Below are 141,540 nucleotides of genomic sequence, written 5' to 3'. Positions count from 1 at the left end.
CTCTGAACAGCCTGTAACATTGTTACATTAAAAAAGATGACAGATGATTCCATATAAATGATAACATTCTGTTAATTCCCACAAACAAAAGTTCTTAATGAAACATACAAAAATAAGTCACTGCACTACAAAATAATCTACACATTACAAAATAATATACATATATACACCAATTATTGACAGTTTTGATGATCAGTGGCCCTGAGTTCCAACCTCAATTTTTAAAGGCAGAGTGCACGATGTTTGAAAGCCAATGTTGACATTTGAAATCACCTAAAGAAACACGCCCCTACCCCAATAGAATCTGGACCTTCTTTTGATAGACCCGCCCCACACATACGCAACACCTGCAAGGATGTCGATTAGTACAGTGGTTCCCAAACTTTTTCGGCGTGCGGCCCCCCTTGAGTAAAGTGCATTTTTTTGCGGCCCCCCGAAAGAAAATTTATGACAAAAACAGTTTTAAAATGTAATATTTTAATTAAACAAAACATATAAAATTATACCTAGTAGTGCTGTTGGTTAGTTGGCTTATTATTTTTTAGGTTTAATTACACAGAACTCATGATAAAAGAATGTATTTTATAAAATGTCATAAAACTGGGGCCCCCCTGGCACAATCTTGCGGCCCCCCTGGGGGCCCCGGCCCCCAGTTTGAAAACCACTGGATTAGTAGACACGCCTCTTTCTGCTGATTGGCTACAAGTGTGTTTTGGTAGACGACACCCTTATCCAAAACGTTTTTCAAACATTGTGCACCGGCCTTTAAACTTGGGTTAAAATATGGATGGAGATTCTCATTGAAAGATTGAGAAAGACTCATCTAACTTTGTCCTTTTATAGCCAAGTTGCCAAGTCCAATCCCCTATGACATCACAGTCTTGGGAATGCCCTTCATACAGTACAATCCTTCTGATTTCCTTTTTTCTCTTTGTGTTCTCTGTGCTGCTGCTCTTCATGATCCTCTTTTAGCCTGTAATACATCATGCCTATCTGACGGTAATTTATTCTTTGCTCTTATCTTTTACATATCAAAATACATTATTCTTTCTAATACATATTTCTTCCTTTCTACTCTACTTTAATAAACTATTGTGTGTCCTTCCTAAACAATGGATATGTTGTCATGCATTTTGGTGTTAATAGCATAATAAAAGTTTCTGGTGTTCTAAGGGTTACATCGTAAATTACATAAATTTCTTGAGGAAGGACACAAATGGATTTTCTTGTATAACACAATAACACAAACACACAGAGAAACACACAAACACACACACACAACCTCAGAATTTATTCAAATAGTGTGCAATAATTTAAAATAATTTATAAATATAATTATAAGATTGAATTGCTTTTAACTCTTTAGTGTATGTGAATTTCACCTACCAGCTTCGCTTTGTTTCTTAGCGATGTGAGCCTGAAGATAACAACAAAACAAAACAAAAAGGACAGCTACACCAACAACAATCCACAATGAAGAATCCTCAAACAACTCAGATGGAGACCTCTGCTGACATCTATATCCTTTCAGATGTGTCACCTGAGACAAAGACAGAAATGTAATTATAGACTGTGCTGAGTGTACAGTAAGAGCCATATATGGTGTTATTCTTATTTTGTACACTAGGTGGAGTATTGAGATTAGGAAATGTATAAAATAGGTACAGTAAAGAGGAAATGCTGCACAGGTGCAGGTAATGAGCATACAGTTCTTGTAGTTAATTTGATGTCCAATTCTGGTTTTAGCTGTTTAAGTTGGCGAAGCCTGCTGTATTTGCAGAATATATACACCTTAAATACCCCGTTTCTGCATAATTTATGAGTTTAATGTAGGCTACTTCAATAGTAGGCTACATTTATGAGTTTAATGTACTTCAATAGTATACGCATACTCTGTTGTAGGATGTTCTTATGTAAATGAAATGTGTATTTGACTTAATGTGGTACCATGCAGGCTGATTTCTGCCTGACAAATGCATTTTATTCTGGTTAGAAACTTTCCAACTTTAGTGCCACTGTTATCTCACGATCACATGTGCCATTGCAGTACAAAGAGATCAAGACGAAACCAGCCACCTACACTGTAAAAAGTGATTTGTTGTTTCAACGACCATGACGTTTTATGATGAAGTTTTACTGTACTTAAAAATATAAGCACAATTATCTGAAAAAGCATGAATGAAACTCCACCTCACTGCTGCGAAATCAGATTGTACTTACATGTAAATATGCAAATGAGATCATAAAAATTCATACAAACTATCCACCTTGTAAAGAAGTATTGTTATGAGATTGTGTTGCTATCGTGATTCATTAGCACGGAACATAGCAACTGATAAAAAGTCACTTTAAAAAAAAAAAAAGTGCCAAAAATGTAAATATGTTTTTTGCATTGTGTTATTGATGAGAGATGAGATTCACTGACCCGTATGAGACCAAGAGGATCTTTAGTGTTTATGATGTTCTCCAGCTCAGTGTATCTTCTCTTTAGGACAATGATCTTCTGCTCCAGATCTTTAATGAGATCTTCATCCTGTTTCTTTGCTGATTTCTGCTTCAGCAACCCGAACCGACATGATTACAAATCAAATTAAAACATAAAATATTAAACAATTAACTTCAAGTTTTTAAACTCACTCCTCTGAGCTCTACTGAATGTTTGATATCTTGAATCTTCTTGGTTTTGTTTCTGATATTCTGCTGCACGTCCGTCTGTGTCTTCAACAGCTCAATCTATAGAAAGAACAACACAGATCATAGCATTGATTGTGTATGTTCTGAGATGTTTTCAAAACAGTTTAGGACCAGTTCACCCAAAAACAATTTCAATGAATTCATGAATGAATTCATTTCTCACTCAGACTATATGTTTACACGGGGGTGGCTATTTTCATAAACGAACATTTCAACCTCTCCAGTTTCAAAAATAACTTTGTTGACATGCAACCGTTTATATATTGTACAACCAGAAGCTCAAGCCCACGTAAGCCAATCAGAATCCCGAAAACAGCAACAAATCACTTCCTGTTCCTCTTTTGAACAAGGTCGCATTTTTGATGAAGGTGCGAGTTCTGGCACACACGCATTACGTTGGCTGCCTAAACACCCGTTTGTCTCAGTTTACATGCAACAGTGCAACCAAAGATTTTCAAAATCTCCACTCTGGCCAGAGTTTTAAGAATCGGATTCAGGGGCGAGTTCTCCGTTTGCGTGTAAACGAAGGGCACAAACGAAGGGAAATGTCTCAGGTTTTCAAAATAACGAGTAAAGATCAAACAAGCATCAAAATCACATCCATCTGATATTCAATAAGTCATTAATTACTAATAATGTTTCCCTCCACAGTGTTTATCAAATCTCATTCATGCATCTACATATTCATACTTGGTACAAGAACATTTGTTAAATTATGGATAGAAAATTGGTCCTGAGTATTTAATTACTATGTCACATCAAATTTAAATAGATTTATATGAGTGAATGAGATTGGAAAGCTGTAAGGGAAATCATGGCTGCGTCCAAAAACTTATGAGGCTCATGAGGCAATGACTTCAAAGGCATGAAGACAACTCTGGGAAACGCATTCAGACAGACTTTATATGCAGTGTAATGAAATTCTGTTTCAAAATATAAACAGAGAGTGCCTGTGTGATAACAACTCCCATATTTGAAAACATCAATACTGATTTTTCGCTAGAAATGCAATCAAAATGTGTAAATATAAAAAGTGAAAATATAACTTTATTTACAATAAATTTGTGCTCCAGTCTCTGTCTTGGCCACCATTTTAGGCTCGACCAATCACATTCCTCACGCATACCCATGCATAGAATTGTGGGACAAGACAATGAAGGTATTTCAGGAGACAGAAAGTAAACCTAATACTAGATTGGGAAGTGTCTTGATGCCTTCATGCCTTTAGAGCTTTTGGACGCAGCATAAGTCTTTCTTTAAAGCTTTAGTAACTTCTACCTTCCTCTCTTCAATCTCCTCCTCTAAAGTCACAGTGTCATGATTCTTGTGATCTCCATCAGTACACGACAGACACACAGGTGTCTGATCATCTCTACAGAAGAGCTCCAGAGGTCTCTCATGTTTCTGACATATATAATCCAGCAGATTATTCACAGGATCAATCAGTTTGTGTTTCTTTAAACCTGTGACTGTCAAATGACGGCCCAGATGAGTTTCACAGTAAGAGCTCTGACACACCACACAGGACTTCACAGCCTTCAGTTTTACTTCCTCACAGATGTCACAGAGGACTTCAGGTTGTTTCTCTTCAGTTTTCTTCTTATGTTCATCCACAAGATTTCTGAGTGTTGTATTAATCTTGAGTTCAGGTCTCTTCTCGAATGTTTCTTTACAGTTTGGATACATGCAGTCTTCACTGTTGTCCCAATATGTATTCAAGCAGATCTTGCAGAAGTTGTGTCCACATGGAGTGCTGACTGGATCATTAAACACATCCAGGCAGATTATACACTGAAGCTCTTGATTATTGGAGGATGACATTACTGAAAAAATAAATGATTAAAATATTTCACACACATTTCTGATTTACCAAAAATTTACCATGCACTCTTAAAAATTAAGGGTCCAAGTCTTTGTCAAACTGTTCTGGAAGAACCTTTTAAGAACTTGAATTTTTTAAGATTGTGTGAATGAAGTCATTTATGCACACAGGAAAATCCCCAGTGTTAAATTAACTCTACCAGTGTTAAATCAACACTATTTGGTGTTTATATAATCCACACCAAGATCGGTGTTAAAAAAGACTGGTGTTAAAAATATAACTCTGAATCAGTGCTAAAGTTAATGAGATAATGATGTGATGATTAAGACATTAATGGTGAACACCTGCTGGTCATTCAAATCAATTACATTTTGGACATTTTCCTGTCTCTAAATTTTTATTTTGATGATTTGTTTTCTGGAGAAAATACTAAAATAATAAAGAAAGACAAATTATTAAATACAATAGATGAATACTGTTGGGTGTATGCCTCCAAAAGCTGCAATCTTTTACGTTTGCCTCTCTATCAGCATCTCTGTTTGAAAAATAAAATGATAACTTGCAGAGTTATTTTCTAAATGGATAAGTTTAACTTCTAAACAGCTGTCAGAACAAAATACAAGTGCTCAACTATTCCAGCATCCACACGCGTGATTTAGTAGACAAATCTTCTTTCTGACGTGATGTCTCACAAGTCAAATAGACATTTATCACAAAATGTATCAAATTAAATCTTACGTTTGTGTTTGTTATGAGTTCATTTGAAGTCACCATTATTGTGATTAGTGTTTCCTTTAGTTAGGCATTTGTCCCTTGACCTTCACTGATCTAACTCTCCTCTTTTAGCAATAGCAACAATGTTTTAGTAAGACCACTTGTTCATTGCTTCATGTAGAGGGAAGCCCTTCCAGACCTTCTCAGACTGTTTATTTTTATTATATTCTACTCTACAAATCATTGAAACATTTGATCACAAATTAATTATGAAGAAACAGGCATATAAAAAAACTCTATGCACATGTCATTGTATTGAATGAGACTGCCACCATGCTTCAGTGGTTTTTTTTTTTGCTTAAGAGAGACTTCATGATTTCTGATACAAATCTCAACGATGGTGACAGTTAATGGTAAGAAAGTTGCAAAAATTTTTGTCATGTTGTAATGCATGATGGGATTTATGAATGAGTATTCTACAATCCTGGTACCCAGCATGCATTGCGGCATGACATTTTGTTGTTGATTGTCACCATGATTGTGTTTTATAGGCTGATTGTTGATGTCTCAGTGTGTCTGACTGAAACCACAGATTAGATTTGGGTAAACAATATTTAACTCTTCAGGGTATGTGGTCTTTTACAGCACTGTTGGATTTCATGGGAACTTCACAGGGTTGGCAGAACATAAATTAAACACTTATATTCAGTGATTATTTTTTTATGATATCATTGAATCCCCAGACTAGAGTTGTGACGTTCGCGAACGAACCGATTCTTTTGAACGGCTCATTAACATGAACGATGGGAGCCGAGTCGCGGCTGGAGGGGAGCCGTTCTTTCTGTCGTTCTTTTTTCCTATGCGTGTTTCACACAGATTCACACAAATTAGCTCCTCCGCGAGACAGAACAGTTATAGGGGGAGGGGTGCACATGATGATAGTTGTGCACGCATCGTTCACGTGAGAACTCCAGTGGAAAAAAACGGTGTGCCCCAGATGTCCTATTTGCAAAGTTTACCGTAATAATAGTATTAATAGTGGACTGTATGTAGACATTTATTTCCATTTTATTTATTCTAATTTGTGGAAGAGTTTGTAGTAAAAGCTGTTTTGCACAGAAATTCATTGCAGCCGGATTTTTTTTTATGTTTATTTGTGAGTAGGTATTGTATGAATAACATAAGTCAAAGTAGCTTTACACATACACACATTTTGTACTAAAGGTAAATCCAAAATAGTGATGTCACTGTCTAAGCAGAGGGCTTTTGTGCAACCCTATGGAATATAGTCCACACATGACAAATGAGGTTAAAATCAATATTTCAGAATAATTTAAACTCAGATATTGGTGTGTGATATCTGAACTTAATTATTAGACTACAAATCTCACCTCATCATTCCTCCTAGTGATTATTTCCAGGATAAACTGAGATGCCCCTAAGCTGGCTTCCTAAAACTGACTAAATATTTTAAAGAGCCAAAAGAGCCGTTCTTTTGAACGGCTCTTTGAAAGGAACGGATCGCCAAGATCCGGATCCCCTCAAAGAGCCATAAATCCCATCACTACCCAAGACTTATACTTTTATACTAATTAACATAGTGAAAGTTATAGACTTCATTTCTCTCATCTTCCTCTGCTTTAACAGATGTGTTTTATAAACACACTACCACAATGAGCAGAAGAAAACTAACACTAAACTTCCAGACCCAAGTACCCAACTAAAGGAAACACTAATCGGCACAATGGTGACTTACTTTATTAACGAGATTTACAGCAGTTCTTTAGAAGTTAAACCTATCATCCATGTAACTCTGCAAGCAAGTTGTAATTTTAGTTTTCAAACAGAGATGATGATAGTGTTCATTAAACTCTAGGCATTTTATATTTTGCATTTAATATTTTGGCTTTCTTCCTCATTTTAGTATTACTTTCTCCAGAAAAAGTGTCAACAAAATAAAACTTTTAAGACAGGAACAATTCCAAAATTTTGTTGATTTGACACGGAATGACCAGCAGGTGTTCACTATTACTGACTCAATCACTTCATTATCTTATTAACTTTAACACTGATTTAGTGTTTTTTTAACACCAATCTTGGTGTGGATTATATAAACACCGAGCAGTGTTAATTTAACACTGGGGATTTTGCTGTGCACTATATAATTCATTATTATTATTTTCAAATAATTCAAAGGACCGGAGTCAATTATTACGCTTATACCACGGTTACCACAGACAGTGGTTATTTTAAGACATTTGACAGGTCAGGTGTGTGCGTTTAAAAACATAAAAATAATGAACACCCATGAAACATTTCTCAACCAATCAGAATAAAGCACTCAACAGGCCCTTGGTATAATCTGAGTTACTGAATTACATGGAGGTTCAATAATACTCAGTCTCCTGGCTCTTCTTCTTCTTCTTGGTGATGTTGATGAAGATTCTGTCATTGATCTTCATCAGTTTAGGTCTTTAATAAAACAAAAAACACAATATATATAAAATGTTTGCATTATGTTTACAAGCATTCTTTTAAAAGTCACTGAAACAATCTGAACTTTAAACTGGTGTTTATATAAAACTAAAAGATTATTCTGTTTATTTATTATTTCAACAGATGAACAGAAAACTTTATGTAGTCTAGTAAATTAATCTTGTTTTCTGGCATATCTTTATTCAATCTGTCATGTAACTTTACTTCCTGAATCTTAAGTCTTTAAGTCTTGTGTAAAAAAAGAAACAGAACTTTACTTTTCAAACAAAAAGGGACAAAGCTAGGGCTGGTCAATAGCCTACAGCTAAAATGTGTCACGGTACAAATGGAAAATGTTTGTGATGACGAGTATCTTCAGTATAGAAAAAATCCAAATGTGCAGGTCCAACGCTCGCGACTAGCTTTATTCAGGAACTGCACATGAGGGTTGTTCATGCAAACAAACTTCATGTTTATTTTAATGCACTTAAGTAAAAATCAATCAATAAATACTGATATGTCTGCGTTTTTTCCCCAGCCCAAAGGATGCAGACAACTTTTAATAGTAATCTGATACTGTTAGCAAACAACCAAACGTAGAAATGCTGAAACCTGCTTAGTCCAGTTTACGTGACACATAACATACTTAACCAGATCACTAACATTATAATCTTTCACTTACCTGTGAGTGAATATCAGCTGTGATGACTTCACTCTCACAATGACTGAAGAAATATCCAGTTTATAAATTAAGAAAGACAGTTTAGATAAGAGGTAAGACCTCTGTCGCTTTAGTTTTACTTTCTCTAACAGTGACGTCAGAACCCCACCCATGTACACCTGGTTGTGAACCAGATCAGATCTGTTATTATAATCACTCTATTGGATGTGTACATGTGTCTACAGTATCTGTACTAGTTTTTTTTATCAAAAGACACATCATTTACTGTACAGCAGATTGTTAGCTGTTAAGTGTACAGTCCTCACTTCTGTATGTGAGTTTAAATAAGGAGTCATTGTTAATGTGTGACACGTAAACGCATACAGGAAACAACTGTAAACTTGTCGCTTGTTTGTTTTGTTTTTTATTTTCCCTCCTCAGGACTGGGAAAAGCCAATTCAAAGAACATTGCTCTATAAACCAAAAACTGCTAAATTTGTAAAAAATTAATAACGAAAACAGCCATTGTTAACTTAGTTCATCAGAGGAGATTTACTCAGAATGATTCTTCAAACTATAATAATAACAATAGTCATTATTATTCATATTTACTCACATGAAGTATGTGTAAAAGTGTCCTATTCTGTTTGGTATTAATTGCACATTTTACCCAAATTAAGATTTTTATATTTTAACTATTTATATGGATGACTATGACTCTAAACAATATACAGTAAACTTTTTTACATTTAAAAATCTGCAATTACAATGACATCAACTGACATAAAAAATGGTTTTCTCTGAAAAACAGGATGTACATATTTTTGATTTTATATTTATAATTACCAGAAGTACTGTATTATTTTGTACTATTTCATATATGGCTGGTAAATCCAGTAATTGTTTTTGACAGGTGTGATAATCAGTGGCTCTGCGTTCCAACCCCAATTATTTGATCCTGGGTTAAAATATGGATAGAGTTTTTCATTGAAAGATTGACCAGTGAAAGAGTAGATATGAGATCTGGACTCCACATCATAAAAGGAGACCAAACCCTCCTCATAATCCACAAACACACCCACCTTCTGTGGACTCACACACAGACACAGAGAGACATCAGGATCAGCACAAGCTTTATATTCATTTACATTCCTCAACGTGACAGTCCAAAATCCATTTACTGGTGTCAGTCTGGTCATTTCTTTTCTGTTAACAGATTCTCTGGCCACACCTAAAGTCCATGCAGTATTTTCCTTCACCTGAACCTCATAATAAAATCTACCTGATGAGAATCCCTGCTTTCCTATGACATTTACACTGTAATCAAATCTCTTTGAGTTGTCTGGGGGATAAGGCCTCCATAAACTAAAGCCTCCATATGTCACTTGTTTGTTATCATCAGACAGGATGAGATATGAATTTGCTGTATCAGGATCCAGAGTCACATCCACTGAGAGAGATCAGAAAATATGAATCACAACTTCACAATAGAAACACTTTGTGATGATGATGATGTTTGTGATATTTAATACAGTGTTTAATTAAACTTTAACACATCAATAATCTGTCAGTATATAAATCTAAAATATTTTAGTGAACAGATCAGATGTCACACTGTACCTGCATACTGCTGGATGCTCTTCAACACTGTACAGACAAATCATAAAACATAACAATATATGAATTTAAATATGCAATTTTAAAAAAGCTGTAAGCTTATATAAAAAAAAAACTTAAATCATGTTTCTCTCTGATAAATATGTGCATGTTAATATTTAAAGAATCACATACTATTTAGACAAATTGGGACACCTGACCATTACACCAACAGGGACTTTAATGAGATTGCATTTAAGAACATTAGACTTATATACATTAGACATAGTATGTCTCCTCTTTGCAGCTAATGCAGCTTACACTCTTCTTTTAAGGCTTTTCACAAGATTTTGAAACATTTTTGCTTTTTGTGCTGCTGGCTAAAATTATTAATTGATTTGCTAATCTGATTTGTCCATGGATGACAATTCTACACATAAATAATATTTATTATGTACACTTGTCATGCTTATTGTGAGCATGTGGCTTCTAACGCACATATATAAAATCATATTATTGATATACTGTATTTGATAGTTACCTACCAGTTTCACTGAGTTTCTCAATATTGAGAGTCTGAACATCGGTGAAAGAAATAAACAGAATGATTCCCACAGACATGATAATCACAATCAGCAAGATCTAATAGAGAGGAAATTGAGACTTTTGTTGATGTTTCCCCTGAGAAAAAGATTTGCCCAGATCGAGTCTACAATCAAAAAATTTGATTTCTCAACATTGTCTAACACACTTCTTAATTATCTGAGCTGTGCAATCTATACATTAACTTGTGAAAATGTCTGAGACCAAGATGATACAGTGGTTAAATGAACAGTGAAAGTGATGTGATTGTCAAGAGCAGTTAGTTGGATTTGTAGTAGATATGAGCAACACCAAAATCATGTGCTTAAGAGTAATATTGGATGAAAGCATCTATAAAAAATGTAAATCCGTGAGTAGTGTAACTAAGAACTCAATGAAGTTATTAAAGAGTTGCATGACTGATAAGAGAGAGATTCAGTGACCTGTATGAGGTGTAGATGCTTTTCTTCAGTGTTTGTGATCTTCTCCAGCTCAGTGTTTCTTTTCTTCAGCTCAGTGTTTCTTCTCTTCAGCTCAGTGATCTTCTGCTTCAAATCTTTAATGAGATCTTCATACTTTTTCTCTGCTGCTTTCTGCTTCTCCCCCATCTCCGCCAGCAGCTTAGAGCGACATCAATACAAAACAAATATTGATTATTTTTACATAATATATTAACAATAGTTTTTAAACTCAAAGCGTTTGACAGTAAGAGCTCTGACACACCAGACAGGACTTCAAAGCCTTCCTCTTTACTTCCTCACAGATGTCACAGAGGACTTCAGGTTTCTCTGCAGTTTTCTTATGCTGATGCACAACTTCTCTAAGTGTTGTATTAATCTTGAGATCAGGTCTTTGGTTAAATGTTTCTTTACAGTTTGGACAGCTGGAGTTCTCACTGTTGTCCCAGTATGTATTCAAGCAGATCTTGCAGAAGTTGTGTCCACATGAAGTGCTGACTGGATCATTGAACACATCCAGACAGATTGAACACTGAAGCTCTTCAGTCATTGGATCACTGGAGGATGACATCACTGCAATAAAAAATATGGAAAATATCAAATTTTCTTATAGTTATACACTTGGGATGAGTTTGTACACAAAATTTTGCCAAATAATTTATTTTGACAAATTCAGAATTGTAATTCAGAAGATTCACAGCATACGGTACAAGGAAGGCAGCCAATACATGTCTAGTATACATACAGTAACATTTTAACTACTGTTTAAAATTATCCCATGCACCATATGAAGTTGACTCAAGTAAAAAATGTGTTTTCTGGGTTATTGACTTACATTGAGATTCATTTAAACTCTTGTTTCTTCTTCTCTTTGCTCGTGAAGATTTTGCCATTGATTTTGCCCTCTTTAAGCACTTTCAAGAAAGAAATCACAACATATTTTATTTCACAGTTGAAATGATTACCAATATGCATGAAAAAGACATCAAACATCTATCAATTTGCTCCTTGTAATAATAATTGATCTTTAAAATTTCACTATTTTAAAAACATAATCGAAAGTTATTTTAAAAGGCTAAAGCTAGTATTTTACGTTTCACATCAGTTAATTACAAGAGCGCATGATCTGTTCAAAGTTCCGATCTTTGCTGTTCATAATTTTATAACAGACGTCAAGTGCTTTGAGTTTTGCAGAAAAGCGCTACATATAACAAATTATTATTATTATTATTAAGTTAAATCAATATTATTACATATGATCACTGTTAAATAAATGAAAGACAAAAGATTAATCTTGCAAATCCGTGTCATTTAATAAACTTCCTGTTTCATTGTTCATCATATCTATAAAGTCAAGTGTTATATTTTTATCACTTACCTGTGAATGAATATCATCTGTGTTCACTACACTCTTACAATGACTGAAGAAATATTCTGTTGTGAGATTAAAGCCAGATAGGTTAGATAGTTAACGTCTCTGTACCATTGTTCAACTTGGTTTCACTTTCTTAAACATAATAACATTATACGTCATAACCCCACCTATGTTTACACCTGGATGTGAAACGGATTAAGAGTGGATTGTATTTGCATCTCCAGGGCAAAAGCTGCACAGATTACAAATGTTTTATTAAAACAAACAGAATTGTTAGAGACAAATTAACTATTGAGAGAAATAGTTTGACAAAGTATAAGTTTAGGTTTACCTCATATTAGACTTTTTCACATTTTATGCACAAATAATGATTAATAAAGGAAATATATTTAGACCACTTTACTTAATGATTGCTTTCAGGTTGTTTCCATTACAGATCTGCATAAAACTTGTGCCATATTTTCTACATGTAAATAAAAAACTGTATGTGCTATGATATGCAAATATAATGAAATGGTAATCATACTTTGGAATAGCTATGCAGTATATTATTGTACCAATACATTACTCTCTGATTACATTATTGTACAGCCACATTACTTTTCATGAAGGGCATGATTGAGGTGATTGAGTCATAAATTAAGTAACATTAAGGAAACTGGAAACAATAAGCACAGTGTTGAACTTGAATATTTTAGTATTACAAAATGAATGACAACAATCCTGTCATAGAAATGAATATATAAGTCTTTATTCAGTGTTTTTTTAGCAAACCTTGTGCAATTTTATTTTGACAGGTATATAAAAAAGAGCGAATACTTCTGAATCAGACAGAATAACTATTTAAAGGACATTTACAAACTTTCAGTAAACCCAGTCTGGGATGTGCTCAGTGGCGGCGTTTCACGAAAACCTAGGGTATGGCAAAAAATCTTCGTACAAGAAGGCCATTCTCAAATAACGAATCTATGAAACCACATAATATGTGTACTATACTCCACCAACCTGTACAAAATCATACTACGATTGCTCTAATGTAACTTTACACTTACTGAAAACAATACGGAAGCAATACAAATGAAAAACAAAAATAGAAATCATGGTTGTTTAAAATGCTTTTCAAATGTTGTAATTCTTAACTAAGTGCAACTCAGCAACAGATACACTAAAACAAGATAATATCAAAACATACTGTAACAACATCCCTTCACAAATCTTGTCATGACAACCACCAATAAACACTTAATAAACACACAATAAAGACTTTTAAATGATGTGATAGAGCACACGTAGTTAACCGACTAAAACACTAAATAAAACTCTCAGTAAAACAGGGCTAAATGTAAAAACAAGTCTTACCTTTGTCGTCGTGAAGTTTTTATTCCACAAGTGACCATATTCAAAAATGCGCGCAAATAATTAATACAATTCACTTCGACTGCGCTACACTTTCCCAGTGGAACAGAACATGTTTATTTATTCATAGAGAACAATGTGCTCTGTTTTAAACAATATTTTTGTTTATGTATTTGTAATGTGTGCAGGAACTAAAGAACAAACTAGTACTTTACAAAGAAATTTAACACATATACCTGTACATGATTACATTTTTAAGCATCTTTAATAATATTAAATGAAAAGAGACAATCTCAGTCAGTTTGCCAAAGTTGGACATGATTGTGCTTCTCTGATTACAAAAAAGGTTGTTGGGATCCAAAAGCTGCCTATAATGTTGTTAACGTTAATTTAAAAAATAAAAATGAGAAAAAATGACCAATCACTGGAAAAAATGAGTGCAGAGTTGCCTGCTTGGAATATTGCAACACAGCACACAGTATGTGGGTTAAAATGACAAAAAGGTTGAAATTGAAATATTTAATTTGTAATGAAAATTATAATAATATCCAGATATTAATGTTGAAAAAATGTCATGTCAACTACAGATTTTAAAAACTGAATTATAGCTGTAGATAGAAGAAAAAATGGACATTAGTAAACTAACATGAACAAACAATAAATAACATAGTTTTCATCATGTATTACTTCTTGTTAATGTCAGTTTTTCATGTTAATTCATGGTGCGTTAATTAATGTTAACAGTTACAACACTTAATTTGATAAATGTATTAGTAAATGGTGAAATTAAAGATTAATAAATACTGTAGAAGTATTGTTCATTCTTAGTTCATGTTAGCTAATGCATTATAGATACATTACAGAACTGTTTACAAATACAACCTTATGTTAAAGTGTAACCAAAAATATATATATTATTGTCATCTGTTTAAAAAATCGATAAAATGTTAGTCTGAGTATGAGATCTGTAGTATTTTACACTTAATATATATGTACATTTATTTATTGTTATTGACAGGTGTGATGATTAATGGGGAGGAGTTTATATCTTTATCAGCAGTACATGGGTTAAAATATGGATAGAGTTTCTCATTGAAAGATTGATCAGTGAAAGAGTAGATATGAGATCTGGACTCCACATCATAAAAGGAGACCAAACCCTCCTCATAATCCACAAACACACCCACCTTATGTGGACTAACTTTCAGACACAGAAAAATATCAGGACCAGTATTAGCTTTATATTCATTCTCAGTCCACAGAGTTACAGTCCAGAATCCATCCGCTGGTGTCACTTGGGTCACTCCTTTTATGTTAACAGATTCTCTGGCCACACCTAAAATCCAGTTGGTCTTTCCCTTCACCTGAACCTCATAATAAAATCTGCCTGATGAGAATCCCTGCTTTCCCAGGACAGATAAATAATAATCAAATCTATTTGGGTTGTCTGGGAGTTTGAGCTTGATGTCTCCATATCTCACTTGTTTGTTATCATCAGACAGGGTGAGATATGGATTTGCTGTATCAGGATCCAGAGTCACATCCACTGAGAGAGATCAGAGAATAAAAAACACAACTTCACAATACAAACACTTTGTGATGATGATGATGTTTGTGATATTTAATACAGTGTTTTTTAATCAAACTAACATTTGATAATCTGTCAGTATATAAATGTAAGCTATTGTAGTATATGAGTGAACAGATGAGAGATGTCACACTGTACCTGCATACTTCTGCATTCTCTTTAACTCTGTACAGACAAATGACAACAAAACATCACATCTTTCACATATATTTATATATGTCTGACTGTATGTGTACCAAGTTTGTACTTTTGGTCATGTAGCTTCTACAACTTAAAATGTTTGTACTTCTTGTTTGTGCTAAATTATATATATATATAACGTCTCATTATTAAATGCTGGAAAATGAGTCGGCCAGGCCCGGATTAACACAGTGAAGTGCCCCAGGGTGACCAAATTCCAAGTGCCCCCCCTCCCAAAAAAATTATACATTATATATATATATATAATATTGAACTCTAGTCATTCAGGGCTCCATGCAGGCTAACTTTTTTTATTAGGAGCACTGTAGCCCCTGACAGAAAAGTTTAGGAGTGCAAGCTGAAAATTTAGGGCACACCTTAAATAAGCCTGCAATGCAATTATTCACATTTTTCCAAAATAACTACATTACTGAAAATACTAAATAGACTTAACTTTATGCAGTTGCTGCACATGTCATTATGCACAATTGATTAAACTTTTAGAATAGGAAGTTATGAACCTGTAGGACAGGTGGACAAGTTTTGTTTTTGGAGCTGGACCATAAAACAATTAAACCACATTCTGTGTCTACTTTTGAGAGACCTGTTGTCTCTCTCCACAGGGGTCACGGATACCCAGGAAGGAACTGATCTGTATTTCACCCCCTTTCTCTTCTCCCTTAAGGTTTTGGTTACTGGAAATATACTAAACACATGTAACATTGGGTATATCATATGTTGTGATGCTACAAAGGTTTATCTTCATGTTTGGTTTCGTTTAAAAGGTGATGGTGCGATGGTTAAAAAGTTCTAATTTCTATAATGCTAAGAGAAAGTATTTTAAAGTTTAAAACTTAAGACATAATCTGTACTCCTGTGATGGGTGTCACATCATGAGGAGATCTCGATTACAGATGGTTAACAGTCCCATTTGGTGCTCCTTTAGGTCACGAGAACCGACCAACCAAATCCTGATTTGAGATCTTATTATTCTTTGTCTCATTCTGTGTATATAAGGTGGCTTGGCAAGAGACTCGGGGAAGTATTCTTTAGCAAGAAACTTCCCCACACTTTGTGTGTGTGTATTCAAACATCATGGAAGAAATCTTTAACAAGAAACTTCCTACACCATTTTGGGTATATTCATGAGGGAAGTACTCTGTAGCCAGAGTCTCTATTGCCAGGTATGACTTTGTAACTTTTGCAACTGTTGATCATTTTAATTAATTGGAATTGAATCATATTCTGTATGATATTATTTAATTTATGTTTGAAGCTGGAACCTGCCTGGTATAATAAATTGTTACATTTGTTTCATCTGAATTCTTCAGAAATGTTATTGATTTATTTTAATTCTTTCAGAAATTATTATTTCCAGTAGATTAGAAGGAGTCTGGTATTACCGCAAAATAAGTATGTCAGGATATGATCACACTGGTTTTTTGATGTTGAATGGAGCATGGGGCACATTCATCAGGACTCTCAGATTTATGTCTATCACCTGACTTAGCAAGTTGCATGATCGTGACTAAAGTAACTATTTTTATGATCGGAGCAAGCATGGGGCGGCCAGACGTAAAAATATTAGTTTACCCGGCAACCTCTGACTAGATCAGACTGGCAATTTTGTGTCTGTGAGATGTACGCAACGGCCGACGTATATCCTGTGCGATATCGGAACCCTAATGAACGAAAAACTAAGATTATGGGAATTTATAAATAATCAAACATCTAAATTATGATCAACAGGTAATTGGAATAATGCACAAAATTTGTAATATATTAAATTGGAGTCAGATAATAATTTAAACACAGAGATCAAAGAAATTAATTTAATCCTGATATGGAATTATTCTTCTAGAAGCGCTGAGAAAGGAACGAACACGAGAACCCTTCACCAACTCCACTTGTATCCGTCGTTGGGCTGGTGGGTGGACCCTTACAAACCAAAGAATCATACAACCCCCTTCACTAATTCAAGGCATAAGATACATACATATACAATAAGTTATAATCAGATAGCATACTGTAATGAGATGAGTGGCAAGGCAATCTACATACTTGTATCCTTTTATACGTTTCTCATCTTTTATCCAGTTTTCCTTAACTGGGCACTGATGTCTGAAACTTTTATTCTGATCTATAATGTTGTTGGTGTTAATGTAGGTTAAAAGTTCTCCCGCTCTCTTTGTCTCTCATCTCTGCAATTTTTAATTTTAAATCCGCGCCAGCGCGTCTCCTCGCGGTTCTTTTACTGAGATGTGTTGACTTTACCTGGGCTGCCGTAGAGCCATCGGTACAATCAACTAAGCGCATGGTAACATTAAACGATATACGCCTCATGCAAATGAGCGTTTAAAACGCGATCGCGCATTCCGTGGTTTTGGTTACTTGTAAAAAAAACATTTTAGGGTGCCCCCCATTGCCTGGTGCCCCAGGGCACTCGCCCAATCCAGTCTATGGATAATCAGGCCCTGGAGTCGGCTACAAAAATAAGAAAAAGTGTATTTGATCTTCACCTACCAGCTTCACTAAGTTTTCCAACACTGAGAATCTCACATTCAGTAGAAGAAGAAAAGTAGAAGAACATCAGCAGGGAGATGCCCACAGGAACAACAAGAAACCACATACGAGATTTGACTTTCTCAACCAGCAGTGGCATTAAATGGAAATCAAATGGAGACTTTTGCTGATGTTTCCAGCTTTTTAGATGTTTCTCCTGATTTATCTCCTAAGCAAAACAACATCAGTTATCAGATATTCGATATATTCAACCTGAATGTTTGTCTTTAACATTCTTGATTCAGTGATCAAATGCTTTATTAAAGTGTTTTAAATTAAACGTTTCCCCCCACATGCAGTATCTCTCAGACATCCTTCATACTATGAGAGAGATCTCATTTTCTATACACACCTCTTCTAAAGTCACAGTGTTGTGATTCTTGTGGTCTGTGACAGTACAGATGAGACACACGTGTGCACGATCATCTCTACAGAAGAGCTCCAGAGGTCTCTCATGTTTCTGACATATATAATCCTGCAGATTATTCACAGGATTAATTAGTTTGTGTTTCTGTAAACCTGTCACTGTCAAATGACGGCCCAGATGAGTTTCACAGTAAGAGCTCTGACACACCAGACAGGACTTCACAGCCTTCAGCTTTACTTCATCACAGATGTCACAGAGGACTTCAGGTTTCTCAGCAGTTTTCTCCATAAAATGAACTACAACTTCTCTGAGTGCTGTATTAATATTAAGATCAGGTCTCTGCGTGAATGTTTTATTACAGTATGGACATCTGCAGTATGGATTGTTCTCCCAGTATGTATTCAGGCAGATCCTGCAAAAGTTGTGTCCACATGAAGTGCTGACTGGATCATTCAACACATCCATGCAGATACAACACAGAAGCTTTTCTATCATTGAATCACTGGCAGATGACATCTCTGCAAAGAAACATGATGAAAATATCACTTGCACTTGACAAAGTTTCTCATGATTTCAAACACCATTTGTAGGAGCCATGTTAATTGTATGTTATGTGACTGTGAGAATGGGATCATCATTAATTATGCAACATTAAAACACCTGTGACACTTGTTTAAATCACATAGGATGATTTATGTGTCACAAATGTATTGGCTTTCCACTCAGCTCCTAGCGGCCCTGCAGGTTATTGTGCCACTACACCATTTAAAGGCATATGCTCTAACAGACCCGGCGCCAGACACAAATTCACGGACGGGCATTTCATTTTTCAGGGGGGGCACAAATGAGAGAAACCTCACTGCAATGCATAATATCATTAATTATGAATTAAATGGACAAAAAAGCGAGGAAGAACTAACATACCTCTCCATTAACCCAATATAACGGAGAAGTCGTAAAGATTGGACCTATCTTACTGAAGCAATCTAAACGCAAATAAAACACTTCGCAGAGGTCAACATCAACGCTTGTCCGCTTAATATAAGAGACAAGTGGATTTTTTAAAAGGCCAAGTGAAAGAGAATTTTACTTGCTCGACCGAACAAGTTGCCTAGTCTGATTAAAAATGCCAATAACAATCAACAAAACAGGATAATGATTCTGCATCCTTTAATCAATGGCGACCGAAAGTGCATAATGTAATAGCGCAAAGTTAAACAAATAAGCACAGCAAACACAAAGTGTGTTAACAAAGTGGGTTAAATATACTGCGGTAAAAATGTGGATTTTTTTAATAACATGATACAGTTAAGCAGCATCACATCACGGTTGAAAATGTGAAAGATTTAATGACAGTTCACTAAACAAGTAATTAATATTAAGCCACTTACATTTTAGACGCAATGTTGACTGTTTTTGTTGTTTCAGCAGCGAAAATAGTGAAAGATAACAGCAGAACCATAACGTCTCACTGTAGGCAGCACTCAATCGTGTCTTAACGTTAAGCGGTGGCGCCAAACACATTTTATTTTTATTCAGGAGTTATATATGTACAAAACAACAGGGCCGTGCAGAGACCATTGGAGGGGCAGGTGCTCAAAGAATAAAAAGGGCACTTTGCTCACTGACACGCAAGCACACAACTGAAACAAATAATAAAGTAATACAGAATAGAAAGATGATTTTAAGTCTAATGTTTTTCTTTGTTTTCCTTGCAAATAGAGTGAGACAGAAAAATCTATATATACAGAGTTTTATATCTACAAAGTGGCAATTTTACCATGTTATAATAAATTTGCTGTGGGGGGGGCATTAAGGACTTATTTTACATCTTTAAAAAATCTCATAATATGACCCCTTTAAATCTCAAAATGTAAGATGTTTTATAAGTTAATTTAATTGTTTTTAATGTGACACGCATTGTGTAGTCAGAAATGTCTATTTAAATTGTTTAGTTCACAAACAAATAGTTAAATGAGAAATTCATATAATGAAGATTAATGGCTTACTTCAACAATATGTCATGAAACACAAATAAGTATGTGATAATATTAGCTAACATTATTACTTCCTCCATAATACACTCATTGTAAAATTACTAATGTTAACAGCTCTATAAAGACGTTCTGAGCAGGGCCGTGCAGAGACAATTGGAGAGGCAGGTGCTCAAAAAATAAAAAGGGCACTTTGCTCACTGACACGCAAGCACACAACTGAAACAAATAATAAAGTAATACAGAATAGAAAGACGATTTTAAGTCTAATGTTTTTCTTTGTTTTCCTTGCAAATAGAGTGAGACAGAAAAATCTATATATACAGAGTTTTATATCTACAAAGTGGCAATTTTACCATGTTATAATAAATTAGCTGTGGGGGGGGGGGGCATTAAGGACTTATTTTACATCTTTAAAAAATCTCATAATATGACCCCTTTAAATCTCAAAATGTAAGATGTTTTATAAGTTAATTTAATTGTTTTTAATGTGACACGCATTGTGTAGTCAGAAATGTCTATTTAAATTGTTTAGTTCACAAACAAATAGTTAAATGAGAAATTCATATAATGAAGATTAATGGCTTACTTCAACAATATGTCATGAAACACAAATAAGTATGTGATAATATTAGCTAACATATTACTTCCTCCATAATACACTCATTGTAAAATTACTAATGTTAACAGCTCTATAAAGACGTTCTGAGCAGGGCCGTGCAGAGACAATTGGAGAGGCAGGTGCTCAAAAAATAAAAAGGGCACTTTGCTCGCTGACACGCAAGCACACAACTGAAACAAATAATAAAGTAATACAGAATAGAAAGATGATTTTAAGTCTAACGTTTTCCTTTATTTTCCTTGCAAATAGAGTGAGAGAGAAAATCTATATAGACTGAGTTTTATATCTATATATTTATGCATTTGGCAGCAGCTTTTATCCAAAACGACTTACAGTGCATTTCATTTTGTGTTTGTGTGTGTCAACAGTATATGCAGTTTTGAAATTATATGATATTATTGCATTGTGACATTAAGATATTATTACGTTTACAGTCTTGTGTTTTTGTTGTCATATTTAAAATATAATTCTATTCTAGTCCTGTTCGAAATTTGTATACAAAGAGAGTAGCCTACATATTTTAGCTTTTGAATCGTGTTTGTGTTGTGTTTTTGCACACTTTGATGCCTTGATGACAAGGAAATAAAATAATGACATTCATCTTTCCTTTCGTTCATTTCATGAAGCCTCTAGTACTTTCTTTATTTTCAGGTAAACTAACTGGTTGCAAAGCTGGAGAGGTTTGAATGAGTTAATAATTTAGCACAAGTATGGCTATATTACCCAACATCAGCTCACATAGTCTATTATCAAAGGCGAGTCCAGGAATCGTAAATTCAATATGATACAAAAATTAAGTGTTTTTTACCGTATTTATCGGATCTTGCTCTTCCAACAAACTCCGCGTGACAGGTGGATGACATTAGAACAGCGCGAGAGCGTTTTGAAATCAAACTCCTCCGTATGATTTCCCGAATATTTCTCGCGGTACTTTGATGTCATGTGCGTTTCGGTTCTTGCATTGCTGCGTGAAGTTGAGAGAACGTCCCTGCCTTTGCCTCATTCATTGTTTTTATATGGGAAGAATGTTTTATTTTCAGCGTGAGAACTGGCTGAAATGCGTGTGTCTCACGCCGAATGCATGAGACCTGAGAGCCCTGTTTGCATCTAACGTTCTAGAGATGTTAATACACATAGATAGCAATAAACAAAAGCTGTGCATGCTCTCCTCACGTCGTTCTTGTAAAATAATAATAATAAGTAAGGTTAACATTAAGCATACCGCTTAGGTTCAATGCCGGCTGGAGGGGGATCCTCCCTGTTCTGCGCACCGTGTCGTGCATGTGTGGGCGCGCCGCTAGCGCTGTGAACTAGTGATCGTCCCTAAAGAGATTGTCCAATGAAAGGTCAATACGTCATCATGTGACATCATGTGACAGACCTTGATAGTCTGCCTGAACTGTCTAGTTATGAGGCTCATGAGCAAAGAAAAGTTGATTGGGCAAGGCTCTCACAATTTGATATCTGGAAGTATAGCTCCCTGACTGATCGAAGTTTTAGTGAGATTGATATACCACTTGATGCTGTCTTGCGTAACAACATTAACTGTAAAAATAATCAGCATTATTCTGGTATACTTAGGTTGTTTTCACATATGTTGGTGCGCACCGTGGTGCGGCCTCGGAGCGCACCAAAATACATTGTATCATTTTTCAGTTAGTGCGGTCCGTGTTCACATATATATATTTTTTACTTTACTCGAAATGCCGCACCGTACACCATGTGACAACGGTCAGCGCTGTCATTGGTCTCTGACAGCTCTTACCGTCTCATGACCACCCCCACGTTTCCACGACAACCAGCTTGACAGGGAGAGCGCAGCTATCAAGATGTGGAGATAAATGATGCATGTCTTTGCGAAGTTTCTTTGCTTTAACGCGAAATTGCGTAGCTGTTCTATTAAAGCCTTGAGCTTCATTCAGAAGCTAAAGAAGCCCTGTACAATTGGGTAGTAGCTGGACAATTGAGGCATGGCCCAGAGTTTGAACATAAGAAAAAAGCAAATGCCAAGTTTAAATATGCAGTACGTTTTATTAAAAGAAATGAGGAAAAGATGAGGGCAAACTCTATGGCTAAAAAATTGCAGCAGAGTGATGGGTATGAGTTTTGGAAAGAAGTTAAAACTGCTAAGAACAGTAAGGCGTCTTTGCCAGCAAGTATTGATGGGATCTCTGGAGATAAAAATATTGCTGAATTGTGGGGCACCCATTTTAGGGGAATTTTTAATTGTGTTGTGAGTATTGATTTTAAGGTTGGTGATGTGGTTAATAATGATGGTGTGGTTATTAGGCCTAATGAAGTGTTTGGTGCAATTGGGAAATTGGCTGCAAACAAAGCATGTGGTCCTGATAATATAACAGCTGAGCACCTGAAATATGCAAGCCAAAGACTGTCAGTGTTACTTGCCATGTGTTTAACTGGATTGTTGTCTCATGGGATACTACCGGACTCAATGCTATCTGTACTGCTAACACCAGTCATTAAAGATAAAACCTGTAAAGCATCAAGTACACAAAATTATAGACCAATTGCTTTGGCTAGTGTACTATCGAAAGTGTTAGAACGAATATTGCTTGATAGGCTACAGGAATATATTGGAACAACTGACAACCAATTTGGATTTAAAAACAAATATGGCACTGATTTGTGTGTTTATGCTTTAAAAGAACTTGTCTCCAAGTATAAGGGGCACAATACAACAATGTTTATGTGTTTCTTGGATGCGTCCAAAGCCTTTGACCGTATTAATCATGGTAAACTGTTTACTAAATTGCAAGAGCGAGGGGTGCCTCCATATTTAATAAGAATTTTGCACCATTGGTATTCAAATCAAACCATGCAGGTTAGATGGGGGAAAGCAACATCAACCCCGTTCCCTGTATCTAATGGGGTCAGGCAAGGTGGAATATTGTCACCTATTCTTTTTAACTTGTATATTGATGACCTATCCAGAGAGTTGGAGGAGTGTAAGACTGGATGTATGGTGGGGAATCAGCTCATTAATCACCTAATGTATGCAGATGACCTAATTGTTATGTCACCTTATAGTGCTGGGTTGCAACAATTGCTTAGAGTGTGTGAAAAATATGGTATGCAATATGACATCACATTTAATTCTAAAAAGAGTGTCATCATGATAGTACGAACTAAGGAGGATCAGCAGCTAAAGTTTCCCTCCTTTTATTTGTCTGAGAAAGAACTGGATACTGTTGCTAAAGTAAAATACTTGGGTCACATTATTAGGGAAGACCTAAGTGACGATGATGATATTCAGCGCCAGTGCTATAAATTATATGCTCAGGCAAATAGGTTGGCACGAAAATTTCATATGTGCACTGATGACGTTAAAATAGCTCTTTTTAGAGCTTACTGTACTCCACTTTACACAGCACATCTATGGTGTCGCCATAGTAAAGGAAAGATGAATAAAATAAACGTGGCATATAATGATGCTCTTAGAATTTTGTTGAAGTACCCAAGGTGGGAAAGTGCAAGCAAGATGTTTGTGAATTGTAATGTTTCCACTTTCGGAGCTTTGCTTAGGAAACTAATGTTTAAATTTATGTGCAGGCTTACGGAGTCTAGGAATGTCATTATTAGGTCTTTGGTGGACCCTAACATGAGTGTAACAAGATACTCCTCGAGTCTCTGGAAATATTGGAATCAACATTTGTATGTTTTTTAAATATTGGACACACATTTGTGCTATGTGCTATTTATGGTATGTTTGTTGTGGTTGTTTGTGGATGTTTGTATACTGTGTGTTTCTTTTATATATTATGGATGTTATATTGTGTATGCTTTTTTATATATTATGGACGCTTGTATGTTGGTATGTGTTTTTATATTTGGACTTCGAGTCTGTTAATAAAGAATAATAATAATAATAATTTTATTTACGGCTAAAATATTTGTATTAATTTTACTAATAGTTAGATTGGGCAGGCCTTCACAAAAGTGCATTTAATTTAAAAAAAATGCCTTGACAAAAAGGGCACTTTGGTCATTCAGGGGTAAAGGGGCAGGTGCTTGGGCACCCGCCGCCCCCCCCCCCTCTGCACGTGCCTGCAAAACAATAACTTTTAATTAATAACAGTGGCCTTTTGATAAAAACATGGAGCTGGTGAACAGGTGAAGGGAGACCACAGGTTCGTCCAGGGCGGGCACTGGTGACTCACAGGGCGGGCCCGGCCCCCTAAAGCCCGCCCATGGCGCCGGGACTGTGCTCTAATGTTACAAATATTTTGTATTCTCAAAAAAATCTTCTAAAGAAAGTTCTTATTTTTTCCTTAAGGATGTTTTTAAGAAAAAAACTTAAGAAGAATTCAAATTCTTAAAAGGGAAAATGTCTTAAACAACATATTTAGTTATGATAACCTCGCAGTCTAAAAATCTGATTTTTCCTTATTTAAATGCTATAATTGGATCCCTAGTCAAATGACTTACTGTCATTTACATAGAGAAAGAAATAAAACACTTGACAGCACAATTGAGTTTTAATTAAAAAAAAATGGCTTCCTTGCAACCAGTGTTTGCATTTCATCATTTGCATTTTAAAGGACACACCTAAAACGGCAAATTTTTGCTTGCACCTACAAAGTGGCAATTTTACCATGTTATAATAAATTAGCTGTGGGGGGGGGCATTAAGGCTTTATTTAACATCTTTAAAAAAATCTCATAATATGACCCCTTTAAATCTCAAAATGTAAGATGTTTTATAAGTTAATTTAATTGTTTTAAATGTGACATGCATTGTGTAGTCAGAAATGTCTATTTAAATTGTTTAGTTCACAAAAAAATAGTTAAATGAGAAATTCATATAATGAAGATTAATAGTTTACTTCAGAAATATGTCATGAAACACAAATAAGTATGTGATAATATTAGCTAACATATGACTTCCTCCATAATACACTCATTGTAAAATTACTAATGTTAACAGCTCTATAAAGACGTTCAGGGGTGCGTTTCCCGAACAACTCGCTGCTGAACCAAAATAGTATGATGCATGGAGAAACTAACTACCTTGTCACGACTGTTTCCCGAAAGCATGGTAACTTGGTCACACATTCATCGTTTGAACCGTGTTGGTTCAACAACATAGTTGATGATGTCACGTGGGAGGTGAAGTACTTATTAATCTGCGCAAATCGGAAGAATTTTGTTACCGTGATTTAGTTATCTGTTGTTTATTTTCAAGATATTTGATTCATGTCCAAGTTCCCTCTTATGTCACTCCTACCAGGGATTCCCCAGGGTCTTAAAGCTCGTATGACTGTGCACATGCGCAGTTTTCAAAAGCAGCGCTTTCATTCTGTTTACAAACTTAAAGACATAAAATAAAATTGTAATATATTTAGAATGATGGATATAGAATGTACTACATGTTTTGCTTATTTTAATCAAAAGCATGATCAACGTAAGTCTACACATTATAATAACAAGGAACGATGCTTCTAATGACAGGTGGAGAGTTGTCGTTCAAACCACACAAGTTTGGGATGCGAATGTTCGTTTGAACTATGGTTTCGGGAAACACCAAATCCTTGAACTTTGTCAGTAACAATGAAACTTACGACAGTAGTTGGCTAACGATGCTTTCGGGAAAATCACCCAGCGGGAGTCGGACCGGCAATCGGACCGATTGAGAGATTAATGATATTTAGCACTCACCGCATCGCCTTTAGACTAGCTATCCTCTATAACAGAGAATACTCTTCTACAGTATAGTCTTAACACATCTATTGTTTGTAGAATAATTATGTATTGCAAGTTGGTAAAAAGATTAATGGACGGATAAGTGTATTGTTACCTCATGAGCAGGGTAGAATAATTAATTTCAAAGCTTGTCATTTTATTCTTAAGACAAAAAATTAAGATATTCCTAAGTACTTATTTGAGGACTTCCTAAGAAATGTTTGAGGAATGCACTTTGGAACCTTCTTACGAACTTCTAGAATTTATCTTAAGGAAGTTTTATATTTTATTACAGGGCGCTCTAAAATGCTTGATTCTGATTGGCCAGCCACAATATTCCAAGGTTCATTCTTTTCAAATAACTACTGCTCAAAACTAATAACACACGACTGCAAATAATTTTGACAGGTACAGTTTAATATTACACAAAAAATATATAAATATGTAATTTAATTCTTTGCTGCCTTAATTTTTTTTGTGTAATCAACTTACTATTATTTATTTTGACAAGAGATGAGTTGCTACAACTTTTAAAAAGAAGTTGACCTATTTCAACTATATTTCATAAGTTATCACAATTTATCTCTAGTCAAGATATATAGAAGTTGAAATCACTTGTAAATCTCAGTAAATCTCTTAAGACAGCAAAGAATTTTGACAGTGCGTCTTGTCTTATCTTAAAATAAAAAATAAACGGGTTTTCCTCACACAAGGTCTACATTTGTTAAAAATTTAGCAAATACAATATTTCAAATAATGCTCCTTACCTTACTTAAGAGGTAAATAGTCATGTAATAAGCAGTATAGTGTACAGTCAGCAGCGTGTCTGTTCCTGATCACACTGTCGGAGCTTAGTTCTGCGTTAACAAAATTAAAACAGTCTTAAGAATGTTTTTTGTGAATCCAGCCTCAAATAACTAACATTATAAATATGTTCAGATCACTGTTATATTTCTATCACTTACATGTGTTCAGTATCAGCTGTGTAGCCTGTGTTCACTACAAACTTGAATTAGTTTCATTTTCTCTTAATGTACCGGTATTTCCCAAATGCACACAAACTTTCCACAAACAAACGTCAGTTTAGCTTCAGTTTCAGTTTAGACAATTATGTTTGAAGTGCAATTTTTTTTCATTTAAGACAGCCTATAAGATTAAAAAAATATATAAGAACCTAACCATGAAATCAAAGGACTGTCATAAGTTGAACGAAAAACAACAACAAGACCCTATAACCTAGTCCTGACATTAAAGGAACATTATACAAGAAATGTATATCAATTAATCATAAAATGTCCCTGATATGTCACTAGACATTAAGAAATCATTTTCATTTCAAATACTTCTATCACTCACAACAGCGGTCTGGCCAGGATATTGTCATTTAAAGTGGAGTTGCAGCCCCCAACTGATGTTTATGTTGTCATGTTGTGTATTGGCCACCAGTTGTGTGATTGGAGTACCAGTTTTAGCCACAAGTTTTGTGATTGCATTACCAGTTTTGGTCACAATCCTACATACTGTTCCTTTAACCTTACACTGATCTAAAGGTATTCCTAGGTTGGTATGAAGAAACAATGAAACTTGTTTAATTACTTGATGAAATCAGAATCACAATTGCTGCTAACAAACACACAATAACTTAGGAGTGTATAGCCTAGCTTTCATGCAACAATGCTTAATGAAGCATCAAGTTTCACAACATTTCTTAACCTGCAAGCAGATTCATTATTGCTAACTGAATACATTAAAAAAATCTTTAAGTATCTGTAATAAATTAAGCACACATTATACAACTGCAGATTATGTTAAGACCTCTATATGGGTTTACATAAACAGTAATTGTCAATCTTGTCCATCCGAAGAGATTTTACTCAGAATGGTTAGTAAGGCAAAGCAATTTTATTTCTAAAGCACATTTAAAACAGCTTCTGCTGACCAAAGTGCTGTACAATCTAACATAAAAAATACAAATACAATAAAATACATACAATAACAAGAAAACACAATGAATCCCACCATTACATCATTCAAAACCCAGAGAAAAAATATGTCTTCGGTGATGATTTAAAACCTTCAACGTTGAGATAATCTAATGTAAGCCGGTAAATCATTCCACAAATGTGGGGCGGCACCCAAAAGGCACAATCAATGTTTTGAGTTAGCTGATTAGAGTGTGGCATCAGGTGTCTTCAATATTGAACCTTTTCACAATATTCTAATTTTCCGAGATACTGAATTTGGGATTTTCTGATTTAGACTACATTCACATGGGAAGCTATTTTCATAAACGGACTCCGGGATCAAAAATTACTTTGTGCACATATGTCAGTTTTCAGAAATGTGTTCATTGACACGTACCCGTGTATATATGGTGCAACGAGAAGCTCAACCCCACGTAATCCAATCAGAATCCCGAAAACAGCAACGAATCACTTGCTGTTCCTCTTTTGAACAAGGGCGCACACTGTGATGTTGGCTGCCTGAACATCCGTTTGTCTCAATTTACATGCAACTGAGCAAACAAAGATTTTTAAAATCTCCACTCTGGCCAGAGTTTTTAGAAAGAATTTGTTTCAGAGGCGAGTTCTCCGTTTGCGTGTAAACTAAGGGCGCAAACAAAGGGAAATGTCTCAGTTTTTCAAAATAATGTAAACAGGGCCTTAGTTGTCAGTTATAATCATCAAAATTAAAAGAAATGAATGAACATAATATAAGAAGTTTCATTTTTTGAAGGCAATTAGTGAAATAAATCAATGATTCTAATATGAACAGCACCTGTATAAAAACTTCAAAAAGTCATCAGAGATTGTTGGTGAAGAATCAGGGAATGAAAGCACAGCAGCATTCAATACATTGTGTATTGAACAACGTCTTTGGACTATGCGCATGCTTTGTTATCAAGTTGGAAAAAATATTTATTCCTAGCAGGCTTCACTGAGTGCTGGTAACTCAAATTTCTTATGATTTCATAGGAAATTTAGAGCTTATATTTTTTTCCACTTTCTTTCACCTCTCCTCCATCCTTGTCAGGAGGCACGAGTATCTTTATTAAGACAAGGCTGGATCTGTAATTTGGGTTTCTTCATTTTAAATGGAGCAACATAGTCCAAACAGACACACTGTTAACGATTTCCCTGTATTTTTACAGTACGGTACTGGCAGCACGGTTGCCAGTAAGTTACTGTATTTTGGTTCTACAGTACTGTACTGTAATCCAGTTTTACAGTACACAAACTAGTACCGTATAGTTACAAAGCAGTACTGTACTGTAATTTTACAATAATAGCCTATTTTTACAGTAATTTACTGTAATGTCTATATTGACCCATAAATACTATTTATTACTTATTACAGTTAATACAATAATGTATTATAGCTAGATATTTAGGTTTAAATCTATAGTTATTAATATAGTAAAAAAAATGCTATCCTTGACATGACATTATGAATTAAAAGGCAATCCAAGCAATGTTTATATCAAACATTTTATTAAAAAAACATTTAATTGAAACAATCATTTAAAACAAGATTATTAATATTAAACAAGTAAAATAAAATAAAATATTATAAAGTATAAACAAGTTTGGAGGCCCCTGCTGTAACATATTTAACTCTGGCAAATAGAACACTGGTCCATAGTTTGAAGTTTTCAGTTTAAAGTCCATCATCGACTAAAAGGTAACATTTAACTGTGGTAAAAAGAACACTGGCTCATAGTTTTAAATATTCTATTTGAATTTTATTGAACACTAAAAATAAATGCATTAAACTGTGGCAGACAGACACTGGCCTTTAGTTTGAAGTCGCCCATTCAAACTCTATCAGGGACTGCATGAAGCTGTTCACATGGGGGTTAATGGCCACAGCTTTTCTCTGCACCAAGTTCCTTGTCTTTTTGCTTGCTCCTTGTCTGGATGTGCACTTTTTCCCATCTTTGGGATTAATTCTGTCAAGAAACCTGTTAGAAATATCACAAACTTTAAGTCAACAAATATAAGATAGAAAAAGATTCTTAAAAAAACTAAACTCAGCCCTGAATTTACCCCTATTCTGAAACCTTTTGCTTTTATTCTAATGTTCCACACCTAATTACATAAAAATACAGAAGATTCCCTTACCTCGGAACAAACTCTTTCCTCAATGGACAGCATCCACATGGATCATGTCATGATTGAATGTCCTGAACAGAAAGTACAATTGTTACTGATTTGGATACAATATTTTATTCTGTGTGGGTGTGTGTGGTCGCGTGACAGTGTTGCGTGTGGGAATTGTGTATGAGTGTATACATGGGTATTTAAAGAAACTGTAGTGGTAAAGTGTAAACTTACCGAACAATGTGCTTGGTGTGTGTCTGGTGTCACCCGTGTGCCTCCACATCTGCCTTAACTCCTGAAAAGTGCAAGGACACTCATGTAAACTACAAATAAAAAGTGATCAGCCACATTCCTGTGTACTTTTACATGTGACGTAAAAGCATTTAATATTGCAGTCGAAAAAATACATGACTAGTAACGTGTAACTGTACATCCTGTACTTGCCTGGTTCCTTTAAAGATGATCCATCTTACTCAATCCAGCTTACAAGCAATGGTAAGACTGTAAAAAAACAAATGTTACAAAATCTGTTAGCCATAGAAATAAGTAGACTTTTTTACAGTCTATGGTTATATATAAATGTGGTCAATACTTACAGAAAACATATAAACCACAGAGCAAAGTGGAGCAAACTGTAACGTTAGAGCTGTAAAAAAAAGATATGATGTGTTACTGGCTGACATTGAAAGCATTCTGTTTAATATGATGCATACCAGTGGAATAAGATTTTCAGAAAAGTAACTAAATAAGTCAAATGTAACTTTTGTCAGAATTGGGTTTTTATTAAATTATTATTATAACATCTTGTCTACAGAAAATCTCTGAAAATATATTTAGTGAGGAAATAGCGATTTATAGTGACAAGGTAACAAGCCTGCCTCTTTAATGTTTCACCCGGACAGGCGGCGGTGTAACACACTATTTCACGCAAAGTTTTTTTTTTACAAAGTTGCTCACTTTAAGGATTAACATGATCGCCGCAATTTGAGCAATCCTGTTGATGCCAGTGTCCTACACGATGTTATAATGGACTATTTTACATCCAGAGATGAAGAATCAGATGACAGACGAGAAGAAGGTACCTGTCATGCTATTACGTAAATGCGGAGCCCATTCTCCTTTTGTGCATTGATTTGAGGTGTTTTGGAAACTTATATTGCATGTAATACATCTGAAGTGGTGTAAATAATATGCCATACAAAATGTATCGGACAACTTATTGGGCGTGTAAAACGCTTTAAAGAAAATATGCTTTGGTTTTGCTAATATACCGTAATGATAACAATAAGCGCGCAGCAATCATCTGATAATAAGATGAGCCCAGGTCTGAACGATATTTGGCCGCAGTTACAACTGCAATGCATATATCCAGTTAAATATGAGGTTTCTTGGTTTCACTTCTGTTGAGGAGTTGATTACTACGGTCTGTGTTGAATATTAAGTTTACGGCGTGTCGAGTCCTGTCTGTTTATGTTGATATTCTTATATTCAGCTTTTCATATTTGAAAAAGACGCAAATACAGATTAATGTGAATATGAATATGAAACTGTGCTTTTTCACGTGCACAGCTAACGTTAATCTACGAGTCAGCCTTGCCAAACAGTCGAACTTAATACTTCTCTCTACCGCTAACTGAACAGATAAAACACCGAGATAAACGACCATATGCTGGGACCGCAAGACCGCGCTGGCGGGTGGTCTTTGTCCATTTTGTTAAAAATAGTTTCATTGTTACCACACTTTCAACAAATATAAACTCACCAAAACCGTCATAATTTAGTTAAAACAACACTATATTCATTAATAAAGGTGTAAAGCGAGTTAAAGCAGCGGTAGGCATCTGTGTAATGTATGCTTACTTTCTGAGGGAGATTAAAACTTTGTTGGCGACCATTTTCTCTCTCATTGCACGTTTAAAACAATATGACAAACTATTGACAAAATTCTTCTACTAAAAATTTAGTTTTCATGAAACAGAAAATATACCAAACTCACCGAACTGCCAGAAATCAATCGTCCTCCTTCTTCAGCTGCAGCCAGGAGTTGTGCTCTGTCTGTGTGATTTGACTCTGGCGCACTTTCTCTGATTATTGCAAGTACACCTGGCACATTACAGCAATGGCTACAGCAAGGTTACATCAAGACCAAAATATACTGTAAAATTTTCCCGCTCAAACAAATTTACCCAGAATGCACTATGAACTGCAGTACTTTACTGTAATGTACACATACAGTATAGTACTGTGGATTTTTACAGTACAGTGCTGCTAAATCTACAGCGACATCTAACAGTGCAGCTCTGAGAAAAAAAGACCCAATGGTGCAAACACCCATGGCAAAAGCATCTTCAAAAAGTTAAGATATAGCAGGGTTTACAGACCGGATATGATGATTGCATGTAAGACTTGACATGCAGAATTAAAGTATTAAGAATAGTGTTAAACAATACTGGCTTATGATAGACATACATCATCAATCTGAATATTACTTACAGAGAGACCTAATGAAATAACCAAATCAAGAGTGTGACCATGTGTATACTCTGTGACAGACAATGTAAGATTAAAAGAGTCAATAATTTACAGGAACTCATTAGCCAGGAGAGGGATAGCACACATGCATATTAAATCTTAATTCTTCAGCATCCCAGGCCATTTTGTACAACACTATGCATTTGGGGAAGGACCTTTTCTATTTTAGCATGACTGTGCCCCAATGCATAAAGCAAGGTCCATAAAGACATGATTGATTAGGTTCTGTGTAGAAGAACTTGACTCGCCCACACAGAGCCCTATAACCTCAACCCCCATTGCACACCTTTGGGATAAACTGTAATGGAGATTGTGAACAATTCATTATTATTGTCAATTATTTCCCCTGATATTGTTATCATATTTATTATTTGAAATGTACGTGTTTTAATTTCATTTTAATGTACTTGAGTTTAGTTGTAACAGTGTGTTAAAACAACCCCCCCCCCATCCACTCAAGACTGTATGCTTCTCCATGACCATCTCACCTGGCCTTGCCCTGATTATTTCAATATTAAGTGTGCATAAGAAATTATGGCATGATTATACAAAGCTATCATTGGAGAAATCGGTCAGTTTATTCTTGTGATGACCTCTGGTTAAAAATAATTATTGCGAAAAATAAGTGTAACCTCTAAGGGGACTAAATAAAGTATGTTTAAAAATAAGCAAGCATGGAGCGGCCATCTAATCATATAGTCCAACCTCTGGCAGCGACCAAGTCGGTTCGGCTTCCTTTACAGAAACAAAGTTTTCATTCTTGTGGTCTGTGACAGTAAAGATGAGACACACACATGTCTGATCATCTCTACAGAAGAGCTCCAGAGGTCTCTCATGTTTCTGACATATATTATCTTGTTTTTTAGTCCTTAAAATAAGTTACTTGGAAACAAAAGAAAGCCTGCTGTCTATAACGTGTCAGCGGGAACAAACGTGCACATGGAGAACTATGATCTTTCAGGCTTTGACGGTCACATACGCTCATAATTAAGTCAAAATGTCCATTGGCGTATATAAATGTGTATAAAAAGGTTATGTGTAAAGTGCAAAGTTTAGGGAAAAAGTGGTTTAGGACGTATGAATCCATTACTGTCAGCTTTTAAAATGACAGCTGTAGATGTTAATCAAAAAACAATCTGCTACTTAATGTTATATTTAACAATAATAAAATAATAAAATGAAATGAATAGAATAAAATAAAATGAAATCAAACATGATGCTCTTGATGCTCTTACAGTACTTGAAATCTCTGTTAAATGTTTTGTCTGTTTATAACAGAAAAAGAAAATGCAGAATAAAAACAGGGAGTGGTCCTGCATCTTCACATGATGTCTTGTCAGGAGAGATGGTTTAGGAGTAAAGTCACTAAAGAGTGTGATATGGTGGGTGATAGTACACAGAATGATTATAAAAGGTTAATAATGTAAGTTTTGCATATTTTTGACCCAGAGAGATTTTAAACCACTGGTTTATTGTCAATGTTAAGTTGATGGAGTTTCATTAATGATTTCAGGGTGAGGATCAGTTGAAGAGAGGTCTGATGGAAAAGCACATTATAAGCCCGACGCACTACATGTGTGCTGAGGTGTTGATAGTGTGTATTTTTTATATATATTAAATGAAATGGCAGCACTATAACAGCAAATAACAAAGGATTTATTGATGCAAAAAGAACATTTTATATGCTGAGGAAAATAATTTGATATTTTATTCGTTTAGCTGTGTATGACCTCACATTAGACTTTTTATTGGTTTTTTTTGGTGCTGTTCATATTTATCCCACATGACCAAATAACTAAAATAAACATCAGGCAGTGAAAAACACGAGAAAGAAAAACAGAAATGCATGTAATGTGAACAAAGTCCTGATTTATACAACAACTCTCAAATCTTTTTACTGTACCGACATGTAAACACATATACATAAACATGTCACTTTATTGGATTGTTATTTTTTCTCTTAAGGATTGGGCCAATACACAGAACATACAATACTGCTGAATACACCAATAACCACTAAAATAACCTGTATAAAAATAAATAAAGAAAAGGGCCATTGTCATTTGAGCCCATACAGAATAATTTGTTTCTTAAAACACAACAAATATATTATTAATATTTTCTCAAGCCCACATTGAACCATTGGATGGTACAATCTGTAACATTGTTACTTTAAAGCAGATGACAGAGGATTCCCAAAATGCAGTGATAACATTCTGTTATTTCCCACAAACAAAAGTTCTTAATGACACATACAAAAATAAGTCACTACACTACAGAATAAACTACAAATTACAAAATAAAACACATAAATATACCAAATATTGACAGGTGTGATGATCAGTGGCTCTGAGTTCCAACCCAAAATATCTGTACCCATGGGCTAAAATATGGATATAGTTTCTCATTGAAAGATTGACCAGTGAAAGAGAAGATATGAGATCTGGACTCCACATCATAAAAGGAGACCAAACCCTCCTCATAATCCACAAACACACCCACCTTCTGTGGATTCACTTTCAGAGACAGAGAGACAGAGGGATCAGCATTAGCTTTATATTCATTTTCACTCCTCATCCACACAGACCAGAATCCATTCACTGGTGTCCTCGTGATCAATCCCTTCCTGTTAACAGATTCTCTGGCCACACCTAAAATCCAGGCAGTCTTTCCCTTTACCTGAACCTCATAATAAAATCTTCCTGATAAGAATCCCTGCTTGCCCAGAATATCTACACTATAATCAAATCTCTTGGGATTGTCTGGGGGATAAGGCCTCCATAAACTAAAACCACCATATCTCACTTGTTTGTTATCATCAGATAGGATGAGATATGTATTTGCTGTATCAGGATCCAGAGTCACATCCACTGAAAGAGATCAGAGAATATAAATCACAACTTCACAATACAAACACTTTGTGATGATGATGATGTTTGTGATATTTAATAGTGTTTAATCAAAGTGTAAAACATGAATAATCTGTCAGTATATAAATGTAAACTATTGTAGTGTATGAGTGAGTGAACAGATCAGATGTCACACTACCTGCATACTGCTGCATCCACTTCTTTTCTGTTCAGAAAAATTACAATAAAACATATCTTTCACATGTATTTATTTAGGCAATCATAAACAAACTGTAACCTAATATAAAAATGATTCACATGTTTCTTCTCTGATCAATGTATGTGTGCATGCTGATATTTTTAGAGGATCAAGCAGCAAAACTAAAGGAACTTGAGGGTGACCAAGAATGCATTGAAATAATATGTTACATTGTTCTTTGATATATAAATATGGTATGTGGCTTTTTTAAGTGAAAAAAATTATCCAGAGACGGTATAACATGTCCTATTACAACCATAGGATTTGCCCTTAAAATGAAATAGTCTGTTATTACCTTATTTGAAAGGGTCATGAATAATAATAATAATAATAATAATAATAATAATAATAATGAGCTGCGCTCTGATTGGCTGTTTCCCAACGAGGGTCACATCACCAGCTCTCATAGTACACTGTCAGAAATAAAGGTACAAAACTGTACCTTTTCTGTCACTGGGGCTTTACCCTTTCAAAAAGTACAGCTCCAATAATCAGAGTAAGGACTTATTCCAAGATGTTTACATGACCGGAGCTACAGTAACTTCTTCATTCCTGTTTACAATCAGTTTTTATTTTCTTGTTATTCACACATAGCCCAATACAGAGCACAAAGATGACCTCACATATACTGTCCACTGTTTTCATTTACTTACGTTATGACAAACACGTTCGTATGGATGTATTTCTTTATTCTGTGCTGTAATGAAGACAGAAATATTGTGACGTTGCAACAAGTTTGCGCAGGTTTGATGTTGAGTTTTTTAAGATGCAAAGTGTCTGCATCAGCTGGCGGCTGTCTCGTTCGCATCCATGGATTGTGAGTTTAGCACGTTCCCCGCCCATCAATCAATCAATAGGCTATAGACCCTTTTACTGTTTGTACACAATGATGATGTGGCAACATATGCGCTAGCAGTTTGGCAACGGAAGTATGGCAAGAATAAGCAGTGAAGCAACACAAACAGAAAAAGATACTTTTTCAACACAGCTACAGACCCGTGTACGAGTGGATAGAAAACGTTAGCAGATGGCCAAAAATAAAGTGGCCAGATACATATATACGTATATTATTATATTATATTATATTATTATTACTGTGTCATAATATACATATAATTACTATTATAACTATGTCAGGTATACAATTTTGAGATACAGTTTTGTCAGTGGGCCTTCATTAAAAAACATCTATTATGATGAGCCTTGTGTTCTACAAAGGTGGAATGGTTTAATAGTGTTAGGCAAGACAAACATATATGTCAGGAAAAGCAATGTCTAGCCATATGCCAATGTCCACAGACTACTGGTTGTTTGGCAAGTTGTTAGGGTCACTGTTAAGGCAAACTAAATTTAATTAAAGCTGATATCAGTCAGGCATTTTTGCAGCAGCCGCTATGAAAATGAGCCATTTTGTTAAATGTTTAGTCACGCAACAGGGCGAGCTCTGGTGTGGTCATGTGGAAAAAAGTGACATTGTTGCATACCCTCTATACCTGCAAAACTTCCAGTGATTCTACTGTGCACGTCTGGCTGGCCTAGAACATGGGCGGGTAAAAATAGAAATGTTGGGAGCGTACATATTGACTGTTACGTCACAGTCAATGTTATGTTGAGATTGGCCAGTTTTTCTGTAGACTTTTGCATGAGATTTACATAAGAATGAGGAAACTATTGTTTGAGGCTCACAATATGTCATTACCATATACAGAGCTGTAATAATTCAGCTATGACGAGCTAAATACAATTTTACATTCTTGGTCACCTTTTAAATTTTTTTTGTGGTCACACATGTCGAGAGGAGAGACAGGAGTTATAAATATACCACAGCAAGACCTGAAGGGCTATTGCACAATATGTTGGCCACCTGTACAGTATGTATAAAATAAGTACTAAATTAATTTGTGTACACACGCACACACCACAAATAGTGTGGAATAATTTAAAATAAATTTGTAAATAAATGTATGGTTTTAATTGCCTTTAAACTCTGTACAGTGTCTTCACCTACCAGCTTCACTGATTTTCTTAGTGTTGTGAGCCCCAAGATACCAACCAAACAAAATCAAGAGGACAGCTCCCACACCAATCCAGTACAAAGAATAGTCCTTAAACAACTCAGATGGAGACGTCTGCTTACATCTAAATCCTTTCAGATGTGTCACCTAAGACAAAGACATTATTGATTTAGGTACATTTTGTAGAGATTCTGTAGAAATTTCAGTAACCTCTGATTTCAGACAGCTGGTCTTTTATTTTGTTTTTTTGCTGGTTAAGGTGGTGAAGCCTGCTGGTTTAGAAGTGTTTTTTCCAATTTTTTTAAATATTCAAGATGGCATTAGCTGGTCAGGCTCAAAGAAACTATCTTGGCCTTGGCCTAGGTTAATCCAGCTAAAACCAGCTGTTTAATTTATCAGGCATCAAACCTGATTTCACCGGAAAACATTTATTTTATGTTATAATTTGTATGATGGGAATCATACAGAACCCCTAATGGGACCTTTGCAAAATGTAAAAAGCCAAAGCCTCTCCCATACGCACACATTACTGTGACATCAATTGACTGTGTCTGTTATTCACGAAGAAGTTTTCAAATGCATTATGTTAATTCATTTGTTATAGATACACAATAGATATAGAATTGCAAGTAAAAGGCACAATATGTAAGATTGTTTAATTAAAACTATTAGCACAGTGTTATATATTTTGTTTACTTGTGTACTATGGTACTATTATCAGTACTGGAAATGGCAGAAATTCACTAGGGGGACACTAGTTTGGAGGGGGGGGATGATATGACTTTGATATTAACTGCTTTATAATAACATAATAACATGGTTAAAATAAGATAACATTACATTTTTTATGTTTCACAAAGTCACACAAACTTTTAACAATTTAACAATAAATTTGTCCTCAGGTTAAAGAAAAATTAAAAATAAGCTTGATGATGCATTATTAAAGAGTTGCAATAAAAAAACTCATAATGGGAAGTCATTTTTAAACGCCCTTTTAGTTTAAAAAATAATTCCTTTTCAATTCCACTTTTTTTTTAGAAATCCTATCCAGCTTGAGATGGAGCTCTCTTACTCCTCAAAATTTGCTCCCCAGACCCTGTCCAACGTTCCGTCATTTCTAGCCCTGACAAATATCCTAAATGTTTTCAACAACGGTTTAATCCAGGGAAAATTGCAATTTTAATCGTTTTATACGTAGCAGCATATAAGTGATCGTATTAGTGCCCCTGCTGTTGGCTGTTCATAGAGTCGAAGTACTCCCAAAAGTGCTATTACGCCATAAAATATAGTTACTCTTTTAAATCCGCTTAGAAAAGCGCTATGTTTTATTTTGTACCACCAAACTTGCTCGTATAACTACTCGTCTTAAATAGGAAAAACGTTGATGTGTTTGGTCACTTCTAACTTTATCTCTAAATGGTACCATTGAATGAATGGGGCTAAGCTAAATGCTATCGTAGCATCGCAGCGTGCTCCAGCGCTTACGTGAACACACACAGATGATAGAGGGATGATTCAACAGTTCTTAGTTAAGGTAATAACATATTTTAATATTGAAAATGAGTAGACTATTCCTTTAATAATGGCATTGACTGGGCATCAATGTTTTGAAGTTCCAAAAGTGCATCCATCCATCATTAAAGTGATCCATATATAACCCAGTGGGTCTTCTGATGCAAAATGATAGGCTTGTGAGAAAAACTTTATATTTTAAGCTTTAAGTGAGTTACGATGTATATGTAATGTAAACAGACTACAACAACTCAATCGCATTGTTTCTCATGTGTCTCTACTGTGTTTCATCACAATTCATTTTACGACTATGAGATGCATAACATCCAATGCGATAACACGTGCCGCCATATTTAAATTGTCTTTTTAACTTTGTAAATGTCTTGTCTCTATCATAAAAAGCTATAAATATGAATAGTTTTTCTCACAAACGTATTGTTTCGCTTCGGAAGACATTTATTAATCCACTGGGTTACATATGGATTACTTTAATGATGGATGGATATACTTTTGAGCTTTGAAAAACATTGATCCCAGTCAATGACATTATAAAGCAAAAATATAAATACAATATATAAATGTAAAGAACCAGGAAATGATTTAATATAACTCTGATTGTGTTCTGTTAAAAAAGTAATAATCAGTCAATTTTCATTTTGGTGGGAGGAGTAATCCTTTAACTCATTTGAGTCATCAGACAGTCATCTTGTTGCTTTGACTGAATTCATTTACAGATCAAAATCCCTGGTGGTAAATCAACACTGCTCAGTCTTATCTATTTAGGTACACTGACGATCCTGAAGGTGTGTTAACAGTAATAAAATAATAAAGTAATGCATAAAGTGATAATTGAACATTACTGATGATGTGTGCTGTTAACAAGCAGAAGGGTAAAGATAAACTAAAACAAAGACGTCAAAGCAACAAGATGACTTGGTTCAGACAAGTCAACCCTTTTAAAATGTCTTTTATTTAACAGTGCATTTTATCCTTTATCTTAGAAAAAAGCAGACCATGTTATTTTCATTTAATACATTCTGAAACAAATCTGGGTCCACTTATCATTTCTACTTACAAATGAACATTTCTGTTCTGCTCCGTTTACAGTGTTTGGGTGAGATCTAGACCGAGGACTAAGGCGTATACTAGGACAGAACTAAGTGTTGTGGCCCACAGGTGAGACAAACTTTGCTACTTGGTATCTGTTAGACACGATACATTGAAGAAGGGCCCATTCATATTATACTTAAACTTGGTCCAGGACCATTTGATTTTTGGTTCATTCACACTGCCAATGATTTTTCGGAATCTGTGTTTATGCCGTAAAGACACATGATGTGTTTAAAGTCCTGCACTTGATAGGTTTTATCCACAGTGTCTGAAGGTTTGTTATTATTGGTTATTTCTCTCTGCAGAAGACTGCATTTTTGTTTATGATAAGACTATAATGGAGTGCGTGATGCGCTGTTCTAGTATGCACATGAATTAACCCAATTTCAAAGTGGATTTTTGAAACTCCCTGAACTCTGTTCTAGTCCAGTTTGCAGACATTTCTCATTGTGAATGTAAACGTTCATTTAAACCCCCGTTTTAAAGAGCTGAATGGTATATCTTGTTGCTATGACGCACATGTATTTTGTTTAATATAAGCTCATGTGAGCACCTGATGCGCTAGAACTGTTGTGCTGCTAAATGATCTCTGCTTCAGCGTGGATAGTGACAAGCTCCCTGATCTCTGCTTCAGTCCAGTTTGCCGACCTTTGTAAAACCCTTGTTTTAAAGAGCTGAACCATAACTTCAAAACTACGCCATTGTTTTTGCGTCTCATTCACAAAGAGGGCTTTCCAGGTATCTTATGGTAATGTTACTAGGTCCTCTTTCCTGGAACAATCCCAGAACATCTTTGCGTTCACACAAATGCCTGTCTGCCAATTTTACGGATATTTTCTGGGACCAAAGTGCTGTGTGAATAAGGTTATACTTTACTCGATTACATGAACACTGATGCAAGCACTTGTTCAACACAGTTTGGTGGTAAGCAAGTGGGTGACTGTTATCTTTAGATATCTCTAACAATAAAATGTATAATTTTCAAGACATTTGCATTAATTCCTCCTATAGCACTCATTTTAAGTATAGCTGAGGATGCAAAGAAGAATAAACACTGTTAATAATGCACAGCCAGACACTCAGGAATGCAACAACACAGTAGACCAGATGTTTTATATGCTTACATAAAGTACTGTATGCTTTGTGGGTCCACTTTTTGATTATCTATCCAATATACACGATTGTTCATGTTTGCCATAGGCACCTAAATTTAAATATAAAAATGTGATCGTATGATTAATAATTTTTTGTTGGATGTTTCCATTTAGGTGATCCTAAAGCAACAAAGAGGAACCATGGAGAGGAAGAAGTGGTGTCCAGATGTTTAAAAGGCGGTGTTCGGGACAGGAAACGAAGGCAACAAAGAGGAACCTCTAAGGTTTAAAGGCACTGCTTGCAGAGACGAGTGCAGAAAACAAGACAGAAGACCTGTCGAGAATGTTTTATGATTAAATGTTTTTGTTATGTACATGCACATTATTATTTACAATATATTTCTAAGATACATAAATATGTGACCTTGTATATGAAATCCAGGCTACTGTCTTAAAATCTAATGACATCTAAAGTTTGAATTTACTGATTTAACATTGAGTTCAGTCTTTGGCATGACCTTACTCAGTCAGTATTGAATATGTCAAGATTATATTTTCAGATAATGTTTTCTGAATTGTGTAGGATGATTTTATGTAGAAAACAGTAAGTCACAAAGAAATACTTTGCTGGGTTTTCACAGGCCGTGTCCCATTTGTACAACATATGTGAATTATCTTGAGACTAAAACTTCTGAAATCCAAACTGTTATATTTTAGCATTTCAAATGCAGCCACCCTTTGCCTAGAATTTGAAATATATACCCTTGGGTTTTTTCAGTAATTTTTTGACATCTCACCCTGAGATATTTTTAAAGAAATTTCTATGTATTATGGGCTTGAATTACTTGTTTATTTTATCATTTTGTCCAAGTAATTTGAAAAAAGTTTTAAATTAAATTTTAGTTCTCAATTGAAATAAATGTATATGTTGAGACTATATTTTTGTCCACAAACGTAATTGAATCATATACTTTAAGAGTATATTATTTTGAAAGGTATAAGAAATATTTTAGTTAAGTGTAAGTAAAACGTTTACACAGTAGTATAGCAGTGTATAATAGTTACAGAATATGTAATTTATGTGTGACACATGTAAATATTCTGTTACTGATTTATCCAAGTTGTTTATGTGTTATATTTGTCAAATGAATAAATTTGCAACGGTTATTGACAGTGGTGTACTTGTTTTTAGTTATTATTGCAAAGAAGCACATTATTCTGCATAAGTGTGAATGAATAAAGGTTTAATTTAATAAATAAATGCACGGTAAAGCCCGTGCAGAGCGGCTGTAATTGCATCGTTTAAACATCGGCCCGAGGGCATTTGCGACGAGATGCCGACATCTAGACGACATCTTCCCAATGAGCAAACGCTCCCTGAGCGACATCTTGCCAATGGAACTTTGAAAGTCGGCACAACGTCGGCCAGATGTATGTGTGCTGTCTGGGTAGTAATACAAAGAAATATGAGTTATGGTTATAAGTCATTTTACACATCCACATTTCCGATCCCAGTATTTGCAGAAAATATACACTTTAAATACACCATTTCTGCATAATTTATGTGCGTAGGCCTACTTTAATAATAAACCGTGTATAATGTGCTTATGTACCTGAAATGTGAATAAAGTGAATTAAAAAATCTGATTGTGTCAGGATCCTGCCAGATCCTTGTTTGTATTTAGATCCAGTCAGCATGGCAGGGTTCTGACAGTACATATGTTCTATGTGGGAGATGCGTGGTTTTAGTACTGGTTTATTCTGACCACGCATTTCCCGGGTCTCGTCACTTTTTCCCAGATCCCTTACTTGTGATTATGTTCAGGTGTATGTAATTATTTTCTCCCTATTTAAGAGTCATTGTGTTTGTTGCCCATTACGGGTTCTTCTGTGTAACTGTCTCAGTAAGTCTCACCAGTTTGTAGTTGCCTTGTTTAGCTTGTGTTCTTGTTAATGTTTAGTTTAATTGTGAAGTAGAGTCCAGTGTTTATTATTGGTATCCTGTTTGTTTGCCCCCTCGTGGGTTTTGTTTTTCTGTTTTTGATTTAATAAAAAAAATGTGTACCTCCTTATCCGCATCTGGGTTCTCTCTGTCCCAATCCCTGACAAGTTGTTTCAACTACAACTAAAATTAAGCAAATGTAACATTAATTGAATTATACCTGAAACCGGCAGAACTCGCCAAGTGATAGAAAAATAGTATATAGTTCAGCTCAAACACACCTAGGGCCCTATCTTTCACCCAGCGCAATTGACTTTGTCAGTGACGCATGTATCATTCGTATTTTGCACCGGCGCACAGCGGGTTTTATCCCTCCACAGACGCACGTCGGCAAACTAGGGAATGAACTTGCGCTCCCTGGGCGGTTCAGCGCAAAAAAAGAGGCGTGTTCCGGCGCAAACCATCCCTGATGCTATTTTGCAGTTTCAAAAAACAATTGCGCCACTGACCAGAAAAAAAAGTTAAAAAGTCAGTGGCGCGTTGCGCGTTGCGCGTTGTTCATTATGCTATTTTAAGGGTGCATGCTTGACCATAATGTATAGCGTGCACAACGCGCATACACTTTGCATCTAATCTACACAGACGCAACAGTTATTTTTGCAAATCATAAATTGTTACACTTAAAAATATTAATACACGAGATAAGGGAAATCATTGTGGTGAGCATTGTGGTGATAGTTTTTATTTATTGTGTGGCTGCGTTAAAAAATTCTCATGCAAATAACGATTAAAATATTTTCATACGTTTGTTGTGTGGCTGTATTACGTTTATTTTATGTAAATAATAATTAAAATGTTTTCATAAAGAAACCTTAATGTATATGAACTTGATTTGTAAGAGTACTTTGGGGTTGGACCTTGCTTGCGTTTCTTGGGTCCGATTTCAAAGCCCCCAAACCCTTTCAGCGGTGAGGGTAGACGCAGCGATGTCCTCTGCTGGCGTCAGGTCATGTGTAGGCAGATCCACCTCCCGTTACACGGCGTGCCCAATTTATGCTGGCAAGCTTGGGATTCCCCCATACAAGAACGTGGGTCTCCTCGGCTGTGAACCGCTCCTGGCGTGCGCCTGGTAAATCCGTCATAATAATAGCAACCCGCCATGGAACTTGCGCCCTTGCGTTTAAAGGGAATGTTGGATGACGTTCTGATTGGTTTATTTGACTTACGCCCAAACCACACCTATGAATAATGAACCTACTTCAGACCAACCCCTTATTGATTTGCGCCCGGCGCAAGAGTTATTTCTCACGCCGGGAAAATAGCAACAGCGCCCAAGATCCGCCCACAAACTCACTTGCGCGTTGTGCTTCGCACTTGCGTTTCTGATTGTTAAAATATGGCCCCTAAAGTTTCTTGTACACATGCAAAATTATTTGAATTTTCAATGTTTGCAAAGGTCCCTTTAGGGGTTCAGCAGAGCTGCACAGAAAAGCAGAATTATCTGAAAATAGCATGAATGAAACCCCACCTCGCTGCTGCAAGATTGTACTAAAATATGCACATTAGATCATAAAAATACAAAATATGCCATTTGTAAAAATGTTATGTATTGTTATGAGATTGTGTTGCTTAAGTCCAGTTTGATTGGGATGGAACACAGCCACTGATAAAAAAATCACTTTGTATAAAACATGTAAATATGTGAACATTCATATAAGAACACCATAAAGTTTCCTAAGTTATAAATGAGATAATTAGATACATTTAGATTTTTTTGTATTGTGTGATTGATGATAAATAAGATTCAGTGACCTGTATGAGGTGTAGATGATCTTCAGTGTTTGTGGTCTTCTCCAGTTCAGTGTTCTCCTGAATGTTTGATATCTTGAATCTTCTTGATTCTGTCTTGGATCTTCTGCTGCACGTCTGTCTGTGTCTTCAACAGCTCAATCTATAGAAAGAACAACACAGATACATTTGATCATAACATTAAGTGTATATGTTCTGAGAACTCTTGTATTTTCACACAAAATTAAATTTCTTTCATGTCATTTCAAACCTGAATGAATTCATTTCACACTCTGTGCTGAGTAAAGATTAAACAAACATCATAATCTCATCCATCTGATATTCAATAAATCAATATTCACTAATAATGTTTCCCTACACAGTGCTTATCAAGTCTCCTTCATGAATCTACATATTCAAATTTGGCACAAGAACATTTGTTAAAACATGAATAGTAATTGTTTTTTTTTTTAGTATTTCATTACAATGTCACATCAAATTTGAATAAATTTATATGAGTGAATGAGATTGGAATGTTGTGAGGCAAATTATGACTTCCTTTAAAGTTTTAGTAATTTCTACCTTTATTGTTTTAATCTCCTCCTTTAAAGTCACAGTGTTGTGATTCTTGTGGTCTCCATCAGTACAGGACAGACATACAGGTGTCTGATCGTCTCTACAGAAGAGCTCCAGAGGTCTCCCATGTTTCTGACATATATAATCCTGCAGATTATTCACAGGATCAACCAGTTTGTGTTTCTGTAAACCTGTCACTCTCATATGAGACTCCAGATGAATTTTACAGTAAGAGCTCTGACACACCACACAGGACTTCACAGCCTTCAGCTTTACTTCCTCACAGATGTCACAGAGGACTTCAGGTTGTTTCTCTGCAGTTTTCTTTTTATGTTCATCCACAAGATTTCTGAGTGTTGTATTAATATTGAGTTCAGGTCTTTGCTTGAATGTTTCTTTACAGTTTGGACAGCTGATGTCTTGACTGTTGTCCCAGTATGTATCCAAGCAGATCTCGCAGAAGTTGTGTCCACATGGAGTGGTGACTGGATCATTGAACACATCCAGACAGATTGAACACTGAAGCTCCTCGGTCACTGGATCACTGGATGACATTGCTGAAAAATAAATTATGAAACAATTTCACCTCTATTCAAAAACTTAGCAAGTAGCTTTTAAAAATAAAGGTTCCATAAGGGTCTTTGTTGGGCTGTATCGTTTCATCAAGAACATCCACAGAATATTTCTGTTGCACAAATGAGTCATGGAGAAGGGTTCAACATGGAAAAGATATCAAAAGATATGAATAATTTCTGAATGAACCTTTAAAGAATTATTTATTTTTAAGATTGTGTGAATTAAGTCATTCATGCACTAGAATTCATTATTATGCAGAGTTATTTAATTACATGGAGGTTCATTTATACTCAATCTCCTGGCTCTTCTTCTTCTTGGTGATGTTAATGAAGATTCCGTCATTGATCTTTACCTGTTTAGGTCTTTAATAAAACAAAAACACAACAGATGTTTGCATTACAAGCATTTTTTTTTAAAGTCACTGAAACAATCTGAACTTTAAACTGGTGATTATATAAAAGTAAATGATTGTTCTGTTTATTTATTATTTCAACCAATGAAAGGAAAACTTTAAGCAGTAATTTAATCTTGTTTTCTGCCATGTCCCATCACGTCTTTATTCAATCTGGTATATACTTCCTGAATCTTAAATCTGAACTTTGCTTTACAACCAATAAAAGGATAAACTAGGGCTGGGCAATACAGCTAAAAATGTGTCACTGTGCAATGTTTCATATCATTTGGTATGGGTAATTATTGATCAGTTTTAAAAACCTTTTAAAAATCAACCATTACAAATATTTTGAATTTCGCCACTGTATTATTCACATTTTCCTCATTCTGTTCCGCAACTGTATTACTGTATGATACTTATAATTATAAGACTTATCATAATCCCACAATTATGAATGTATGTAATTACTGTATGAATTAAACATTACTCTTATTAAAGATAGAGTTTTTAGCCTAGGGTTTTTTTCAACTTCAACTTTTTTTCAACTTTTTCAATTTTCAATTAACACAGACAGAAGATATTTACTTTCACTTTAAGACAATGAAAATGCACGGTTTATCTTCACTTAAGACATAACTGACTGTGTTTATGTCCTTGTGTGTTTTTCACATAGCACTTGTGTTTATTTGTCAGTTTATGCACTTTGTCCTCAGTATCACTGAGTATGCATTAAATTGATTGAAAGTTTATCAAGGAAAAACTTTACATAAAGATGAAAACATGTTATTGATGAAGAATGTTGTATAGAGAAAATCCAAATGTTCAGGTCGCACATGGGACTGCGCACGCTTGAGGGTTATTTATGCAACCAAACTTCATGTTTATTTTAATGCACTTAAATGAAAATGTTGAGCGCTATATATTTATAATTTTTCTACCGTTGAATGTATCATCGATAAATACTGATACCATTTCATTGCCCAGCCCCAAAAATGGACAACTATTAATAATAATCTGATACCAGAATAGCAAACAACCAAAGTAGAAATGCTGAAACATGCTTAACCCAGTTTACACCTGTACTCTGTAAAAAGTGAAAAGTTGATTCAACTTAAAAAGTTACTTCAATTGGTAATTTAAAATGTTCACCTAAAGGGAAGCTACATAAACTTACATTTTTTACATGTTATCATTGAAGTATCCAACTTTTCACTTTATACAATATATGATACTTTACCAGATCACTAAGATTATAAACATGTTCAGGTCAATCTGTGTTATATTTCTATAACTTACCTGTAAGTGAATATCAGCTGTGTTCTCTCACAAAACTGAAGAAATATTATGTTGTTAGATTAAAGACAGATAGTTTAGGTAAAACCTCTATCACTGTTAACCAGTTTTACTTTCTCTAATAGTGACTTCATAACCCCACCCATATACACCTGGATGTGAACCAGATCAGATCTATAAACTGTTATTACTGTATAGTCTCTCTATTCGATGTGTACGTGTGTTTATCTGTACTCTGTGTTTTATCAGAAGACACATCATTTACTGTACTGTTAGTACAATTTGTTAAGCTTCTACAGTCCACACCACTATAAGTGAGTTTAGATAAAGAGTCATTTTTAATGTGTGTAAATCAGAGATTTACTCAAAATGTTTTTTTTTTAACATCAACATTTAATAGATTTAATCCAGATATCTTGCCCTTCTGCCTGTTTTAATCCACTATACAAAATTATTGCTGGACAATTTTTCTATTATTTTGTATAAATGCTTTCCAACGAGTTTGTGTTAATAACAGAAGTAATCTAATATTTTTACGCATGCTTTTAATAGTATATTAATGTAAATAGTGTTTTTTATTTTGCTTTATTGAATAAACAGTCTTACATCCTCTTTCTGTGGTTTCACGATGGGAAAAATAAGACAATTGCTACTACTGTTTCATTGTGACTTTAAGTTAAGCCCACATGAAGTACTTTGTATTACTGTGTCCTATTCTATAAGTTATTGACAAATACATCACTACTCCCTCAGAAAACACAGAAAAATGTGCACATTTATTTGAAGGATTATTGCTTTATTAACATTATTGTTTATATAAGTTACACAATAGCATATACATATACATGACACAAGTGAGAAACAAATAGCTTTTTATTTAATAATCACAGTTTAGCTTACTGACTTTGACCCAAATTATACATTTATAGTTTTACATTAATAGTTTACCAGCTTTTATACATTAATATATTGTGTGAGAAATACCCTTTTTATGTTTTGTTCTTAATCTTAGGTCCTAATTTTGATTAAAGCATTCTTATCCCAAGCTCAGAGAAGAGTTCAAAAGTGCTTAAATAAAATAAAGTTATACCAGATGATACTAGCTATTATAATTCAAATGTTATGACTAAATCCATTTTACACTATGTAAAATAAAAGTGCTTCATGATGCCTTTTCTGTCTAAATTGTTCTTTAAAGCACCTTTAACATCTAAAGAACCTTTCTGTTTCACAAAATATTCTTTAAGGTTCTTCAGATAATAAAAATGTATAAACTAATTGGTTCTTAAAGAACCTTTGACCAAATTCTTTGAGAAACTAAAATTTTTTTCTCTATGGCATCGCTGGGAAGAACCTTTTAAGCCCCTTTATTTTTAAGAGTGTATCATGAATAACAATGCTGAATATAGCAACATCACAATTGAGCACAAACATTTCCAGACCTCTCCCAAAATGTACCCTTTGAAATCTGAGTAGAACGAAAGCTTGGTATCATAGCTTATGTTTGCATTAGCGTTCATGTGCTTACTAACTGCTGTGGGTTCACCAAGCATTTTAAAACAGCTGAAAACGCCACCTGGCTGAGGGCACTTGAGAGTAGACATGGGCCGGTTACCGGTTTCAAGGTATATCGAGGTTTTAAAGAGTCATGGTTTCAAATTTTCTGTGACACCATTTCAAGGTACTGTATGAGCTGTGTTTACACAAAATGAATTAAATCATTAAATCATGTAATTAATGTGATGTTTACATTTAATATAATATTTTTTTTAAAATATTATAATTTAAAGGCTTTATTTTTACCTAGCATACACGTTTTACGTTGCTTCAAAATTTAACGTATTGTGTCCAGTTGAAAAGTTGTTGTTTGTTAACGCAGACATAAAAAAATATTTTAGTGTTGCAATGGCAATACCGCAACACAGTTAAACCGTAGTGTTTTTGCATAAGGTTATCATACTGCCAAAATCTCATGCCGGCCCATGCCTACTTGAGAGCGCTTTTGAAGGCATAGTGTTTTCAGATGATTTATAGTTGCTATACACTGGCCTCTTTTGATTATCAAAATATAATATGGTCCAGCGGGCTGTTTTAAAGATATTGCTGTGCCACATCCAGACTACGGGCTGCCAGTAGCTCATCACTGCCCAGGAGTGGACTATAGGGTCGGCAAATGACCCGTATTATCAAGTCCCTTATTTTGAGCCCAATTGATTCCAATTGGAATCCAATCACAAACCCCCTCAAGCACAATCAGTATACATTTAAGAGGGTCATATAATATGATTTTAAGTTTTCTTTTTTTATGTATGGATAAGGTCTGCATAGTTAGAAAGCTCAGTCTCAATTCTGAAGAGATGGCCGATCTAGGCCTGCCTGAAATGCCTCGATCTGTAAATGCGTTTTAATTATTTGTTAAAGTATTTGATGTTGACTCTGCAAAACCACAACTTACAGAACTATGTTAGTTTGTCACCTGTACTGTATGATTAACATGAAGGGGTTAACTTTTTTTACCCTTAGTGCGGGAGTCACAGGTGTTTTGATTTAGATATTAAAGATAACCGTTCAATTAAAGGACAGTGTTAAAAGCATTTTATCACTGAATAAATTAACAAACTATTAAATTAATAAACTATTAATAAACCGTATGTTGCCATGCCATAAGAGTTATGAATTCATATTTAATTAGTCGATTAGATATCGTTTTGACAAATGGCTTAAAACAATACACTGTATAAACAAAACCATACCCGCACTGCTGCGGCAGGCCACCTTTTGTCGCATATTTCAGAGTGACAAGGTTGGCAATCCTACCTAGACTGTAAGAAACATTTATAGTTTTACAAATTCAAAACACAAAAAAGTAAAACATCTCCCTTAAATCTTTGTTTGACCACCTTCAATTTAACAGTGTACCCTAAAATCATCTGTTCATGGGCATCAAGGTCTTACCTTTACCTCTGAATATCTTTAACCTTCATTTTTAGTCTATAATTACAGCAATGGCATCAAAATAACAAACGATTGTCATCAGGAAGCAACATGTACATATTTACCTAATATCTTATTTTTTATCAGTAAATTTACTGATTTTTATTGACAGGTGTAATAATCAATGGTGATGTGTTTTTACCTTTATCATTGTAACATGGGCTAAAAAATGGATAAAGTTTCCCAGTGAAAGATTGATCAGTGAAAGAGTAGATATGGGATCTAGACTTAACTTCATAAAATGAGACCAAACCCTCCTCATAATCCACAAACACACCCACCTTCTGTGGTTTCACCTTCAGAGACAGAGAGACAGAGAAATGTTCAAAAGCTGCATATTCATTTTCATTCCACATCCACACAGTCCAGAATCCATTCATTGGTGTCAGTGTGATCTCTCCCTTCCTGTAAACAGATTCTCTGGCCACACCTAAAATCCAGTCAGTCTTTCCCTTCACCTGAACCTCATAATAAAATCTCCCTGATGAGAATCCCTGCTTTCCCAGGACATGTACAGATGTATCAAACCTTTTTGGGATATCTGGGCTAGACGTCCATAAAGCCCAAACTTTATGCCAAATGTCTCCATATCTCACTTGTTTCTTATCATCAGACAGGATGAGATATGTATTTGCTGTATCAGGATCCAGAGTCACATCCACTGAGAGAGATCAGAAAATATGAATCACAACTTTACAATACAAACACTTTATGATGATGATAATGATTGTGATATTTAATAGTTTTTAATCAAACTGTTACACATGAATAATATGTCAGTATATAATGTAAACTATTGTAGTATATGAGTAAACTATGGAAACCGAGAGAAGACATGCACTATTATCATTTTTGCTTGCTTGTTTTTTTGTGATCAAGACTTAATTTCTCATGATCTCGAGATAACAAAAGTTGTTTTCTCGATTATCACGACTTCATTTCTCGGTATCTCGGGATAACAAAATTTCTCGTTATCCTGACATGATAATCCAAATGTCATAATCTAATTTCCTGTCCATAATATTTAGTGTATTTTGAAGTGGACTGCTAATGCATATGAGTTGGGGTCGCCGTTACCACACACGTAGCTAGCCGATAGACTTAATAAATAAATAAAGTTGGACGCTTCATGTTCCTGAATTTAGGGAACATCTCTAAAGTAATACTGTACACATTTCTATCTTCAATAATATTTAACAGTTTATTTAAATAAATTTCAAAAATCTAAAAAGTGTGAATTATAGCATTGTTGACTTTAAGTCATTCCATTTAAATGCTGTTTAAATTAGAAACGTGCATTATTGAGTAACTTAAAGGGACAGTTCACCTCAAAAATGAAAATTCTGTCATAATTTTCTCACTTTCATGTTGTTACAAACCTGTATACATTTCTTTGTTCTGATGAACACAAAGGAAGATATTTCAAGAAATGTTTGTAACCAAAGCATTTGTGGACCCCATTCACTTCCATAGTATTATTTTTTCCTACTTTGGAAGTGAATGGGGTCCACGAACGGTTTGATTACAAACATTTTTTTAATATCTTCCTTCGTGTTCATTAGAACATAGAAATGTATGCGAGTTTGTAACAACATGAGAGTGAGAAAATTATGACAGAATTTTCATTTTTGGGTGAACTATCCCTTTAAAGACGGTCCCTAAATTCACCACTGTAAAATTGTAAATATTGACAAATCTATTTCAGCTTGAGCGAATCTCTGATCCAAGTAAAATCTAATTTGTTCATCCATGCTAATTTAGCAAATTATGCTTTTGCTGTTTAGAAACAAAACAGATGTTACACTGTACCTGCATACTGCTGCATCCTCTTCAACACTGTACAAACAAATGACAATAAAACATCACGTTTCTGACATGTGTTGGTAATATTTTTGTTTCATGCAAATGCTGTTTTCTTAAAGCTGGATTTTAATTGTTTACATGGTTTTTATATAATTAACGGTTGATTTAGTAATTCTTACAACAGCATTTTTTAATATGACATTGTGTGTTGTTGTTGTTTCATTGGTTTTGGGTTTGGGGCCCCCACAATACAAGTCCACTTAGGGCACCCATTTGGCAGGCAGTGGCACTGTTCACTCCTACCAGTTCCCTCAAAGCCTCTAGAAAGTTTACTTATAACTCACAGAACAACCTTCAAAACAGCAGACAATCTGTTTTCGAAAAACCCTACTGTCTGTTGTTGACAACCCACATCAGAAAGAGCCAACCCCATGTCATCTGTCCTTATCTTCCTCAAAATTCTTGCTGCTGCCTCTCACACAGTGAACCACAGTGATCATCTCAGAGGCTGTTACACGTCGGATTAAGATGCATTTTGGTTGGTCAGATCACAGGTGGATGACGCTAAATACAGGTAACGGGGTATGAAACGTTTTGAGCTTGTCCACTTTCAACCACATTCAGAGGTAGATGAAAACACATTCAAACACATTGTGGTGTAGACACGCATGTGGTTGAATGTGTTTGAGCAGCCATAAAATACCAGCCACTCTTTAACTTCTAACATAAACCCACAGTGTTCAGCACGGTGTTTAGGTTTTTGTTAATACAACTGAGGCGATTGAACTCTGCCTCTTTCATTATTGTTTAATTTTGTGAGCGTGTGAAAGTTGCAAGTGCTTATTTGATCAATTGCTCTAAAATATATATATAAAAAAAACATGTACAGTACATGTACAAAACATTGTGCAGCATGTTTACTAACAACACAAGCAGTGGACTCAAACATGATATTAGTGCAAATCAATTCAAACCCATAATTTCTCCCCTTAAGAGAGCCCCTTCCATGATGCAAATTTCCGCGTAATGTCTCTAATGACTAGAATTTCACATGCAAATGAAGCGAGTGAACGCAAATGTTTAAGTGTCCAACTACGTGCGAATAGTGCGTTTTTGGCGCCTCTACCGCAGCTGGAGGGAATGCACCAACAAGACATACATAGATTAGTTCTCTTCAAAATAATCTCTGTACAGTCTATTTTATCTTCACATACCAGCTTGACTGAGTTTCTCATGTAGAGTCTCCTGCAGTTCAGTCAGAGATCTCCTTATCTTCTCCACACTCAGATGACTCTTCATACTGATCTCAGGCCAGTTCTTGTAGATTAACGGCCTGCACAAGGATGAGTAAATCTACAGCAAGAGAGAAAATAACATCAGCATGGAGAAAATCACAGAAGAGATAAACTTCATGAGAGATTCAGTGACCTGTAGAAGATGTAAATGATCTTCAGTGTTTGTGATCTTCTCCAGCTCAGTGTTTCTTCTCTTCAGCTCAGTGATCTCCTGCTTCAGATCTTTAATGAGATCTTCATCCTGTTTCTCTGCTGCTTTCTGCTTCTCCTCCATCATCTTCATCAGTTCAGACTGACTTCTCTCAATGGATTGGATGAGATCAGTGAAGATCTTCACACTGGCTGCTTTATCCTTCTCTGTGTTTCTCTGATCAATCATGCCAGTAAACAATTTATAATTTAATGTTAAATTCAACCACTTTATTTACAAATCAAATAAAACATGATACACCAAACATTAAACTTTTTTAGTAGTTTTTAAACTCACTCTTCTGAGTTCTGCTGAATGTTTGATATCTTGAATCTTCTCGATTCTTTCTTGAATCTTCTGCTGCACATCTGTCTGTGTCTTCAACAGCTCAATCTATAGAAAAAACAACACAGATACATTTGATCATAACACTGATTCCAACCGATCCATCCAACCCATATGATTGTTTAGGTCATTTGTCTATCCCCCCAAATATGGCACAAAGATCTGTTTACTTAATTAGTGTCTCTACCGGCAGCAAGTGAAACTTAATAGGGTATTACATTATTTGGGTATCATTTTGCAATGAGGACATATACTGGTCATGAATTACAGAAACTGAACCAAGATGCAAATAGAAGGTGAAACAAGACTTATTGAACAAAACAAGGGAAATTAAAACCCACAACCCTGCTGAAAAATCCAGCATTAAACCAGCATGGACCAGCATGGAAATTATGCTGGTTTAGCTGGTGGTCACCAGCATACCAGCACCAAAACACAACATATGCTGGTATGACCAGCATGGGATGCTGGTGCTAATGCTGGTTTAGCTGTTGCTAATGCTGGTTTGATGCTGGTTTAGCTGGTGCTAATGCTGGTGGTGATGCTGGTTTGATGCTGGTTTAGCTGGTGTTCATTAGCAAACCAGCACCAAAACACAACATATGCTGGTCTTGCTGGTATGCTGTTTTTTTTTCAGCAGGGAAGGGGGTAAAACTACACACCAAAGCAACTTGACAATGAACTTGACTAATACTTCACTACAGCTGCAAGACTTTACACCTTACACATGAACTTTACCAAACGAACCAATACAGGACAGCAAACACAATGGTATTAAATAAGGGAACAAATCAAGAGGGGAACAGGTGACATGAATCAAACAATAGTGGGATGATTATGAGGAAACGAGGGGACGGGGTCAGGAGACGAGACAGAAAGCACATGGCTAGAATAAACAAAGCCAGTGCTTTCACACAAAACATGCTTGTCATGATCCTGCCTCAAGACTAATAATAAAACAAGGACAAGAGGGCAGAATCATGACATACTGGGATATGATTTTTAATTTAGACTTTCAGGACTAATTGTATTTATAATACACATTACACTATTCAGGCATTTTGAGCATATAACACCCATTCATTTATTATATACAGTAATATGACACTGTGTACAAAACTGAATATTACAAGTCTACCGAGGTCAACAATCAGTTTATACAAGGAAAAGATGCAAAAGCGATCACTATCTGCTGTAAATCTCAGATCTGGTGCACGTTCAAGCTCAAACCGGTGTGCAACATTTTGCTACGGTTTCCGGGTTGAACTATATGTTTCATGGAAACTGATGGAAACTGTGTGCAACAGGTTTATTCTGATGTTCTGCATCTCTTAAAGAATATATTTGGCAGTAGACCTTGTTCTGTAAATACCAATGTAACAGATTAAGCCATACGAAAATTAACCATTTTTTGTGGTAAAACTGTAGTAACCTTTTTTTGTGTATTGATTACTATTAGCAAAACTAATGGTTTTACTACAGTAATAGTTTAACTACGGTTTTTGAAAACCATTGTTTAACCATGTTTTTTTGTAAAACCATGGATATTTTTTGTAAGGGAAGGGCTTTTCAGAAAACACTTGTCGATGTTATAATCAGGAAGTATTTTGATGAGTGTCACAGTAATGTTTATCTGGCATATATGTACAGATAATACAATGTGTTTTTAGTTAACATTTTTTTTTATATGTACATTTAAGCAGAGGCAGTGAATGGGTTTAAAGGTGCTGACAAGGCCCCCTCACAAAGTTGCTTAGGGCCCCCAGAAGCCTACAGTAGGATCGGCTCTGGGGTTAGATGATCAAACATATCTTTTTAACCATAAATGGTTATGAACCCATTTCTAATTAAATGAATGCAAAAAATTATTGTTTTCAAAAATATTAACTTCAGAAGACCTGAATTTTTACTGAGCTGGAAAATACCAACATTTTGCTTTTTTGATCCACAGAGGAAATACATTATTGAGCAGTGCTTTAAGTGGCCCAAAAGAGGTGCCGGTACTCTATTTTTTATATTTTTTATTTTTTGCTGACTCGACTCCTTTTTTGAAGGGGTTTTATATTCAGCAGTCAACAGACGACCTTGTAAAAAATAATAAATCCTTTTATAAGTTTGTGGATTTGCTTGAGCTAGAAATAGTTACTGAACATAAATAAAATGTGCAAAAGGATTTTGAAAAAATACCATTAGAAAGGAAAGAGCTACTGTAGAGCTTTTGAACATAAATAAAATGTGCAAAAGGTAGATATGTGAGTAAAATGTGGCATTGTTAAATGCTAAAACTAGTTGTTCAGATAGAAAGAGCTTGAAAAAAAAAACTTTAAAATGACACCAAGACCAACTCTAAAGTCATTTATTTTGTCCCATTGTTTTCCATTTTGCGGGTGGTAAAACTACTGTGCACGTCGTTCAAATTCATTGAAATTTCGTTCACTTGTAGTTTAGCAATTAAACGAAATGTATATTACAATTTCAAGAATGTTTTCTGCACATCGCCTGAGGAAATCCGAAGTTGCGTCGAGGGGAACCAAACTGACAGCCGCGACAGCGGAGATTATCACGTACCTACAAAAGGGTATTGGAGAAAGCTTTGCGTCTGACCTGCAGCTATCATTCTGGCTTGGTGGGATGTCAGTCAGCGAGTCCTCTGATTCTGACCTTGTTCTTTTACTACTCAGAGTCTAAAACCAGGAGGGCATAGGATATTAAGTGTTCATTGTATTTTCATTTTAACCGAGCAGATATGGTTGCGCGTTTCAAACACAAACACACACCTCTCCAGTCCAGAGCACGTTGACGCTAACTGACCGACGCATGCGCTTTTAACTTGAAAACGCAAGGGTGTATGGGTAATGTAGTCTCAGTCTCTGCTCTCGGTGTGACGAATTAGGAAGCGTACATTAAGGGCGCTCTGAAAAGCCGCAGCGCAGCCAAAGGATTAAATTAAACCTCTGTTTTTAAACAGATGTGCAAATGAGCGTTCCGGTACGCTAAAAGCACGTTCTGGGCGCACGGAGAGGTGGTGGTATGCTCAAGAGCTATTTTTGGAAGTGGCGGTACTGAGTACCGGGGCGTTCCGGCCCACTTAAAGCACTGTTTCTGAGTGAACAATTTCTTTAATGTCGTTTAATGTAATGTTTACCTTTTTCTCGTTACTCTCCTCTTCTAAAGTCACAGTGTTGTGATTCTTGTGATCTCCATCAGTACAGGACAGACATACATATGTCCGATCCTCTCTACAGAAGAGCTCCAGAGGTCTCTCATGTTTCAGACATATATAATCCTGCAGATTATTCACGGGATTAATTCGTTTGTGTTTCTTTAAACCTGTCACTCTCCTATGAGGCTCCAGATGAATTTCACAGTAAGAGCTCTGACACATCAGACAGGACTTCACAGCCTTCAGTTTTACTTTCTCACAGATTTCACAGAGGACTTCAGGTTGTTTCTCTCCAGTTTTCTTTTTATGTTCATCCACAAGATTTCTGAGTGTTGTATTAATCTTGAGTTTAGGTCTCTGCTTGAATGTTTCTTTACAGTTTGGACACCTGCAGTAATGACTGTTTTTGTCCCAGTGTGTATTCAAGCAGATCTTGCAGAAGTTGTGTCCACATGGAGTGCTGACTGGATCACTGAACAAATCCAGACAGATCGAACATTTAAGCTCCTCAGTCATTGGATCACTGGTGTATGGCATCACTGCAATACAACATAATGAAATTATGTGTCTTATTCTTATAGACTTATAGTTTATTGATTGGGCTGAGTTTGTAAACAAAATATAAAAAATGGGTCAAATAAATTTTTTCAAATTCAGAATTTTACTTCAGATGATGAAAGAAAAGCAGCCAATTAATGTCCAGAATACATAAGAACATCTTTAAGTGATAATTCACCCAAATTTTTTTTTTTATGTTCATCAGCTTACTTCAGGCTTGTTTTTCAAGTTTTTTTTTTTTCAGTAGAACACAAATATAAGGTAACGCTTTAGATTACAGCCCGGAAAGTAATGAGTAAGTACAGGGAATTTACAGCGTATGTTTCTGTAATTACAGTTTACTTATGAAGTACGTACGTGTAATTATAAGGGAACAATTTATAATATTTGGGGAATAAAAGGGTAACAACCAGGAAAAATACAAATAATATATGCAGTAAAGTACTGCGTAAGTACAGCGAATTTACAGCATACATTTCTGTAATTATAGTGTACTTATAAAGTACATACGTGTATTTTTAAGGGAACAATTTATAATATTTTCGGAACAAAGGGGTAACAAGCAGAGGTGGAAAGAGTACTGAAAATTTGTACTCAAGTACAAGTACAAGTAGTTGCTAAAATAATACTCAATTACAAGTAAAAGTACTGGTGTTAAAAATGTACTTAAGTAAAAGTACAAAGTACCCCTCTTAAAAACTACTCAAGTACAAATTACTTTTTAGCCGGTGATATTTATTGAATAAACATTAAATCCATTGAATGAAATCAGAAAATGAATGGATTAAAATCAGGCAATTTGTGTTTTATACGAATAAACGCATAGTACAGGAATTTTGTCTGTTTAAAGAATGTTAAATGATTTTAACAGCAGCTATTATTATTATTTTTATTACAGTGCATTGAAAATGCGCTGTACTGTTCTTACTGGGCTTTTTATTATTATTATTACAGTGCATTGAAAATGCGCTGTACTGTTCTTACTGGGCTTTTTATTATTATTAGTGGTGCTTGCATTTATGCAAGGCATCACTATTACTATTCCTCAGGGATATTATTATTAGTGGTGCTTGCATTTATGCAAAGCATCACTATTATTATTGCTCATACTTATTAGTGGTGCTTGCATTTATGCAAAGCATCACTATTACTATCTTGCATACTTATTATTATTATTATTATTATTATTATTCTTCTTTTTCTGGACACTTTTTCGGCGCGTAACTCGTCCCGCACGCTTTGTCGTAGACCCATAAATTAGGGCTCAAATCGACCGGCTTATTGAGGAGAGGTGTGCTATGACTTTTATAAGCGATCGGGTGCAGGATTTCTGAAAGGGGGGCGAAAAACCACCCAAAAAATCCCATTGACTTAACATTGCGCCCAACTTTGACGAGTCATAGCTCCGCTCGAGGATTTTGTAGAAACATGTGGGTTACAACATTTGAAGAGGGTGGTAGGCTCTGTAAGAACATGGATCACAATGGGGTGTAAGTTGTACCCCTGGGGTGTAAGAGGTGCCCAAATGTGCCCCAATGAAAAGTCAATGGGGCAAAATCCCATAGACTTACCATTGCAAAAATTTTGACGGGTCATAGGTCCGAGCCAGGATTTCATAGAAACATGTGGGTTACTAAATTTGAAGAGGGTGCTAGACTCTGTCAGGACGTCCCCCATAATGGGGTGTAAGGTTACCATAGCAACCATTTTGGGCACCCTAGCAACCTATACCATAGACTGCCATTATAAAATGCCCGGATGGATATCTTTGCACCACAGTGTCATAGAGACATGGGGGTGGGCTCATTTTACTCAGGCATCCAATCAGTCTCTCAGGATCCTTACAGACTTACTAAGCCACGCCCCTAGCAACCACTTTTGAGCACCCTAGCAACATAAAATACAAACAGTTATATCTCGGCATCAGAACATCGTAAAGACACGGGGGTTGGACCGTTTTACTTGTGACTAGGGGTGTAACAATTGGGCACATCATTGGCCACTCCCAAGCCACGCCCCTAGCAACCAAATACAGTACCCTAGCAACAGAGTAAACAAAGCCTTATATCTCCACATCAGAACATCGTAGAGACATGGGGGTTGGACCGTTTGACTCATGACTCGGAGGGTAATCACTAGTGGATGCCATTTTTTTCCTTAGCAACCAAATACAGTACCCTAGCAACAGAGTAAACAAAGCCTTATATCTTCGCATCAGAACATCGTAGAGATACGGGGTTTGGACCGTTTGACTCGTGACTCGGAGGGTGATCACTAGTGGATGCCATTTTTTCCCCTAGCAACCAAATACAGTACCCTAGCAACAGAGTAAACAAAGCCTTATATCTCCGCATTAGAACATCGTAAAGACACGGGGGTTGGACCGTTTTACTTTTGGCTTGGAGTATAATCATAAATTGTCCCCCGAAACTTGCCACGGCAAGCACCACTCACATTTTCTTCAGGAAATGTACCTATCTAGTTATTATTATTATTCTTTTTCTGGACACTTTTTCGGCGCGTAACTCGTCCCGCACGGTTTAACATAGTCCCATGAAAGAGGGCTCAAATCGACCGGATTATTGAGGAGAGGTGTGCTATGACTTTTATAGGCGATCGGGTGCAGGATTTCTGAAAGGGGGGCGAAAAACCACCCGAAAAATCCCATTGACTTAACATTGCGCCCAACTTTGACGAGTCATAGCTCCGCTCGAGGATTTTGTAGAAACATGTGGGTTAGAACATTTGAAGAGGTTGGTAGGCTCTGTAAGAACATACATGACATTGGGGTGTAAGTTGTACCCCTGGGGTGTAAGAGGCACCCGAAAATTCCCATTGACTTAAAATGGGGCAGGAAACATGCCCATATAAGGGAATAAAGCAGTTCCAGATGGAATATCTTTGCTTTACAGTGTCGTAGAGATAAGTGGGTGGGCTCATTTTACTCGGGCATCCAATCAGTCTCTCAGGATCATCCCAGAGCTATTAAGCCACGCCCCTAGCAACAATTTTGGGCACCCTAGCAACATCTCCCATAGACTGCCATTATAAAATGCCCAGATGGATATCTTTGCACCACAGTGTCATAGAGACATGGGGGTGGACTCATTTTACACAGGCATCCAATAAGTCCCTCAGGATCCTTTCCTAGGTATTAAGCCACGCCCCTAGCAACCACTTTTGAGCACCCTAGCAACATAATAAACAAAGTCTTATATTTCTGGATCCGAACATCATAGAGACATGGGGGTTGGGTGTTTGGGTCATGTTAGCTTCATGCTAGCTTCATGCTAGGTCATACTAGCTTCATGCTAGTTTCATGCTAGCTTTATGCTAATTTCATAATATATCTTGCTAACTTCATGCTAAATAATGTTAGCATCATGCTAGCTTGATGCTTATTTATGTTAGCATCATGCTAGCTTCATGCTAATTTATGTTACCATCATGCTAGCTTCATGCTAATTTATGTTAGCATCATGCTAGCTTCATACTAATTCATGTTAACATTATGCTAGCTTCATGCTTCTTCATTTTAGCATCGTGCTAGCTTCATGCTAATTCATGTTAGCATCGTGCTAGCTTCATGCTAATTCATGTTAGCATCGTGCTAGCTTCATGCTAATTCATGTTAGCATCGTGCTAGCTTAATTCTAATTCATGTTAACATCATGCTAGCTTTATGCTAATTCATGTTAGCTTCATGCTAGCTTTATGTTAATTCATGTTAGCATCATGCTAACTTCATGCTAATTCATGTTAGCTTCATGCTAATTCATGTTAGCATCATGGTAGCTTCATGCTAATTCATGCTAGCTTCATGCTAATTCATGTTAGCATCATGCTAGCTTCATGCTAATTCATGTTAGCATCATGCTAGCTTCATGCTAATCATGTTAGCTTCATGCTAATCATGCTAGCTTCATGTTAGCTTCATGCTAATCATGTTAGCTTCATGCTAATCATGCTAGCTTCATGTTAGCATCATGCTAATCATGCTAGCTTCATGCTAATCATGCTAACATCATGCTAGCTTCATGCTAATCATGCTAACATCATGCTAGCTTCATGTTAATCATGTTAGCTTCATGCTAATCATGCTAGCTTCATGTTAGCATCATGCTAATCATGCTAGCTTAATGCTAATCATGCTAACATCATGCTAGCTTCATGCTAATCATGCTAGCATCATGCTAGCTTCATGCTAATCATGTTAGCTTCATGCTAATCATGCTAACTTCATGTTAGCATCATGCTAGCTTCATGCTAATCATGCTACCTTCATGCTAATAATGCTAACATCATGCTAGCTTCATGCTAATCATGTTAGCATCATGCTACCTTCATGCTAATCATGCTAGCTTCATGCTAGCTTCATGCTAATCATGGTAGCATCATGCTAGCTTCATGCTAATCATGCTAGCATCATGGAAGCTTCATGCAAATCATGCTAACATCATGCTAGCTTCATGCTAACTTCATGCTAATCATGTTAGCATCATGCTAGCTTCATGCTAGCTTCATGCTAATCATGCTAGCTTCATGTTAACTTCATGGTAATCATGCTAGCTTCATGCTAACCTCATGCTAACTTCATGGTAATCATGCTAATGTTAATCATGCTTAATGTTAATCATGCTAGCTTCATGTTAGCTTCATGGTAATCATGCTAACTTCATGCTAACTTCATGCTAATCATGCTAGCTTCATGCTAATCATGCTCGCTTCATGCTAATCATGCTAGCTTCATTATCTCCACATCAGAACATCGTAGAGACACAGGGGTTGGACCGTTTGACTCGTGACTCGGAGTGTAATCATTATGGGATGCCTATTTTTTCCCTAGCAACCAAATACAGTACCCTAGCAACAGAGTAAACAAAGCCTTATATCTCCGCATCAGAACATCGTAGAGACATGGGGGTTGGACCGTTTGACTCGTGACTCGGAGTGTAATCATTATGGGATGCCAATTTTTTACCTAGCAACCAAATACAGTACCCTAGCAACAGAGTAAACAAAGCCTTATATCTCCGCATCAGTACATCATAGAGACATGAGGGTTGGACCGTTTGACTTTTGCCTTGGAGTATAATCATAAATTGTCCCCCGAAATTTGCCACGGCAAGCACCACTCACATTTTCTTCAGGAAATGTACCTATCTAGTTATTATATCTTATTATTCTTATGTCTGCACACTTTTTCGGCGCGTAACTCGTCCCGCACGGTTTGCCACAGTCCCATGAAAGAGGGCTCAAATCGACCAGATTATTAAGGAGAGGTGTGCTATGACTTTTATAAGCGATCGGGTGCAGGATTTTCGAAAGGGGGGCGAAAAACCACTTGAAAATTCCCATTGACTTAACATTGGGCCGAACTTTGACGGGTCATAGCTCCGCTTGAGGATTTTGTAGAAACATGTAGGTTACAACATTTGAAGAGGGTGATAGACTCTGTAAGAACATACATCACATTGGGGTGTAAGTTGTACCCCTGGGGTGTAAGAGGCACCCGAAAATTCCCATTGACTTATAATGGGGCAGGAAACATGCCCATATAAGGGAATAAAAAAGTTCCAGATGGGATATCTTCGCTTTACAATATCGTAGAGACATGGGGGTGGGCTCATTTTACTCAGACATCCAATCAATTTACCAGGATAGTCCCAGAGCTATTAAGCCACGCCCCTAGCAACCACTTTTAAGCACCCTAGCAACATAAAATTCAAACAGTTATATCTTGACATCAGAACATCGTAGAATCATGGGGGTTGGACCGTTTTACTCATGACTCGGAGGGTAATCACTGGCCGCATCATTGGCCACGCCCAAGCCACGCCCCTAGCAACCAAATTGGAGCACCCTAGCAACCGAATAAACAAATCCTTATTTCTCCGCATCAGAACATCGTAGAGACACGGGGGTTGGACCATTTTAATTGTGACTCAGAGCGTAATAACTTGCGACATCATTGGCCACTCCCAAGCCACGCCCCTAGCAACCAAATTGGAGCACCCTAGCAACCGAATAAACAAATCCTTATTTCTCCGCATCAGAACATCGTAGAGACACGGGGGTTGGACCATTTTACTTGTGACTCAGAGCGTAATAACTTGCGACATCATTGGCCACTCTCAAGCCACGCCCCTAGCAACCAAATATGAGCACCCTAGCAACCGAATAAACAAAGCCTTATATCTCTGCATCAGAACATCATAGAATCACGGGGGTTGGACCGTTTTACTCGTGACTCGGAGGGTAATCACTGGCCGCATCATTGGCCACTCCCAAGCCACGCCCCTAGCAACCAAATTGGAGCACCCTAGCAACCAAATAAACAAACCCTTATTTCTCGGCATCAGAACATCGTAGAGACACGGGGGTTGGACCATTTTACTTGTGACTCAGAGCGTAATAACTTGCGACATCATTGGCCACTCCCAAGCCACGCCCCTAGCAACCAAATATAGTACCCTAGCAACAGAGTAAACAAAGCCTTATATCTCCGCATCAGAACATCGTAGAGACATGGGGTTTGGACCGTTTGACTCGTGACTCGGAGGGTAATCACTAGTGGATGCCATTTTTTTCCCTAGCAACCAAATACAGTACCCTAGCAACAGAGTAAACAAAGCCTTATATCTCTGCTTCAGAACATCGTAGAGACACGGGGGTTGGACCATTTTACTTGTGACTCGGCATGTAATCACTAGTGTGTGCCATTTTTTTCCCTAGCAACCAAATAAAGTACCCTAGCAACAGAGTAAACAAAGCCTTATATCTCCACATCAGAACATCATAGAGACACAGGGTTTGGACCGTTTGACTCGTGACTCGGAGGGTAATCACTAGTGGATGCCATTTTTTCCCCTAGCAACCAAATACAGTACCCTAGCAACAGAGTAAACAAATCCTTATATCTCTGCTTCAGAACATCGTAGAGACACGGGGGTTGGACCATTTTACTTTTGGCTTGGAGTATAATCATAAATTGTCCCCTGAAATTTGCCACGGCAAGCACCACTCACATTTTCTTCAGGAAATGTACCTATCTAGTTATATTTTATTCTTATGTCTGCACGTTTTTTCGGCGCGTAACTCGTCCCGCACGGTTTGCCGTAGTCCCATGAAAGCGGGCTCAAATCGACCGGTTTATTGAGGAGAGGTGTGCTATGACTTTTATAAGGGATCGGGTGCAGGATTTCCGAAAGGGGGGCAAAAAATCACCCAAAAAATCCCATTGACTTAACATTGCGCCGAACTTTGACGGGTCATAGCTCCGCTCGAGGATTTTGTAGAAACATGTGGGTTATAACATTTGAAGAGGGTGGTAGACTCTGTAAGAACATACATGACATTGGGGTGTAAGTTGTACCCCTGGGGTGTAAGAGGAGCCCGAAAATTCCCATTGACTTATAATGGGGCAGGAAACATGCCCATATAAGGGAATAAAACAGTTCCAGATGGGATATCTTTGCTTTAGAGTGTCATAGAGATAAGTGGGTGGGCTCATTTTACTCGAGCATCCAATCAGTCTCTCAGGATCATCGCAGAGCTATTAAGCCACGCCCCTAGCAACAATTTTGGGCACCCTAGCAACATCTCCCATAGACCGCCATTATAAAATGCCCAGATGGATTTCTTTGCACCACAGTGTCATAGAGACATCGGGGTGGGCTCATTTTACTCAGGCATCCAATCAGTCTCTCAGGATCCTTACATAGGTATTAAGCCACGCCCCTAGCAACCACTTTTCAGCACCCTAGCAACATAAAATTCAAACAGTTATATCTCAGCATCCGAACATCGTAGAGACATGGGGGTTGGACCGTTTGACTCGTGACTCAGAGTGTAATCATTATGGGATGCCAATTTTTTCCCTAGCAACCAAATACAGTACCCTAGCAACAGAGTAAACAAAGCCTTATATCTCCGCATCAGAACATCGTAGAGACACGGGGGTTGGACCGTTTGACTCGTGACTCAGAGTGTAATCATTATGGGATGCCAATTTTTTCCCTAGCAACCAAATACAGTACCCTAGCAACAGAGTAAACAAAGCCTTATATCTCCCTATCAGAACATCGTAGAGACACGGGGGTTGGACCGTTTGACTCAAGACTCCGAGTGTAATCATTATGGGATGCCAATTTTTTCCCTATCAACCAAATACAGTACCCTAGCAACAGAGTACACAAAGCCTTATATCTCCGCATCAGAACATCGTAGAGACACGGGGGTTGGATCGTTTGACTCGTGACTCGGAGGGTAATCACTAGTGGATGCCATTTTTTTCCTTAGCAACCAAATACAGTACCCTAGCAACAGAATAAACAAAGCCTTATATCTCCGCATCAGAACATCGTAGAGACAAGGGAGTTGGACCGTTTGACTCGTGACTCAGAGTGTAATCATTATGGGATGCCAATTTTTTCCCTAGCAACCAAATACAGTACCCTAGCAACAGAGTAAACAAAGCCTTATATCTCCGCATCAGAACATCGTAGAGACATGGGGGTTGGACCGTTTGACTCGTGACTCAGAGTGTAATCATTATGGGATGCCATTTTTTTCCCTAGCAACCAAATACAGTACCCTAGCAACAGAGTAAACAAAGCCTTATATCTCCGCATCAGAACATCGTAGAGACACGGGGGTTGGACCGTTTGACTCGTGAATCAGAGTGTAATCACTAGTGGATGACACTTTTTTTCCCTAGCAACCAAATACAGTACCCTAGCAACAGTGTAAACAAAGCCTTATATCTCCGCATCAGAACATCGTAGAGACACGGGGGTTGGATCGTTTGACTCGTGACTCGGAGGGTAATCACTAGTGGATGCCATTTTTTTCCTTAGCAACCAAATACAGTACCCTAGCAACAGAATAAACAAAGCCTTATATCTCCGCATCAGAACATCGTAGAGACAAGGGGGTTGGACCGTTTGACTCATGACTCGGAGGGTAATCACTAGTGGATGCCATTTTTTCCCTAGCAACCAAATACAGTACCCTAGCAACAGAATAACCAAACCCTTATATCTCCGCATCAGAACATCGTAGAGACACGGGGTTTGGACCGTTTGACTCGTGACTCGGAGTGTAATCACTAGTGGATGCCAATTTTCTCCCTAGCAACCAAATACATTACCCTAGCAACAGAGTAAACAAAGCCTTTTATCTCCACATCAGAACATCGCAGAGACACGGGGGTTGGACCGTTTGACTCGTATCTCGGAGTGTAATCACTAGTGGATGCCAATTTTTTCCCTAGCAACCAAATACAGTACCCTAGCAACAGAGTAAACAAAGCCTTATATCTCCGCATCAGAACATTGTAGAGACACGGGGGTTTGACCGTTTGACTCGTGACTCTGAGTGTAATCACTAGTGGATGCCAATTTTCTCCCTAGCAACCAAATACAGTACCCTAGCAACCGAATAAACAAAGCCTTATATCTTCGCATCAGAATATCGTAGAGACATGTGGGTTGAATTGTTTTACTTTTGGCTTGGAGTATAATCATATATTGTCCCCCGAAATTTGCCACGGCAAGCACCACTTCACATTTTCTTCAGGAAATGTACCTATCTAGTTATTATTATTATTCTTCCAACCAAATTTCCGCAATTAATACGGCTCGAACCGCTTAACTTAGAAACTTCATTCAAACTCTCAAACGTGCGGACTATTCGGGAATAGTGTGCTATGACTTTTATAAGCGATCGGGGGTACGGTCTTCGCCCGAGGGGCGAAAAAGCAGCCGAAAAATCCCATTGACTTAACATGGAGACAAACTTTGACGAGTCGTAGCTCAGACCTAGAATTTCACAGAAACTTGTGACTTGCCACATTTGAAGAGGCTGGCAGGCTCTGTAAGAACATACCTCACAATGGGGTGTAAGTTGTACCCCTGGGGTGTAAGAGGTCCCCAAATTTCCCCATAGACTTATAATGGGGCAGGAATCATGCCCATATAAGGAACTAAAAACGTCCCGGATGGGATATCTTTGCAGCGCAGTGTCATAGAAACATGGGGGTGGGCTCATTTTACTCAGGCATCCAATCAGTCCCTTAGGATCCTTATTGAGCTATCAAGCCACGCCCCTAGCAACCATTTTGGGCACCCTAGCAACATCTCCCATAGACTGCAATTATAAAATGCCCAGATGGATATCTTTGCAGCACAGTGTCACAGAGACATGGGGGTGGGCTCATTTTACTCAGGCATCCAATCAGTCTCTCACCATCCTTATTGAGGTATTAAGCCACGCCCCTAGCAACCAAATATGAGCAGCCTAGCAACATAATAAACAAAGCCTTATATCTCTGGATCCGGACATCATAGAGACATGGGGGTTGGGTCTTTGGGTCATATTAGCTTCATGCTAGCTTCATGCTAAGTCATGCTAGCTTCGTGCTAGTTTCATGCTAGCTTTATGTTAATTTCATAATAAATCTTGCTAACTTGATGCTAAATCATGCTAACTTCATGTTAAATCTTGTTAGCTTCACGCTAAATCATGCTAGCTTCATGCTAATCATGCTAGCATAATCTTAATCATGCTAGCATCATGTTAATTTCATGCTAAATTCATGCTAACTTCATGGTAATCATGCTAACATCATGCTAGCTTCATGCAAATTATGCTAGCTTCATGCTAATCATACTAACATCATGCTAGCTTCATGTTAACATCATGCTAGCTTCATGCTAATCATGCTAACATCATGCTAACTTCATGCTAATCATGCTAACATCATGTTAATCATACTAGCTTCATGCTAATCATGCTAGCATCATGCTAGCTTCGTGCTAATCATGCTAGCATCATGCTAGCTTCGTGCTAATCATGCTAGCATCATGCTAGCTTCGTGCTAATCATGCTAGCATCATGCTAGCTTCGTGCTTATCATGCTAGCATCATGCTAGCTTCGTGCTAATCATGCTAGCATCATGCTAGCTTCGTGCTAATCATGCTAGCATCATGCTAGCTTCGTGCTAATCATGCTAGCTTCATGCTAGCTTCGTGCTAATCATGCTAGCTTCATGCTAGCTTCGTGCTAATCATGCTAGCTTTATGCTAGCTTTGTGCTAATCATGGTAGCATCATGCTAGCTTCATGCTAATCATGCTAGCTTCGTGCTAATCATGCTAGCTTCATGCTAGCTTTGTGCTAATTATGCTAGCATCATGCTAGCTTCATGCTAATCATGCTAGCATCAGGCTAGCTTCGTGCTAATCATGCTAGCATCATGCTAGCTTCATGCTAATCATGCTAGCTTCATGTTAGCTTCATGCTAATCATGCTAACATCATGCTAGCTTCATGCTAATCATGCTAGCTTCATGCTAATCATGCTAGCATCATGCTAGCTTCGTGCTAATCATGCTAGCATCATGCTAGCTTCGTGCTAATCATGCTAGCATCATGCTAGCTTCATGCTAATCATGCTAGCTTCATGCTAGCTTCATGCTAATCATGCTAACATCATGTTAGCTTCATGCTAGTCATGCTAGCATCATGCTAGCTTCATGCTAGTCATGCTAGCTTCATGCTAATCATGCTAGCATCATGCTAACGTCATGCTGAATCATGCTAATCATGCTAGCATCATATTTCATCATGATAACTTTTTTAAATCATGCTAGCTTCACACTTAAACATGTCAACAGCCAGGTAAACTACTAGACTAAATTTCTTTTACATTTCTGTCAATCAGCTTTTTGCATTTTCATGCACTGGTAATTCCTTGGGAATTGCATATCTAGTTATTATTATTATTCTTCCAACCAAATTTCCGCAATTAATACGGCTCGAACCGTTTAACTTAGAAACTTCATTCAAACTTTCAAACGTGCGGACTATTCGGGAATAGTGTGCTATGACTTTTATAATCGATCGGGGGTACGGTCTTCGCCCCAGGGGCGAAAAAGCAGCCGAAAAATCCCATTGACTTAACATGGAGACAAACTTTGACGAGTCGTAGCTCAGACCTAGGATTTCACAGAAACTTGTGACTTGCCACATTTGAAGAGGCTGGCAGGCTCTGTAAGAACATACCTCACAATGGGGTGTAAGCTGTACCCCTGGGGTGTAAGAGGTCCCCAAATTTCCCCATAGACTTATAATGGGGCAGGAATCATGCCCATATAAGGAACTAAAAACGTCCCGGATGGGATATCTTTGCAGCGCAGTGTCATAGAGACATGGGGGTGGGCTCATTTTACTCAGGCATCCAATCAGTCCCTTAGGATCCCTATTGAGCTATCAAGCCACGCCCCTAGCAACCATTTTGGGCACCCTAGCAACATCTCCCATAGACTGCCATTATAAAATGCCCAGATGGATATCTTTGCAGCACAGTGTCACAGAGAGATGGGGGTGGGCTCATTTTACTCAGGCATCCAATCAGTCTCTCACCATCCTAATTGAGGTATTAAGCCACGCCCATAGCAACCAAATATGAGCAGCCTAGCAACATAATAAACAAAGCCTCATATCTCTGGATCCGGACATCATAGAGACATGGGGGTTGGGTCTTTGGGTCATATTAGCTTCATGCTAGCTTCATGCTAAGTCATGCTAGCTTCGTGCTAGTTTCATGCTAGCTTTATGCTAATTTCATAATAAATCTTGCTAACTTAATGTTAAATCATGCTAGCTTCATGTTAAATTTTGTTAGCTTCATGCTAAATCATGCTAGCATCATGCTAATCATGCTAGCATCATGCTAACTTCATGCTAATCATGCTAGCATCATGCTAGCTTCATGCTAATCATGCCAGCATCATGCTAGCTTCATGCTAATCATGCTAACATCATGCTAATCATGCTAACATCATGCTAATCATGCTAACATCATGTTAGCTTCAATGCTAATCATGTTAGCTTCATGCTAATCATGCTAACTTCATGCTAATCATGCTAACATCATGCTAATCATGCTAACATCATGTTAGCTTCAATGCTAATCATGTTAGCTTCATGCTAATCATGCTAACTTCATGCTAATCATGCTAACATCATGCTAGCTTCATGTTAATCATGCTAGCTTCATGCTAGCTTCATGCTAATCATGCTAGCTTCATACTAGCTTCATGCTAGCTTCAATGCTAATCATGTTAGCTTCATGCTAATCATGTTAGCTTCATGCTAATCATGCTAGCATCATGCTAGCTTCATGCTAATCATGCTAGCTTAATGCTAGCTTCAATGCTAATCATGTTAGCTTCATGCTAATTATGTTAGCTTCATGCTAATCATGCTAGCATCATGTTAGCTTCATGCTAATCATGCTAGCATCATGCTAGCTTCATGCTAATCATGCTTCCATCATGCTAGCTTCATGCTAATCATGCTAACATCATGTTAGCTTCATGCTAACATCATGCTAGCTTCATGCTAATCATGCTAACATCATGCTAGCTTCATGCTAATAATGCTAGCATCATGTTAGCTTCATGCTTATCATGCTAACATCATGCTAGCTTCATGCTAATCATGCTAACATCATGCTAGCTTCATGCTAACATCGTGCTAGCTTCATACTAATCATGCTAGCATCGTGCTAGCTTCATGCTAATCATGCTAGCATCGTGCTAGCTTCATGCTAATCATGCTAGCATCGTGCTAGCTTCATGCTAATCATGCTAGCATCATGCTAATCATGCTATCATCGTGCTAGCTTCATGCTAATCATGCTAGCATCGTGCTAGCTTCATGCTAATCATGCTAGCATCGTGCTAGCTTCATGCTAATCATGCTAGCATCGTGCTAGCTTCATGCTAATCATGCTAGCATCGTGCTAGCTTCATGCTAATCATGCTAGCATCGTGCTAGCTTCATGCTAATCATGCTAGCATCGTGCTAGCTTCATGCTAATCATGCTAGCATCGTGCTAGCTTCATGGTAATCATGCTAGCATCGTGCTAGCTTCATGCTAATCATGCTAGCTTCGTGCTAACTTCATGCTAATCATGCTAGCATCGTGCTAGCTTCATGTTAATCATGCTAGCATCGTGTTAGCTTCATGTTAATCATGTTAGCATCATGCTAGCTTCATGCTAATCATGCTAACATCATGCTAACTTCATGCTAATCATGCTAGCATCATGCTAATCATGCTGGCATCATGCTAGCTTCATGCTAATCATGCTAGCATCATGTTAGCTTCATGCTAATCATGCTAGCTTCATGCTAGCTTCATGCTAGCATCATGCTAACGTAATGCTGAATCATGATAACTTTTTTTAAATCATGCTAGCTTCACACTAAAACATGTCAACAGCCAGGTAAACTACTAGACTAAATTTCTTTTACATTTCTGTCAATCAACTTTTTGCATTTTCATGCACTGGTAATTCCTTGGGAATTGCATATCTAGTTATTTCATATTGTTTCTTCATATAATTTTTATCAAGTTATAAAAATGGTCTAATGTTATTATTATTAATGAATTATGATGCAACATAAATAAGCTTGTTGGGTTATTTTATTTAAAAACAGATTTTTTTACATTAACTCATTCCCCACCAGCCATTTTTCGAAAAGTTGCCCGCCAGCATTTTTTTATGATTTTCACAAAAGTTTTACAAAATGCTTTCCAGGAAAATTTTCTTCTAAAAATATATAAACATACAAATATATCAAATGAAAGAACAGACCCTCTACTTTCAAACAAACAATAAAAAAAGTGAAAAACCGTTTCATCCTATTTTTTTCCCTGCTTATAAACTCTTAAATTATTGGTATTTTCTTTACAAATACAAAATTTTTTTTTAAACAAAAAGCTGAAACAATTGCATTTTTGTGAAGGAATTTAGTTAGAGATCAGATTCAGAACGAATATCAAACATAAAATTAGTAAATAACGTTTTGGCTTCAGTTTATCCATAAATTGGGTAAGTCCGCTATCTAGTGGACAATCGCGGTATTGCACATTAACATAAATTCTTCAGAAACACGTTTTTTATGCAAATTTTTTTTCTTAATTGACAAGATAACTTGTCAATAGCAGGGAAAAGAGTTAGAAAATATTATTGGACAAGAAAGCTTTGAAAAAGTACCCTACTAATATTTCAAAAGTTATCAGCATTTAGCACTGACATATGTGTAATTTAGACAGGCTGTCAGTGCAGTTACACTGCTACGCCAGTGGGACGCGGCAACAGACGAATTTGATAAAAGAGTCCTTATTAGACTGTTTTTATTATTATACGCTTAAAACACTGATTCAATATGAATAATACAATGTTAACAATGACATGAAATTTAACTTTCAGCGCCATTTTACAATGCTAAATCTTTTTTTACGGTCTATGTGCTCGTCACGTAGGTAACTGAAGCTCATGTTTCAAGTGATGTTTTCAGTCACATTATCGTGAGGTCTACCCAACATTAAAAACGAAAACGATCACATAAATATGGTTATAAGACTTCTTACCATAATGTGCTTTTTGAGATTAGAGGCTGAAGTATTGTAAGCCGAAATCACTGCAGATGGCAAACAAAGTTTGCACGCTGTCTCCTTTCCTTCCTCTGTTTGTGAACAACTCCCAGGTTCGGCCATAGGCACTCATCATCCGGTATTTCTTCCGAATTTTTAATTAATTCAGCGTCCATAACGCCAAAGTTCTTTGACATTAAAACACTAAATACAACGTCACAGTGAAGGACGCGCGAGGATCGATTGAATAGCTCTCCAGAGATTTCCGGTCCAAATACAAGGGTTTTTATTGGCCCGCCCACGATCAATTATTTCTATTGGATATCCAAATGCTGTCAAAGATTTGAATATTAATTTAATTCAAATTCTACAAGTACTTAGTAACGAATGTGATTTTCAAAGTAGCGAAGTACATTACTTACCTCAATTTGTACTTAAGTACAAGGAAAATTACAGACTTAAAAATTTACTCATAAAAGTACAAGTACACGAAAAAACTACTTAATTACAGTAACGTGAGTAGTTGTAATTCGTTACTTCCACCTCTGGTAACAAGTGCCACTTTAATTTACAGCCCGCAGATGTTGTATTTACTCTTTAACTACGTGAAACAAGGGGGTAACAAGTGCCACTTTAATTTACAGCCCGCAGATGTTGTATTTACTCTGTAACTACGTGAAACAAGGGGGTAACAAGTGCCACTTTAATTTACAGCCCGCAGATGTTGTATTTACTCTGTTACTACGTGAAACAAGGGGGTAACAAGTGCTACTTTAATTTACAGCCCACAGATGTTGTATTTACTCTGTAACTACGTGAAACAAGGGGGTAACAAGTGCCACTTTAACTCTTTCCCCGCCATTGACGAGATATCTCGTCAATTAAGAGAAAACGCTTCCCGCCCCTGACGAGATTTTCCGTCTTTCCGCAATACCGCTATTATCCACCAGGTGGCGCCCTTCCGCAACTTTTTAAAACCGGAAGTATTGCCCTATGGCAAGCTGCTGCATGTCCGTGTCTGTTTTAAAGATCGCTCTGAATGAGATCTATATGAAAAGTCCGTCATAAAAATTGAATTATCTCTGCTTTTTGCTCAAAATATGGTGTTTTTGCAAAAACCTACCCATATTCAAAAGCTGATTGCAAAAGAACCACTAAAGGTAGGATGAAATTTTTTTTTTTTGTTTGAAAGCAGAGGGTCTGTTCTTTCATTTGGAATATCGTATGTTTATATATTTAAAGAAGAACATTTTCTGGAAGGCATTAAACTTTGGTGAAAATCATGAAAAACGCTGGCGCTGGCTGGCAACATTTTTTAAAAACGCTGGCGATGAAAGAGTTAATTTACAGCCCGCAGATTCTGTACTTACTCCTACTCCTTGAAACAAGGGGGTAAAAAATGTTGACTTAGACTGTAACAACACAAAACAATGGTATATTTACACAGTAACTAAAGAAAATACACTCTTAGAAAGGATGTGTTAATTTTTTACACATCTTTGTGTGTTAAGTTTTTAAAACATTATGTGTAATTTTAACACATTATGTGTCATTTTGTGTTGATTTTGTGTTAAAATATCACACAAGTTGGGTTAAAAGTAACACAAAATGTGTTGTTTACATAATAACACAGAGATGGGTGGATTCTGGGACAACGCATTTAGTGTGTTGTCCCAGAATCAACACTAATGTGTTGTTTTTAACACATCCGTTCTAAGAGTGTAGTTCTAGTTTTGCTTGCTTTGTTTTCACCATAGTTGCCTTGCCTATTTTAAATTTTGCTTGATGACCCAACAAATTCCTGTACTCTTTTTCTTTCTTAAGGTAAGTAACCTTTATTGAAAATTCTAAATAAATTGTATTGTATAGCATAAACACATTAACTGAATTTCAAGTTTTATTGTTTAGTAATTTAAAATACTTACTGCATATATTATTTGTATTTTTCCTGGTTGTTACCCCTTTGTTCCCCAAATATTATAAATTGTTCCCTTATAATTACACGTACGTACTTCATAAGTTTACTATAATTACAGAAACATACGATGTAAATTCGCTGTAATTATTCAGTATTTACTTCATATATTATTTGTATTTTCCTGGTTGTTACCCCTTTATTCCCCAAATATTATAAATTGTTCCCTTATAATTACACGTACATACTTTATAAGTAAACTATAATTACAGAAACATACGCTGTAAATTCGCTGTACTTACGCGGTACTTTCCGGGCTGTAATCTAAAGCGTTACCGAAATGAACAGAATTATTATTTTTTTACTTCTAATACACTATGTCCAGCTGCAATGAGTGCATGCACGTCATCTTCTTCTTTTTAGTTTTATGGCAGATTTCAGGTTGGAGTAAAAATTTACATTTGTGCTCTACTGAAGAAACAAAGTTACCTACATCTTGGATGCCCAGGGGGTAAGCTGATAAACATAAAAATTTCACTTTGGGTGAACTATAATAATAATAATTCATTTTATTTGTGGGCGCCTTTCACGACACTCAAGGACACCTTACAATAAAAAACAATACAGTCAAAATACATAAAACAAATAAGTCATACATCAGTTACACAAATAATCACATAAAAGCCTGCCTAAAAAGATGAGTCTAGATTAAAAAAGAGTCAGATGTTCACTGGTCCGTATATCTAATGGTAGCGTATTCCACAGATAGGGGGCTGCATAGCTAAATGCTCGTGACCCCAAAGATTTTGTATAAATCCGGGGACGGACTAGAGCTAAGGAATTAGCTGATCTTAGTGCACGAGATGGAGTGTAGTGCTGGATAAGATCAGTTAGATAAGAAGGTGCTTGATTGTTAATTGCTTTGTAAGTGAGGTCAGCCCCCGGGTTTCTTGGGGATTGGAGTAATGACAGCTGTTTTAAAAGAGTCAGGGACTATACCAGACATAAGTGAGGTATGAATAATATCGGTGATTAAAGGTGAAAGGGAGGGTAGACAAGCTTTAACCAAATAACTTGGGATGGGATCTAGATGACAGGTAGTAGATTAAAGGAATAGTCTACTCATTTTCAATATTAAAATATGTTATTACCTTAACTAAGAACTGTTGAATCATCCCTCTATCATCTGTGTGTGTGCACGTAAGCGCTGGAGCGCGCTGCGACGCTACGATAGCATTTAGCTTAGCCCCATTCATTCAATGGTACCATTTAGAGATAAAGTTAGAAGTGACCAAACACATCAACGTTTTTCCTATTTAAGACGAGTAGTTATACGAGCAAGTTTGGTGGTACAAAATAAAACATAGCGCTTTTCTAAGCGGATTTAAAAGAGTAACTATATTTTATGGCGTAATAGCACTTTTGGGAGTACTTCGACTTGGCGCAGTAACACCCTCCCTCTCCCATTATGAGAGTGAGAAGGGGAGCGGACTTTTCAGGCGAGTCGAAGTACTCCCAAAAGTGCTATTACGCCATAAAATATAGTTCCTCTTTTAAATCCGCTTAGAAAAGCGCTATGTTTTATTTTGTACCACCAAACTTGCTCGTATAACTACTCGTCTTAAATAGGAAAAACGTTGATGTGTTTGGTCACTTCTAACTTTATCTCTAAATGGCAGCATTGAATGAATGGGGCTAAGCTAAATGCTATCGTAGCGTCGCAGCGCGCTCCAGCGCTTACGTGCACACACACAGATGATAGATGGATGATTCAACAGTTCTTAGTTAAGGTAATAACATATTTTGATATTGAAAATGAGTATTTTAATCCTTTAATTTTTCATATTTACAAGCATTTGTGTGCTGCTGCCCATCCATGTGTGTGATAAGCAAACACGCATTGTCATCACTGATCTATATAAATGACTGGATTGCGCATAGAACGCTTGACGTAACTGCGTGACGTGAAGCCAGCGCAGAGTTCGAGCCGCCATCTTGGTATACCCAACCGGCAGAGAGCGCCATTGACTTCCATTCAAAATCATGATTAAAATTTACCCCCTTTACAGCGTATCAGTTACACAAGGTTATTTTTTAGGATATGTGTACGTTAATTATTTGTTAATTCTGGTGTTATTTGCAATGTTTATGTTTTAATCGGGCAGGATAATGGATTTATAAAAAACCGTTAAGGTGAGTGTGTCTGTTGCATTTGTTAATGACACGGGTATAAATAAAGTTTTTTTGACATTCAGCTACACTGTGACGGTCAGCGTTATTTCTTTAAATAAGTTTAGATAACATAATTACAAAACTAGCAAATTATTGCATGAACACACGGTACAAAGCATGATTATTTATATAGATTTCAGAATGAGCACGTTTATTGTCATTAATACTAAATGCTGCGGTCTGTCTGCTGATCTGATACTGTAATAAAGATGAATTTATAATAACTGATTAAAACGCAAAATGTACAACGTTCAGTAAATAACTATTTACATGCTTTGGACGTTTGTGTTGTAATAATGTACAGGGTAAGTTCACATATAAAAACGAAGACGAGTAAAGTGATGTTTTATCATTAAAATCTGATAACGTCCATTGATTTAATAGAACGTTTGGGTATACCAACATGGCGGCGCGGTGGCTTCACAAGAGTGACGTCATGCGCAATCCAGTCATTTATATAGATCAGTGATTGTCATCCGTTTATAGGCACATATTACTAAAGTCCTCATTAAAACAAAAACAATATTGCACCATTGACTTTAGACTCTAAACCAGGTTTTTGTTGGTCAATGGCGTAGTCTATTTTAGTTGCCTCAAAATAGCAACGCGCCAACAATGCACCTGAACACACCTCGTTTACAGACCAGAACGCCCGTGGGAGCAAAATTGGGCGCAAATGCATTTAAACAATGTGGCGCTAAACTTGAGAATGATAATTGCTCCAGGTTCAAACTCAAAAGACACTTGTGTCTCGCATTGCGCTGCATTGTGCCAGGTGTAGCCCCTTTGTGTTTTGCATTATATGCATTTTACATATTAGACTCATACATCATTATTTTTATTATTTTTTATTATTATTAATTATTTTTAGTTGTATTGTCTGTTGAGAACAACACTGTAGCACTTTTCCCAAGACAAATTTCCCTTCAGGGACAAATAAAGTTTATCCTTATCCTTACTAATACAAACTTAGACATCAAAGGAACATAAAAAATGTGAAATCGGATAACCATTAAATACAATAGAATTTCTGTGATGGTTTCTATTGGTTGTTTTAGACACCCAGCTCATCAGTAAAGCCGGTTCCTTGATTAGTAGTAAAGCACCATCATCTGCTTTCAGAACCTGTTGCTGTTTCATCTTAGCTTAGCTATAGCGGTTTAAGCTTAGCAGGCGACTGACGTATTCATGTGGGCGTAGGTTAGTAAAAACCTCCAATATTGATGTAATTTAAGCAGAAAGTAGAGGGGTGTAGTCCAAACCAGCCGTTAGCTGTAGGCTTTGAAAGGGGAAATTTGAGCTTTGGCAGTTAACTTTGAGCTTTATCATTTTGCAGTTATTATTTATGCTCTAACAGCAACATTACACACTAACTAAAGTTTGAATTAGGAGTAGGCAAATTTGAAGCAAAGGTATGTGATTAACATATAACATTATCTTATTTTTGACGGAGGTGCAGTTAGCAGCTTTTGGATCTGGGCTCTTCTGTTTTTTCTTCACTTTGGTTGTGAAGATTTTGGCATTAATCTTGCCCTTTTTATTTAAACACTTTCAAGAAAGAAATCACAACATATTTAATTTCACATATCACCAACGCGTGAAAAGAATCAAACTACTATCAATTTGCAGCTTGTAATAAGGATTGAGCTTTTAAATCTCACTGGTTTAAAAACATAATCGAAAGTAATTTTGAAAGACAAGTTATATGGTTAGTAATTTTGCATGTTTATGTCAGCTCATTAAAAATAGCATGTGATCTGTTCAAACTTTTAGATCTTTGCTGTTCTTAATTTTCTAGCAGATGGTAAAGTAAAATCAATATTATTTAAATTTGATCACTTTAATTTAAGCCGCTCGATAAAGACAAATGAATCTTGCACATCCGTGTGGTTACTTCCTGTTTCTTTGTTCATCATATCTTAAGACAATCTGTGTTATATTTCTATCACTTACCTGTGAGTGAATATCAGCTGTGTTTAATACACATGAACGAAGAAATATTCTGTTGTAAGATTAAAGACAGATAGGTTAGATAGTTAAAGTCTCTGTCGTTGTTCAACTTGGTTTCACTTTCTCTAACACTATATGTCATAACCCCACCTATATATGTTGTAACCCATGGCTGCGTTCCAGAGGCGTATTGCACAAATGCAAGACAAGGGATAAGGCTGGGATTTTCCAGTTATCCTGGCTGAATTTAGCCCTGACTCGGTTGCATGAAGAGAGACTAAATTTATCTAGATGAAGTTACTATGGACATTTACCCTTTGCAGCTAACCTGCTTCAGGGCAGGCTAACACTTTACTTTAATAGTGAATTGTCCCAGCCCTTACAAAGAGGAGTTATACAGCCTAATGGCCACAGGTATAAAAGATCTTCTAAAACGCTCAGTAGAACACTAAGCAGTGATCAGTCTCAGTGCAACATGAACAGAGTCCAGCTCCATCCCAGTCCAGAGCCAGCCCTTCTAATGAATGTGTCCAGTTTATTTCTGGCCGCCACCTTCATACTAATTTCCCAACAGACCACTGCATAAAAATAATGCTAGACACCACAGACTCATAAAACATCCGCATCATGGTATAGCAGACTATACCATTGCAGATTAATCGGATAGTTCCTCTGTCATAAATATTAATGTGTTTTAGTCACATTCATGGTCCTGCATTAAAATACTATATACTGTCATTTATCTAAGTATGCGTTCTGTTATTTTAGTGTTATTATGAAGATTGCTGTCAGGGGTTTGATGAATACATTTATTAATGCAGTTGTTGAAATAAAAAAATGGCTGATGAAGTTAAGGCATGATAAATATCTGACAGAGAGGTTCAGATTCTCAGGTGATGTAAGAAATGTCAGTCTAGCACTGAAATCACTTCTACAAAATTGCAAGTAACAGGAACAGATTACTAAGTGTTACATTAGCACAGTCACAGTAGAACAGGCATTAGTTTGTGTTACAGCTTTCCCTATAGATGGATTTCAGTCACGTGACCTTTTACATCATGCCGCCATCTTTAGGACCTACCGAGTACCAGTAGGCTATTGACAAGCATTGGCTACCCTGCTACGATTTACGGATCTCTTATCTTTTACTGTCTATGATTCTTACGGATACAGTAAAGGGCTACGAAAGACAACATGTCGGATCTCGACTGTCATGAAAATAAACGCTACTTTAAAAAAATATCTTCGTTAGGGTGTGATGCTTTCTCGATCCGTGATGCGTTCCTCCAGCCGCTGTCCGCTGCTACCGAACTACCACTATTTTACAACATAAGAAGGCGAGACACAACATGAAACTTTGCTCGAAGTATCACCTGGATCTCTACACATGAACGCGAGCATTGAGAACATTGTTTGTGTACACAGAGTTTACTTAAAAGAAAGGTTTTGTACAACTGACTTTGGCTGTTATGGTGTCCGCTTGTCATCTCTGCTAGACGTAAATAATCGATTTCCGAAGGGGAATGAATGAATCTCATATGAGGCTCCTTTTTCAACTAGAAGGTCAATATTGTTTTTCACTTGCGACAAAACAACGACTTATCCGTGCATTTTTTATGGAATTATGCTTTAGGAGATGTCAATCTTTACAATCCTCCCTCCTTACGTCGCAATTGGAGATCGATACATCTTGACTGGGAAGAAGGCGGCGAGCGGACGCCAAATCATCCAAAGTCAGTTGTTCAAAACCTTCTTTTTAGTTAACTCTCTGTTCACAATGAATGTTCTCAATGCTCGAGTTCACGTGTAGAGACATAGGCGATACTTCGAGCAAAATATCATGTTGTGTTGAGCCTTCTTAGTGTTGTTAAAATAGCGATTTTGATGCTCACAGCATATTGAAGGCATAGCTCTAGTTCTTTTGCGACCACTTCAAGTCCTTAAAATGGCGGAAGACAAGTGAGTGACGTCAGCTGATATCCATGTATTGTCTTTGGATGCATAAATAAAATATGTATATGTATGATAAAATATTTCAGCAGACACCTTATGTGTAGATTTATTTCTGCAATCAAGTCACCAGCATGCAAAATGTTGTTAATCTTGATTTTCTGAAAGTGATGGATTTTCCAAATTATTATGCACGTGCCATTTTTATTTATTTTTTACAATAAAGTCAGTAAGTTTACAAATTGTATTTTACCCTCAATAGTTATATGACAGTGTGCATGTTATTATATTTAAATACATAAACCTCTTTAAATGCTGCTCTTTAAATTATAATTTAATATTAATAATTTAAATATGTATGGGAGGCATAATATTTTGTCTGTTTTATTTTAATAAAGCACAGCATTTAACTGAGCTATATAGTATATAATATATTTTATATTTAAAAAAAAACTTAATGTTGTCATTCTGGAAATGTAGTCTGTGAGTGGCATGATTTTTATGTCAATGTTTAATGAAAAATTCAAGTAACTTGCAGAATTTGATATTATTGTCTTGTGGTAGCCAAAGTACCGCTTTTTTTAGACAGTAAAACATTCCGTTATGAAAATTAACCATGTTTTTTCAAACTTAAGTAACCATGGGTTTTGGTGTATTGATAAGCAAAACCATGGTGTTACTATACACTAACCATGGTTTTACTATGGCTGTCAAAAACATGGTTATTTTGTGGTTACTGTGGTTTTTAAAGTGGTATAACGTTAGTTGGTTTGTTTGAAAGCAATGTCCTATTACATATTTTACTACGTGATTTTTACACGGTGTTGACAGTGCAGATACGTCACATGTTATTTTAAAGTAGCAAAAAGGATTTTTTCGATCAGACAGAAACTACACTTTACAAAAGATTAAATCAAACTCTCTTTCCCCTTTATTTTACGCATTTTAGTGGATTTAAATGTTGGCTACAGTATGTTTTAGGGATGCATAAATCGTGATTAATCTATATCAGAATAAAAGTTTTTGCTTACATCATATGTGTGTGTGTGTGTGAACTCTGGTCTGACACAAAAACAGAAGAGAAAGTCAAAGCCTCAGGTTTAACCTTGTTTTGTTTCATGGTTGGTAGTTCTCATTGGTAGATAGTTAAAATGCATTATTTTATAATAAATTTGATTTCCTTAAAAATATAAATAGCATTTATGTTGGGCCAATGTGCTGTGGTGTGAGCAGTGTGTGGTGGGCGGTTCAGGGCCACTTTTTGATCCTAGTCCACCACTGCAAAGTGGCATGTGCCATCGTTCACCGGAAGTGCAACTCGACGAGCCACTAAATACAGTGGTCTAAGCCTTAATAAAAGAAAGGAAAAACGAAAAAACAACCACTTACTGCTCTTAAATGAGTAACTGTAGTTTTAATAAAGATACATATTAAAACTGGAAACAATGAGTGCAGTGTTGCCTGCTTAGAAAATTGCACATAATATATAGATTAAAACTGACAAAACGGTGATTGAAATATTTAATTTGTAATTAAAAGAAAACATGTTTAATTATATATTCTAACAATATCCAGATATTAATGTTGAAATATATCATGTCAAACACATATTTTGTGAATGACATCTGCAGTATTTTATACTTGGAATATCTGTACATTTACTGATTATTATTGACAGGTGTGATGATCAGTGGGGCTGAGTTTTTACCTTTATCATTGTTACATGGGCTAAAATATGGATAAAGTTTCTCATTAAAAGATTGATTAGTGAAAGAGTAGATATGAGATGTGGACTCCACATCATAAAATATGACGAAACCCTCATCATAATCCACAAACACACCCACCTTCTGTGGTATCACTTTCAGAGACAGAGAGACATCAGGATCAGCTTGAGCTTTATATTCATTGTCATTCCTCATAGTCACAGTCCAGAATCCATTCGCTGGTGTTCTTGTGCTCTTTCCCTTTCTGTTAACAGATTCACTGGCCACACCTAAAACCCAGCAATTCTTTCCTTTCACTTGAACATCATAATATAATCTCCCAGTTGAGAATCCCTCCTTGCCCAGGACATTTAAATACATATCAAATCTCTTTGGGTTGCTTGGGACATCACGAGACATGTCTCCATGTCTCACTTGTTTGTTATCATCAGACAGGATGAGATATGGATTTGCTGTATCAGGATCTAAAGTCACATCCACTGAGAGAGATCAGAAAATATGAATCACAACTTCACAACACAAACACTTTGTGATGATGTTTGTGATATTTAATACAGTGATTAATCAAACTTTAACACATCAATAATCTGTCAGTATATACAGTGAGAATAATGCTGCGTTTACACCAACCGCGTTTCAGGCGTCAAAATCGCATCTACCGCGCCTAGTTTGAATGCATTTGCGTGTGTAGAGCGAAGTAGACGCGTGGAAAAAGCAAGAATTTGACGCCCGTCAGAGGCAAACTTCGCTTCTTGTGGGAGGGGCAAGTGCTATGCCGTTGTCTGTTTGCAAGATGACTGATGTTGATTGTGCATTTATCGAGAGAGTTACCAGTTTATTTGGAGACCTTACTATAGGGGGAAAATAAACGGCGCGGGTCGATAAACATCACGTGACTCAAAAGTGAAATGTGTATTACAACTTACCAGGTTGCCCAATGTTCTCACTGACACTCTTCCAAGCGAGGTCCTTTTTATTCCTGTCTCTATAGAAATAACAATTTGTGTCGTATAGCTCCGGGTGACTGCTCACGCACAATATCAAGCGTTCCTTCATGTTGAATGAGTGACCCGAGCGGGGCTGCCGCCACAGCAGCAAGCAGGTTAAAATTTTTCAACTCGGGCGTCAGCCGGCAATTTGCGTCAAATACAAAAAAGCCCCATTCGCGTGTACCGCACGTACCGTGCCAGGAGCTCCATTCGCGCGAACTAGACGTGAGAATGAGGCAGAAACGCTTCTTTTGCGCCGTGCCAAACGCCTCCTCCGCGCTGCGAGACCTCCAGACGCACGTCAGTGCATCTTCACATTGACTTAACATTGAAATCACTCGCGCTTCACGCCTCTACCGCGACTGGTGTAAACGCAGCATAAGAATCACCCCCCTTTAAAATAATCAGGTTTTGTTGCTTTACAGCTTGAAATGAGCACAGACACACTCTTTGTTTTATCTAGCTGTATTTACATCTGAAGCAACCGCTCAACTATGGGTGGCAAGGCACTGTCAAAAAATCTCCGGGATAAAGTTGTGAACAGGCACAAGTCAGGAGATGGATACAAAATATTGCAAAGGCTTTATCAATGCATAGAATCACAGTGAAGTCATATTACTAAGAAGTGGTATTTGGTACAACTCAGACCTTCCCTGGATCAGGACATCACTACAAACTGGATAAAAGAGCCAGGAGGAAACTGGTTAGAGAGGCCACCAAGAGGCCTACAGCAACTCTGTAGCAGTTGCAGGAGTTTATGACGAAGAGTGATCATTGTGTGCATGTGACAACAATATCACAAATTCTTCACAAATGTGGCTTGTATTGTGGAAAAATGCAGGGAAAAAGCCACTTCTCAAGAAAGGCAACATTCAGTCACGACTGAGCTTTGCCAAAACACACCTTGATGATTCTGTGGCCACATGGAAAACGTGTTATGGTCAGATGAGACTACAATTGAACTATTTGGCCTCAACACCAAAAGATATGTCTGGGAAAATCCAATACAGCTCAACATCTAAATAACATCATTCCTAGTAAAACATGGAGGCGCTAATATTTTGTTATGGGGTGTTTCTCTCCAACAAGAACTGGTCAAGATAGAAGGAAAAATGGATAGGGCACAATACTGTCTACAGAAAGTTACAGAAAGTTGTCAATAGGAAGAAGGCTTACCTTCCAACATGACCGAAGCACAAAGCAAAACTGTGCTAACTTTGTTCTAGCTTGCGCTGTCTTGAGTAAACCTGTTGTCATCTGTGCTTTGCTGTAAGTTCCCAAACTCCCTTTTAGCAATGAAAAACATCCACAGGTTGAGAATCAGGAACACCATACCAGTTTTTTTTCCAGACTTGCAGCTTGTGGTGGCACATTTGTGACGTGCACGTCCGCATATATGCTTAAATGCAACTTAAATGAGGCTCAGCGGAGCACGTTGACTGACACCAGCGGTGTTTGTACAGAAACTGTCATGTGATACAGGGGTAGTGGTAAACGCGATGTGCAAACATCTATTTGTGGTGGCCAGATTTTACTTTTGTGGCAGACTGAGAAATAAATGAGTGTATGGGGATGTATATTAAAACAACGCTCTCACTTCAGTAGGCAGCGCAAATATTAACGACACGCATATAATCCCTCCTACTCTGAAGTGATTCTAAACTCGATGGAAAAGCTAACCAAGCCAAAGTGAGGTGAGCTGACCCGACCTGACCCAAACCGTGGGGAACTATGCAATTGAAAACCGCCATAAATGTGCAAAGTTAGTAGAGACGTATCCCAACAGACTAAAGGCTGTAATTTAAGCAAAAGGTGGTTCAACAAAATACTGACACAAGGGGGTGATCCCACTGTCTGTCTTCATGTAAGGCTGCAAAGCAACAACATTTCATTATTTTAAAGGGGGGTGATTCTTTTCTATACACAGTGTAAATGTAAACTTTTGTATGAGTGAACAGATCAGATGTCACATTCACTTTAAAAATGGCTGGGTTATTTTTAACCAATGCTGGGTAAATATAAAAACGACCTAATGTTAGGTTGTTTTTATACCATGGGTTATAACCCAGCGGTTGGTTTCAAACAATTCAGCATTGGGTGAATTTTAACCCAGCGTTGGGTTCTGTCCAATATTTATCTAGCATGAGTAAAAATAACCCAGCGATTTTTAGAGTTCTGTACCTGCATACTGCTGCATCCACTTCAACTCTGTTCAGACAAATGACAAAAAAACACATTATCACATCTGACATCTATTAATATATAAAAATAATAAAAAAACTGTATGCTTATGTGCCCAATATGTTGTCACCAGTCCACATATTGTCGATTGGTACTGGAAATATAAATATGTAGAAAGAAGAATACATATACATTTCAAACAATACAATTTATACACAAATAGGTATTCATATCTGTTGTTGTACAAAAGGTCTAAGTATTTTTAGACTGCTGAAAAAGACCATAGAGCGAAGAACACATCCAATAATTTAGAATATAAACCCGAGTTGTGGTTTCTTTAATAAAATTTATTTTACAAATAAATGAAAGATTTTTGAATGCCTTTAAACTTAAATCTTTACAGTCACAGTGTATGTAATCTTTACCTACCAGCTTCACCGAGTGTCATGGTGGTGTTGTAAGCCTCCATAATCAAATAACAAAAAACAAATAAGCATATCAACAGGACAGATCCCACATGAACATCAAGCTTGTAAATGGAAAAATCCTTGAACAACTCAGGTGGAGACTTTTGCTGATGTCTGAAGCCTTTCAGATGTATCAACTGAGAAAAAGACACAAATGATCTCAGATAAATCTGTAGAGATTCTGCAAAAATATTAACAATGTCCAAAACTGTGATGAGATTTGCCTAAAACAAAGTCTACAAAGAGCCAAAACCATTCTCAGTTATCTTAACTTTGAAATCTTAGTGCAGGGATCTCAAACTAGCGGCCCGCAGGCCATTTCCGGCTCCCCTCATCGGCCCTCATCTGCTGTCAAAGATATAATATAATCTAGCCAATAAAAGATTTTTATCCACTTATTTTCCTATTTGTTTGATAATTAAAGGTATAGCGGAAGATTTTCCCGAATTATTTAAAAGAACCGCCCCTCGATATTTAAAAAAAAATGCTCCCGAGAGGGAACGCCTGTTAAACGCGTGCACGAGACAGAGAGAGAGCGTGCAGGAGCTCAGTTCTTCTCTTCGCTCTGTTTACAAGTTTCTGTCGGCATGTTTACCGTGTCTGTGCGGTTCGTGACTTGTGCCAGGGCTAGCATCGCAAATCATAGCTTACATCAACTTTTACCAGCAGTGATTTTAAATGGATTTCTCCAAATAGCATGACAAAATGTACCTTTCCAGTAGAAACTTCGCGTGGGAAGCCCAACCTGTCCATTTAGCTCACGCCAGCGTGTGAAATAGTCTCCCATAAACATCTGGTCTTGTTTCTTTATTTATAGTCCTTTCTCTTCTTGTCATACAATTCGTAGACACTTTTTCTCTTGCGACCCTCAAACATTTTGAAAAAAATACAGTGAGAACGCGACCTTCAATGAATGGTTGAAACCGTAGCACAACACACATACACGTGAAAGTGCGCATGTGCAGAAAGCGAACGTAGAGGCGAGCACGTGCGACGGTTATACGTCAACATATAATCAGAATGATTGACATCTGGGATGACCAATAACAGTGGTGATCCACCCGGAAAAACGAAAATCTTCCGCTATACCTTTAATTAATATCAATGTTGCGGTTAAAAAGAAAAAATTAAATGCAAGTCAGGCAGCTTCCTTCTTTTAAAATAGCTCAGGAGTTTGCGCTTCGTAGTGTCTGCCGTTGCTCAGCAACCCTGACGCATGAAAATGGTACCTTTTCAAAAAGTAGGCTACACATTTGTACCTAAAAGGTGCATATTGCTATGTCAAAAGTAAACATTGGTAGAGGTACATACTTGTACCTCAAAGGGACATATCTTTACCAAAATGGTAGATTTTAGGACCTTTTTAAAAGGTACTGTCCCAGTGACAACTTTTATATTTTTTCTGAGTGCATGGGTGAGAAAAAAAGCCATCAGGTGCCCATAAGAAAAAGAGGAAAGAAACGTGCAAAAGAAGAAAAGTATATGTGCAGCTTTGATGAGCGGGAGATTCAGTGACCTGTATTTGGTGTAGATGATCTTCAGTGTTTGTGATCTTCTCCAGCTCAGAGTTTCTTCTCTTCAGCTCAGTGATCTCCTGCTCCAGATCTTTAATGAGATCTTCATCCTGTTTCTCTGCTGCTTTCTGCTTCTTCAGCAGCTCTAACTGATATAATTACAAATCAAATTAAAACATGATATAGTAAACATTGAACTTCTTCAGTAGTTTTTAAACTCACTCTTCTGAGTTCTGCTGAATGTTTGATGTCTTGAATCTTCTTGATTTTCTCTTGGATCTTCTGCTGCACATCTGTCTGTGTTTTCAACAGCTCAATCTATAGAAAGAACAACACAGATACATTTTATTAAAACATGATTTTTTTATGTTCTGAAGAGTCTTGTTATTTTAAAAGAAGTTTAAAGGAACAGTTCAAATTACATTTCTGTCATGTCTTAAAACTGAATAAATTAATTTCACACTCAATCAGGGCTTTGAACCAGATTTTTTCCCAATTGGTTCGTTCCAAACAGAAACAGTATTTTAATGTTTACGGTTTTCGGTTCAACCCTAAAATTGATGTTCCTGATCCGGTTAGAACAAAAAAATACATATTTATTCACTGTTTACTAGTAGAATATCTCAAGATTATCATCCAATCAGATTCGAGAACCAGAAAGAACTGTTGTATAATAATAGGGTAACACTTTATTTTACGGTGTCTTTGTTACACATGCTACATGTAATTATTATAGTAATAACAGTAAATTACACTGTAAAAAAAATCCGTAGAAATTGCAGCTGGGTTGCCGGTAATTTACCATAGATATAAATTTACGTTATTTACTGGCAACATTTTGTTCAAAGTTAAATGAACATTTAACATTTACAAGTCTTTGTCTTTACAGAGTAAAACTAAAACAACAGCATCAAGCAAAACATTCTGGGAAACAAAATCTGAAGCAAAAAACAGAAAACGGTTAATGATGATTTCTGGTTCCCAGAATGCTTTGCAGGAGGCTGTTATTGTATAGTTTTATTCTGTAAAGATAAAGACTTGTTAATATTTAAAATGTATTTAACTTTGAACAAACTCTTGCCAGTAAATAACATAATTTTAAATCTACGGTAAATTACCGGCAACCCAGCTGCAATAACATTGTAATTTCTACGGATTTTTTTACAGTGTATGCATAATTAAATGCAACTAACCCTGAACCAAACCCTAATCCTAACCCCAACCCTATAGTAAGTACATGTTGTTAATGATTATTACTTAGTACTTAAATGTATAATAACACTGTAACAGTAATGCCGTAAAATAAAGTGTGACCAATAATAGTTACCAATTCTACTTCATGTATCTACATGATCAAACTTAATACAAAAAGATTTGTTAAATCATGAATAGTAAATTGGTTCAAATTTGAGTATATTTATATGTGTGAATGAGATTACAGAGCTGTGGGGTAATCATGTCTTCCTTTAAGTTTTCCGTAACCATTACCTTATTTTCTTTACTCTCCTCTTCTAAAGTCACAGTGTTGTGATTCTTGTGATCTGTGACAGTACAGATGAGACACACACATGTCTGATCATCTCTACAGAAGAGCTCCAGAGGTCTCTCGTGTTTCTGACATATATAATCCTGCAGATTATTCACAGGATCAATCAGTTTGTGTTTCTGTAAACCTGTGACTGTCAAATGAGACTCCAGGTGAGTTTTACAGTAAGAGCTCTGACACACCAGACAGGACTTCACAGCCTTCAGTTTTACTTCATCACAGATGTCACAGAAAACTTCAGGTTGTTTCTCTTCAGTTTTCTTATTCTGCTGATGCACAACTTCTCTGAGTGTTGTATTAATCTTGAGTTCAGGTCTCTTCTCGAATGTTTCTTTACAGTTTGGACAGCTACAGTCCTGACTTTTGTCCCAGTGTGTATTCAAGCAGATCATGCAGAAGTTGTGTCCACATGGAGCGGTGACTGGATCATTCAACACATCCAGACAGATTGAACACTTAAGCTCCTCAGTCATTGGATCACTGGAGGATGACATCACTGCAAAGAGAAATTTTCAAAACATATAATCTACTCTTTGTATGTTTGAGATAAGATTGTAGACATTTGATTTATTTCTAATCAAAATTACTGTAAAATTGTATAATCTGATGTAACTACTAAAACTTGGTAATAGTTGAAGGTTAGTTAGCCGCCCCACCCGCTCAGCCCGCCATCCATGCAAGCGGCCCTGAGATGGGTGACCTGAAGATGGCTGGGTCTGCTCTTTGGAATATGTTGACCACACCACTCCCTCCCTCAGAGGAGGGCCGGGTGGAGAATCTTGTGTTTCCTTTAGTTTCTGTTCCACCAGATTTTCAGCCAGCACCCACATATCCACAAAAAGAGCAGTTTCCCCTTCCATCTCAGGGTCTCCAGAGGACTTTGGGTGCTACGGGCAGCCAACAACTGACCCGTCCTCCCTCTCCATTGTCCCCAGCACCTTTGCATGGCCGTCTGAGGGGCCTATTCTGTCATCCTCCTGACCCAGCTTCCCATCAGTGTCGCACCACACAACGCCTCCACTCATGTAGCCACAGAGCCCCACTGTGGGTACTTTGGTAGTGCCTTTAATTCCCCTTGCATGGTCCCTGGGTGAGTGGCAACAGCTTCCCAGCCCGTCGCGTTGGATCCTTTGCACTATTAGACTTGGCTCTGTGATTCAGTTTGCCCCATGTCCCCCCAGCATCCACTTAACATCCGTGAAAGATGCAGATGCACATGTATTGCATGCAGAGATCGTGGTCCTACTGGCGAAGGACGCGATAAAGCGACTTCAAGATAAGGTCGGTTTTACAGACCTTACCTCATAGTACCCAAGAAATGCGGTGGGTTATGACCGATCTTGGATTTGTGCTTGCTGATCCGTGCACTTTACAAAATGCCGTTCAAGATGTTGACGCAGAAATGCATTTTTCAATGCATCCGTCCCCAAGATTGGTTTGCAGCCATAGCCCTAAAAAAGACACGTACTTTCATGTCTCGATTCTTCCCTGATACAGGCCATTTCTCTGCTTTGCGTTCGAGGGGCTGACATATCAGTACAAAGTCTTACCCTTCAGGCCATCTTTGTCTCCCCACATCTTCACAAAAGTCACAGAGTGGGCTCTCGCTCCCCTGAGAGAGCGCAGTATTCGCATTCTTGCTTATCTTGACGACTGGCTTATAATAGCTCACTCCTGAGAGATGCTTTGCGAACACAGAGACCTAGGGCTCAAGCACCTCGCCCGTTTGGGTCTCTGGGTCAACTGGGAGAAGAGCAAGCTCTGCCCTGTGCGAAATATTTCTTTTCTTGGTATGGAACTGGATTCGGTCAAACTAATGGAATGTCTAACAGAAGCACATCGAGTGCTTGCATTACCATTGCTGAGTCGTCCAGACACTAGACGCTCGGCTTTCTTAGCCAAAATAGCTGATCATGCATTGCACCTGCCTCTCGTTTTATACACTTGCTGGGGGGCAGTGCCAGCAGATGCAAATATTGCATGCCAACATTCATTGGCTCTTTGTAAGCTTCTTAGCCCGCTTAGCGAGTTTCCAATACATCGGTCACAACGTCTCTGTTTCCCTTCCTTCAGGGAACATGGGTTAAATACATAACCAAGATGTTTTCCACCTGAGATAATTGCAACTAACCTCAGGCTGGACCTAATCCTGTGGTCAACCTCTCAAAAGACCCTGTTCATATTGGGTCATAACTAACTGTGCCATGGGAGTCTACAATTGGCTAAGCAAATTAACATAGAAGACTGAAGTACTTAGATCTAGCATCCGAAACAGCACAACGGGGCTGAGGATTTGTAGCCACAGCAACAACTAGGCTGCTGACGGAAATGGAAGATGCCTTCCGACAAGCTGTAAAGTCATTGTCAGAGGCCGCTGAGCAAAGCTGCAAAATAACCAATGGGGTAAACGTGGAGGGGGACACACCTGGGATGCTAGGAATTGCTGTTGAGCCTTTTGGAGGTGTCGTTGGCCCATCAACGAAACACCAAGGATGGATGGTGCCCATCTGATGACCCCAATGAAGTGTTTACCTCTACTTCCACTCTAAATGTTAAAGAGCACCTATTTTGTTGCGATATTTTGTGTATTTGGTATAATGCAATGTGTTTGCATTGTTTATGGTTTAAAAATACATTATTTTCCACATACTGTACATTTTAGTAGCTCCAGATTTCCCTCTCTTCCTGAAACACACTGATTTTGTACAAAACTCATCGATTTGAAAAGCGCTGTGTCCCCGATTGGCCAGCTAATCTGTACGTTGTGACTGGCCTGAATACCTTTGACGTCAGCCAGAAATATTACACTCTTTACCATGTTAGAAAGATTCCTGCACAATGCATTGCTAACAGGAGTTAATATTGTGAGTCCAAATCATGATAATGTCTGTCTTTAAGAAAGAAAGTGCCGATGAATCTAAGGGATCCCTTACAAAAATTAACCATGGTTTTACTACAGTTAAAACCAAAAAACCATGTTTACAGTAGTAAAACCATGGTAACCACGAAATAACCATGGTTTTGACAACTATGGTTTTCAAATACCATAGTTAAACCATGGTTAGTGTAGTAAAACCATAGTTTTGCTGATAGTAATCAATACACCAAAAACCATGGCTACTACACTTTTAACACAATAAAACCATGATTAATTTTCGTAAGGGATTGTACTATCAAGTTCTATATGCTAAACAAATGTAAAGATAATTTAAATTGTTTGTTTAGTCTTAAAATGTAAACGTAATTAGCATGCAGGTACACACTTTACATATTAAGAGAATCAGAACTTTCCTGTGTGAGCATGCTACATGACTCATAACAAGATTTGACTACTGCAATGTCCTTCTAGCCAGCTCAGTCAAGCCCATGCAAATTATTCAAAATGCATCAGCACATTTTATCAATTTTATCTATCTCTCCCTAGCTTCAACTCTGTGTACTTTGTTATGTTGGTTTCAGTGGCGGCTTGTGAATGCTCTAATTTAAAATTAGTGTTCGGATTGTCACGTGTGTTGTTCCCTTTTCCAAAATATGTGTCCTGCGTGTGGAGAGATCCTGTGTGCATTACGTGTTTTGTCAAAATAAGCGCCTGCTGCACACCGTTTATGATAAAAGAGACGCTCACGTTCCCTAAATACACGCAAGACACTCCCTTAACAGTAAACTCTGATTGTGCGAGTATCGGGCAAACGTGAGCGTCTCTTTTAAAGTTCAAGGCAGCAGGCACTTATTTTGGCATGACACGTGATGCACACATGATCTCTCAAAGCGCAGACATATTTTGAAATGACGAACCACACACATGACAAGCTACATACATGTTGTGACGAACTTCGCATTGTGCGCTTCAAAAAAATAAGTTACCTGGTTGGTTCCGAAGACAAAATGTTAAATGTTGCCTCAGCTGTATGATACTTGAATTTTTTTTAAAGATAAATGTAAAACATTTCTTGTTTATCAGATTTTTGGTTGGTCTACAGATAACACATTTCATGTTTCCTTAGTCTTAAAGTTGTTTGACAAAATTATACCCAATTTAAGTTTACAATCAAATGACAAACAATGAAGAAAATTTTTATACTATTTCAGTGCAAACTGAAATAGTTGTTGTGACATGTTTAAAACTGCTTCTGACCAACTTACTCCAGTTTGATATTAAACCTACTTAACCAGATCACTGATATTATAAACCTTTTCAGGTTAATCTGTGTTAAATTTCTATCACTTACCTGTAAGTAAATATCAGGTGCGTTCACTTCACTCTTACAATTAATAAACCAAGTTAGTGCCACTTTCTAAAAAGGCTAAAGTGATGGCACAACTCCACCCAAAACATTTACATTTACAGTATTTACATTTTTGACAGTGTTTCTTCTGTCTATTACCTCCCTAAAGCTCTTGTTTTCACCTGTTGCTATGAGTGTCCATCCGTGGTATGGCTGCTTCTAAGGCCTTAGGGTCAGGGGCTTTGCTTCCTCCTTAGGGTCCCAGGTACTGTTGCCTTGACTGTGTTCAGTTTATACACGCTACAGGCATTTTGTAGTATGGAAGCATAGGCATCTCATTCCCCAAAGCGTTGCTATGGTGACGCAGCTCGAGTTCCCTCGAAAGAAAACGTCTTCAACACTTTATTAACTCTTTCCCCGCAATTGACGAGATATCTCGTCAATTAAGAGAAAACGCTTACCCGCCAATGACGAGATTTTCCGTCTTTCCGCAATAACGCTATTATCCTCCAGGTGGCGCCCTTCCACAACTTTTTAAACCCGGAAGTATTGCCCTATGGCAAGCGGCTGCATGTCCGTGTCTGTTTTAAAGATCGCTCTGAATGGGATCGCTATGAAAAGTCCATCACAAAAATGTAATTATCTCTGCTTTTTGCTCAAAATGTGGTGTTTTTGCAGAAGCCTACCCATATTCAAAAGCTGATTACAAAAGAACCACTGAAGGTAGGATGAAACCGTTTTTTTGTTTGAAACAGGGACGTCGTTAGGCCTATTTTAGGGGGGCTGAAGCTACCCCAAAATGTTCCTAAGCCCCCCTAAATGACAGGGCTCTCAAGTGTCACGCATTGAGCGTGACAGTCACTCATTTCGGTCTTTTGTCACGCACTCCCGCCACACATTGTATTTCTCACGCAGAAAACTATTTATAATATATTTAATATATGCCGCAGGCCCGCAGCGCACAAAAGTTATCTGGTCGCGCCGCTCTCACTATGGAAACCGGCAGGAATCAAGCGCGTATCCCCTAGAGCCTGCCACTTATCAGCCAATCAAAAAAAAAGAAATAGGCTACACAATAGCCAATCAGAAAATAGCACTATTGTATCTGGGTAAGATTTAACGCAACAACCAATGAAAGGCGTCATGCTGCGTCAAGTTTCGTCTCCTCCCCTGATCTGAGTCAGCAGCATGGATTTAGCGCGTTTATCAATCCGCAGGGGGCCGAGCAGAGCGAACATCAGTAGTACAAGGTGTGTGCAGGGCGGACTGGCCATGTTGACCTGGCGGCTGTTCTGACCCGCCGTGCAGTCGTCTCAGGTTGACATGTGAAAGAGAGAGAGAGAGACAGACGCAGCGAGATGCTGCAAAATCAATCACAGAAATATTCTCCAGGAAGGGAGCAGGTCAGTCACCAGTAAAAGCACGCGTCTATATATTGCTTATTAACGTAACAGGTTTTAAAGTCATGTGCTGGCGTGATGCATTGCATTATGTACAGTTGTTGTACTGAACGCATCAGGCAGATCATTTCATGCAGCGAAACACCAGGTGATTGTGAAGTGTATCCTTTTATAAAACTAGTTTTTTTTGTGGAAAAACTGGATCAAACGTGCAAATTGAGCTTTTAATGGGCATTTCACCTTATATTTGCAGTAAAATAGCTTTTTTAAAATCTAATAATATAATTAAATTATAGCTTATTAAATATGTTTGTTTCATTTCATTTAAGATATTAATATTTTAACATTTGAACTCCTTCCTTTTAAAAAGTGTAAGGCACCTGTGTATTTGTCTTTGGTATGGTAGTATAATGTGTATTCCTAGTAAGTTTTTGAGGGTTCAACATGGTATTTTTAATATTAGCTTGGCTTGGTTTACCTATCTTAACATTTTAAACAATACTAAAACGTATCAACAAGTAAAGTAAAATAAAACAACAAGTAAAAGAAAAACGTTTTGATTAAACTATATCAGAAAGTAGTAAGTACCCATCCAGATTGTTTTATCCATTGTGGTAGCCCTTGCTTATAAAAAGGTTGGAGACCCCTGACCTACAGTATAGACATAGGGGCTGTTTCCCAAACAGGGCTTAAGTCTTGTTCAAGACTAAAATGCCTGTTTGAGTTTTAGTTCTTAACTAAAAGTAGCTTGCACTAACATATCTTAAAATACATCAGTCACGTTGTTTTGTCTCAAGATGCACACCTGTAATATTTTTGTGCTTGTAAAAACTACATAAACATCCTAATATAACTAAGGCCTTGTCCTGGCTTAATCTAAACCCTGTCCTGAAAACCACATCATAATGCATCTTGACAACTCAGTATTAAGGTAGATCACTTGTTGGTCATTCCCCTTTTCTAAATTTTAGATCTGTATAATTTCCAGATTAACACAGTGGCTATCAACTAATAATATTAACCTATAAGATTAGCAAATCCGGTTTATGTTTACATTTATGTGAACACACACATTTATCTTATTTTCTGGTTAAAAGTTTATTTTGTCAAAAAAAATCCTTGGCTAAGGTTTCTATGTGAGCATAGAAATGCAAACAGTAAAATGATGTGTTTGTACTGGAAATGTGTACGTGTATTTACACAGTGAATAATGAATCAGGAAGTCTTCATTGTAAAAAAATCTCCATTCCCAAATGAACATTTTCTAGTCCCATATATGACACACAGGGAATACAATGGAATAGTGGATTGCAATAAGGTTAGTAGTATACAACCTAATAGTTAAATAATATTTGGGGTGGTGGGGGGGGGGTATTTGGAGGGGTGTCACTCTTGCCTGTCTTCAAAACTTGAGAGCCCTGGGGCCTCATTTATAAAGCGTGCGTACGCACAGATTTGATCGTAAAGTTTGCGTACGCAAAAATCCACGGCAAAGTGCATATTTATAAAAGTTGTCTTTGACGTGGAAAAGTGCTTAGAGCCACGTCAGGGTCTGAGCAGACGTACGCACTTTTGCTTGTCTGATTGCTTCAGTTTTTTGGAAATATAAGCCAATCGTGCTGCTCGAAATTTGATTTAAACATTGAGAAGTGCTTTTTTATATGTCTGTGACATTAATTAGGCATCGTTTAAAGGCGGAGATCTGAAACTGCTCGGCTGCGCACAAGTTCAAGTTCATTTGCGATTTATAGATTTGAAAGGGGTACGCGCGTTTTTTGCGCGTACGTTCGGTTTATGAATCACACGTACGCATTTTTGATAAATGATCGTAAGATCAAATGTAGGATGGTTTTTACGCAGCATTTTATAAATGAGGCCCCTGGTCAATAGCTTACCTGGTAAAGTATGCAGTGATGCCAGGGGCGTTGCTAGACATAAAGCTCTACTGGGGCACAGGCCCCCCATTTTTTTTTTTACTTTTTCTTGAAAGCCTGTGTGCAAGATACAATTTCCTTTGCTTAACACACTATTCCAACATTGCAACAAGTACTGGGAAAGACAAACATTTATTTAAAAATATTTAAGTATCATCTTCATATATACATATAAACAACATAATTAACATGTCTTAAGGCATAAAATGTTTGGAAATAATGGCTGGAGAGAAAAAAATGTTATGCACATTTGCATTTTACATAACAATGATTAATAACTTCTTTTTTATTTTTAAAGCAACACCAAAGAGTTTTTTTTACCTTAAAATAACGCTTCCAAAACAGTTTCAGTCGTTCATCCACTCTAAACAGGGTGAACAGCACTTTCACATTCGCTTTGCAGCCCTCTATCGACCAAAACCGCACTAAAGAAGTTTCCAAACGTCGGGTAGTGGTCCTGTAGTCCGAGTGAATACTACAAAAACTTGCTTTACGGCAGACCTACAATCCAATCAGAGCCAGCTATGCCTCAGTATTTATGACAGTGGTAATGAACAATTACGCTTCTAACCTGTAGGGGGAGCAAAGAGCCAGAGTTCTTTAGTGTTGCTTTAAGAATATTTTCATTTTATGACTACTAAAAAATCTATCTTAGTTACTGCTAACTGATTATGTAATGACCTAGAGCTAGTCAACTAAATATTAATTTCATATCTGAAAATACAGAACAGTATAACACAGTTTTTGTATGTGAACAATGCAATTTCATAGACTATTGACAGAGGTTTTCCTGAAATTTTCCCTCTAATGTTTAAGCCCTGACAGGGTAGGATGTTATGTGTCTTTACTCCCTTAAATTCATCATCTCTCATTTTTCCTTCCCTTTTCCTGCTTTGCACAAAACATTTCTGATTTCCATCACATGCGTCAATGAGATTTTCATTATTATTTAGAAACTTACTTTAGTCTCGCCATGTTTTCATAAACCAACTCAATCGCGTGTACTTTGTATGCGGCTGCGCACGGCAAAACAGTCGCGTGCACGCCTCAATTCATGTCCGCGTCCGCGAACCCATTCATGTCCGTGCGCGGACGCGGACATGAATTGAGGCGTGCACGCGTCAGTGCGACTGTTGCGTCGCTTTTTCAAACGTGAATTGGGTAACTACATTGCATATAGATCCGTTTTGCCGCGATTGTCTTTGAATAAACTAGTTAACTGCTAAAATGTAAACTTGAGATTTACACAGGGGCACAAAAGATTTACACTGGGGCACGTGCCCCAGTAAAAGGGGTCTAGCGACGCCCCTGAGTGATGCCAATTTTTTTCTATTTCTTGTACTGCTTTTTCTCATTTGTTTAACTTACCAACTTTTTAGCTGTCTGACCTCTGTTTATGGACATTTTGGATGTTTCATGTGACCAATTTGCAGATAGCATTTAAGTCATTGCTTATAGAATAACTAATCAGGAGCAAAGTCTGGCCTAAATTCCCCCATGCAGCTTTGATGTGTCTAAAAGCTAACATTACAGTAACTTTTATTTAACAGAGTAGAAATGGAAGAGGAGGATATGTCTGTCATGTTTTACTGGTTAACATCTTGGTTTCTTGACTGGTTGTTGACATAATTGTAACTCAGATGTGAGTGCAAAAATTTTGCAAACACAAGTTACAAATACTCTGTGGGCTGAGCCCCCCCTGTCTTCCAATCCTAGTGACGTCCCTGGTTTGAAAGCAGTGTAATACTGGATTTTAATTAATCAACTTTAAGTTTATTTATGAAGAGAAACTATAAAACAATTAAACCTCATGTGGTGTTGCTAACCCAAGTTTGACTCTTAGGTGAAACTGTTTACAGATATGCAACACCCTGTTCTCCTAATCTCTTCATCACAAAGGCTTTGGCACTGTTAGCCTTTAGGCTCATATCATTGGGTATCTGCTGAAATATATGATGTAATGTATACATATTATGTGGTTCTAAGGTTGTAATTTTATATTAATGTTTAGTATTATTTCAAAGGTCATGGTGCGATGAGTAAAAAGGTCTAATTTCTATAAAGTCTAAGATAAGATGGATCAAGGTTTTATAACTTTGGATAGAAGATGCATTTCTTGTAGAGGTGGGGTTTTGCCTTGATATTTCTGGCTAGTTTGACCAGGTGCTCTTTAGTATCACTTTGCACCGGTCAAACTGGATTTTGACCAAGTGTTTTCTCTAGTATCACTTGGTACAGGTCAAACTAGATTTTGGCAGTTTTCTCAAGCTGTGTATAAAAGGTGGCCTGGCAAAACATTCTGGGAGCCATTCTGTACTCAGAAGCTCCCACACTATGTGTGTATTCCAACCTTATGGAGGATCCTATAACCAGGAGCTTCCACACTTTGTGTGTATACTAAAACATCATGGAAGAAATCTTTAACAAGAATCTTCCTAGACCACTTTGTGTGTCTTTAATTGCCAGGTATGCTTTGTATTTTGTGAAATGTTCATTTTTCTATGCTGATCTTTAAGTGAATGTTTTGATATATTTTTGATGGATTTGAATAACCAAATTATTGATTTAAGTGTAACCTGCCTGGCAAAATAAATTGTTAATCTTTATTCATTCTAAAAACTTGTCAAATCTTTATTATATTTTCAGGGTTTAAGTTAAATGTATTGAAGGGGGCATAGATTAGGAGAATTGCCTCTATTGAAAATATTACTGGAGTAATTGCCTCCCCGTTTTAAGGTTAGATGGAGTAACCTCAACCTAAAACATAGATGGATCCTCTTATTTTCAATGTGTTTGGAGAAACCTCTAACTTTAACTTAAGTTAGAAGGAGAATGCCTCTATGCCCAGCTGTATGGAACTGCCTTAGCACCTTCAGAATTACACTTTATTCCCTATGTGAATATAATTCATTCTAAATAAATATAATAATAATTTTATAAATTATGATCAGCATCAGAATAGTATTGGTAACTAAGAAATTGGAGTCAGATTATAATTTAACCACAGAGGTCAAAGAAACAAATTAAATAAATGGAATTACTCTTCTAGAAGCGCTACGGAGGGAACGAACACGAGACCCCTTCACCCACTCCACTTGTATCTGTCGTTGGGCTTGTGGGTGGCGTCTTACAGCAGAGGGTCTGTTCTTTCATTTGGTATATTGTAGGTTTATATATTTAAAGAAGAACATTTTCTGGAAGGCATTAAACTTTGGTGAAAATCATAAAAAACGCTGGCGCTGGCTGGCAACTTTTTTTTAAAACGCTGGCGGTGAAAGAGTTAAATAATACCCTTGAGGGGGTGTAAGGGAAAAATATTATACCCATCCATCGCTTGGCACAAATGGCGGAAACCAATCTACATGGCGAAGGATTCTTGCGCGTTCTGACTTTTCCAGTGCTTGCTGATGACGTTTCGACGTTACATAATTTATGTAGTTTTATCTGACTCCAAAGGATAAACTCTCGCAGTTTATAATACGAATCGAATTAATCATTACCTTTTAACACTTCCAGAATTTGGATGAATGTTTGTTTATTCTGATTTAGATCTGGTATTACACCCGTTTATTCGGTTCTCAGTGTCGCACATGATCCTAGTATAGGCTTTAATAATTAATATACTGGTCAAGGATCGTGAGTGAATCAGTATTGGTGGCTGCCATGCGATTCACTCTTAAAATTAATAAACCAAATAAGTGCCACGTTCTCACAAGGTTCTCACAAGGTTCTCACAAGTTCCCTCGAAAGAAAACGTCTCAGGTTACGTATTTCACTTTCTCCGAAAGCTGGTGCCAAGATAACCCTGCCCAGGTTTCTGTGTAATGTTTTTATACACCTTTTTTGAAACTCAGTGGTATTGTGGGAATTGTAGTCGTGTTTAGGAATTTAAGTTAAAGTCTGTTGCAACAGGTCCTGACAATGTACAGGTACTGCGTAATTAAACTTAGTTTACAGCGTACCTATTTGAAACAACAGAGTACCTTTACAGTACGTACTTGTAGGTCTCTACTGAAAAATCCAGCTAAGACCAGCCTAAGCTGGTGAACTGGTTTTAGCTGGTTTAAGCTGATGGGAGGGGGGCCTCGAAACAAATTCTGCTTAGGGCCCTCAAGAGGCTCAGCCGGCACTGTGATGTTTATTTTGCTTCATTAAATAAACAGTCTTACATCCTCTTTCTGTGGTTTCTTATTTCATCACACAGTGCCACCTAGCGGACAACAAACACATATTTGACATTTTTGTGAAATCAGGTTATGACACCGGCAAAACCAGCAGACGCCACAAGCAAAGCATTTTCACTGTCTGACACTGCGTGATGATTATTATTATTATTACAAGGAAGTATTCGAGGTTTCAAAACCCCCAGATTAACTCCGGAATGAAATGAATTACCCTGATGAAATATGCTTTAAACATAAACTTGCCTTGCCATATTTTAAAAAGCCACACGAAGAACAATTATTTTGGGGGCTTTCTGCATTTCCACTTTAATATACAAGACTTCTAAACTTATGGCTTTTTAGGAAAAATTCACTTATTTTATTCAACCAGTTCAAACAACTTGCATAGATTCATTCCTGAAAAGCATCACACGTGATAATAATACCGATCTAACTTACAACACAACAGGTTAGCTGCTATGTTTATTTTTATCATACCTGTTATTGGCACATCAGGTCGTGGTTGTTCTTTTCTCCAGGAAGACACAAACACTGTGATGTCACTCCAGGAAAGAATCACTGCCAGCTGAATTCCAAGAAAAAAACAAAGGTTTTCACATTTAACTTCATTTATAATTCTAATGACTTAATTCCTATTTTAAAATAAATATCCTCAAATTAGTTGTATAAGACTATCTGTCCATTAGCCTTAAAGATCATCCAGCATCATTAGGTGATTTAATGTGGACTCTTTCCTTTTCAGGAATGATGAATGTCAAATCGAATTTATGTTTATACCCAAATTTGAGGCAGCATTCAACTGAATTATGGGTAACATAAATAAATCAAGCAGGGGCGTTGCTAGACATAAAGCTCTACTGGGGCACAGGCCCCCCATTTTTTTTTTTACTTTTTCTTGAAAGCCTGTGTGCAAGATACAATTTCCTTTGCTTAACACACTATTCCAACATTGCAACAAGTACTGGGAAAGACAAACATTTATTTAAAAATATTTAAGTATCATCTTCATATATACATATATACAACATAATTAACATGTCTTAAGGCATAAAATGTTTGGAAATAATGGCTGGAGAGAAAAAAATGTTATGCACATTTGCATTTTACATAACAATGATTAATAACTTCTTTTTTATTTTTAAGAATATTTTCATTTTATGACTACTAAAAAATCTATCTTAGTTACTGCTAACTGATTATGTAATGACCTAGAGCTAGTGAACTAAATATTAATTTCATATCTGAAAATACAGAACAGTATAACACAGTTTTTGTATGTGAACAATGCAATTTCATAGACTATTGACAGAGGTTTTCCTGAAATTTTCCCTCTAATGTTTAAGCCCTGACAGGGTAGGATGTTATGTGTCTTTACTCCCTTAAATTCATCATCTCTCATTTTTCCTTCCCTTTTCCTGCTTTGCACAAAACATTTCTGATTTCCATCACATGCGTCAATGAGATTTTCATTATTATTTAGAAACTTACTTTAGTCTCGCCATGTTTTCATAAACCAACTCAATCGCGTGTACTTTGTATGCGGCTGCGCACGGCAAAACAGTCGCGTGCACGCCTCAATTCATGTCCGCGAACCCATTCATGTCCGTGCGCGGACGCGGACATGAATTGAGGCGTGCACGCGTCAGTGCGACTGTTGCGTCGCTTTTTCAAACGTGAATTGGGTAACTACATTGCATATAGATCCGTTTTGCCGCGATTGTCTTTGAATAAACTAGTTAACTGCTAAAATGTAAACTTGAGATTTACACAGGGGCACAAAAGATTTACACTGGGGCACGTGCCCCAGTAAAAGGGGTCTAGCGACGCCCCTGAAATCAAGCATAACATACATAAAGATATCTTTCTAATTAGGACTACACGTAAATAACTATAATTGCACATCTGAATAAAACAATAATAAATTGCTTAATTACATTACACTTAGAGATAACAAAAACTATTTATCTTTAGAAATACTACTGTGACTAAAGAGTTAACACATACTGATGCATTAATCATTACAGAAATATAAACAAATGATTTTGTAATTACCAAAACTGTTAGTTTATGGCAGCTATTGGGTCTAATAAATGTGTTAAGCACTAACAAGTGTAGTTAAGAACAAGCAGCCAAATAATCTAGTCTTCTTTAATGTTTAAAAGTATCCCAGCATGCACCTCATGAAGTGTAAAAACAAAGTGTAAACAAAGTTTTGATGACTTCACTATAATTATAAAATGTGGAAAATATTAATGATAAGGAATTAATAAAAGTGCCCAAACTAACTGGTAAACTGTAGTGGTACAGTCCAAAACCACACCATAATCTTTTTTTAATGATGAGTTGATGTCCTAATCCACTAAATGCATGACCTAAAAATAAAAAGAAAAATGGGGAGAGCCCCACAACAGACATCATTATTTATGCAATGCTGTCAGGCCTGTTCTAGTTTAAATGTACATACATTCAACTACAGGATAAAAAGTGTGAAAGAGGAAAAGAAACACAGCTGATTTGCATATTATATTATTTGCATACAGGAGTCAAGACACTTACAGGAGCCTCCAGGGATAAATCTCGACTCCACTTTCAAACGTAAAAATGAAAATGTCAAAAAAATCAAAATGCATTTTTGTGATTTACTGTTTTCTAGAAAACAATCATCCTACATCATGTGTAAAAATTGTGTTTGTAGCAATAGCCAACAATACATTGTAGGAGTCAGAATTATCATTTTTATGCCAAAAATCAATAGGATATTGATCATATTCAAAATATATATATTTTAAATGTACTACTGTAAATATATCAAAAATGTACTTATTGTTAGTATGTTTAGCAGGGGCGGAGTGGGATCTACCGGGAAATTTCATAGACCACCAGCCCTCTGTGGTCAAAAAAAAAAGAAAAAAGAAAATGGTTCGCTGTAAATAAGCAAATGCTGAAATATAAAATTACAAGAAAATGACTGCAAAACAACATGAAATACCAAGTGTAATAATTATTATTTTAAAGATCTTAAAGTCAACAGTTCCCTAGTTTTAGGTAAGCTAAAGCTTACTTTGGTTGCAAAGCAGTTGCTTATAAAATTATTAAGCCTGTTTGGAGAGAAATATTTTATGTGACAAAATGTCAGTCATCGTGTGATAACGAAAATATAACGAGGCTTAAAGTGTTCTGAGCAGGTGTTGTCAGTGAACAGGCTGTAAACTGTTGGCTAAGTTACAGACACTCGTGAAAAACTGATGCTGGTTATCTGGGAAACATTCTCTAACAGCAGTCAAGTTGTCATTGTTTGTGTCAAAGTTGTGCATTTGTTGTAACATTAAAACAGAGATCAGACTTACTCTGTGCTGCTCAAAGTAATGCTGGAGCTCCATTCCTCTGTGGGTGTGCGAGGCTATGCTTTTTTATTGGTTGTTGCGTTAAATCTTACCCAGATACAACAGTACTATTTTCTGATTGGCTATTGTGTAGCCTCTTTCTTTATTTTTTGATTGGCTGATAGAACTCCAGGGGAGACGGGCTTGATAGAGAGAGCGGTGCGGCCAGATACATTTTGAGCGCTGAAGCATATTAAATATATGATAAATAGGTTTTAGTGTGGCCGGAGTGACTGAAAGCACGGCTATTATCAGACAAGCTCTCGCAACCTTAAAACACCGGCCCACCGGGAAAAGTCCCGACTCTCCCGATTGCCACTCCGCCACTGATGTTTAGTTGTTACGACTTTTCTTATGATTTTCTCAATTTGAATTTATTTTTTGCACCCTTAACCCCCAGGGGTCCAAAAACGCGGGGACGCGTTTTGACGTGTTTTCTCCTTATCATAGCAGAATCAACTTAAAATACTCCATCATTATTAATCAAACACTTACGTGTTTGACATCATTTGAAACTCTGAAGGGTCCTCTTTAATTAGTTCACATTCACAATAACAAGAGATCTTTGTGTTTTTGTCAAATAAAGAAAATAAACAGGGTGCGCATTCAGACATTTCTGTCTCCGCCAGCTGTCTCTTAAAACACGTGACAAAAATCAGTTGAAACTCCGCGAATACTCGTCACACAAACATAATACACATATCCAAAGAAAGCCTGAAATGTCTACTTTTAAACAAGCTAATTATAATCAAAAACAAATATTTCCTGTTTATATAATCTGCATTGAAGTAAAGAGAGTACAGTTTTTCCTGGCTGAGCTCAATAGGGACTTTAAGCAACAGCCTCTGGTGGAACGGCAACGGCATTCTGACGTTGGTTTGCGCATGCGCGAATTTAACTGCTACTTTGCGACGTTCTACTGTAACGGTCTACTACGGGAGAACAGCTGATTTGCCGTAGTCGCTACAACGTGAGAGAATATGTAAATAAATGTTATGTTTTATGGCATATGACATTGTAATTGCATCAGTTTATGATTGTACCAAAAGTCTTTTATATAATATGTGTTCAAATGTTTGAAATTTAAACTAATTTTAAAGATTTTTAATTATTCAACATTTTCAGTATTGCTTAAATCTAGGTTTTAAGATTTATTTACATCATACAATAGTAAAAACTCTTCTTCTGACAAAAGATTGTCATTTAATGCCAAAAGCAATCCTTCTCTTGTTTTTTTAAATGACATATTTTTGTATCTTAATAAATGAATTAATACCGCGTTGCGCTGTCCTGTTTACGGTTGCTTAGTGATTTTTACGTTCTTGGCTACGGCGGTCTGACAGCATACTTCCGGTCGCCGTAGCCGTTCCATTACCAGCTGTTGCTTAAAGTCCCTATTATCTCTAATGCGGCCACGCCCTCAGGCTGTTGACATGGTAATGAAGAGACAGCAGTTCCAACAATAATAAACAAAGCGTGAAGTTTTATCAGATTTAAAGACTTTACCGCATGTTTGGATTATAAACTTTATACACACACGTGAGGAATATCTTCATTTATGTTTGGACATTGAGGAAGAGAAGCGTTTATCTTTAACGTTACCTAAGAAGAGGAACGATGGAAGACACATTGGAGAAGGATATAACTTATTCCTGAAGAAACTGTAAGTCATTTGTCTTCATTTATATTTGCTATCATGTAATATGTTATGGCTTGTGCAGTTCAGCCTACATAAGCAACATTAGCAGACTGCACGCTTTGGATTTAAAAACGTTTGCATTGTTTACAAACGAGGGCGCGTGATTTCACGTAATGGCGGATTTCATTGATACATGCTGTAAGTTACAGTGTTAGACAGAGTTATTCACTTTCGTATCCTTCATGGCAACTTTGAGTAATGCAGCTGCACTGCTGTATCTTTTAAGTGTGTGCTGTAATATGATTCCATGTTTACATGCTTGTTTACAAACGAGTAAGTTACGCGCGTGATCACGTAATGGCGGATTTCATTGTTACATGCTGTGTACAGTGTTAGACGCAGTTATTCACTTTCGTATCCTTCATGGCAACTTTGAGTAATACTGCACTGGGGGATCTGCTGTAATATGATATTGTTTACATGCAACGCATTCCATACATTGCGCTTTACACGCGACACTGTTTTATTATGAGCTCCGCGTTGTTTACACGGAGACGCGAGCTCGCGCACATCCATTTGCACCCCCGTCAAGTGAGCCGTCATCTGCAAATGCATGGTCAAGCCAGCCGGCGCCTAAATTGTGATGCACGTCATTCTGTAACATTACGGTACGGATACTTGCAGCGGCCAAAAAACTGACATAGACCAACGCGATTCGACTTCGCTCGCGCGCCGAAAGAATTGACGGCTGCATGACGTCAAAGTACCGCGAGAGCGGCTCGAGAAATATTACGGAGGCTAATTTCGACTTGCTCTCGCGGTGTTTGACGTCATCCGGCTGTCATTTTTTTTTGCTATTTAATCGGTTCATTTACCCAATAACAATATAAACGTATTAACAACGTATTTTATATTACACATTACAAATAAATTGTCTATTCACAGTAGGCTATGACACATTTCACTTTCAATTGTTGACAAAAATATTGTTTTTTTAAATGTTTCCAAATGTTTTGTAACATTACTTTCTTGCTTTGCCTACAGGGTTTACTTTATCTATTGACACGACCTTCTTCATAATGACCCCACTCTGTTTGTGACTTATGAAAATAAATTACAGCAGATTAACAAAGAAAACTGTACATAAAGGCTGTCCACAATACATCAACATGCATCATTTTTGCCCTGGTACTATTCAAAATCCTTAACGTGTACTTACAACTAAAAATATCTTCTTTTGGATGATCCACACTCTGTTCATGTCAATTTTCAAACTGTTTCACTGGACATTTATAAAGAAAACTATAGGCAAAGTATGTGAACTATACATCAACATGTAGCATTTTCACATTGCTATGATTCAAAATCCTTAACGTGTAACAACAACATTTCAATAATATCTTATTTAGGATGACCCACACTCTGTCCACGTCAATTTTCAATCTGTTTCACTGGACATTTATTAGGGCTGGGTATCGATTCAGATGTTCCAGATCGATTCAATTTCGATTCACAAGCTATCAAATCGATTCGATTTCGATTCTCGATTCAATTTTCGATTCAAGTGGGTAATTAATAAAAAGAAATTAAAAGCCACAACACTGTCATTGTCGTCTTGCTTGCGAAATCTAAAATGCTTCCATACCTCTTACTTTTTATGTGAAGGTGGCATCAACGTCAATGAAGCACCTAAAACCACCATTTTAAACACTGAATGAAAGAATGACACGCTCCTTGGTAACATTGCGCAAGGCAAAAAAGAGGGTGACATCTAGTGAAGAATACTAGTAATTTGATTAATGTTAATCTTAAGTTCAATGTTTGCATGAAAAAATATGAAAAAAAAAATCGATTCTGCTCTTTGAGAATCGATTCTGAATCGACCATGTTAAAAAAAACGATTAATCTAAAAATCGATTTTTTTGCCCAGCCCTAACATTTATGAAGAAAACTATAGGCAAAGTATGTGAACTATACATCAACCATACATCAACATGTAGCATTTTTACATTGCTATGATTCAAAATCCTTAACGTGTAACAACAACATTTCAATAATATCTTCTTTTGGATGACCCACACTCTGTCCATGTAACTTTTCAAACTGTTTCACTGGACATTTATAAAGAAAACTATAGGCAAAGTCTGTCAACCATACATCAACATGTAGCATTTTCACATTGCTATGATTCAAAATCCTTAAAGTGTAACAACAACATTTCAAAAATATCTCATTTAGGATGACCCACACTCTGTCCACGTCAATTTTCAAACTGTTTCACTGGAAATTTATAAAGAAAACTATAGGCAAAGTCTGTCAACCATACATCAACATGTAGCATTTTTACATTGCTATTATTCAAAATCCTTAATGTGTAACAACAACATTTCAAAAATATCTCATTTAGGATGACCCACACTCTGTCCACGTCAATTTTCAAACTGTTTCACTGGAAATTTATAAAGAAAACTATAGGCAAAGTCTGTCAACCATACATCAACATGTAGCATTTTTACATTGCTATTATTCAAAATCCTTAAAGTGTAACAACAACATTTCAAAAATATCTCATTTAGGATGACCCACACTCTGTCCACGTCAATTTTCAAACTGTTTCACTGGAAATTTATAAAGAAAACTATAGGCAAAGTCTGTCAACCATACATCAACATGTAGCATTTTTACATTGCTATTATTCAAAATCCTTAACGTGTAACAACAACATTTCAATAATATCTTCTTTTGGATGACCCACACTCTGTCCATGTCAATTTTCAAACTGTCTCACTGGACATTTATAAAGAAAACTATAGGCAAAGTATGTCAACCATACATCAACATGTAGCATTTTTACATTGCTATGATTCAAAATCCTTAAAGTGTAACAACAACATTTCAAAAATATCTCATTTAGGATGACCCACACTCTGTCCACGTCAATTTTCAAACTGTTTCACTGGAAATTTATAAAGAAAACTATAGGCAAAGTCTGTCAACCATACATCAACATGTAGCATTTTTACATTGCTATTATTCAAAATCCTTAACGTGTAACAACAACATTTCAATAATATCTTCTTTTGGATGACCCACACTCTGTCCATGTCAATTTTCAAACTGTTTCACTGGAAATTTATAAAGAAAACTATAGGCAAAGTATGTGAACTATACATCAACATGTAGCATTTTTACATTGCTATGATTCAAAATCCTTAAAGTGTAACAACAACATTTCAAAAATATCTCATTTTGGATGACCCACACTCTGTCCACGTCAATTTTCAAACTGTTTCACTGGAAATTTATAAAGAAAACTATAGGCAAAGTCTGTCAACCATACATCAACATGTAGCATTTTTACATTGCTATTATTCAAAATCCTTAATGTGTAACAACAACATTTCAAAAATATCTCATTTAGGATGACCCACACTCTGTCCACGTCAATTTTCAAACTGTTTCACTGGAAATTTATAAAGAAAACTATAGGCAAAGTCTGTCAACCATACATCAACATGTAGCATTTTTACATTGCTATTATTCAAAATCCTTAAAGTGTAACAACAACATTTCAAAAATATCTCATTTAGGATGACCCACACTCTGTCCACGTCAATTTTCAAACTGTTTCACTGGAAATTTATAAAGAAAACTATAGGCAAAGTCTGTCAACCATACATCAACATGTAGCATTTTTACATTGCTATTATTCAAAATCCTTAACGTGTAACAACAACATTTCAATAATATCTTCTTTTGGATGACCCACACTCTGTCCATGTCAATTTTCAAACTGTTTCACTGGACATTTATAAAGAAAACTATAGGCAAAGTATGTCAACCATACATCAACATGTAGCATTTTTACATTGCTATGATTCAAAATCCTTAAAGTGTAACAACAACATTTCAAAAATATCTCATTTAGGATGACCCACACTCTGTCCACGTCAATTTTCAAACTGTTTCACTGGAAATTTATAAAGAAAACTATAGGCAAAGTCTGTCAACCATACATCAACATGTAGCATTTTTACATTGCTATTATTCAAAATCCTTAACGTGTAACAACAACATTTCAATAATATCTTCTTTTGGATGACCCACACTCTGTCCATGTCAATTTTCAAACTGTTTCACTGGAAATTTATAAAGAAAACTATAGGCAAAGTATGTGAACTATACATCAACCATACATCAACATGTAGCATTTTTACATTGCTATGATTCAAAATCCTTAACGTGTAACAACAACATTTCAAAAATATCTCATTTAGGATGACCCACACTCTGTCCACGTCAATTTTCAAACTGTTTCACTGGAAATTTATAAAGAAAACTATAGGCAAAGTATGTCAACCATACATCAACATGTAGCATTTTTACATTGCTATGATTCAAAATCCTTAACGTGTAACAACAACATTTCAAAAATATCTCATTTAGGATGACCCACACTCTGTCCATGTCAATTTTCAAACTGTTTCACTGGACATTTATAAAGAAAACTATAGGCAAAGTATGTGAACTATACATCAACCATACATCAACATGTAGCATTTTTACATTGCTATTATTCAAAATCCTTAATGTGTAACAACAACATTTCAAAAATATCTCATTTAGGATGACCCACACTCTGTCCACGTCAATTTTCAAACTGTTTCACTGGAAATTTATAAAGAAAACTATAGGCAAAGTCTGTCAACCATACATCAACATGTAGCATTTTTACATTGCTATTATTCAAAATCCTTAAAGTGTAACAACAACATTTCAAAAATATCTCATTTAGGATGACCCACACTCTGTCCACGTCAATTTTCAAACTGTTTCACTGGAAATTTATAAAGAAAACTATAGGCAAAGTCTGTCAACCATACATCAACATGTAGCATTTTTACATTGCTATTATTCAAAATCCTTAACGTGTAACAACAACATTTCAATAATATCTTCTTTTGGATGACCCACACTCTGTCCATGTCAATTTTCAAACTGTTTCACTGGACATTTATAAAGAAAACTATAGGCAAAGTATGTCAACCATACATCAACATGTAGCATTTTTACATTGCTATGATTCAAAATCCTTAAAGTGTAACAACAACATTTCAAAAATATCTCATTTAGGATGACCCACACTCTGTCCACGTCAATTTTCAAACTGTTTCACTGGAAATTTATAAAGAAAACTATAGGCAAAGTCTGTCAACCATACATCAACATGTAGCATTTTTACATTGCTATTATTCAAAATCCTTAACGTGTAACAACAACATTTCAATAATATCTTCTTTTGGATGACCCACACTCTGTCCATGTCAATTTTCAAACTGTTTCACTGGAAATTTATAAAGAAAACTATAGGCAAAGTATGTGAACTATACATCAACCATACATCAACATGTAGCATTTTTACATTGCTATGATTCAAAATCCTTAACGTGTAACAACAACATTTCAAAAATATCTCATTTAGGATGACCCACACTCTGTCCACGTCAATTTTCAAACTGTTTCACTGGAAATTTATAAAGAAAACTATAGGCAAAGTATGTCAACCATACATCAACATGTAGCATTTTTACATTGCTATGATTCAAAATCCTTAACGTGTAACAACAACATTTCAAAAATATCTCATTTAGGATGACCCACACACATTTTTACATACATACACACAGGGCCGCTGCTGGTCAAATGGTTGCCCTAAGGGGACATTTACTGTGGTGCCCCCTTTAGTTAAAAAAACAACAACAAAATCGCATGCAACTTTATTAGAATGCTATTGATATCATTTATACTTGCATTTTGACAGCAGCTCAAACTACATTTATACAAATATGCCGTTAGATATATATTATAGTCTATATTTCTGCATCTTTACCTGTGTAGCTAATGGACTTTACCTTAATCTAATGTGACAACGCTAATCTTACATGTCCGCTATTTTTTGGGATTACTAAATGTCTTTCTTGCAATTACAATAAAAGTCAGCTTTAAGAAAACAGCATATGTCTATTTCAGTTTTTCTCATTTGCTAAAACACTAAAACCCATTGGCTGAACAAAGTTCTCAGTTGCATGAACTGATTTATCTAATTGTACAGTCTGTTGTCAATACCTTAAACCATTTCACATCATACAGTTTTTTACGATTGGTTACACACTCCTCACATGTGCAAACACTAAATGCTTTACTGATCACTAACCAATCACTGCTTTACTTTACAGTAGTATAGATATGCCTATAAATAGGTCAAAGGTCACTGTTTTGTCAATCTGCACCCCCCCTGCCAATTCCTGGAACAGGACCCCACACACAATTTACTGTATTCTACTGTAAAGAATATACTTTTGGTTTACATGTTTATAGTTTTGTTGTATGCTAATGTATACAACAGTAATATTTGGACTAATAAATATTTTCTGTTTCTACATTGCATTGGCGTCTCCGGTGTACTTTTTACCCCTCTCGGCAGATTACTTTCACTGTAGAACATTGTATTGAAATGTAGATATAAGCCCATGAAAGACCAAAGAGCTTTAGATTTAGAACAGCAGTGTTTACATGGTATATCCAAAAATGTATTATTTTGAAAGAAGTGTTTGCCATTTGATGCAAATGCTTCATTTTGACACGTGTTTGTGGCATTTTGAATGCAGTGTTGCATTTTGAAGGAGATATGTGCTATTTTGCATTTTGTGTGTGCAGTTTTGAGAATTGTGTGTAGAGATTTGAAAAAAGGAGACTTAGTTTTGAAAACGTGTGTAAACAATTGGTAAAAACTGTAATAGTTTTGTTGTATGCTAATGTATACAACAGTAATATTTGGACTAATAAATATTTTCTGTTTCTACATTGCATTGGCGTCTCCGGTGTACTTTTTACCCCTCTCGGCAGATTACTTTCACTGTAGAACATTGTATTGAAATGTAGATTTAAGCCCATGAAAGACCAAAGAGCTTTAGATTTAGAACAGCAGTGTTTACATGGTATATCCAAAAATGTATTATTTTGAAAGAAGTGTTTGCCATTTGATGCAAATGCTTCATTTTTACACGTGTTTGTGGCATTTTGAATGCAGTGTTGCATTTTGAAGGAGATATGTGCTATTTTGCATTTTGTGTGTGCAGTTTTGAGAATTGTGTGTAGAGTTTTGAAAAAAGGAGACTTAGTTTTGAAAACGTGTGTAAGCAATTGGTAAAAACTGTAAACCACATTTGGCAGATCTCACTTAGACTTTTTAGCAACACTTCACACACACATATTCATTCTCAAAACACATTCTGCACTCTAATACACATATCATGCATACTGCTAAACACAAGCGGCAACAATCAAACACAAATAGAGCACACATGTCATTGATTACAGTTTATTTCAACTGCTTACACACATTTTTCAGAGTTTTCCTTTTTTTTTTTCAAAACTTAACACACAAAATCAAGAATTGCACACACAAAATGTTAAATGCCTCACATCTCTTTCAAAATGAAACACCACAGTCAAAATATCACAAACATATTTCAAAAGCAAACATTTGTCTTACGTTGTAAACACCTTTACCATAATGTTATATTTCTGAATATGTCATATACACACTTTTTTAATTTAAAACCTAAAGCTCTTCTTTTAAAAGCTCCCATGTACATGATTGAATGTATTTGGGAGAGAGCTGTCGAATATATAAAGTAAAATCAAAAGCAAAATTGAAACCACACTTTTTATTTATGATTTAATTTTTTGCTTTTTGTGGTTGTAAATGTAGAACTAGTGTACACAGTTTGAAAGGAAAAAATACATCAAAATGTAGTGTTGTTGCATGTAGTGTAAAACCAAACGTGTGTGCTTGCATGTGGAGATGATTGGGTGTATCAAGGCTCCATCTTTCCTCCTTGCTGGGTCCGGCCACAATACTTCATCCACTTCATGCTATATTCTCTCTTGCCAGACAATGTGAAAAGAACCTTCTTGTATGGCGTATCCAACTTTCCAGCGCCATGTGGAGAAAAACTCCTCAATAGAATTTAGAAATGGTGAATATGGAGGCAGGTAGACAACAGAAAAATGGGGATGAATAGCAAACCAGTTTTGGACCTGATGGGCGTGATGAAACCTGACATTTTTCCAGATGTTGACAAATCTTGCCTGGTCTTCATTCTGCAGACCCTGAACAAGCATGTCATCAATGGTTTCCAGAAATTGTATGATGTGATCGGTGTTATGGGACCAAGTGTGGCGTGATGGTGCAGGAAACCAACATTTTGTGAAATTGTAGCACACATTGTAATGTTTCCGCCACGTTGTTCAATGACATTCCTTCCCCTTCTTCTGGTTTTACTGAGATTAAAGCCCACCTCATCCACATAAATGTGTTCATGGAGAATGGCATGGGCATTCATTGTCCAAAAGCTATTACTTGACCTTTGGCCTATTTATAGGCCACTCCTAAAGTCATGATTTTTTGTTGTTAAGTAAAGAGTGTTTGCACATGTGAGGAGTTAGTACGAGGCATTTTGATTGGTTGTGTTTATAAAAGGAAATCAAAAATCTTCCTGTCAGATTTGTGTGTGTTGCATAGAAAAATTGTGTGTTGTGTTTTGCAAAAAGTGTTTAATGAATTTGAAAACTGAGTAAAAGGCCAATAATTAGTGTATGGTTTTGCAGATTTAGTGTGTGGTTCTGGTGTTTGAGTGTCTGGTTTAAAATTGTGTGACAAGTAATAATTTTGTGTGTAAGCAGTTGAAAAAAACTGTAAACACAACCACTCAAAATGGATTTAACCAGTTTCAAATAATGTGACACAACCAATATAAGCCAGTTCACTGTTGTATACTGTAGTAAGTATCATGGATGTCCTGCAAAAGTTTCTTCAAAATCCTCATTTTAAAATTGCTAGTCTGTATGTATGTCATTGTTCATGAACAAGACATTCAAAATGTTTACCCATGTTGTCAATAAATCTAGTGTACACAATTATATGTGTCAGTATTTTTTGATGTAAACTGGATGAATTTACATTTTCACATTATTTCTGTAAACAAATTACACACATTGTGATTTAGAAATATGTTTTAGAGTACAGTGTAAATGTCAAAATTTTTGTAAAATCCAAATTTCTGGATTCACTTGACAGGAATTTATCAATTCTTTTTACATAAAAAAAACCCCAATAGAATACATGTTTCATGCTTATCGTAACAGATGGTCACCAATTTTGCATTACTTGCACAATGAACTAATTACTAAATGTTTTGAGGTGTAAGACAGAAACCAGTATAATGTATTTTCATTACAATGAAAAAGCAGACAATTGTACATAATCATCTGCTTGATTGAATCAAAGCAATTTCAATTTGTCCAAAACAATGAGAATTACAGTTTTTCTCAATTGCTAAAACACTAAACCCAATTGTCTGAACCAAATGCTCAGTTGCCTGAACCCATGTTTGCCATTTGATGCAAATGCTTCATTCTGACATGTGTTTGTGGCATTTTGAATGCAGTGTTCCATTTTGAAGGACATGTGAGCTACTTTGCATTTTGTGTGTGCAGTTTTGAAAATTGTGTCTAAAGTTTTGAAAAAAGTAGACTTAGTTTTGAAAACGTGTGTAAGCAATTGGTAAAAACTGTAAAGCACAAGTGTCACAACTTGAACCCAACAACTCAAAATTGATCACACTTGTGGCTAATGATGTGAGGGAACATACAGTAAGCCAGTTCAGAGAGCACTGGTTTGTGAGGCCCTACAATGGATAGAAGTCTGAGAGGAAGAGTTTGTGTGAGAGGAGGTCGAGGTGGTCAGCGAAGACACAGTAAAAATGCTACATGTTGATGTATGGTTGATGTATAGTTCACATACTTTGCCTATAGTTTTCTTTATAAATGTCCAGTGAAACAGTTTGAAAATTGACATGGACAGAGTGTGGGTCATCCTAAATGAGATATTTTTGAAATGTTGTTGTTACACGTTAAGGATTTTGAATAATAGCAATGTAAAAATGCTACATGTTGATGTATGGTTGATGTATAGTTCACATACTTTGCCTATAGTTTTCTTTATAAATGTCCAGTGAAACATTTTGAAAATTGACGTGGACAGAGTGTGGGTCATCCTAAATGAGATATTTTTGAAATGTTGTTGTTACACGTTAAGGATTTTGAATAATAGCAATGTAAAAATGCTACATGTTGATGTATGGTTGATGTATAGTTCACATACTTTGCCTATAGTTTTCTTTATAAATGTCCAGTGAAACAGTTTGAAAATTGACATGGACAGAGTGTGGGTCATCCTAAATGAGATATTTTTGAAATGTTGTTGTTACACGTTAAGGATTTTGAATAATAGCAATGTAAAAATGCTACATGTTGATGTATGGTTGATGTATAGTTCACATACTTTGCCTATAGTTTTCTTTATAAATGTCCAGTGAAACAGTTTGAAAATTGACGTGGACAGAGTGTGGGTCATCCTTAATAAGATATTATTGAAATGTTGTTGTTACACGTTAAGGATTTTGAATCATAGCAATGTAAAAATGCTACATGTTTATGTATGGTTGACATACTTTGCCTGTAGTTTTCTTTATAAATGTCCAGTGAAACAGTTTGAAAATTGACGTGGACAGAGTGTGGGTCATCCAAAAGAAGATATTTTTGAAATGTTGTTGTTACACGTTAAGGATTTTGAATCATAGCAATGTAAAAATGCTACATGTTGATGTATGGTTGATGTATAGTTCACATACTTTGCCTATAGTTTTCTTTATAAATGTCCAGTGAAACAGTTTGAAAATTGACGTGGACAGAGTGGGGGTCATCCAAAACAAGATATTTTTGAAATGTTGTTGTTACACGTTAAGGATTTTGAATCATAGCAATGTGAAAATGCTACATGTTGATGTATGGTTGACAGACTTTGCCTATAGTTTTCTTTATAAATGTCCAGTGAAACAGTTTGAAAAGTGACATGGACAGAGTGTGGGTCATCCTTAATAAGATATTTTTGAAATGTTGTTGTTACACGTTAAGGATTTTGAATAATAGCAATGTAAAAATGCTACATGTTGATGTATGGTTGATGTATAGTTCACATACTTTGCCTATAGTTTTCTTTATAAATGTCCAGTGAAACAGTTTGAAAATTGACGTGGACAGAGTGTGGGTCATCCTAAATGAGATATTTTTGAAATGTTGTTGTTACACGTTAAGGATTTTGAATAATAGCAATGTAAAAATGCTACATGTTGATGTATGGTTGATGTATAGTTCACATACTTTGCCTATAGTTTTCTTTATAAATGTCCAGTGAAACAGTTTGAAAATTGACGTGGACAGAGTGTGGGTCATCCAAAAGAAGATATTTTTGAAATGTTGTTGTTACACGTTAAGGATTTTGAATAATAGCAATGTAAAAATGCTACATGTTGATGTATGGTTGACATACTTTGCCTATAGTTTTCTTAATAAATGTCCAGTGAAACAGTTTGAAAATTGACATGGACAGAGTGTGGGTCATCCAAAAGAAGATATTATTGAAATGTTGTTGTTACACGTTAAGGATTTTGAATAATAGCAATGTAAAAATGCTACATGTTGATGTATGGTTGACATACTTTGCCTATAGTTTTCTTAATAAATGTCCAGTGAAACAGTTTGAAAATTGACGTGGACAGAGTGTGGGTCATCCTAAATGAGATATTTTTGAAATGTTGTTGTTACACGTTAAGGATTTTGAATAATAGCAATGTAAAAATGCTACATGTTGATGTATGGTTGATGTATAGTTCACATACTTTGCCTATAGTTTTCTTTATAAATGTCCAGTGAAACAGTTTGAAAATTGACGTGGACAGAGTGTGGGTCATCCAAAAGAAGATATTTTTGAAATGTTGTTGTTACACGTTAAGGATTTTGAATAATAGCAATGTAAAAATGCTACATGTTGATGTATGGTTGACATACTTTGCCTATAGTTTTCTTAATAAATGTCCAGTGAAACAGTTTGAAAATTGACATGGACAGAGTGTGGGTCATCCAAAAGAAGATATTATTGAAATGTTGTTGTTACACGTTAAGGATTTTGAATAATAGCAATGTAAAAATGCTACATGTTGATGTATGGTTGACATACTTTGCCTATAGTTTTCTTAATAAATGTCCAGTGAAACAGTTTGAAAATTGACGTGGACAGAGTGTGGGTCATCCTAAATGAGATATTTTTGAAATGTTGTTGTTACACGTTAAGGATTTTGAATAATAGCAATGTAAAAATGCTACATGTTGATGTATGGTTGATGTATAGTTCACATACTTTGCCTATAGTTTTCTTTATAAATGTCCAGTGAAACAGTTTGAAAATTGACATGGACAGAGTGTGGGTCATCCTAAATGAGATATTTTTGAAATGTTGTTGTTACACGTTAAGGATTTTGAATAATAGCAATGTAAAAATGCTACATGTTGATGTATGGTTGATGTATAGTTCACATACTTTGCCTGTAGTTTTCTTAATAAATGTCCAGTGAAACAGTTTGAAAAGTGACATGGACAGAGTGTGGGTCATCCTTAATAAGATATTTTTGAAATGTTGTTGTTACACCTTAAGGATTTTGAATCATAGCAATGTAAAAATGCTGCATGTTGATGTATGGTTGATGTATAGTTCACATACTTTGCCTATAGTTTTCTTTATAAATGTCCAGTGAAACAGTTTGAAAATTGACGTGGACAGAGTGTGGGTCATCCTTAATAAGATATTATTGAAATGTTGTTGTTACACGTTAAGGATTTTGAATCATAGCAATGTAAAAATGCTACATGTTTATGTATGGTTGACATACTTTGCCTGTAGTTTTCTTTATAAATGTCCAGTGAAACAGTTTGAAAATTGACGTGGACAGAGTGTGGGTCATCCAAAAGAAGATATTTTTGAAATGTTGTTGTTACACGTTAAGGATTTTGAATCATAGCAATGTAAAAATGCTACATGTTGATGTATGGTTGATGTATAGTTCACATACTTTGCCTATAGTTTTCTTTATAAATGTCCAGTGAAACAGTTTGAAAATTGACATGGACAGAGTGTGGGTCATCCAAAACAAGATATTTTTGAAATGTTGTTGTTACACGTTAAGGATTTTGAATCATAGCAATGTGAAAATGCTACATGTTTATGTATGGTTGACATACTTTGCCTATAGTTTTCTTAATAAATGTCCAGTGAAACAGTTTGAAAATTGACGTGGACAGAGTGTGGGTCATCCTAAATGAGATATTTTTGAAATGTTGTTGTTACACGTTAAGGATTTTGAATAATAGCAATGTAAAAATGCTACATGTTGATGTATGGTTGATGTATAGTTCACATACTTTGCCTATAGTTTTCTTTATAAATGTCCAGTGAAACAGTTTGAAAATTGACATGGACAGAGTGTGGGTCATCCTAAATGAGATATTTTTGAAATGTTGTTGTTACACGTTAAGGATTTTGAATAATAGCAATGTAAAAATGCTACATGTTGATGTATGGTTGATGTATAGTTCACATACTTTGCCTATAGTTTTCTTTATAAATGTCCAGTGAAACAGTTTGAAAATTGACGTGGACAGAGTGTGGGTCATCCTAAATGAGATATTTTTGAAATGTTGTTGTTACACGTTAAGGATTTTGAATAATAGCAATGTAAAAATGCTGCATGTTGATGTATGGTTGACAGACTTTGCCTATAGTTTTCTTTATAAATGTCCAGTGAAACAGTTTGAAAATTGACGTGGACAGAGTGTGGGTCATCCAAAAGAAGATATTTTTGAAATGTTGTTGTTACACGTTAAGGATTTTGAATAATAGCAATGTAAAAATGCTACATGTTGATGTATGGTTGACATACTTTGCCTATAGTTTTCTTAATAAATGTCCAGTGAAACAGTTTGAAAATTGACATGGACAGAGTGTGGGTCATCCAAAAGAAGATATTATTGAAATGTTGTTGTTACACGTTAAGGATTTTGAATAATAGCAATGTAAAAATGCTACATGTTGATGTATGGTTGACATACTTTGCCTATAGTTTTCTTAATAAATGTCCAGTGAAACAGTTTGAAAATTGACGTGGACAGAGTGTGGGTCATCCTAAATGAGATATTTTTGAAATGTTGTTGTTACACGTTAAGGATTTTGAATAATAGCAATGTAAAAATGCTACATGTTGATGTATGGTTGATGTATAGTTCACATACTTTGCCTATAGTTTTCTTTATAAATGTCCAGTGAAACAGTTTGAAAATTGACATGGACAGAGTGTGGGTCATCCTAAATGAGATATTTTTGAAATGTTGTTGTTACACGTTAAGGATTTTGAATAATAGCAATGTAAAAATGCTACATGTTGATGTATGGTTGATGTATAGTTCACATACTTTGCCTGTAGTTTTCTTAATAAATGTCCAGTGAAACAGTTTGAAAAGTGACATGGACAGAGTGTGGGTCATCCTTAATAAGATATTTTTGAAATGTTGTTGTTACACCTTAAGGATTTTGAATCATAGCAATGTAAAAATGCTGCATGTTGATGTATGGTTGATGTATAGTTCACACACTTTGCCTATAGTTTTCTTTATAAATGTCCAGTGAAACAGTTTGAAAAGTGACATGGACAGAGTGTGGGTCATCCTTAATAAGATATTTTTGAAATGTTGTTGTTACACCTTAAGGATTTTGAATCATAGCAATGTAAAAATGCTGCATGTTGATGTATGGTTGATGTATAGTTCACATACTTTGCCTATAGTTTTCTTTATAAATGTCCAGTGAAACAGTTTGAAATTTGACATGGACAGAGTGTGGGTCATCCTAAAGAAGATATTCTTAAAATGTTCTTGTTACACGTTAAGGATTTTGAATAATACCAGGGCAAAAATGATGCATGTTCATTTATTGTGGACAGTCTTTGTGTACAGTTTCTTTGTTAATCTGCTGTAATTTATTTTGATAAGTAACAAACAGAGTGGGGTCATCCTGAAGAAGATCCTGTTAATAGATAAATCCTGTAGGCAAAGTAATGAATTAAAGTAATGAACAAGAAATTAATGTTACAATACATTTGGAAACACTTAAAAAAACAATATTTTTGTCAACAATTGAAAGTGAAATGTCTCATACTGTGATTAAACAATTTATTTGTAATGTGTAATATAAAATAAGTTGTTAATACGTTTATCTTGTTATTGGGTAAATGAACCGATTAAATAGCAAAAAAATGACAGGCGGATGACGTCAAACACCGCGAGAGCGAGTCGAAATTACCCTCCGTATTATTTCTCGACCCGCTCTCGCGGTACTTTGACGTCATGCAGCCGTCAATTCTTTCGGCGCGCGAGCGAAGTCGAATCGCGTTGGTCTATGTCAGTTTTTTGGCCGCTGTAAGTATCCGTACCGTAATTTTACTAAATGACGTGCAACACAGTTTAGGCTGCGGCTGGCTTGACCATGCATTTGCAGATGACGGCTCACTTGACGGGGGTCCATTTGCGATGTGTTTTTGAAGTTCATACTCGCTTACAGAAACGCGTTTAAAACAGAAGCTAGACGATAAGGGGATGGGCATCTGAAAACAGTCATCTGAAAACAGCTTTTTATATAACTAATCATTGCAGATGTTTATTTGAGATACTAATTTAGTTTATAATAGTTTATCTGAATGTAGTGCTATCATTTACCCATCAGTTATGTATGTAAGGGTATTTCTGTGGACAATTTGTGATGACAGCTGTTCATAACCCTCTTACAGGTCTGCATCCCTCTCATCAGTACAAAACTATGAAGTGGAAAAACATATTCACACTCTTTGGACATAAAGTTATATGGTAACATGAGCCACATGAAGTTTACAGCTCTGTTGTTTATCAGTTTCTTATACAAGTTCAGTGTTTTAATAGGGTTTGTTTCCAAATAAATTGAAAATGTCCTACTGACCTTCATTTCTATTTTGATTATATTGTTAACTTCTTAATAAACCTCAAACAAACATGTCCATTTGTCCTCACATTCTTTCCTGTAGTTCCCTCCTGCCTCATTATTATGCAGCTCATTATGCGAGCCTTTGTTTGCTAGCTGTCAATCAATCCTTCTCGCATACGGCCACACTAAACAAAAAGTGTCTTACAATTTCTAAAATAATATATTGGTTTATGTGAATGAGTAGGCAGGATGATTTTCACATCATTTTAAAGAAAAAACTCTAGACTACTAGATTATGTTTAGGAAAGTCTTCTTAAACCATGTTTAGTATGGGTTTTGTGAACTTATATCAGTGACTTAAAAATTTTACTTTTTTAAAAACCACGCATAAACCTTTTTCTCTCAAAAATACAAACATGTACATACATGTAGCTCATATAATATTTTAGCCCAGTTTGTGCTGAACACAGTGGTATGAGACACTTGCCATTATTATGTTTTAAAGCAACTGAAAAAAGACCAAATGTAAGAGCATGTCAGAACCTCTGAGAGTGTCCCAAAATGGTTGGACCCCAGAGGGTTAAATTCCAGATTTTCAGATAATTGTCTCTCAAGCAAATATTGTCCTATCATAACAAACCATACATCAATGAAAACCTTATTATTAGTCAGCTTTCTTATGATTTGACCACAAAACATCATTTAACACCTTCAGCTTTAACAGTACTAAACTTTAATAGTAAATGAATATGTTAATATGGAAATATTGTGTGCTGCATCTTCAAGGTTACACAGTTCAGAAATCACATAATCATCCTACAAAATGTGAAAAAGATCAACCCAGTAACTTAGTTTTGGTAAACCATTCTCTGCAAGCCTGTGAAAAATTAGGTCATTGAAATGTGGTTCCAGTTGTGATGTCAGAAGGGGATAATACCGCCCCTTAATCTGCACTATCCAACCACCGCACTGCCATTTAGTGCAGATATCAGCTCATTTGCATTTTAAAGGACACACACAAAAACTGCACATTTTTGCTCACACCCACAAAGTGGCAATTTTAACATGTTATAATAAATTATATAGAGCTGAAACTTCACATACATTCTCTGGGGACACAAAAGATTTATTTATCATCTTAAAAAAAGTCTTGTGAAATGTCCCCTTTAAAATTAAATATCTATCATTACAACAATGACATTACATGACATTAAAAAGTGTTGTCATCAAAATCAGCAGTTTTCATACATATCATTAATTGTAGAAACTATTACTGTCATAGTATTCTACTTTTGGTTGGTAAATTTATTGATTGTTATTAACAGGTGTGATGATCAGTGGGGCTGAGTTTTTACCTTTATTATTGTTACATGGGCTAAAATAAAGTTTCTCATTGAAAGATTGATCAGTGAAAGAGTAGATATGAGATCTGGACTCCACATCATAAAAGGAGACCAAACCCTCCTCATAATCCACAAACACACCCACCTTCTGTGGACTCACTTTCAGACACAGAGAGACAGATGGACCAGCACAAGCTTTATATTCATTTCCGTTCCTCAAAATTACACTCCAGAATCCATTCGCTGGTGTCAGTGCGGCCTTTTCCTTTCTATTAACAGATTCTCTGGCCACACAGGTACTTATAGGCTACAATGACTGCAGAAATATCCTGTTGTCAAAAGCGTCAATATATTGACGTTTATCAAATTAGTTTCTTTTTCTCTCAATCTAACACTTATGTTAACGGTATTTCCCGCATGCTTATAAACAAACGTCAGTTTAGCTTCAGTTTCAGTTTAGACAATTATGTTTTTGAAGTGCAAACAGACGTCACTGCACGTGATTCTTTTCGTGTAAGACATAGCCTATAAGATTTCTTATTTAATTATTTATTAAAAAACCTACCCCTGAACTCAAATGACTTTTATAAGTTGATTTAACGGTATACAAGACCTTAGGCTTGACATTAACCTAACACTGATCTAAAACTAATCCTACAGTCTGAATGGTTGATATGAAGAAACAATGACACATGTTTAGTTACTTGATGAAATCTCAATTGCTGCAAACAAACACACAAGAAGTTAGGAGTGTTGCCTAGTTTTAATGCAACAATGCTTAAAAAAGCATCAAGTGTCAAACAACAAACACCATTTCTAAACCTGCAAGCAGATTCTTTATTGCTAATTGAATACATTTAATTAATCTCAAAGTATCTGTAAATACATTAGGTGCACACATCTGCAGATTTTGTGACCTCTATATCGGTTTACATAAACAGTAATTGTCAATCTTGTCCATCAAAAGAGATTTTACTTAGAATGGATAAGGAAAGGCAAAACCAGCTTATAAGGCTATATTTATGTCCACAGTAAGGTGTAATTAAATAAAGTAAGTCTAGAAAAGATGTTTAAAATAAATTTCCTCTAAGTTTGGATTCACTTGTTTAAAATCCTTTTCAAAAGTATCAACAGAATAAAAAGATTTCTCTAAAGCACATTTAAAACAGCTCTGACCAAAGTGCTGTACATAAAATAAAAAGAAAAACACAATGAATTCCACCATTACATTGATTCAAAAGCCAGGAAAAAAATATGTCTTCAGTGATGATTTTAAACTTTTAACATTGAGAGATAACTTAAAGGAAAACACAACCGTTTTTCAACATTTTACTACGTTCTTACCTCAACTTAGACAAATTAATACATACCTATCTTTTATCAATGCGTGCACTTTTAATCTTTGTAAAGCGCCTAGCCCCATTCATTCCTATGGCTCCAAACAAAACTTTAATTTTGTGCCACAATACTTACTGTAACAGTCTTTAAATAGTCTAAGTTGAGGTAAGAACATAGTAAAATATTGAGTAGCCTTTACTGAGTAAATCACCATTCAATCTCTCATGACTTTATTAAGCTTTTAATAAATCTTTAATTTATTAAATAAATGAATGAATTTATTTATCTTTAAAAAGTCCTAAACACCACCACACAGCGTGTTAAAGTAAGAAAGTTGCTCTTCAACAGACAGCTATGAGAAAAAAAGACCCTATGGGGCAAACACCAGCAAAAGCATTTTCAAAACGCAGGAATTTATGTATAATAAATCACGCAGTGACATCTTGTGGACAACAAAAGACTCTTCAACAAATGACTGCCATGTGCTAAATGTGAGACTTTATGATGATGTCAAGTTTTATATTATTGTACTTAGTTTTAAGAATCTGAAAATTCAAAATTAATGATGAATGAATATGTTAATAAAATATCAGCATAGTATAAGATATTTTTATTATGCTGACTATTTTTACTATGCTTAAAGGTATTTTCTAATACTAGTGTAGCACATACCCGGTATAACTTGTATCATTTTATGATACAATCTTAAACACCACATCCCACTTATACATTTTAAGTAAAAATCTATCATTACAACAATGACATTACATGACATTTCACAAATTCGCTTTAACATGTAATCGATAGAGAATGAGCTCGGAATTTTTGCCCGAACCCAGAGTACACCCTCACCCCCTTTAACTAGGATAGATGAAACTAGCTGAGAGTGAGGTGATGGGGTGGAGGAGGGATGCTGCAAAAAACTGTCATGGGACAGAGGTAAGTGACAACTATTTATAGGCACCTCTTCGCACTGATTGGTTGGATCACATGACCATGCTCCTCCCGAACTTCAACTCTTCAAAATCAGTACAGTATCTACACATTTAATGTTTTCATACCTAGCGTAAATTGTAGAATGTATTATTATTATCTAGCATTTTACTTTTGGTTGGTAAATTTATTAATTGTTATCAACAGGTGTGATGATCAGCGGGGCTGAGTTTTTACCTTTATTATTGTTACATGGGCTAAAATATGGATGAAGTTTTTCATTGAAAGATTGATCAATGAAAAAGTAGATATGAGATCTGGACTCCACATTATAAAATAAGACCAAACCCTCCTCATAATCCACAAACACACCCACCTTCTGTGGTTTTACTTTCAGAGACAGTGAGACAGGTGGATCAGCAGCAGCTATATATCTATTTTCATTGCTTAGAGACACAGTCCAGAATCCATTCGCTGGTGTCAGGGTGGTCGCTTCCTTCCTTTTAACAGATTCTCTGGCCACACCTAAACTCCATTCAGTCTTTCCCTTCACCTGAACCTCATAATAAAATCTCCCTGATGAGAATTCCTGCTTTCCCAAGACAATAGAATACATATCAAACCTCTTTGGGTTGTCTGGGAGTTTATGCCAAATGCCTTCATCTCTCACTTGTTTGTTATCATCAGACAGGATGAGATATGAATTTGCTGTATCAGGATCCAGAGTCACATCCACTAGGAGAGATCAGAGAATATGAATCACAACTTCACAATACAAATGATGATGAAGATATTTAATACAGTGTTTAATCAAACTGTCACCAGAGTTGTTAAAAGTACTCAAAAATGTTACTCAAGTAAAAGTACTGAGTGTAAATTTTATTCAATTAAAAGTAAAATTATCTGGCCAGAATCATACTTGAGTTGAGTAAAAGTAAAAAAGTACCACATTAAAATTGTACTTAATACCACAAAGAATGAAAACTAGAGATTCTTGTTTAAAAAGCACCTATTTCTTTGCAAAACAACGTTATTTTGTGTATTTGGAATAATAAAATGTGTTTGCGCGGTTTATGATAATGTCAGTCTTCTCTACGTCGCCAAACCCAGGAAGTAAACTGTTGCCTACAATCCGTGTGTTTGTTGTAGTCCAAGAAAAAGAGATTTACGTTGGAGATAATAACTCGTGTCATTGTTTACTTTGGGGTAAGAAAACCACATGAAAATTTGCTTTCTTCTAATCCATTTCAGGCTACATCCAGAGGTGGTTTGAAATCCTTTTTAAATCGCAATTCTAGAAATCCAAATCCAGTCTGACCGCTCTGATCGCATTTTTGTAGTTTTCGGTTACGTCATGCTTTTGCGTCATGTAAAACGTAAACACGTCAGTTGTCGAGGCAGATTGTCGTACCAGCTCAACGTCATTGCCATAGAAAGATAATCCGAAAAATGGCAAAAAGCTACAGGACGCACAGATCGCATCTAAACAGTTGTGATACACAATGTGGACAGTGAGTCTGTCCAATCGGATATGCACCAGAATCGTATTTGACAGGGTGAACAAGGTGTTAGCAGGGAACGTGAGCAGAGACTGCCTTGTGTCTGAAACACAGGCCAGATATCCATCCAACTCTTTGCTGGCTTCATGTGTTGTCAGTTTCAAAGAAGCTAAAAAATCTTCATCATCAGATGAACGTTTGGCCAATTCCTTAGAATGGTCCAAAAGTTCCAGAATAAATAACATTTAAATTAAACTGGACATCAGCACAATTCAATTGATTTGGTGGGAGCAAGGGAAAATAGAATGAAGTGATCTAAAAAAAGTACTTTTTGGCTGTAAAGTTAAAATTATTTTTCTCTCTTAAAAAATTTAATTAAATAAAGTATTTATTTTTTAAATTGTACTCAAGTAAAGTAAAAATCGCCAAAAATAATGCTTAAGTTAAGTACAGTAATCAAGTAAAATTATTCAAGTACTTTAAACCTCTGAATGTAACACGTGAAAAATCTGTTAGTAAATGTGTTTTGTATACGAGTGAACAGATGAGATGTCAGACTGTACCTGCATACTGCTGCATCCACTTAAACTCTGTACAGACAAATGACAACAAAACATCATCACATCTTTGTATGTATGCAATTATAAACAGTTATAAACTGTAAGCGCATATAAAAACCACACAAACCGTTTTTGTATAAACTGTTTGTTAAAATAATCTTGTCACCTACCAGCTTGACTGAGTTTCTCATGAAGATTCTCCTGCAGTTGAGTCAAAGATCTCAGTGTGTCCTCCACACTCACATGACTCTTCATACTGATCTCAGGCCAGTTCTTGATGTTTAAAGGCCTACAGATGGATGAGTGAATCTACAGAAGGAGAGAGAAGAACATCAGCAGAGAAACTCACAGAAGAGAAAAACCTCATGAGAGATTCAGTGACCTGTATTTGGTGTAGATGATCTTCAGTGTTTGTGATCTTCTCCAGCTCAGTGTTTCTTCTCTTCAGCTCAGTGATCTCCTGCTCCAGATCTTTAATGAGACCTTCATCCTGTTTCTCTGCTGCTTTCTGCTTCTCCTCCATCATCTTCATCATTTCAGACTGACTTCTCTCAATGGATCTGATGAGATCAGTGAAGATCTCCACGCTGGCTGCTTTCTCCTTCTCTGTGTTTCTCTGATCAATCACATCAATCAAATAATTAACTTTTTTTGTTCAATTTAGCAACATTATTTAAAAATTAAAATTAAATCATGATATATTAAACATTGAAATTCTTCAGTAGTTTTTAAACTCACTCTTCTGAGTTCTGCTGAATGTTTGATGTCTTGAATCTTCTTGATTCTGTCCTGAATCTTCTGCTGCACGTCTGTCTGTGTCTTCAACAGCTCAATCTATAGAAAGAGTCACATAAATAGATTTTCTAACGACACTGATTTTTTTTATCTTAAGAAATTATGCATTGTTTTAGTATTTAACCCCTTACCAAACAGGGCAGGGTTTCCCAAAAGCATTGTAAGGCTAAGTAGATCGTAAAAACGATCGTACGAATCATCTAATAATTACTCCTGCAATGACGATCATGTAATGTTTTAAATGTATATTTCTTTATTGGGTTCTGCAGTGAGGCGCTACTGACATTTTATCTTTTGGAGTTAGATAAAACTACCTAAAATACGTATCGTCAAAACATCATTAAAAAGCACCAGAAAAGATAGAATGCGCAAAGATCCTTCGCCATGCCGATTTGTATTCTGATGTTGGGCCAAAGGGTGGTTTCCCCTTACAGTCAGTAACTCTCACCTTTTTCTCTTCACTCTCTTCCTTTACAGAAACAAGGTTGTGATTTCTGTGATCGTTGACAGTACAGATGAGACACACACATGTCTGATCATCTCTACAGAAGAGCTCCAGAGGTCTCTTATGTTTCAGACATATATAATCCCGCAGATTATTCACAGGATCAATCAGTTTGTGTTTCTGTAAACCTGTCACTCTCATATGAGGAACCAGATGAGTTTCACAGTAAGAGCTCTGACACACCAGACAGGACTTCACAGCCTTCAGTTTTACTTTCTCACAGATGTCACAGAGGACTTCAGGTTTCTCTTCAGTTTTCTTCTTATGTTCATCCACAAGATCTCTGAGTGTTGTATTAATCTTGAGATCAGGTCTCTGCTTGAATCTTTCTTTACAGTTTGGACTGCTGCCATCAGGCAATAGAAATGAGAATGCCATTACTGGGAAGAGAAATTATAAAAATATTTGACATGCATTTGTCTTGTTTCTGACAGCTAAAACCATATATACAGACGTGTAGTTTAATAATTGAGCTAAGTTTGTAGACAAAATAAAAAATAAACCAAAAATGTAAATCACACTTAGAGCCGATGTTATAGGAAAAGCAAGGCCAGGGTGGATACTTTGAAGAACCTCAGATAGTTTTGATTGAACGGGTTTTCTACATAGGTAATTCCCATTACATTTGTGTTAAAGCAGACATATCATGCTTTTAAGTCTGTCATTTTTACATATAAATCATCTATTTGTGGTCTATATAAAGCGGAACTGCAATGCTGGGGTCTGAATTCCTCATTATTATAGCTCCAAAGGCCCCCTTTCTACCCCTTTTCTGATGTGCATCTGAGAGCAACTCATTTTGGTGCTGTCTTTTTAAATGCACGTCATACCCTGACCCCTCTCCAGGTTGCAGAGGTGACACTCGGTTAAACTCCACCCCGTTCGGCCATTTTTGTAGTTTTATAGCAGAGATACGATTATCTAGCGGCACAGAAACTTTTTATTCACTCGTTATTCACAAAATGTCAACTACGGAAGACTTGTCCATCCAGCCGTACATGTTCGAGCCAGAGTCGGAAACGGAGCGAGATGAAAATGAAGACAACGAACCTGCAGGACAACGTCTTCATATGGAGGTATCGCAATGGTGTGTTAATGCCGTTTGTCAATTCGAAGGCTGCAGCCTCCGGAGGTCGCATTTCTGGGCTGCATACGTCATCAAGACGGTCTTATTTCAGAATATTAACAATTATAAAGTTGACTATTATTCTTAGTTAATCGTAAGTTGTTGTAATGTGCTCATGACAATGTAATGCTCAGTTAACTTAATTAAACCAGGCTTGATGACCAAAAAGCGACATCCGCAGGCTGCAGCCTTCGGATTGAGAAACAGCACTGCTAAACCATGACCACCGTGTACTTTACTTTTTTAAAGTTATTTACAGCTTACCGAAGTGCTCTGCTCGTCGTCTCCAAAGATAGAAGTAATTGACCCCTCAATCAGACGAAGTCTATCGGCAAATACTTCTTTATACTGTTGGAGATTGGTGAATCAGTTATCCTTGAAGTGCTTCGGGCACACAAAAATGACTTTACCCACAGATGTGAGTACATTTCTTACTCTCTCGTAACTTCTGCATCCTTGAGCTTGGACTACAATATCGCAGTGAAAAATAAAAAATGGCGGATTGCTTGAAGTGTTGGGCTGGGAGTCGATGTCCTTATTTGGCAGTTCCGCTGCAAATACTGTGACGTAATTGTTCAAAAAAACGTAATAGACAATAGAAAAATCAGAACAGGTTGGAAAATATGACCAAAAAAGAATAAAGATATCAACAAAGCACCTGAAGAGACTAATTTCAACTTTTATGTACTTATTAACACTACAAATATTCAACAAAATGCATTTAAGAGCTAAGAAAGTGGATTTAGCATGATATGTCTCCTTTAAGTTGTAAGTTTATACTGTAATGTAAAAGATTGTATGATTGAGATTGAGAACATGTAGGTGTGTCTAAATGTTTGACTGTTGATTGACTTACACTGACATTTATTTAATATCAAGAAGCCGTAAGGACGGCTCAAACAATGGTTTGATGGTTAGAAAAATGCCTCAAGGTGATTTATTGGTGAGTTACAAAAAAGTACAGAAAAACTGATTTGAACAGCAAACTGATATAATCAAACCCCTACTGTAGAAACATGTGTAAACACCCAAAGGCCAATTCGTTCAGCCCTGTGCTATACTGGCCCACATGGAAAAAACTAAATAAACATATATGTTTCAATATAGGTTTTGATATAGGTTTTTAATATATGTGACATATTTAAAATTGGCTTTTCCTATATAAAAGTATTCCTATATTATATGTACATATATGCACCTATATGTGCACCTATATGTTCACCTATATATTAGTAAAATTATTAAAATCTGTAGCTGCTATTAAATAAAACAGATAAAAGTCCAACCAATGACAAGTCTGCACCTGCAGGAGCCAGGATTCAACCTCCAACCTTTCGATCACGAAACAACCCGCACTCCCATCTGCACCACTGTCGGGATTCGAACACCCAGCTGGCTCTCCCCATGTGTAAACACCGAAACGCCAATCCATTCAGCCCTCTGCTATACTGGCTCTCCCAATGTGTAAACAACGAAACGCATTGTAGCACTGTGGCGAGCGGCAAAATGAAAAATAACACACAATGTGTGTTAGTATAGGGACAACACATTAAATGTGTCGTCCCTATACTAACACACCTTCTGTGTTATTTTTCATTGTGCCGCCCACCACGGTCCTGCAACATTAGATCAGAAATGTCTTGTCTGCAAGTGTTCATTTATCACAAAACAGAGTAAATCGAGTAACCAACTCATTTAAAATTTTGTACTTGTAACTGTGTTACTTGATTTAAAAAAAATTCTTCGTTACAGGTTTATTACCGCTAAAAGTAGTGGAATTACAGTAACAGAATTACTTTGTAACCATTACTCCCGTCACTGTTTTTAACACAACTTGTGTTGTCCCTTTCATTTATTGTAACATGAAATAACGCCTTAAATGGCAATGACACACACAATGTGTTAAAAATTAACACATCATTTTTTGCAGTGTAGTTTAACATTAGAAAACAAGAGACAATGCAATGTAAACAGATGGACGTCATCATAACGCTGCGTCACCACAGTAAGCAAAAATAATTTCAAAAGACCAAGTTAAATAGGTAAGGAATTTCATGTTTCACATCAACTTATTTCAAAGAGCAAACAATACGTTCTTTCAGATCTTCACTGTTCTTAATTTTCTAACCGATTGTGAAGTTTAATTAATATCCATATTAAATTCTTTACATATAATATTATACCTTAAATTGAAGCCTTATTTAAACTAAGAACTGCTGTTTATGCAAAAGATCATGTCTTCACTATATTAGGCATTTATGTAATCTGTCATAAATTTCCTGTTTCTTTCATTATATTTAAAGACAGTTTGTATTATATTTCTATCACTTACCTGTGAGTGAATATCGGCTCTCTTCACTAGACTCTTACAATGACTGAAGAAATGTTGTTTGCAGTATATGTAATGTTCAAGTTAAGTTTCACTTTATCTGAAAGCTGGGGCAAACATAACCCCGCCCAGGTTTGCAACTGCACTCTAAACATGGCTGGGTTACTTTTGACCCAAAATTGGTAAATATTGGATAGTGCACACCACTGGATTACAATTGATCCAATGCTGGGTTGTTTTAACCCAACTGCTGGGTCATTTTAATCCATGGTTGCATAACAACAACCCAACATTGTGTTTTTTTAACCCAGTGGTGTGTTCTGTCCAATATTTACCCATTATGGTTCAAAATTAAACCAGCCATTTTTAGAAACTTTGTTTTGTTTTTATCCAACTTTGTTAAAACTCGGTGTTGTGGGAATTCTAGTCTTTTTGTTGTCGTTTAAAATAAAGTCTGTTGCATGTCATTATTTTTGCTATAGTTTGTAATAGCACATGCTGCATACAGTGTCCAGATACTTTTGTTTTACGATTATAAACAGGAATGCATATTGCACATATTTTCAAAAATTATAAAGCTTGGAAGACCTAGGAGATTTTCTAAAATAACTGAAAATGTATTAGTATAAGAAATGATTGACATATGTATCTCGGATGAGGGCTGAGTAAATCATGGGAAAATTTTCATTTTTGGCCGAACCATCCCTTTAATTCACCCTACATAATAACATGATGAGTATTCTTGTGTGAAATCTTTCTTCAAATCATCTAACCGATCTAAATTTTAAATGTATGTTAAGCTTCTCTGTATTCTCAAAAATATCTTCACAAGAAAGCTTTTATTTTTTTCCTTAAGAATGTTTTTAAGAAAACAATTAAGAAAAATTCAAATTCTCAAAAAAGAAAATGTCTCAAACAACATATTTAGTTATGATAACCTCACAGTCTAAAAATCTGACTTTGTTATAATTGGGTCCCAGTGCGTCACTGCCATTTACATAAAGAAAAAAAATACTTGACAGCAAAATTGAGTTTTAATTTCAACAAACTGCATGGCTTCATTGCAACCAGTGTTTGCATTTCATCATTTGCTTTTTAAAGGACACACATATAACGGCACATTTTTGCTTGCACCTACAAAGTGGCAATTTTACCATGTTATATTAAATAAGCTGTGGGGGGGCATTAAGGACTTATTTAAGATATTTAAAAAAATCTCATAGTATGACCTCTTTAAATCTCAAAATGTAAGATGTTTTATAAGTTAATTTGGTTGTTTTAAATGTGGCATGTATTGTGTAGTCAAACATAGCTTTTAATTATTTAAATTGTTTACTTCACAAAAAATTAGTTAAATGAGAAATTCATATAAAGAAGTTTAATGGCTTACTTCAATACACTAAAAAAGTCTATCATTGCTGTTGTTGATTTAATGTTTATTTTCTCATTGAAATAGCTTAAAATTATTAGCTTTTTCATTTAAAGTAAATGTTTTAGTTTATATTGATGGTTGAATTTTTTTTACATGGATACAACCTGATTTAGCAAGGAAACAATAAATTGAATTTAATCATTTGATCAGAGCAATTTTATTAGATTAAGCGTGATTTGCCCAGGTGCATTGTTGAGTTGGAGATCCCACCCTCTGACCCCCTGACCTGTTTAAATAAAGGATTTAAAAAAAGTCTGTTACAGTTTAACTGTCTGTTGACCCTTACAAAAATTAACCATGGCTTTACAGTTAAAACCAAAAAACCATGGTAACCACAAAATAACCATGGCTTTGCTGATAGTAATCAATAAACTTTACTCAAAAAAAATGTGCCTAATTAATAAGATTTATGTATTTTGATTGCATATAAAATTTCCATCAATTTGGATTACATACTTTTTATCTAAAGAAAACTAACAAACTCTATGTGATTGATATGTGTCAGTTAACTTTAATTCTGAGAGTTTTTGATGTTTTAATGCAAATGTTTGTACATACAGATAGTATGTAGTATTTAGTATTTGGATTTATGAATGTGCAACTTTGCAAGTAGCAATATCAGATTAATAATAAAAAAATATTTATCTTAGATTTATCATAGTCTACGAAACCTAGTGCCACATCCTTCCAAAGCAACACACATTCATTATAAATTTCTTTCCTAATAAATCGTAAAACATCTTGCCAAAATATCTTAGTAAATAGACAATACCACAAACTACAGTTTCTTCAGAATTGTCACAAAATGAGCAACTGGAGAAGATGTCCTTCTTGAATTGTTTTAAGCAGTGGTTTGCAGGGTAACGCATATTAATTATTTTAAAAGATATTTATTTTACTTTATTGGTTAATAAATAGAAATGTGGAAGCATCCAGACTTTTGTCAGCAGATATTTTCTACCACATTATTCCAATAAGCAGATGGCAAAGTAACAATTTCCTGCTGTAATAATGAACGGATTGATCTGTTATTATTTTTGTCAGGTGAAGAAAAGCAAACAGCCTCATTGTTCAGTTTCACTTTCACTAACACAGTGATGTCATAACTCCACCCATAATATTTACACATAGATAAGAGAGTTATAAACACTTCTTATAATCTCTCTATTGAGTGTATTGAGAGTGTTTTATCAAAAGAGACATCATCAGACTTACAGCAAGTTTATTGGTAGGCATCTCAGACCTCATTGGGAGTTTATTGTTATTCAGAGATTTACTCAGAAAGAAAACTTGATTCAATCGTGTTGAACTGGTGTACATAAGTAAATTATGTAGATCCAATAATTTTTTTAAGAAAAATCATTTTAATCATGTGCAACCTGAGATTTTTTCAGTATACACAAAATTATATTTCACATGTGCTATTAAGAGTCTCACATCCTCTTTGGTTTCTTATTTTATCACACAGTTCCAGTGGACAACAAACACTTTTTTGACATTTTTGTGAAATCAGGTTATGCTGGCAAAACCAGCAGATGCCACACATTTTCACTGTCTGACACTGCGTGATGATTATTATTACAAGGAAGTATTTGAGGTTTTAAAAACCCCAGGTACGTCCCAGATTAACACCGGCATGAAATGAATTACCCCGATGAAATGTGCTTTAAAAATAAACTTCCTTTGCCATATTTTAAAAAGCCACACGAAGAACAATTATTGTGGGGGTTTGCATTTCCGCTTTAATATACAAGACTTCTAAACTTATGGCTTTTTAGGAAAAATTCACTTATTTTGTTCAACCAGTTCAAACAACTTGCATAGATTCATTCCTGAAAAGCATCACACGTGAGTTTATTTTCTTACTTTTCTCCAGGAAGACACAAACACTGTGATGTCACTCCAGTAAAAAATCACTGCCAGCTGAATTCCTAAAAGAAAACTTCCTTGTTCCAATGGCTAAGAGTCAAAGAAGGAAGTTCTTATCAGATTATTTCATTTATACATTTTATGTACAATAAAGTTGTTTCACATTTTATGTACAATAAAGTTGTTTCAAGAGTGTATCAAAATACTCAAGCAGTCAAAGGTTTTCACATTTAACTTCATTTGTATTTCTAATGATTTAATTCCTGTTTTAAAATAAATATCCTCAAATTAGTTGTATAAGACCATCTGTCCATTAGCCTTAAAGATCATCCAGCATCATTAGGTGATTTAATGTGGACTCTTTCCTTTTCAGGAATGATGAATGTCAAATCAAATTTATACCCAAATTGGAGGCAGCATTCAACTGAATTATGGGTAACATAAATAAATCAAGCATAACCAGGGGCGCTGCTAAGGATTTTAGGCCCCATGAAAAGAATCTTGACAGGGCCCCCAACACAGCTTAGATTTTTTTCATATTAATTTACATAAAATCATGCGCTTTTATGGTATTTTGACTACCAATGGGGTGAGAAATTTTTACTTGAATTAAGTGTTTAAGAAAAAAAAAATCTTATTTCACAATTTTTTATCACCCCATTGGCAAATAATTTTGCATGTTTTGAGGACAATTTCACTTAAATTGTATATTAATTTGTCTTAAAACTAGACTTATTTTTTAGGTAATTTTGCTAATCAAGAAAAGCATCATAATTTAAGAATTTTTTGATATTTCTACTGAAAACAAGCCAAAAATACTAAGTAAGAAAGTAATTTTTTTGCAGTGTTGAACGTTTAACTAAAACTGTGTATTGTTAGTTTTTCCAGCGTTTTCTTGACCTTACATGGGGAGAAAATTGAGTTCCCTTATCATGCACTTTTAACACTAGAACGGCCACTAGCAGTCATTATAACTGCAACATTTAAACTTATGGTAATTATCTTTAACACTAGAACGAACAAGGCGTCATTTTGACCGTTTGGAAATTTGCATAGTCAATAACTTTGTCTAAATAAATCATAAAGCCTGATTTTTCTATCTATAAAGTCCAAAGGCAGTCATTTTGCGCTGTTTAAATTGAGTTTTGCCGAGTCGGTCTGAATCAGATAATGTGAAAGTATTATGTGAAGATGGCTGGCAGAGATGAATCATGCTGTATTTGACAATATAGGGGGCATTGTAGTAATACAACTCCACATCATCTTCAAGAGATGCACTGAAACCTCACAAACAGCTGATAGTAGTTTTACAGTAGCTGGCAGAGGAATTTTATCAGAGTTCATGAAGTTAGACAGGTGCAACAGCGTGGACCAGAAGGGTGCTGAAAGTGGGCGGACCGGCGGAGCCTCGTACAAAGATGCCGACAACGGCTGCCTGTGAGGCAAAGCCATGCACCCGCTGCACCCTGCTCTATCGAAACGTGCTTATTTGTCGAAAAATGCTACCGTAGAGACCTGGGGCCTCATGTACAAAGAGTGCGCGTAGGCACAGAAAGTGCCGTAGGCTACGATCATTGTCACATTGTCAAAAAACTTCCAGATTTTTGAGGCATTTTCACTTCCTCGTCAGTCAAGTTGATATTCCGCCGGCGTTATAAGTGAAGTCAAGCTGTGTTGCCTGGATTATACAATTTGGGCGGACTGAACCATTTTAGGATAATTGAGAGGGGGGAAAGGAGCCCACGGATGTTTGTGTTTCCTAAACATATACATTTTTGATACCAGGAAACAGCAAATAGAATAATTTAAAGTTAATAATTTTTACTATTAAATAATTTTAGCACCCCAATTTTGGGGGCTTCTCTGGGCCCCCTCTTACCCGTGGACCCCGAGAATCATCATTGTTTACCTCCCCTTTACAGAGCCCCTGAGCATAACAAACATAAAGATATATTTCTAATTAGGACTACAAGTGAATAACTATAATTGCACATCTGAATAAAACAATAATAAATTGCTTAATTACACTTAGAGATAACAACAACTATTTATCATTAGAAATACTACTGTGACTAAAGAGTTTACACATACTGATGGATAAATCATTACAGAAAAATAAACAGATGATTTTGGTAATTACCAAAACTGTTAGTTTATGGCAGCTATTGGCTGGTAGTCTAATAAATCTGTTAAGTGTAGTTAAGAACAAGCAGCCAAATAATCTAGTCTTCTTTAATGTTTAAAAGTATCCCAGCATGCTCCTGTAAAAACAAAGTGTAAAAAGCTTTAATCTGGACTTGAATATAATTTCTTGCATCAACATTTGTTTGGTGATTACATCATTTTCATACGAAAATTCATTATTTTAGTTTTGATGACTTCACTATGATTATAAAATGTAGAATATATAAATAATAAGGAATTAATAAAAGTGCCTAAACTTCCACTACCACACCATAATCTTTTTTTAATGATGAGTTGATGTCCTCTAAAAATAAAAATGGGCAGAGCCCCACAACCCGACATCATTATGCAATGAATGCTGTCAGGCCAGTTCTAGTTTAAATGTACATACATTCAACTACAGGATAAAAAGTGTGAAAGAGGAAAAGAAACGCAGCTGATTTGCATATAAGATTATTTACATTGTCATGACAGCTAGGAGCCTGCAGGAATAAATCTCGACTCCATCTGCAAACACAGATAAAAATGAAAAGTAGGGGAAATTAAAGAGAAGAGTTTTAAAGGGTGGTGTAACACACATGCAGTTAACGATGCAGATAATATGTGACCCAGTCTGTCATTTTTTGTGACTTACTGTTTTCTAGATTTACTCAGAAAGAAAACTTGATTCAATCGTGTTGAACTGGTGTACATAAGTAAATTACGTAGATCCAACTATTTTTTTAAGAAAAATCATTTTAATCATGTGCAATCTGAGATTTTTTTCAGAATACACAAAATTATATTTCACATGTGCTATTAAGAGTCCATTCATTTATAATTATATATAACGGTGTCGTTTATTTTGCTTCATTGAATAAAATGTCTCACATCCTCTTTGGTTTCTTATTTTATCACACAGTTCCACCAAGTGGACAACAAACACGTTTTTGACATTTTTGTGAAATCAGGTTATGTTGACACCAGCAAAACCAGCAGACGCCACACATTTTCACTGTCTGACATTGCGTGATTGTTGTTGTTATTGTTGTTGTTGTTGTTGTTGTGGTTGCATTATTACAAGGAAGTAATTGAGGTTTCAAAAAACCCAGGTGCGTCCCAGATTAACCCCGGAATGAAATGTGGAAAACAGTCATCCTACATCATGCAAAGAACATTGTGTAAAAAATGTGATCAAAAATTATTTATTATTAAAAAAAAAGTCAAAATGATAATTTTCCTGCCAAAAACCATTAGGATATTGATCATATTCAAAAAAGATATATTGTAAAATGTACTACTGTAAATATATCAAAAATGTACTTGTATGTGTAGTAGTACTTTTCTTGAGATTTTCTCAATTAGTATTTATTTTTTGCACCCTCAAATTCCAGATTTTCAGATAATTGTGTCTCAAGCAAATATTGTCCTATCATAACAAACCATACATCAATGGAAAGCTTATTATTAGTCAGCTTTCTTATGATTTGACCACAAAACATCATTTAACACCTTCAGCTTTAATTTGATTAAACTGTAATAGTAAATGAATATGTTAATATGGAAATATTGTGTGCTGCATCTTCAAGGTTACACAGTTAAGAAATCACATAATCATCCTACAAAATGTGAAAAAGATCAACCCAGTAACTTAGTTTTGGTAAACCATTCTCTGCAAGCCTGTGAAAAAATAGGTCATTGAAATGTGGCTCCAGTTGTGATGTCAGAAGGGGATAATACCGCCCCTTAATCTGCACTATCCAACCACCGCACTGCCATTTAGTGCAGATATCAGCTCATTTGCATTTTAAAGGACACACACAAAAACTGCACATTTTTGCTCACACCCACAAAGTGGCAA

The 141,540-nt window shown here is 36.1% G+C and overlaps 7 protein-coding genes, 1 long non-coding RNA gene and 1 pseudogene across 11 annotated transcripts; all 9 read right to left on the bottom strand.

The window, feature by feature from the left end:
* Positions 1-673: 673 nt before the first annotated feature.
* On the bottom strand, positions 674-8,525 carry LOC135775085 (E3 ubiquitin/ISG15 ligase TRIM25-like). 2 transcript variants are annotated; one of them, XM_065285121.1, is made up of 7 exons: positions 8,388-8,525; positions 7,610-7,702; positions 3,973-4,517; positions 2,638-2,733; positions 2,426-2,554; positions 1,387-1,540; positions 674-1,225 (listed from the first exon to the last, which is right to left on the bottom strand). In XM_065285121.1, exons 2-7 carry the CDS (start codon positions 7,680-7,682, stop codon positions 1,188-1,190), a joined length of 1,035 nt encoding a protein of 344 aa, XP_065141193.1. In that variant the 5' UTR covers positions 7,683-7,702; positions 8,388-8,525; the 3' UTR covers positions 674-1,187. The 2 variants fall into 2 exon arrangements, with proteins under 2 accessions (XP_065141193.1, XP_065141197.1); XM_065285125.1 differs by having other exon boundaries at positions 2,426-2,551.
* Positions 8,526-9,235: 710 nt separating this feature from the next.
* LOC135773328 (zinc-binding protein A33-like) lies at positions 9,236-10,585 on the bottom strand. The gene is made up of 3 exons (XM_065282832.1): positions 10,508-10,585; positions 9,987-10,013; positions 9,236-9,816 (listed from the first exon to the last, which is right to left on the bottom strand). The coding sequence occupies exons 1-3, from the start codon at positions 10,581-10,583 to the stop codon at positions 9,236-9,238; spliced, it is 684 nt and encodes a 227-aa protein (XP_065138904.1). The 5' UTR covers positions 10,584-10,585.
* Positions 10,586-10,927: 342 nt separating this feature from the next.
* Positions 10,928-12,467, bottom strand: LOC135773338 (uncharacterized). Its single transcript, XM_065282844.1, has 4 exons — positions 12,381-12,467; positions 11,838-11,916; positions 11,268-11,575; positions 10,928-11,164 (listed from the first exon to the last, which is right to left on the bottom strand). The coding sequence occupies exons 2-4, from the start codon at positions 11,893-11,895 to the stop codon at positions 10,928-10,930; spliced, it is 603 nt and encodes a 200-aa protein (XP_065138916.1). The 5' UTR covers positions 11,896-11,916; positions 12,381-12,467.
* A 1,965-nt stretch (positions 12,468-14,432) lies between these two features.
* LOC135773347 (E3 ubiquitin-protein ligase TRIM39-like) lies at positions 14,433-27,745 on the bottom strand. Its single transcript, XM_065282857.1, has 6 exons — positions 27,711-27,745; positions 27,513-27,602; positions 18,416-18,948; positions 18,025-18,232; positions 15,460-15,486; positions 14,433-15,279 (listed from the first exon to the last, which is right to left on the bottom strand). The coding sequence occupies exons 3-6, from the start codon at positions 18,944-18,946 to the stop codon at positions 14,732-14,734; spliced, it is 1,314 nt and encodes a 437-aa protein (XP_065138929.1). The 5' UTR covers positions 18,947-18,948; positions 27,513-27,602; positions 27,711-27,745; the 3' UTR covers positions 14,433-14,731.
* A 2,587-nt stretch (positions 27,746-30,332) lies between these two features.
* Positions 30,333-32,895, bottom strand: LOC135775382 (uncharacterized). 2 transcript variants are annotated; one of them, XR_010543869.2, is made up of 6 exons: positions 32,842-32,895; positions 31,442-31,491; positions 31,290-31,346; positions 31,080-31,140; positions 30,867-30,928; positions 30,333-30,706 (listed from the first exon to the last, which is right to left on the bottom strand). It is a non-coding gene; the product is annotated as an uncharacterized lncRNA (long non-coding RNA). The 2 variants fall into 2 exon arrangements; XR_010543868.2 differs by lacking the exon at positions 32,842-32,895 and having other exon boundaries at positions 31,442-32,315.
* A 2,605-nt stretch (positions 32,896-35,500) lies between these two features.
* On the bottom strand, positions 35,501-47,077 carry LOC135773355 (zinc-binding protein A33-like; annotated as a pseudogene).
* Positions 47,078-49,655: 2,578 nt separating this feature from the next.
* On the bottom strand, positions 49,656-80,820 carry LOC135774981 (E3 ubiquitin-protein ligase TRIM39-like). Its single transcript, XM_065285012.2, has 7 exons — positions 80,684-80,820; positions 58,558-59,114; positions 55,365-55,460; positions 55,011-55,244; positions 54,797-54,935; positions 53,589-53,615; positions 49,656-52,440 (listed from the first exon to the last, which is right to left on the bottom strand). Exons 2-7 carry the CDS (start codon positions 59,110-59,112, stop codon positions 51,872-51,874), a joined length of 1,620 nt encoding a protein of 539 aa, XP_065141084.1. The 5' UTR covers positions 59,113-59,114; positions 80,684-80,820; the 3' UTR covers positions 49,656-51,871.
* A 3,414-nt stretch (positions 80,821-84,234) lies between these two features.
* On the bottom strand, positions 84,235-91,548 carry LOC135775022 (E3 ubiquitin-protein ligase TRIM21-like). Its single transcript, XM_065285072.1, has 6 exons — positions 90,997-91,548; positions 89,731-89,826; positions 89,511-89,657; positions 87,957-88,131; positions 87,528-87,554; positions 84,235-84,836 (listed from the first exon to the last, which is right to left on the bottom strand). Exons 1-6 carry the CDS (start codon positions 91,546-91,548, stop codon positions 84,289-84,291), a joined length of 1,545 nt encoding a protein of 514 aa, XP_065141144.1. The 3' UTR covers positions 84,235-84,288.
* A 34,774-nt stretch (positions 91,549-126,322) lies between these two features.
* LOC135775033 (zinc finger protein RFP-like) lies at positions 126,323-134,274 on the bottom strand. 2 transcript variants are annotated; one of them, XM_073812771.1, is made up of 9 exons: positions 134,219-134,267; positions 132,322-132,446; positions 132,151-132,234; positions 130,704-131,140; positions 130,199-130,294; positions 129,843-130,076; positions 129,631-129,769; positions 129,464-129,490; positions 126,323-128,136 (listed from the first exon to the last, which is right to left on the bottom strand). In XM_073812771.1, the coding sequence occupies exons 4-9, from the start codon at positions 131,136-131,138 to the stop codon at positions 127,592-127,594; spliced, it is 1,476 nt and encodes a 491-aa protein (XP_073668872.1). In that variant the 5' UTR covers positions 131,139-131,140; positions 132,151-132,234; positions 132,322-132,446; positions 134,219-134,267; the 3' UTR covers positions 126,323-127,591. The 2 variants fall into 2 exon arrangements, with proteins under 2 accessions (XP_073668872.1, XP_065141148.1); XM_065285076.1 differs by lacking the exons at positions 132,151-132,234; positions 132,322-132,446 and having other exon boundaries at positions 134,219-134,274.
* Between the last annotated feature and the right edge of the window lie 7,266 nt (positions 134,275-141,540).

Source organism: Paramisgurnus dabryanus, chromosome 19 (genome assembly GCF_030506205.2).
Source record: "Paramisgurnus dabryanus chromosome 19, PD_genome_1.1, whole genome shotgun sequence".
NCBI classification, from domain to species: domain Eukaryota; kingdom Metazoa; phylum Chordata; class Actinopteri; order Cypriniformes; family Cobitidae; genus Paramisgurnus; species Paramisgurnus dabryanus.
Note: the sequence above shows the minus strand (reverse complement) of the source record. Positions and strands in the feature narration are given on the sequence as shown.

What these genes read in the sequence shown, in the direction of transcription:
- LOC135775085 (XM_065285121.1), bottom strand. Translation starts at nt 7,682, where the DNA reads ATGACAGAATCTTCATCAACATCACCAAGAAGAAGAAGAAGAGCCAGG. An exon ending in ATCCTCTTGGTCTCATACGG is followed by an intron (nt 1,541 to 2,425) that starts GTCAGTGAATCT and finishes TCTTTGTCTCAG; the next exon opens with GTGACACATCTGAAAGGATA. An exon ending in TAAGAAACAAAGCGAAGCTG is followed by an intron (nt 1,226 to 1,386) that starts GTAGGTGAAATT and finishes GTGTTATACAAG; the next exon opens with AAAATCCATTTGTGTCCTTC.
- LOC135773328 (XM_065282832.1), bottom strand. Translation starts at nt 10,583, where the DNA reads ATGTCTGTGGGAATCATTCTGTTTATTTCTTTCACCGATGTTCAGACT. An exon ending in TGAGAAACTCAGTGAAACTG is followed by an intron (nt 10,014 to 10,507) that starts GTAGGTAACTAT and finishes TTGTCTGTACAG; the next exon opens with TGTTGAAGAGCATCCAGCAG. An exon ending in GAGCATCCAGCAGTATGCAG is followed by an intron (nt 9,817 to 9,986) that starts GTACAGTGTGAC and finishes GATCTCTCTCAG; the next exon opens with TGGATGTGACTCTGGATCCT.
- LOC135773338 (XM_065282844.1), bottom strand. Translation starts at nt 11,895, where the DNA reads ATGGCAAAATCTTCACGAGCAAAGAGAAGAAGAAACAAGAGTTTAAAT. An exon ending in GAGTTTAAATGAATCTCAAT is followed by an intron (nt 11,576 to 11,837) that starts GTAAGTCAATAA and finishes TTTTTATTGCAG; the next exon opens with TGATGTCATCCTCCAGTGAT. An exon ending in AGGCTTTGAAGTCCTGTCTG is followed by an intron (nt 11,165 to 11,267) that starts GTGTGTCAGAGC and finishes TGTCGCTCTAAG; the next exon opens with CTGCTGGCGGAGATGGGGGA.
- LOC135773347 (XM_065282857.1), bottom strand. Translation starts at nt 18,946, where the DNA reads ATGTCATCTGCCAGTGATTCAATGATAGAAAAGCTTCTGTGTTGTATC. An exon ending in ACACTGTGACTTTAGAAGAG is followed by an intron (nt 18,233 to 18,415) that starts GTGTGTATAGAA and finishes TGTTTTGCTTAG; the next exon opens with GAGATAAATCAGGAGAAACA. An exon ending in GAGAATGCAGAAGTATGCAG is followed by an intron (nt 15,280 to 15,459) that starts GTACAGTGTGAC and finishes GATCTCTCTCAG; the next exon opens with TGGATGTGACTCTGGATCCT.
- LOC135774981 (XM_065285012.2), bottom strand. Translation starts at nt 59,112, where the DNA reads ATGCCATACACCAGTGATCCAATGACTGAGGAGCTTAAATGTTCGATC. An exon ending in ATCATTTACATCTTCTACAG is followed by an intron (nt 54,936 to 55,010) that starts GTCACTGAATCT and finishes CTCTTGCTGTAG; the next exon opens with ATTTACTCATCCTTGTGCAG. An exon ending in TGAGAAACTCAGTCAAGCTG is followed by an intron (nt 53,616 to 54,796) that starts GTATGTGAAGAT and finishes TTGTTTGTACAG; the next exon opens with TGTTGAAGAGGATGCAGCAG.
- LOC135775022 (XM_065285072.1), bottom strand. Translation starts at nt 91,548, where the DNA reads ATGTCATCCTCCAGTGATCCAATGACTGAGGAGCTTAAGTGTTCAATC. An exon ending in AGGAGAGTAAAGAAAATAAG is followed by an intron (nt 89,827 to 90,996) that starts GTAATGGTTACG and finishes TTCTTTCTATAG; the next exon opens with ATTGAGCTGTTGAAAACACA. An exon ending in ATTCAGCAGAACTCAGAAGA is followed by an intron (nt 89,658 to 89,730) that starts GTGAGTTTAAAA and finishes TAATTATATCAG; the next exon opens with TTAGAGCTGCTGAAGAAGCA.
- LOC135775033 (XM_065285076.1), bottom strand. Translation starts at nt 131,138, where the DNA reads ATGGCATTCTCATTTCTATTGCCTGATGGCAGCAGTCCAAACTGTAAA. An exon ending in TGAGAAACTCAGTCAAGCTG is followed by an intron (nt 129,491 to 129,630) that starts GTAGGTGACAAG and finishes TTGTCTGTACAG; the next exon opens with AGTTTAAGTGGATGCAGCAG. An exon ending in GTGGATGCAGCAGTATGCAG is followed by an intron (nt 128,137 to 129,463) that starts GTACAGTCTGAC and finishes GATCTCTCCTAG; the next exon opens with TGGATGTGACTCTGGATCCT.